The sequence below is a fragment of the Dermacentor variabilis genome, chromosome 2 (assembly GCF_050947875.1).
Source record: "Dermacentor variabilis isolate Ectoservices chromosome 2, ASM5094787v1, whole genome shotgun sequence".
NCBI classification, from domain to species: domain Eukaryota; kingdom Metazoa; phylum Arthropoda; class Arachnida; order Ixodida; family Ixodidae; genus Dermacentor; species Dermacentor variabilis.
In genome coordinates, this window is record NC_134569.1 from 174074597 (window position 1) to 174218775 (window position 144179).

At 46.5% G+C, this 144179-nt stretch overlaps 2 protein-coding genes and 1 non-coding gene across 3 annotated transcripts; 1 reads left to right on the forward strand and 2 right to left on the reverse strand.

Moving 5' to 3' along the window:
• Positions 1-39820: 39820 nt before the first annotated feature.
• On the forward strand, positions 39821-77504 carry LOC142570559 (uncharacterized). The gene is made up of 5 exons (XM_075678932.1): positions 39821-39857; positions 40728-40744; positions 48416-48573; positions 69924-69976; positions 77377-77504. The coding sequence occupies exons 1-5, from the start codon at positions 39821-39823 to the stop codon at positions 77502-77504; spliced, it is 393 nt and encodes a 130-aa protein (XP_075535047.1).
• A 15907-nt stretch (positions 77505-93411) lies between these two features.
• Positions 93412-93486, reverse strand: TRNAS-GGA (transfer RNA serine (anticodon GGA)). The gene has a single exon. It is a non-coding gene; the product is annotated as a tRNA-Ser (tRNA).
• A 37726-nt stretch (positions 93487-131212) lies between these two features.
• Positions 131213-135032, reverse strand: LOC142570560 (uncharacterized). The gene is made up of 3 exons (XM_075678933.1): positions 134928-135032; positions 134051-134164; positions 131213-131303 (listed from the first exon to the last, which is right to left on the reverse strand). The coding sequence occupies exons 1-3, from the start codon at positions 135029-135031 to the stop codon at positions 131213-131215; spliced, it is 309 nt and encodes a 102-aa protein (XP_075535048.1). The 5' UTR covers position 135032.
• Positions 135033-144179: the final 9147 nt, after the last annotated feature.

Consider the following 144179-nt stretch of genomic DNA (forward strand, 5'->3'; position numbering starts at 1 on the left):
TAAGCACTCCCTACAGGTGTGCCAATCCCGAAGATAGCGCAATACCGAGCTGATCCACGGCGGAGATGCACTTCACCATTAAGGGGCCCACATACACAACGTTGCCGATCATCCTTCTTTGCAGAGTGGAACGGCACTAATTTTTTCCTGCCTTTCGTGATCTTTCCCACTGTTTTTCTTTTCCATTTCGCGCTCTTGTAGCTGTCGGAGCTGTATTTCCTTTATTTCTTTTATTCGATGAAGTCCCCTTCTTTACTGAGTTGCTCAACAACGGCCCCCGAATCAATGACTGCCTTTATGATAATGGGATTTCGTGCCAATCTCTCTGTATCATTCCCTAATTCCTCACACAAAAGCAGCAAGTCCGGCTACTGCAGCCTCTGCAAGTCCGTGGTACATTCAAGTACCCGCTACTTCCAAAACAGGAATCCGGAAGAACTTAAGCTCTAGGCTTTCAGCAAAGTTATCTACCAGTCCTATAATGTAACCCTCTTTTCGAAGCTGTTTGACATCAAACAAAAAAACCAAACACTCATCCACACGTGATCGATGTCTCGAGGCAGCTGCTTTTTCGCTGTTTAACCATTGTTGCGGCTTGTAGTTTCAAATGTCAACGCTAATCGCCAGCTGTTGCGGCGCTAGGTTATGTTTCGAACCCGGCTCCATATGATAGAGTGGCTTCGGGTTGAAGAAATCAGAAGCTCGAAAGCTGGGAAAACCATAACGAACAGGCTTACCGGCATTAGAACGAAAGTTAGTTACTTTGTTTAATAGGAAAAGCAGAAAAGGTTCAAGAGTTTACTAAAGAGCGTCTGGATGAGCCTCGTTTCCATGGCTCAGAGAACGTTGTTTTCTCTCCGCACAATCACGTGAAAACTATGTTACAATACTCCCTCCTAGCGGTAGCCAGTCACACACAGGTCACCACCTACCAGGGTGACAGTCATTTATTTTTTCAAAATTTTCGATGTTTTTTTTCACCTACTTACATGTCTAATCACATCAGCCCCGCGAGCGCTGCAGATAGGCAGAAAATTCACTTTCCAAGAATTGAAGGCCACTGGGCACTCACTGCACGTGCCTTTTGAACGTCACTATTGGAAATGACAAATAAAACTTCTGCGTACTAGAAGTGACAGCTTGATTGAGATTGTTAACGAACAGTAGGAAGAATTCAGAAGCAATATCTTTTGTAACTTCTTCGAGAGTAACTAGCGTATGTAATACGGTCATGTACAAAGGGGGGGGGGGGGACTTGTTCTGCTTTCTCAACTTGCCCGGATATTCTTTCTTAATTCCCGGATATCAGCTTTGGCTTTTTGCTCACGGAAACTTCAAGGTCGCAGATAAGGGAAGCTAAAAGCATTTATAGGCATATATTGAAGTACATGATGATATGTGTCACGTCAAGCTGACTTTCAAGCTTCGAAAATACGGCGCAACATTCAAACAATGAAATTTTATCTTTATTTTCAATTACTAGTAGCCAATTTGCGATGCCAAATTTACGTAATTAATGCTCTGAAGAATACATTATCAGCCTGGACTGAATGAATGTTGTGCAAACCTAAGAATGCTATGCCAAATAGTCAGTTGCTACAAAACAAGCGAATATCTTCGAACAATCTGGCTTTTTGTGCAACCATTCCGAGCAGTGAACATCGCTCGTAAAACAAAAATATCTACTGGGAAAATTGACTCGCCATCCTGGCCCTGCGAAAGTGGATGTTAAGCGAAGGTGTAGAATACCACCACCACAACTGCTCAAGGGGGGGGGGGGGGGGGTGTATGCAATGCTTTATTGCTTTTGAATAATGGTAGTTGGATAATTTGTAGTAATGGAAGTGATGGAAATTTTGACAGCACGCCGCCGCTGGTTATACGGGTGTTTCTTCTTCCCTTTGCGCCTCCATCTATTCACGCTGCCGTCGTCGTGACAGTTGGCGCAACAGTAATCTATAACAGGAAACGTGTGTGGGGAGCGCTACGTTATTCTCGTTGTTCTCAGGAGCGCCTTATCATCAATTATGTGGTTGTAGTGCTTGTTTTGGACTCCTTCTTTATTGCAACGAATGTTGTTCCGTATGTTTTACGTGCGATTCCAAACAGTGCGTGCATATTTTCCTTCACTTTTCTGAGTGCTTGAAGACTGCTTCACCTCCAGCGTGGGTCGGCCCAGTATTGCATGCCTTCGGGTTCGGCCCACATTTTTTTCCCACCGGCGCAGGCAAGAAAACTGCCGACCAACGAGAGCCTAAGGGGTTCGCTGTAAAATAATTATTGCAGAAATGCAGAAAAGAGGATGCAGTAATAGTGTTGCGCTTCTTCCGATTAGCAAGGCACATTTGACCTCAAATTAATCACGTTTTATAGTACTCTGCTAGCGCACGCACCTAGAAGAGCCAGTGAGTGTGCACATGGTGGTCTTCATCGTTATTTTAACGGCAACTTGCAGTCCAGAGAAGACAGCATTTGTGTCGCCGGGTGGGAGTGTTCCACACAGTCAAATCTATCCTTCGGATTCAGTTAGGTGGATCAGCATCTGGCATTCCTTCGATGCTAACACGCCACAATGGGTCCGTCATTCAACACATTACATGAGTACATTCGAAATCGCCCAGTTTAGCGATCATTCTATCCTGATTTGTGCGAGCTTAAGAAATTGTACCAAGGGCTCGTATCATGTATAGTAGGGCCACCCGCCAAGCAAACCCGTTCGTGAAAATTTTATTCGACGCGCATGTTTACACGTATGGTATACAGTTAGCTGGGGATCCGAACAGGAACAGTTAAATACGGCTACATAGTGAGTTATTATCATACTTCCTCTTTTGAATTTGGTAAGGTAACATGGTAGAGATGCGTCAGACATTAGCGTCATCAGTATTTTCAAAACAGGAAGCGGCAAAGGATTTGAATTTGATCTCTTGTACAATGATTAATGTTGCCTAGGTGTATTTCAAAACAGCACGTTTGCTTAAAGGCGGGTAGGCCAAAGCCGACCTATGTGACAGAAGTTTGAACTTTGCACCTGTTACTGTTGAAGTTTCCACCTGTTACTTTCACATAGAACTTAGCCCACCTGCATGTAATTGCTTCAGGCCCTCAAGGAGACAATAAACGAAATTAAGAAACCGCAACACCAGGCTGCTCTTTCTGTTGGAACTTCAGCGGAGACGATGTTGCGCTGGCCACCCTTGCATTAATGCTCCATGATAGCTCTGTGCTCCTTCACATAGAATTAGCTTTGATAGGTCCGTGTGACCGATGTATAAGTTCGTCAGTCGAAAAACGGATTGTGTACTTCAAAAGGACAAAGAGCAAGCATTATTTGCGCTAACACTTAGCTTTTGTATTCTCGACTAAAACACGCCTTGCCTAAGATGTCCTGCGCTGTGTTTTCACTACGACTGCCATGAGGGGTGTACCTTACATCGTATATCCTGATTCCTTAGACTGCATTGCTGCATTACCATTCTGCAGTACTTCTGTGCTACGACTAAATGAGTGTACATTGTTGCACGAGCCTTGTAGTGCTTCGAGCCTAATATCTCCATGGCTTTGTTTCGTAAAATATAAAATACCGTGAAAGTGTGAGGTCATTTGTTCGCCTGCGGTGAACGCGGTTAGAAGCACGTATCATAAGGCAGCGATAGAAAGTTCGGCAGCATGTTAGACGCCTGTAACACAGTAAGGCAAAGCCTTCTGCGTACTTGCGCGCATTAAGTTATACGATTAAAGGGTTGAGAGTTCTTGCAAGGCATAACGAGCTACAATGTGATGTACACGTGTGGCAAGCCGTTGTCTGCGAGTTTAGGCCTGCTTCCCTACGCTGCCGTCTCGCATGGTAGCGTTGCTGCTTTCGCAGTTCGGCATCTCGAGCTCATTTTCGACGCTTGGCGGCGGCTTTACGCACTCAGATAGCGCGGTCACATTCGCGCCAGCGACGTTTCTCTTAGAATTTACGTTGCCTCCTCTCAGCAGGAGAAAGCAGCGCTCGCGGTCGAACGCCTTGCTCTCGCCACTTCGCACGATGCATGTCTTCTCGTTTGGCAAGCATCCTCGACTGTTGTGTCATTCAGGGCATGGAGGGGGAGGGTATGCAACGCTTTACTGATTGGTAGAATGCTTGTTTTGAGCGTGTTCTTTAATGAAACATCTGCTTTGATGCATGTTTTATGGTTGGTTTCAGAGAATGTCAGAACCATTGCATTTTTGCTTGCTAGCGGGGGTATGAGCCATTGCTTGATGATGATGAATTCTAGACCAGTCGTCTACACCTCGCCTTGAAGTGGTGTAAGCAATCGCAGCGAGCCACTAATGTCACACAAGAGAACACAGGGAGGTTGTTTTTATTATTTCGCGAAATAACTCATCCTTAATATTGCGGCCCCTTAGCTGAAGCATTCCTTGTGCGTTTGGAGATGCAAGTGACATTTCACGTTGAATATTTGCCTTTAGATTTGCATATTTAATCACGCGATTTGAGTTTGTCTGCTTGCTGACGAAGTCGACAAGCACTATATATATATAGGCAAGCATAATTCTTTTCTTTCACTATTTTCCTATAATTTCGAATTCCTTGACGTGTGAGCTGGTGAATGTCACTACGCACATCGCTGGTTCCTGTCAATAAAAAGGGTTCTACATTTGAGAGTCGAGTGGCAAGGTGACCCTATTACAGTTCATTACTAAACGCGACGAAGCGTCGCTGCGACAACGTTGGCAAAAGAAAATTTTGAAAAATAAATTCTGAGGTGTTCGAAGCCCGAACGCCATATAGTTATGAGGCATTATATATATTACGAGCCTCCTCAAAAATTTTAACACTCGGGAGTTTTAATGATAACACCAACAATAACAGCAATATTAAAAACTCAATAAAGCAACTTCGAGAGTTCGATAGCGCTGGTAGAGCGGCCTATGCCGCGCTACATTAAGTCGTGAGCTGCGATGCAGTGATTGCCTAATGCCGTCCAGTGCGACCTCATAGACAGGTGTGTCATTGCACCGGAGGACCTTGTATGGTCCGAAATACCATCCCAAAAGTTTTTCGTCATGTGCTCGTCGGCGTATTGGCGTACAATCCAAACACGATCGGCAAGATGGTATCCCATGTAGCGTCGTCGATGCTTGTAAGGCCGGCTCCCCGTCATGTGCTCGTTCTTGATCGGCAAGCAGGCAAGTTCTCAATCTTCTTTGGCATGCTACAGATCGGCAGGGACGTCGAGGTTCTCTGCGTCGGTGACATGAGGCAGCATAGCGGAAAGATTCTTTACCGGGTAGCTTCTGGAAACCCGCGTGAGGGGCGTAATCTGCGCTGCTTCTTACGCTGCCGTGTAGCTAGCTAACGTTAGATACTTCTACCACTCATGTGTGGTACTTCTCTTGTATACTCGCAAGCATTTCGAAGAAATCGAGGTTACCCGCATTTGGATCGTGATGCAGGGCATGCAAAGCCTCTGGCACTGGTGCTGAGGGCACTGGGGCGAAACTGCTTTACCATTCCAGAATGCTAAACATTCCAAACCAGAATGCTTTAATATTGTCAGGGCACATGACGCTCTTTCATGCGGCTGTCTATGTTTATATCTATGGTTGTAGCTATGCATGCCCTCCTCTTTGTTAACACAAATGAAACTGTCCCGCAATAGGCTTCGAACACAGGACGTCCAGCACAGGATCACGATAGTGAGACCATTGCGCCCGATGAACCATTTCGGATTGATAGGCAAGCTAGAACACCCTCCTGAATTTCTCGCGGGCAAGCGAGCTTGCAGGCAACTTTGACAGGCTGCAGCTCCACAATTAGAATATGTTGTGCGGGCTCATATGGTACTCGGCATTAATAAAAGTATAGAAAGTTCTAAAGTTTAGGCAATGACAGTCGATGAGACGTAATAAACAAAGCCATAGAAAGAGTCTTGTTTTCAAAAGTAGAGTATAAGCTTCATCAGTACTTGATGGGAAAGGATGCTTCGCACTTTATGATCAATCGTTAGTAGAGAGTGTCCGCGCCAAAGTTTGTTCTATGGCCTTCATCCAAGTGAACCTTATGTCCGGAAGCCCGAATATCCACTCGAGAAAGCTCGGCAATCATTCTTGAACATTTATTTAGGGGCAATAAGCGGAACACCTTGCAATGTCTCTTCTTCGAGATGTGTTGGCGGTCTGTATTCGTCCCCCGCGATACACGCTGTGCGAGTTTTGTGGCTCACAATAATCAACAGGCTTTGCAGAAGGAGCAATTTCTACAAAACAAGGAAATTTGCTCGCGGCATCGGTTGTGCATGCAAACATTTCGGACCAAACCGCATGCATGCACGTCACCATCAGTAGGGCGTGTTGCACAATATCTTTTGCCAAGAAATAATTGCTTAAAGCTGTGTTCTCGATTTTATAGCGACGCTGTTAGCCTCTAATATGGCGGGATTTTTTGTGCGTGATCAGCCAAAAGCATACGGTGGTCTAAAGACCCTCTGTTTCAGTTTTCGTGTAACCGATTTATGTTTTATCGTGTATTAAAATTACAATTAGATGCTATCATGCCTGCAGGTTGTGAGTATGTCGCATTTAACAAACGCTCTAAGCCACTTTAGCTTCAGAAATCCAATAAGGGTGCTGACTGTACCGCCACCTAGCAGCCAGACACTTAGCAGACTGTGCTATATATTAAACTGCAGCTGGAAAATGGCTTTGTGTTTCAGTTTCCACATAACAGATTTATGTTTTCTCGTGTATTCGAATACTTCTCGTATATTCGAATACAGTTTACTATTAGCCATTTAGTTAGTTAAATAATGCACTTGAGCTTGGCGTAGGGCCTGGCAGTATGAACATGTATGGTCCACTTCCGCACGCGTACGTGAGGGTGTGTGACACGTCGCATATGGTGACCGCTTCCTTAACGTGGTCACGAGCTTCGCAGCGCATCCACTTTCCCAAGGTGGAATGGAGCGGAATTTTGTTTTGTATTATTCTGCTTCCACACACATCTTGCTTCACTTCATGTGCTGGAAATAAATAAACCTGCGCTATCCTATTAGCCGCTGTCTGCGTGATGATCCTGTTTTTGAGCCACGAGAACATGATGAAGCGAGATTCAGTGCGACAAATGAAGCACAAGAAAAGTTTAAGCAAAATTTTGACAGTAGGAGCAGCTGCACATTCAGTTCAGACTTCACATTACACAAGGAAGTAATCAGTTCCTGTCAGAAAAAGCGGCCGATCCGTATTTCCGTTTGCCTGTGACTGCCGATTAAGCCGTCTTCGAAATTACACTCGTGACAATGGCGTTCCGCGGAACTTCACTTATGGCATCTATGTAATAATGGCGGGCGGCTGAACAGCAGATTTCTGCCTTTTGGGAAAAGGGGACTTCTTCGGGTGGTCGGCCTTGCCGTTCTACTGGAGAGGCCTCCTCCCTCTTCTATTATTTTATTGCACTCACCCCAATCCTGTGCCGTGCTGTTGAGGTGTCCTGATAGCGACAGACAGTTACGGCGCTGCACGTTTCTCTTCCTCCCTTTAAAAGTAGCATACACCTTTAGGAAAAAAATGTCGGCAAAAGGAGTGCACATCATGTCCCACAAACTCGTAAAAAACGTGTCCTATCAACCGAACACATAAATCTCTTCCTTGAGCAGTTTTACTGATAGCGTGATGACACATGCTATGCATGTGCTCTCATAGCTTGACGTAGATTTTGTTAAGTGCTATCCACGAGAAGAGACTGATCAGCCGGTCAATGACCAGCATTTTTCAGGACAATGGCAAAATTTGTTAGCATAAAGTTCGAATTACCAGTGTTTTTTTTGGTCGAAGAATAAAACAAATGCAGTGATAATTCTTGTACATTTAAAAGACCCACAGAAAAAAGATTAGTGAACGTTGATGGTATACTAAGAAACTGCTCGTTACAACAGCTTCTGAGTACTAAATAAATAGAAATTGTATCTTATTCGTCTTATTAGCTCTGGTTTGGGCTAGGTTCACTATCCCCTTTGTGAACTTCGAGGTTTAACTCTCGCCATAGATTACCAATTAGCCTGTTTCCAAGGCTTTCTAGATATCTTATTGGTTCTTTGATTTTATCAATAAATTTGATACTACTGAAACGTAAGAATGTATTAAATCATTACAGTCTTCTTTCGAGATGTTTTCGCGAGTGTAGGGGTCATGAAAAATGAAGGTGCGTTCCATATTAGAGCAGAAACGTGTAATATTTAGGTGGTCGCAAGATTTGACGTAAACATTGAACTCGAAAGTGAGGTTGTTGAATCAAAAATACGAAATATACAGCCAGATGACAATGCTGACTCCGCCCAACTGAAGACGAACTGACCACACAATCCCTAAAATAGATTAATTTTACCATAAGTGGCATTAGTGCTTTTCCACAACGTGACACATCTATTCGTACATCAATGAGAATAGCAATGTGAACACATGTGGCACATTTTACCATGCTGTTTTTCTATGGTATCATTACCGACGCTACTACGTTGAAGATGTACGCAATCTTGATATGTGTCGTGTGACAGAGAGCGATTTGTCAGGATATTTAAAGTGACGACAGGCGATATTAAGCACTTTTTTAATCGCCTAACATGTTGCTAACCCCGCAGTTCACAGGTAACGCTGTGCCACTAGCCTTTTATCATACCTACTCGCACGCGAATAGTATTCTTTAGCGTCTTTGCCTGTTCATGGGGTGCATAGCGGCCGGACATTTTCTGTCGATGCAAAGGCGTCGTGGAAGAGGGTCCGTACATTCTTCTGCGAAACCGGGTTGCGTGGTGCGAATGTCTCCAAGCGCAAGTATCCCTTCGGTACACACTGCCACGTAATACCTGTGCAGCGCCTGGAGGTTTAAATGTTGTTGCCGGTTGGGGTGTTTTATCGCGCTTCGCCGCCGCTTGGCCTGAAGGCTGCGGGTCACGTTCGTCGTCAAAGTCCGTTGCGTGTCCGCTCTGTAGAAGCGCGGTTAGGTCTCTTGGCATCACCATGGGTTCGGTTAGGGTGACTCTACCTAACCTGGGCCCTGCTTTCGTTAATTTAAAAGGTTGAAGGAGTATCTGACCGCCGTAGTCTGAACTAGCTGAAACAAAAGCTGAGGTACGCAGCCGTCGTCATACGGTCGCTGTCATCACGCTGTCGCAATTGTGTTGTCATGCATGCTCATTCTTGTTTACATGGTTCTCGGGCCATATTGGCACTCATGGTCACATTTCATCGTCGACAATGACAAGAATTATAAGAAACATCGGGCCAATATGGATGTACAGTTGCGTGGATCATGAACTCGCAATCTGCCCAAATTGTTGAATTCGTAATGATTAGCTGAAACAGTTTTTCCTCGTTATGAGTAAACTAATAAACAGCAGCATCGGCCGAGCGACTGTGAAAGGTGACGAAGGTGGATGGAATTTAGCTGCAACACGAGGGCAGCTTTTCATTTCATAAGCACCTGCGAATATATCTATGTACATTTAAAGAGCTAAGAAATGCACCGACACCTACGAGCTCATAAACACCATGACTTTCGTCTGTACGACAGAGCCTCTTAGATTAAGGTGCAAGAACCGCATGGAAAATTATGAATTTTACAAAACTCGGCACCAATGTGCTTTATTAAAGATCCTGCAAGACCTTTACAAAGTTTATCAAATTCATTCGCACTCATACGTCTGAGTCTTCCAGCTTTCCAAATTGCTAATGTGCCGCCACCCCAGTAGCAAGTGCTCTAAGGTGGCGGCGCACGTGAAAATCTGTTTGTGGTATTTTACGACAAGAACGACTCTTGTGTGTGTTGTTACACGTGCGCCATGTCAAGTTATAGTTCGTGAGAATGAAACTGAGTAATGAAAGAAGTGCAGGAGGAGGAAACATTTCCTGGTGCAAAAGTGTCAAATGGCCTATTGAGCGAAAATCCGGTGCGTATCGTGTGGAGTAGGGAAACACTATTTAAAACCGCAATGCGATTGGCTGGGACGCCACGTCTCGAGCGTGCCTCGACAGAACACGTGCTGCGGCTCTGGGGCGCCACGTGTTCTATGAGTGGATAGCGCATAGCCGCAACGCCACGTGGCCCTCGCTCTCAGAGGTCTGGGATATCCGTGTTTTCCTTGTCCGCACTACATCTCGCCTGCGTCTTAAGTGTGCCTCGGTAAGGGTAAATCAATAGGTGCGGAGCGTCGCAACGCTCTTGCTTGCCTGCGAGGGGTTCGTAGATGGAAGAACAGAACGTCATCATCATCATCATCATCATCATTATTATTATTATTATTATTATTATTATCCTATTTTATTTCCACTGCAGGACGAAGGCCTCCCCTTGCGATCTGTAATTACCCCAGTCCTGCGCCAACCGATTCCATCTAGCACTCGAGAATTGACTGATTTCATCGCCCCACCTAGTCTTCTGCCGTCCTCTACTGCGTTTCCCTTCTCTTGGTACCTATTCCGTAACACTACTGGTCCAGCGGTTATCTAACCTGCGCATTACATTACCTGCCTAGCCCCATTTTTTTCTCGTAATTTCAATTAGAATATCGACTATACCCGTTTGCTCTTTGATCCAAACCGATATATTTTTGTCTCTTAACGTTATGCGTAGCATTATTCCTTCCAAAGAAGCTTGTCCTCAAGCTTCCTTTTGAGTCGCCAAGTCTCTGCTCCATATATCAGCTACGGTAAAATGCACTGATTGTGATCCTTCCTCTTCAATGATAACGGAAAACTTCCAGGTCAAGAGCTGATAATGTCTGCCGTATGCGATCCAACCAATTTTTCTTCTTCTATGGATTTCCTTCTCATGATCAGAGTTCTCTGTGAATAATTGACCTAGGTAAATGCACTTTTTCACAGACTCTAGAGACTGACTGGCGATCCTGAACTCTGTTCTCCTGCCTGGTTATTCTTCATTATCTTCGTTCGTGCATATTAGTGTTCAACCGCGTTCCTACACTCTCTCTGTCAAGGTTATCAACCATTGCTGTAACTCGTCTGCATTGTTCCTGAATAGAACAATGTCATCAGCAACCCGAATTTTGCTGATGAATTCACCGTCCATCCTCAATCCTAAGCTTTCCCATTTTAATAGTTTGAATACTTCTTCCAAGCACGCAGTGAATACTATTGGAGAGATTGTGCCTCCTCGTCTAATCCCTTTCTGTGTACGTATCTTCCTACTTTTCTTATGTAGATTGACGGTAGCTGTGGAATCTCTGTAGATATTTTCCAAGATATTTACGCAAGTGGTCTGTATTGCTCGATTACACAATGCCTCTATGACTGCTGGTATCTGTACTGAATGAAATGCATTTTCGTAATCAACGAAAGCCATATAGACAGGCTGATTGTACTCTGAGGATTTCTCGATTACGGGATTGATGGCATGAATGAGATCCATTGTAGAGTGTCTCTACCTGAAGTCTGTTCCCTTGGTTGCCTAAAGTCTAATGTTACCCTTATTGTATCGGAGGTTATCTTGGTGAATATTTTATATAATACTGGGAGCAAGCTAATTGGTCTATAATTTTTCAAATCTTTAACGTCTCCATTTTTGTGGTTTAGTATAATGTTTGCATTCTTCCAGTTTTCTGGGACCCTTGTAGCCGATGGGCAGTTCATAGAGAGAGGCACCAGTTTTCCAAGCATTATGTCGCCTCTATCTTTGAATAAATCGACTGTTATTCCATCTTCTCCTGCCGCTGTTCCCCGTTTCATGTCTTGGAAGGCCCTTCTGAGCACGTCGTTATATATGAGGAGTTTCTGCGTCCTGTTTATTACTGTTTCGAATGAAGTTATCATGGGCTCTCTGGGTATTGGACAGGTCAGTACCGAACTCTTCCGTTGCGGTTACTATACCTTCGAGACTGCTGATGATATTACCCTCCTTATCTTTTGCGCATACATCTTGATTTGTCCTATGCCATCCTTCCACGGGTGACGAATTTCGATGGGGGCGAAATGCGAAAAACGTCGTGCATTTGTATTTTAGTGCACGTTAAGGAACCCCAGTTGGTCAAAATTTCCGGAGTCCTCCAGTAAGGCATACCACATAATCAGAAAGTGGTTTTGGGGCGTGAAACCATATAATTGAATTGCTTTTGTCCTATGCCAAGTTTCTTTCTGATTTCAGGCTGCGTCCATATTTTAGGACATCTTTAGTCTTTCTCACGCTATTATTTAAAATATCACTTCTTTTCGCCTTGTCGATCAGTTTTGAGAGTTGCGCGAGTTTTATCTTATCTCCTGAGTTGGGCACTTTCACTCTTTGTCGTTTCTTTATTAGCTCTTTTGTTACTTGGGAGAGATTGCCTATTGGTTGCCTTGGTGCCTTGCCTTCCACTTCAATTGCTGCCACTGAAGCCAGCCTAGTTACGGTTCCATTCATTACCTATGTCATCTTCATCTTTCTGTTCTAAGGCTGCATATTTGTTTACAAGTACGGGCATGAATTTGTCTGTTTTTCCCTACTGCCGCTAGGTTGACCTGTTTCGTCTTGACCTATTTTACTATTTCGCTATTCAAATTGAGGTAAATACTATCCTTCACTAACCAATGATCACTGCACTTCATCCTACATATCACTTCCACATCCTGCTCTATGCTGGGTTCGGCAGAAAGTGTGAAACCAATTTTATTTCCTGTTTCACCATTAGGGTTTTTCCAGGTCAACTTTCTGCTGCTACGCTTCCTAAAAAAGGTGTTCATTAATCTCATCTTATTACTTTCCGCTAATTCTACCAGCATCTCTCATCTAGCGTTCCTAGAATCCACGCCGTAGTTTCCTATTGCTTGTTCACCAGCCTGCTTTTTCCCCACTTTTGCTTTGAAGTTGCCCTTTACTAGAGTATACCGTGTTTCCACTTTTCGCATCGCTAATTCAACATCTTCATAATATGTGATCTACTTCATCATCATCATCATTGGATGTTGGAGCGTAGGCTTGTACCACCTTTAACCTGTACCTCTTATTAAGTTTGATTACGACTACAGCTACCCTCTCATTAACGTTGAAGAATTCGTCAATGTTGCTCTCTATGTCCTTATGGATTAGGAATCCTACTCCGTATTGCTTCCTGTCTGGAAGCCTTGTATAGCGGAGGACATGGCCGCTAGTCAGTACTGTACAAGCCTCACCCGTTCTTCTAACCTCGGTAAGGCCAATGATATCCCAAACAATATCTGATAGTTCCTCCGAGAGTCCTGCTGATCTAGCCTCACTCGACAGAGTTCGGCTGTTAAAGGTTGCCAGGGTCAGTTTCCAGTGGCTGCCTGCGCCACAGATTCTTAGCACCCTCTGCTGCGTTAAAGGTCGGACGGCTACCTTGGTCAGGTGCTCCGCAGCTGCTGGGGACTGAGGGTCATGTGTTAATTGCAGGAATAATTGTGCGAAGCGTTTCAACGCTTTCGCTTGCCCGCAGGAATTACGTAATTATAAGTACAGCTCAGCGGCGTGCTTTCGCACGCACACTAGTGCTTAGCTGCACAAAAGTGCTTAGCTGCCCGGATTTTTTAATAAAAGAAGGTTAACTATGCGTATGTCCCATGTCATGCACTGCAAGTTACACAGGCGCTCCCACGTAGCAGCCACGCGGCATTATTGAAGTGGAGCCATTTCTCGCACTATTTGCCATCTTAAAGGGGGATGCAGGACCAAAATTGTCATTTTCGCCGTAAAAACACACCTTAAAATTTAGTTTCGTTTCGATTTCTAGGCCAATAAAGAAGCTAACTGCCAAGTTTCATTGAAATCTGCGCCGTGGGAAAGAAGAAAACGAATTTTCATGACGGCTTGGCGCGATCGCCGTTGAGAGCCCCTATGAACGATGTATTCGATGAGCGGTCGCAGCGCTGGCTAAAAGCTAAACAACCGCTGAACGCTTGCCCTAAAAATTTCACTTTTCTCGCGCTTTTTAGTTATGGCAGAACTTACATCGAGATTAGAGTAGGCAGCGAAGCAAAGCCTAAGGAACACAAGCCTAATTCTGGCTGTGGTGCCTTTCTCTGCGAGAGCGCACAAAGGCGCTCGACTGCTCTGAAGCAGAAAAAAAAAAACGGAAAGCGACTTGGAGCAGTTGCCGCAAAGCATTTTCAAATTGAAGAGGAGGGTCCGACCGACCGAGCAGTGCACCTTGAATCATTCATAATGCGTAAGCCCTAGATAGATCATGGGTCGAGAAATTGTATGTACGGCGTTATGGCACCAAAGTTTATAGTGAGTCGAACCTTGGACCTTTAGTATTCACTTAAGAGAAGTTATTTAACGTCTACGATCTTTGGTAGGAGATAAACCATCGACCTTTGGTGCGAGTCGAGCTCTCGAGCTGTGGTTTTTATTAGGGCACAGTAGGCTATGCATTACTTTTAGAAAGCTTTATATAGGCCGCCCGTTTCTCCAAGTTAAAACACAATGGACATCGTGAAGGTCGACAGTCCAATCCAGAATCTTCGGTGTACATTAGGACAAAGTCAATAGAATAGACTGTTCAATGTAAAACGTCCGCTGCGTTGCAGCGCTTATGGAAGCGCGTATCATTGCGCTTCTTCTGATAAACTTAACGCTTGCTTTTCTGGAGCGAATATACACGTCAGCCTGTTAATACGCTTCTTTCGTTTTATTTTTGTTGTGTTGCGTTTGTACCTTCCTGTCTGCGTTTTGAGTCAGCTTCTTTATGTTGCTTTGGTTTTCACTACAAATACCCCCCCCCCCCCTGAAGTAATGCCTTGCATGCGCTGCAGGTACATCTACAAATAAACAAACAAAAGGTAAATAAGGCACTCGAACCCACGACGAAAGATGGGGATATGATCAACCCGGCGTCTTCTTGTTGAATTTCAATTCACATCTTGAAGGTCGAGAGGCGAACCCACTACCTTTAATATGAATTAAGACGAATTAAGGCACATCTGATTAAGACAGGTTTAATTCACACACTAGAACTCTCGACCTTTCGTGTTAATTAGGGTAGTTATTTAGCGCGTCTTTAATTATGGTAAACGTAATGAAGGCCCTCCAAATCGCCACTGTTCGTGGAAGAAAAGGTTAGGAAGTGAGAACGCATTCGAATGAAAATGTGAAGTATTGCACTGAAAGTCTCGTGAGCACGCAGGCTTTCACCTTCACCGTCTTTAGCGTATGTTAAAGCGACTGAGAACTTTTTTTGATGCGAAAGCATCAAAGAGATCAGTGAGCGAAAAAGATGGCGTCCGGCGTATGTAGCCGCCTAAATTCCCATTGGCTGCGACGCCACGTCAGTAGCGCTCCTCGACGCTGTTGGCTAGAGCGCGAAACGACGAAGCATATTGGGTGAAACGGTGCACCAGCACGTCAGGTGTCGCGTGGGGGGAGAGGGCATCGCCGCGACAGTACGTAACTCTCGCTCTCATACACCTGCGTTATCGGTGCGTTCCTTCACCGCGCAAGCTCTCGTCTGCATTCTGAATGCACCTCGGTAAGGCCAAATGAAAACTCTCTAAGGGTATCTCTCTAAGGGTATCTCTCTAAGGGCATCTCTCTAATGCGGTCGCTTGCCCGCGAGTTGATAATTCGGAGGACCGCTCAACAACATTCAATCGGGCATTAATGCTTTCGCATTCACAACCTATAAGAAGTGCTTAGGCGTCCTCGGATTTTCTGCTCTTAAAATACAATAGGGCTTCTGACATCTTTAAGCTCATTTCTGCGAGTTCGCAGTTTCCGGCCAAAGAAAATTTTAGGAAATCTATAATTTCCAAGCTCCTTCGCCAAAACCTGGCTTCAGATCAGTATCTGTGGCGAAATTTTGTAAGGAACAAGATCAGGTTCTTTTTACAAATGTATAATTTCGTTAACACAGAACATTATTACACATCTGATGTATAATGGCAACGACAACAAAGGAGGTAAGCCTCAAAGTGATACCACTGTTACAGAAATGCAATGAAAAATCACGCTAATGGCCCTATCCTGTACTTTAACTTCTCTGGAAGGTATCTAACAAAAACAATCAGTGTGTCCACTATTTATGAAATGACAGTTCTATATAGTTTGTGTGTATACTTGCACATATCAGGGCAACAGTTCAAATGTTACTTATCCACTCTGCGCACATTTAAGGCGACAATCAAACAATCGTGATTTCGCAAAAGTTCTTTAAAGCTTTATAGACCATTATCACGTTCTCTACGGCATCTTATATGGGCGCTCACTACCATATTATTACGCTGGCGTCAGAGGTGTGATAATAACAGCGCCATGAAGAAAATTAGATATTGTGCAGTGAGGTTGCTAAAATCTTTATAATTGAAACACACGTTGAAATCACGTGTCGAGTAGTGAAAAACTCGGAACAAATCGGAATAAGTATGATCACTTCAAATCCATCAAAAGCTTTGAATACAACACCACTCCAATCATGGCCATAATTTTAATGAAAGGATGAGAGATGAGTGTAATATAAATGGAAGTAGCTAAGATCAAGGTGAAGAGTCGCAGTTCTACTGCACATAGCTCTCACTAGAAGATCTGTCGGTATAGTGCCGTAGACTATGAAAAGGTAAGCAGTAAAGTTTGCCGGAAAAGCAGACAAGGAGAAGTGAGAAAGAATACTGTCACGTGGAGTGACCTATGAAGAACACAGTAGCAATACCGCGAAAGACTAAATTACCGTTTATTTGGCGAACCTGTGCCCGCAAAAACAGGCTACACTTAAAGAATGGCGACAACGGCGGACACAGTCGGCGATCATCAAAATCTAATCAGCGGGTCGAGCGCGTCGGCTTTTATACAGCAGTCGTCAAATGTTCCAGAGTAATAGCTAGGACCTGCGTGTCTTCCAGAAAGTTCTACATTATTCGCGTGCCACACACACGCAATCAGATTACACAAGGTTCCGTCACAGACAGCGGATGGAAGCATTGATAACATTCCAGAAACTTCCGATACATGCAGGCGTGTCCTGCGCTGTGCGTTAACATTGGTTGGGCGGTGAATCGGGTAGCCCGATAAAGACAAACAAGTACGCGTGTCAATACCTCCGTCTTAAAAAGCATGGACCCGATGCCGCAAACAAACGAAAGCAATAAAGAAAAACGCCTGTAACAAAGAAATCAACAAAATAAAGAACTTCGTCAGCGTCCGCAAAAGGGTTTAATACTCCTGTCATACGGACGCGGCTAAAGTCCTTTTAACTCCTTTTAACCAAGGACGTCTTTATCTCGAGGGAGATGCGCGCCGTGTCACACGGCAGTCCTTTAGCAAAGAAAGTTTAAGGAAGTTCCTAGCGAAAGGAGATGGAAGATCTCCCTTGCAGACTGAAGGAAGTACTCTCGTTCCCAGCGTGCTTGAATTCCGAGTCAAGAAATCACCCTCATTTTCATTAATTTCGCTTTTACCAGCAATTATAACTGTTTTTATTGCATATAATATAGTATTTGAGCACTGACAAAGATATTTGAGTTGAGCAGCTACATTCGACTCTCGAACCGGGCGTTCTTGGAATGGCTGCTGCGTTTGCCCTGATTGCGCCATTTTTTGTTTTGTTTTTTGTCAACAAGATCGCACGTCTCGCGCATGCGGAATGAGAGACTCACGTCTTTCCCAAGACTTCTTAGCAATATATAACGTGTTTCTTTCATGGCAGCGTACGAGGTGAGCAGCGCCTAATGGGCCCCCAGCGGCAGCTTTCAAAAGCTCGCTTATAGGCCGTGTGACACGGAGCTAACTCCTTTGAGGTGAAACTCCCTTGCGGTCCTTTAAGGGAAGGAAGTTTCAAGGAGATCCGAGTTGCCCGTGTGACACGGGTATAAGACGCACCATAAGGACCATTTCAGATCGTGCGCGGCGCCGTTGCGAATGCGAAATGCCGTCTGGCACAATATCATAGTCCCGTGCGCCAATATATCGAATGAGCCTGTAGAGTCCGAAATAGCGCCGTAATAGTTTCTCATTCATTCCTCGTCGGCGTATTGTGGTCCAAACACAAACACGGTCGCCGGCTGCTACTCAACGAAGCGTCATCGGAGGTTGTAGTTTGGGCTGTCGGTCCTATGTTCCTTCTTGATCTGTAGGCGGGCGAGCTGTCGGGCTTCTTCGGCGCACTCGAGATTGGTGGTGACATCACAATTCTCTTCGTCGCAGACGTGCGGCAGCATGGCGTCTAGAGTAGTCGTGGGATTCCTGCCGTAAACCAGCTTGAACGGCGTGATGTGTGTTGTTCCTTGCACCGCCGTGTTGTAAGCAGAGGTTGCGTACGGCAGGACCGCATCCCAAGTCTTGTACTCGACGTCGACGTATATTGCTAGCATGTCAGCGAGGGTTTTTTCAAGCGCTCCGTGAGACCATTCGTCTGCGGGTGGTAGGCACTTGTCCTCCTTTGGCTTGTCTGGCTGTATTTCAGAATGGGTTGGGTGAACTCTGCTGTAAAGGCCGTTACTCTGTCGGTGATGAGGACATCTGGGGCACCATGTCTCAGCAAGATGTTCTCGACGAAAAATTTCGCCACATTGGCTACGCTTGCTTTCGGTAGAGCTTTAGTTTCAACGAAGCGTTTGAAATAGTGCGCCGCCACGATGATCCTCTTATTTCCGTATATTGACGTCGGAAACGGTCACAACAAATCCATCCCGATCTGCTAAAATGATCGGCAAGGAGGTTCGATCGGCTGTAGCAATCCTGATGGCCTTGTCGGTGGTGTCTTGCGTGGCTGACAGTCTCGGAATGTCTTGACGTAATGGCGACGTCGGCAATCTGGCGCGGCCAGTAATACCTGTCCTGTATCCTCGACAGCGTCCGGGAGAATGCGAGGTGCCCAGCGGTTGGATCGTCATGTAGGGCATGCAGTTCTGGACTAAGCGCTAACGGAACAACAAGAAGGTAGTTGGCGTGGACTGGTGACAAGTTCTTCACGAGCAGGTTGATTTGTAGCGTGAACGAAGACAATCCGCGCTTACATGCCCTAGAGACAACGTCGGTGTTCCCTTCCAAATACTCGACGAGGCCCTTTAGCTCTAGGTCTGCTCGTTGCTGTTTAGTGAAAAATTCCACGCTTATTGTTCCAAGGAAGGCGCCGTCGTCCTCGTCGTCTTGCCTTTAAGTTAGCCAACAGAACGCGTGATGTTCGCTGACCACTTTGAATGGCTTGCCATTAGAGGTAAGGACGGAATTTTGCTGTAGCACAAACGATGGCGAGGCATTCCTTTTTAGTCGTAGAATAATTGACTTCTGCTTTTTACAACGACCGGCTAGCATAAGGTATCACCCGTTCAATCCATCTTTCCTCTGGACTAGGACGGCACCGAGGCCCAGGCTAGTGACGTCAATGTGGAATTCGGTATCGGCGTCCTCCTCGAAGTGTGCAAGTACCGACGGCAACTGGGTGCGTCGTTTGAATTCTTCAAATGCGTCGGCTGGGTGGCGTTACCGACTTCACATTTGGTTAGACGTGTTAGCGGCTCCGCGATGCGTGAAAAGTCGTTGACAAAGCGCCTATAGTAAGCACACATGCCAAGGAATCTACGCACTGCCGGCTTGTCGATGGGCTGCGGGAACTTTGCGAACTCCAGATTTGCTGATGACGTGGCCTAGAAATAGAAGCTCATCGTTAGCAAAGCGGCACTTTTCCTGCTTCAGACTAAGCCCGGATGACTTGATGGCCTTTAGTACTGTCGCAAGCTCCCTAAGGTGATTGTCGAAAATTCCGAAGAAGACGACGACGTCATCCAAGTAAACAAGACAGGTCTGCCACTTCAGTCCTGCTAACACAGTGTCCATCACTCGCAGGAACATTGCGGGCGCCGAGCAGATTCCAAATGCAATAACCTTGAACTCGTAGAAGCCATCTGGCGTGATGAAGGCGGTCTTTTCACGATCCCTGCCTTCGACTTCTATTTGCCAGTAGCTAGACTTGAGATCCATCAACGAGAAATATTTAGCGCTGCAGAGAGGATCCAATGCGTCGTCTATCCCTGGTAGGGGGGGGGGGGGGGGTATACGTCCTTCTTCGTGATCTTGTTCAGTCGACGATAATCGACGCAGAAACGTAGGGTTCCGTTCTTTTTCTTCACTAAGAAAACAGGAGACGCCTACGGGCTTTTCGACGGCTGGATGATGTTGAGCGGCACTTCGTTGAATTGTTGTTTTATAGCTTCGCGTTTTCGCGTCGAACCTCGGTAAGGGCTCTGGCGGAGTGGTCGAGCGCACTCTTCAGTTATTGCGCGATGCTTTGTGACTAATGCTTTTCGAATTCTTGGTGACGTCGAAAACCAGTTTTTGTATCGTCGATGCAGACTTCTGAGCTGTTGCTGCTCAATCATGGGGAGACTTGGATTTATGTCGAAGTCTGGCTTGGGAACGACGGTCGTCGGGGTAGATGCGGCAGAATCCGAGAGGACAAACACATTGCTGGTTTCCAGAATTTCCTCCATGTGTGCGATCGATGTGTCCTTGTTGATGTGCATGAACTCCTGGCTGAAGTTTGTCAGCAACACTTTCGTGTTTCCTCCGCGCAGTCGAGCGAGCCCTCTTGCGACGAAAATTTCATGGTCGAGCAGTAGACGTTCGTCGCCTTCGATGACGCCTTCTGCGTCAGCGGGTGTTTCGGTGCCGACTGAAATAACAATGCTGGAGCGAGGCGGGATGCTCACTGGCCGTGGAGATTCCAGTCGGCATTATGAGGTGCCTTCCAGCGGTCCGAATTGGCAGGCCTTCCTATGGAGTCTTCACTTTCTTCAACTGGGTGGCGCTGGGTCCACTCATGACGGAGTAATCGGCTCCTGTGTCTACTATGACGGTGACTGCGTGGCCGTCGAGAAGCACGTTGAGGTCGATGGTTCTTTGTCTTGCGTTACAGTTAGGCCTAGGTGTCGGATCTCTGCTGCCTCGCGTTGACCTGTCGCTGGTACGTGGCGTCGTCAGGTGCTCTTTCGTCTGCGTGTTCTTTGCTTCCACACTTCGTCGGGACGGCGGCGTGTCCTTATGTCGTCGAGGTAGTCTCTTCGTAGTCTTCGTAGGCGGCGGAGAATCTTCATCAATTCGACGAACAGCAACCGCACCTCCACCAGTTGCCGCTTTTAGTTTTCCGATATGGGCTCATGGACCGGCGCCGGGCTGTGCCAGTGTATGGACGTCACTGCGGCGACAGGTAGCGGCCTGGTGACGGCGAACGGGACGGTCGTCGAGGGCTCCACTGAGTAGAGGCGAGGTAGTCAGCGGTGTCACGAGGGCGTTCACCTTCCCTCGGGCGCGCTGCGTTGACGGCTAATTAGCCTCGCAATCCCAGGTCTAGGTATGGGCATCGGCAGTACACATGGCCGGCTTCGCCGCAGTGGTAGCAGAGCGGGCGGTGGTCGGGGGCGCGCCAAATGTCCGTCTTCCTCGCGCAGGTGCGCTGGGCGACGGGTGGGCACGCTGGCGGACGACGGAATTGGGGCGTTATAGGGCGCTGGCGCGGTCGCGGAAGGGGACCTTGACGGCGTGCGATGGCGGCGTAGGTCATCGCTTTTGGCTGAAGTTGCACCTCAGAAACTCCGTGCGATCACTTAGCCTCATTTTTTACGACTTCAAGGATGGCGGCCACTTGAGGCTGCAACGAAGAGAACACCTTGCGCAGTTCTTCGCGCACAATGGCCCTGATGATCCCTTGGAGATCACCGGAGCTTGAATGGCGCACTGAGGCATGTGCACTTGGCAGTTATATTGCCTAGTGCGCATTTCTACCGTTTTTTCAATCGTCGTTGCCTCTGTCAAGAACTCGGCTGGGGTATTCGGTGGGTTTCGGATCAGTCCGGCAAAAAGTTCTTGCTTTAGCCTCGCATCAGGAGACGCACTTTTTCTCTTCGGACATTTCCAGGACAGCGTGCCGGAAAAGACTGGTCATCTATTCCATTAATATGGCGATGGTCTCATTGGGTAGTTGGCCTCCGGTTTCCAGCAGAACTTCGGCCGTTTCTTTATGGACAACGCTCGTGAACGTCCTCAGGAAGTATCTGCGGAACAGTTCCCAAGTCGTAAGGGTGGACTCCCGGTTCTCGAACGAAGTCATCGCGGCATCTTCGAAGGAGAAGTACACATGTCGTAGCTTACCTTCAGAGGTCCAGTTGTTGAAGGTCGAGATCCTTTCGAAGGTGTTGAGCCAGGTTTCCGTATCCTCCGGCGTAGCTGCACGGAAGGCAGGGGGCTCTCTGGGCTGTTGAAATACGATGATTGAAGTTGGGGCTGTCATTGTGGTTGTCTTGGCCACAATCTCCTTGGTCTTCTCAGGTCCATGCTCCGGGGGCAGCTGTTCAAGACGGCGGCTTGCTCGATGGTCTGGCACTAGGTTGGTGTTCTCTTTGCAGTGCGGGCTTCGATCACGGTTTGTCGGGGGCGTCTGGTACATGAATGAAAAGCACCTCCACCAGATATCACCTGGAGTGACGTATGAAGAACCGAGTAGCAATACTGCGAAAGACGAAACTAAATTTATAGGTCGAACCTGTGCCCACGAAAACAGACTACACTTAAAGATCGGTGACAACGGCGGACACAGTCGGCGATCCACAAGATCTGATCAGCGGGTCGAGCGCGTCCGCTTTTATACATCAGTCGTCGAATGTTTCAGAGTAATCGCTGGGACCCGCGTGCCTTACACAAAGTTCTACATTATTCGTGCCGCGCACACATGCAATCAGATTACACAATGTTCGGTCCCAGATAGCGGATGGAAGCATCGATAACATTTCAGATACTTCCGATACATGCAGGCGTGTCCTGCGCGGTGTGACAACATTTACTAGGCGGTGAAACGTGTCACCCGATAAAGACAAACAAGTACACGTGTCAATACTACATCTGAACACATGACACGGCTATTTTCACGCAAGAAAAATGTATTTTAGGACCTTTGACGAAGGCCTTTCTTGCCGTGCATTCAAGTTATCTGATAGTGATAATGATGCTAATAATCACTTCTGAAATAGGAAATACTCGCTACTACCGGACATAGCGATGGTTCATAAATTTGCCTCATGGACGGCTCCTAGGAAGCCTACCAACTGTTAGTCTTTTTTTATCATTATCCACAAAAGTAGAGGCCATTGGCGATATAACAAAAATAAATTTCAATCAATTTTTGTTCCACTTCTAGCACTAACCTTCCACGATCGCTCAACATTGTTCGTGCCACCCCCAGTTCTCTTGCCTGTCAGGCGACGTCACGAAAACAGCGAATACATCTCTTTCCATATGACGTGCACGTGCTGATTATACATGATTCATCATCATTAGCAGCAGCAGCATCAGCAGCAGCAGCCTGGTTACGCCCACTGAAGGGCAAAGACCTCTCCCATACTTCTCCAACTACCCCGGTCATGTACTAATTGTAGCCATCTTGTCCCTGCAAACTTCTTCATCTCATCCAACCACCTAACTTTCTGCCGCCTTCTGCTACGCTTCCCTTCCCTTGGAATCCAGTCCGCAACCGTTCATGACCATCGGTTATCTTCCCTACTTATTACATGTCCTGCTGATGCCCATTTATTTTGCTTGATTTCAACTAAGATGTCATTAACTCGCGTGTGTTCCCTCACCCAATCTGCTCTTTTCTTATTCCTTAGCGTTACACCTATCATTCTCCTTCCCATAGCTCGTTGCGTCGCCCTCAATTTAAGTAGAACACTTTTCGTAAGCCTCCATGTTTCTGCCCCGTACGTGAGTACTGGTAAGACACAGCTGTTATATATTTTTCTCTTGAGGGATAATGGCAACCGGCTGTTCATGATCTGAGAATGCCTGCCAAACGCACCCCAACCCATTCTTATTCTTCTGATTATTTCTCTCTCATGATCCGGATCCGCAGTCACTACCTGTCCTAAGTAGATATATTCCCTTACCACTTCCAGTGCCTCACTACCTGTCGTAAACTGCTGTTCTCTTTCGAGACTGTTAAACATTACGTTAGTTTTCTGCAGATTAATTTTAGACCTCCACTTCGGCTTTGCCTACACATCATTACATCGCGCGAAAGAAAAAAAACTCTGACTAAGATGCACTTTTTCAGCTAGGTGCCCTACGCTATTGGTCATATTTTTCGGGTTGCGCGCACATCGCCTGTCACGCGACGCCAAATACCGCAAAAATCACACGCCAAAGTGGCATGCGCACTAAAAATGTATTTGACGTAATAGTTCTGCGAATACCCGCAAGGTGGGAGCGGCTTTTTAGCAATTGCTACGAACGGGAGGATGTCTGATTTTCGCTTTAATAAGAAATGTATTAATATGAGGTACAAAACTGAACCTATTTATAGACAACCAGAGACTGCCCCGTTCCCAGAGGAACAAATGATTGCTGCAGACCGGCGGCTTTGGCTCTATTTACTCAAAGCGAGTGGGGAAAATGGATTTCACTGCTTATCTTAATTTTTTTTAGATGGTACTATAACCTTGTCGAGCCATTTGGGAACGTAAAGAACATCGCTCTACGACCTCTTTTTTTCCTCAGGTTGCGTTGTAGTGGTATTTTTGTCCTTCCAGTGTGATGCCGCCGCGATTTTCGACCAGCCGCCGCGAGTTAACCGAGGCCAAGCGGACCCATCCCAGACTCAGGCACCGCCCGGGTATAATCTCGACCGAGTGAGGTGGGTCTTCACCACAGGAATCAGGAAACGACGACGAAGCCGGGCATCGTGAGGATGAAAAAAAGTAGAAAAGATTGTATTCACTTCATTGGTGCATGGATGTGACTCTCATCTGAGTCCCGCGTTCTTTTATTAACACGTGGGCAAACATGGCCTTAAATAACCGCTGGCGGTCCTGTCATCATCGCCGTCTTCCTCCGGAGCCTTTCTTTCCCATTTGCCCATCCTTGATGTCAGCTCAGGGAAAACCGGCACGTCGTCTGGACGTTTGGTCCTTGTTTCTATCATTCGATGTCAGCTCGGGGAAAAGCGGCGCGTCGTCTGGACGTTTGGTTCTTGCATTTACCCCTTTGTGTCAGCACGGGCAAAATTGGCACGTGGTCTTGACGTTTGGATCCTGCTTCCATCCTTTTGTGTCAGCTCAGGGAAATGCGGCACGTCTTCTCGACGTTTAGTTCTTGCTTCTATCCCTTTATGTCAGCGCGGGCAACAGTGGCACGTCGTCTGGACGTTTGGTCCCTGCTAATATCAGTTTGTGTAAGCTCTGGTAAAAGCGGCACGTAGTCTGGACGTTTGGTTCCTGCTTCTATCCTTTTCTGTCAGATCGTGTAAAAGCGGCCCTTCGTCTTGACGTTTGGTTCTTGCTTCTGCACTTTTGTGTTAGCTTCTGAAGAACCAAATGGCGTCGATTCGCAGAAGAGGGCAATTATGTTGATGTGGCGAAGCCCGTTTGAATGCGTCTCACACCTGACTGGTCGATCATGACAGCCCTGTTCTTCCGTTTATCTACTTTCCCTTCGCTAGCTTGGACATACCGAAACCTTCTCCACTTGTGCGCGTTTCTCACCTCTTGTCAACGAATTAGATAAGAAACTTCTTTCGAGTTTGGCAATAATATTCGCTTCCAAATAAAACAAAAGTGACATTCCTTAACCAAGATAAGCGGTTGACTGGGCTGTTCAAGAAGTTATGGTGGCCACAGCCCGATATCTGCGTCAGCGCTTACGTAAACTTGACGTAACGAGTGGAAAGAATTCAGAATAGCATAGTCTTACGTTACGCGGCTTCAGGATAGAACCCACTACTGAATGCATGCCAGGAACCTAGTGAATATTAGACATTGATTTCCAGAGACTAGGCATCTTGATGTTAGGGTCGGAGGCACCACACACAAGAAAAAAACGCATTGTTAATCAGCAGCCAGGATTTAAATAACTTTTCTGAATAAGCACGCTTTATTCAACTTGCCCAAGTACCTAAATTGCAAGAAATTATTCATTTTGTTTTTGGCAGGTAGCTCTTGCCATGAAACATCCTCAAATGACTAGTAATGCCTGCAGGATAACTATTGGATTGCAGAATTTTGTAAAAGCTTAGCATTTACGTTTATTGTCTATGCAATGAACTAGCATAAATGTAATGTGATAAATATTAGGCCAGTACTGTCCCAAAACCAGCGCAAAGTTAAAGAAAAATGCCCGCTTAGACCTAATTTGTTTCCAAAATGAGCTGTAAATTTAGAAATATTGCATAAATTGTTTTGTCCCAGTTTGTCGCACACATCTGTATGTGACAAAGGAGTGTGGGAAATTTCATTTATATTTATTGAGAAATATGTTATGGATGTTAGCTTAACGTGAGGTACAGCAACATCTTAATTTTACCGATACACAAACAAATGTTTCATGCCATGTGAAGGATGTCAAAAACAACACATAGAGGCCTAACATAAGTGACGTAGTAACGGGGGGGGGGGGATGAGGGCCCGCGGGCCCCGGGTGCCAGTTCAGGGGGGGTGTAGGGGGGAGGGGGGATCGTGTATGTCTGAGAACCCTCTTTTTCCACCGGTTTGACTGGACGCTCTACGCGACGACCTTATGCCCTCGCTGAAGGGCCCTTAGGACACTAGGAGTTACAGTGCCCCAAACACTATTTTTCCAATTGGAATTTATCGAAAATTAAGTGCTTTCGGTTACTTCTAAAAGCCCCTGGTTAATTTATTGTCAATTGGCTTTAAACCTCCTATTGCATACCAGTAGGAACGGGTTTACACACATTTATTTAATTTATTCTCTGACACCTGGCGACCAGAGAGAAAACTGGAGCGTAAATGGTGAAGAATGCTCCGGTAACCAGTCGCCCGAGCTCAGGTACCAGATGTGCAGTGCCGCATAGTTGCCGGCTGCAGCTTTATCAGCATCCTACGTAATAATTGCACAAATCTGCGGGCTAAAGAATTTAGTTTGCTAAATGATTTCTGTATAGTCAGTATGAATACAGTGTTCCATTTATCAGTTGTGTGCCGTTTGTAAAACTTTTTTATCAGTTTCACGGCGTTGAATAAAAACACTTTCCCCTAGTCCTAGCTTACCGTCTTTTTATCATGTTGGTCTCGTGTGAGCTAATTTCAAAAATGCAGTCTGTTATTTCAGCTGCACACAGCTTTATAAAAAGGTGAATTTTCTGAGTTTATTTTTTGATATTCTATGAGGTTATGTATCGTTGTGACCACTCGGAACTCGGTATAGTGCGAAATATGGCAGATAATAATAATAATATTTTAATTACCTGCTTAATTAGCCATTATATAGGAAACATCGCAATTCGGGAATTGAGGACACAAATTCATGTTGTTAGGAAAGAAAATTGGAGGCTTATCAAAGTTAAGCCCAGTGGATGCGAAGCATCCACTGGGCCTAACCTTAGCGTATCCTTAGCGTTTGGAGGCATCTTGGCCGCATACACGCCCGGCGCAAAGACGCTGGCGCGGTTGCGGGCACAGAGCCTGACACGACGGCGGGCGCGCGCCGCTTCATCCCTGGCGTGACGTCACATATCACGTGATGCAGCGATGGTGGCGCCGCCACCGCGTCGCGCGCGACGGCGCGAGCCGCAGCGTGGAGGCCTCCGCCGGGCGACGTCCGACGGCGCGATATGAGGCCCCATCTGCAGCCGGTGTGACGCCATCACGTGACGTCACATAAAGTGACCTCACTTCAGGGTCAATGGTGGCCACCGCCGGGAGGCGACCGACGGCGCGATATGAGGCCCCATCTGCAGCCGGTAAGACGTCATCACGTGACGTCATGTCACGTGACCTACTTGAAGGTCACTTGAAGGTCAATGGTGGCCACCGCCGGGAGGCGACCGACGGCGCGATATGAGGCCCCATCTGCAGCCTGTGTGACGTCATCACGTGACGTCATGTCACGTGACCCCACTTCAGGGTCAATGGTGGCCACCGCCGGGCGTCGCGCGAAGGCCCGAAACCTACGTTAATATGCTTCGCATAAAAAAAATATTCTCTAAACAACATTGTCGTGGATGCTAGAACCTGCACTACTTTGCCAATGCGGGCGGCTCAGTACGGAAGTACCAAAATGAATATGCAATAGTGCACCAGAGATGTCGATATCTCCCTACTCTCTATTGAAGCGCATACTAGAGTGATGCAAGCTTCGGAAGCTGGAACGGGCTCCATCGCGGCCTTCTCTTTTGCATGCGGACGTGAGGAATCGCGCAAAGCGTGCTCCATTTTGCTGCCAACTTTTTGGCGGTACCGCTTCTCGGATGATGACGTTTGCTAATAGAAGCAAGTAAAGAAACGCTTTATGGATGAGAATGAAGAGAACTTCTAATTGTCATATCATTAGCGTCCGCGCAGCGTGGAAGCAGGTGTTGTTTTCTGATAGGGTGGGAAGACCGGCGTCACTGACACGCTATTTAATTTTCGTTTGGGTTCAGGGCTGGCCACAGCCAAAATACTGCAGGTCGTAATAACACCTACGACAGTTGTGGAATTGTTGTTGGGCAACATACGACTGTTGGAATTCAATTTCGCAAACGCAATATTGCCTCTTAAATCGCTAATTCAAACTTTATCAAAATAATTTTGTGACTTCTGAACCATATTTTCCACGATGCTGCATCTGTATTGCCTGCCAAGTCTTACGGTGCGGCAGCAGATGCGCAAACGCGCTTATCATTAGTTAACAGCGCAGCATCCTGTGTTATTTAGTACAGAAAATAAGACAGCGTGTATACTTGCTACATTCGTGATCTCTGGGAAGGACAGCGCAAGGGGGGCTCCGGGGGTCATGCGCGGTATCTGAGGCGGCTGTGCTGTTGCTGAAGCATCACCCTCCCTCCCCGTAAATTTTCGATCCAGAGAAATTAATACGGCAATGCGGGAATACGGCGTGCCTCGGGAACCTATACATGTAAACTTCAAGATTTAAGATCTTTTGCGTTTTTGTACACGCGGTGTTTTATTGTTTCCTTACGCGGAACATAGATACGTTAAATGGTGCTGTTCTTAGCCATTCAATGGTACCATAATCCGGTTTGTCGAAGCTTGAATTTGTGCGGGATGTAGGGCGTTTATATGTTTGCGCTAATATACATCAGGGGAAGTACGGACATCAGGAGCATCGGACATCCCAAACTATGGATGGGTAGACAGACATAGGTTTGCTCTATAACGGCAGTATACTTGGCTACCTTATAATTCTTGCAATGATTTCGCGAACCGTGAACCGAAAACTACGACCGAACTTGCCAGAGCTACTGTGCTCATTTCAGATATGAAAGTGTCGTGTGGGCGCAAATTATTTTCACAATGCTATGACAGCCATCGTACCAGAAACTGAGAAGAACTTCTAGTGCGTGAGATGAAGCTTACGTTCATAATGCATTTCGTGAAAACGCTGTTTGAATTCATTTGACTCTGAAATACTGATTGTTAGATAAGTCCCAACTGCCGTAGTATAAAGTTGGCGCCCAATTGTCAGTGCCTGCACTACAATGAGACGTTACGGTGATCAAAGCGTTTTATTGTTTTTGCCTATTCGTGCCCTGTAGGTTCAATCAAGGTCAATATTTTGTTGTGTAGCATGCAAGTTATTTCGTTTTCTTCGGTTAGTGATTCATCCGATACGACTAAACCTTATCAAATCCAAGACGCCGCGGCCAGGTGGTGTGGAAAACTCAAGGCGCCATTGCCGGCTCTCTTTCCTCTGGCAAAATTTCTTACTTTCCAGACCTTCTTTAAAACTAATAGTGGATGTTTTTACAATACAGAAGCCTAATTTTGCATTCTTTTTGCGCTTCCTTTTGAACTTCTACGAACTTTGAGCACCCAAGCCCCACCCCGATGATTTTTGCCTCTTTCACGTGTAGTCCCATCCCCAATATCTTACGGTAGAGTTCAATTCCAAATGACAAGGCTTAATCTGTGATGCTTATATTAAATGTAAATTTATTGTCTGCATAGTTACACAATAGGAGTCTGTTGGTCAAATCCTCAGAACGTGGTCCTTGCCTGTCCGGCAGGCAGCACAACCGCAGCTTAGGCCGTATCAATCTATACATTACGTTGTGCAGCAATACGCGACTATTATTCGACAGCAGCATGAATGATAATAATAATAAACAGGCATTCAAATGTGTTTTATAGTAAACATCACTTACAGCGTGTACATAGGCAGGGACCAAAAGAAGGACGAAGAGAAGGACTGACTTGGAAATGATCTTTGTTTTGAGTAACGCGCGCATATACCGAGACACCAAAACAAAAGGACTCCCCCCCCCCCCCCCCCCCAAAGCACAAAACCGACATGAGTATGCATTTAAAATTCAAAGGAACCATGATCGCCGCCTTAAGATGAACGAAAGACCATGTGCGACCTCAAAAAAAAAAGAAAACTTTTTATCTCGTTATTGCAATTGTCAGCTTCCTAATCGAGTAACTTACAGCGATCGCTGCTGCTTCAATGATAAGTCTAGCGTATTCATTAGGATGCCTAACTAAGATACTGGTTTTTAAAAAAAGCAAAATACAGCCGCATTGTGCGCAATGGACCCCAATAGACGTTTCTCGCCCTTTAAGCGCTTTATTGCTATGTTCTTCCAATGCAACATTGGAAGAACCTGTGTGCCCTATATAAGCCCTACATGTGTGCCCTATATAAGACCGACCGCATTTAAGGGTTATCTGGTACACAACACCTTTCGAACAATCTATATACTTTTTCTATGATTGATACTGCAAGACCTACGTTCTTTAGCAACAGGATAAGTTCTGACACAAAGCTGGGCAATCTTTTTGGAGCAGAGAAAACAACATTGATACCTGCTTTTTGTGCTATTTTTTAAAGTTTGTGGGAGATCCCATGAACCTACGGGGATAACAGCTGTTTTGTTTCTTCGATCATGTACCTGAGGCTCAATGCTGTGAGGATCAGTGCCGAACTTACAGTGGAAGTTCGCTGAGACTGAGACAAGAAGGTTGCTAGGGTACCCTCCCACCCTTAACCGAGTGGTCCGCGAACTGAAACTAGGTTCTATCAAATGATAAAATGATTGTATTAGTGCAATATGCACGCAAGCATGAACGATATCTCTCTTAACCAGCTTCGAATGGGCGGATGCATAGGCTAATAGAGGCTTATTGGCTTGCGGCTCGTACATCCAGTATACATGTTGCCGGGCAAAAGATAAATTTAAATCTAAAAACCTAAGGGATCCTTTCTCCTGAGGCTCATGTGTGAGTGTGAGCGGAGCTAAGCAGTGTTCAAACAGATCCAACGTCTGACGAACAGAGGCCGCCACACAGCTGTACTCTCTATTAAAAAAAATTTAAAAGAAAATTTAAAAAATGCAATAACGCCTGTGTCCCGTGTATTGGGGGCAAGTTAAGCATTCCCAGGTGGTCAAAATTAATCCGGAGTGCCCCACTACGCTGTGCCTTATAATCAAGCTGTGGTTCTGTAACGTAAAACTTGACAATTCTGTGTTTCGACCATTTCTTTTCTTCTCTAGCGACAGAGCACTCGTGTTTCTTGATTTATGAGGAGGACATCGCAATATTGTCATGAAATGATGCCTGAGTATGTGAAGAGCTTCGCCAAGACAGGCAGCTGTACAAGATGGGGTAGATAGGTCTAAAGCTTTGTCCTCGCTCTCTAATTCCTCATGTTTAGCGCCCGCATCTTGCAGAGCGTGCGTCCTAGTCATTATACCTTTTTTAGAGCTGGCTCCTGGCACCTTGTAGCAATATTCAAAGAAATTGTTAGCCTTCATGACTGCGCTCTACTTCAGTTAGTGTCTGCCAATTGGTGTGTACAAAACAAACTGGTTGTAATCGGCCGAAACACGAAAGTGATGTCATGTACATGCAAGCAAGATGAGCTTTGTTTCCTTTACTACCTGGGCAAAGCCACTCTCTCTCAGGAGCACTTAGTTACTGATCGTGGAATCCTTTTTAATTCTAAGTTTTACTTCTCGCCCCACATAGAATCTATTGGAGCCCAATGCCACGTGCAACAATGGTCCCATCACAAAAGATTATGACAACACGACTAGCACGCTGACGGTCCACCGCGAGCAGTGTAATCGGCGAAATCAGGCTTCAGCCTATTTGAGCGGGCTCGGCTAAGAGTGTAATTTGTGGTCACCAGGCACAAGCGTCTGGCTGGTTTTTCTCCACCCACAAATTGGTGAACTTAGTCTTCGCGTCATCGCTCTCAGCTCTGGGCACTGCAGACGTTTCACTAGGCCTAGGCCGCAAGGAGTTCGAGCTCCGCTGTCTTCGCAGTCCGCTTTCTATCCAGTCAGTCATGGCCACGGATTCTCCCGCTAAAGGACTGCAGTCAGCGCCACTACCCCGCTATCTCGAAGTATCTGCTCTAAAGCTCCCGGAGTTCTGGTCCTCGGATTTGGAACTTTGGTTCATTACCATGGAATCCTTTTTCCGTCGTCAGCGCCTCCGTTTGCAGTTGTCCAAATTCGCGTCGTTGGAGCGCTTCCACCTACTAGTGGTGCATCTGTTCGCGATGTTCAACGCTCCCCGCCCGTCGACCGCCCCTATGACCAGCTTAAGGTGACGCTCATCCAGGGCATGACTGAAACGGCAGAGCATACGTTAAAGCACCTTTGTTCATTGAAGGAGCTCGGTGACAGCATACCTACCGACTTATTGCGTCGTATGCAAGCTTTGGCTGTAGACTTGGCTCCTTCAACTGACAGCGCACTTATCCGGGAACTTTTGCTGCGACACCTTCTACTGCAGCTTCGCTAGATCCTGATCGCATCTTAATTGTCCACGTTGGAACCTCTGACCCAGTTGACCGACAAGAGTATAGGCGTCAGTTTTGCCTCCGTGGCTACAGTTCATAGCATTCCTGACCCTCCGTCCGACGGCACAGCCTCTGGCGACAGGTATGCGCTCTCCTCGGAGCTAACGAGGGGCTCACATGGCAAGCAGCCTGACTGAGAGCTGAGGTCGCTGCCATCCGAACTCAAGGACCGCGTTCTTTGTCACGACCTCGCCGCCCAAGCCCCGATAATGTGAACGCCATTCTTCGTCGCTATGACTCACGCGCAAACCTGTGCCGCCAGCCCTGCTCCTACGCAAGAAACGGTTGGGCCGAGCAGTGACGGCGAGCCCAAATCCAGTCTCCTTTTCCACGTCGCAGACAGGGTCACCAAAGTTGGCTATCTCGTCGACACTGGCACCGAGATTTGCGTTCTTGCTCCTGTGTTGGCTGAGCGCCGCCGTCCTCCCGAAAAGTCGCTAACGACACGACCAGCACGCTGACGGTGCGCGAGCAGTGGAATCAGGCCTCTCGCCTGATTGAGCGGTATCGACTAAAAATATAATTTGTGGTCAGCAGACACCAGCGTCAGCTTGATTTTTCTTCAGCCGCAGTATCACTGGGCGCGGCCTGGTCATGTGGGCAGAGCAAGTCGAATCTCGAGAGAGCTCAGAAATGCAGGTGTACTTATTAAGCTGTAGATTACGCTGCCATTGTCTGCTGGAATATGCCACTGTCGTTGCGAACAGTACTCGTTGGCTTAATAAAGATCGAGTAGACACAGTTGAAAGGAAATTTATCTGTATTAATTGATATCCGTGCTCACGTATGTTGGCCTTGAACAGGAGCCCCGATCTCAGCTCTCGCTCGGTCTACAAAACCCGCACTCCAGAGGCGCGAAAGCTGACTCAGCTATCTTATTCATGCTATGAAACGGTTTCGTTGATTGTGCAGAAATGTTGGATAACGTTAGTAATGAATTCCGAGAAAAATAGCCATTGTATCTTACATTTTACTTTATATTTTGCTGTGTAATGCTGTGTTGTGCAATGTTATGTTGTGTTGTCCTGTGCTGTGTTATATTACGTGTGTTACATATTCTAAATCGCATTTGTATGGTATCTGCGCTTTTTGTTCCTGTTTGTCGATTTAGGTATATGTATGTATGTTATAGCATTTTTCACGTGCGCCAGTGCCAAGACAAGGTTGTTCCGCGGCACGTTAATAAAATTTATTTATTTAATTTGGAATAAATATTGACTTATTTATTATTGAATATTATTGCTAAGAGATGGTGCGGGCAAGCAAAACAAAAGTAAAAGGAAACGTGGCTCCGATATATTGACAAAATCATTACCTAGCCTGTACACGAAACCATTCTGCCGTAACATTATTACTAACTTACTCTGAAGTGTCTCCTACTTTCGCAAGTATTAATTTTTACACACACCCCTTTTTACCAGAAAGAGCATCCCATTGGAAATTATCGCCTCATATTGTATTCAATGTATTTGCTATACTTCACTGAGCAATAAACAATATTTGATAATTCTGTCCTTCTGTATTGCGGCTTGCTGCCCCTTGAATTTCGCCTTAGAAACCTTTCCCTGGTATTCTGTGACGCAAGTAGGCAGACTCAAAGCAGTGAACAACGTTTCATTTTTACCCTGTTTTACTGTTTCAGTGTTTGCATACATACTTCAATACCATGTAGAATAATCGTGTACTGTATGTTTTCCCCCTTACTGTTTGTAAACAATGTATATCGCTTCTATTCTGGCAAAACTTGGCTTGTAGAAATATAAACAAATAATTTCTTTGATTACACGTTAATACGAAGGACTCGTGTAAACAAATAAAAATATGTTTGTTTGAAGCCGCTGTGGAGCTCGTAAGGCAGCTGCATCATGAATTGCGCGAATCCCATGCGGTGTTTCTCTCATTTGTCAGAGTTGCCAATTCAGTGGGCCGGACATTCACATATTCTTGTTTTCCGGGCGACTGCAGTAATTCTGCTACAGCGAAAGATTGCCTATTCCGGCGGTTTTCTGTTCGCTTTGTTCCAAGAATGCTTTCAGCATTGCGAACATGACATTCTCATGAATAACTAGACGGACAGTTTGACAAGTAGCGATGTCGGGATGGCAACGGCAACGGGCCACAGAGCGCAAATTGGCCTGCCACCTGCACCTTCCCGCAATTTCAAACGCGATTGAATCGTAAAAGATGCCAATGTAATTGTAAAATGTTTACGGCACCAACCAACAGAATAGGATCAACTTTAAAAAGGAATCTGGCGTGCATTTTTTCATTACTTTACACCAGATCAAGTTTCGGGGTACTCACAATCCCGCCCAATGCTATGTACATCCATACTGTCAAATGTGGCGGCAAGCTTACTTACTAAATTGCTTTCAGAGCAGTGTCATTAGCCCCAGTGAAGTAATTGTATGCTTAGAACAGTTGCCTTGCTTTTTATGCAGACAGTTGTCTGATAGCTTTTGTCGCCGTTGAAACCTCATTTGGTCAATCAGTTTCTTATTTTTTTTTCGGCGTCGAGCAGCTCAGGGACAGTCCGCGGTGCCCCATTGTTGCAATCAGCATGACGTCCTTTTGAAATTAATTTACTTCGTGTCACTGACACCATATGTACGTACTTGGCCAAAGACCCCAGCAACTAAGCAAAACAAATTAATTCCAACCGCGGACGTGAACTTCGTCAACTGGTGCGAACACCCACTGCGCAAGCAATTTGCGGTCTCGCTCCCCAGAGCTACGAGTGCGGCGCACTCGGCTAAAGCATATATACGCCTTCTTTGAAAAATTTTGTGCCTGGTGTGAACCGAAGTATTCGTCGCAGCACAATCTTGTTGGTTCAACCATGTTTTTTCACTCAACCCTCCTCGCCTTGCTTCTCAGCGTCTTGTCGTTTGGAGCCTGTCTGCAACTTCTGGACCTAAACCCTGACCTGGGGCCTTTCCAAGACGAATCAACGGTAATTGGGCCTACCTCAGAGAAACCTCTTGCAAATCTCGCGGCTATAAAATCAGTGCAATGCTAGAGCACGTGACAAAGTTCAAGCAAGCCTAAATGAAAGAGTGGCTCTGCCTTGTAAAGCTAGCAATAACACGGTTTCAATTTCCAGAAAAATTGCAGCGTACAATTTATCGGGGCCTATTTCATACGTACAATAACTATTGCCGCCTTGTCTTAGGTACCACACGAGAGACCAACACCACACACCTATTAACACTGCAGAGGAAAGCTATAAGCGTTATTGCTGGCGCTGCTTAAATAGCACAACGGCAAATTTTTTTCGTTCAATACAATGCCTTGCGCATAAATGTCACTTTAGAATGCCGTCTACTTTGTAACCTAAGATTTTCTTTGAAATGGGTTTGTAACTTTATGAAACCAATCGCCATGCTAACACCTAAGCAGAAGCGTGTCGCAACCCGCAGTACAGAGTGGACAAGGACCAACTGCGGGAAGGAAAGTTTTTATATTTTTTTCTTCCTAACAGAATAAATATTCAGAATGAGAGCAATAGAAGCGTTCTTAGATTGTCCCGAACGCACTTTAAGCTACACTTTCTTCAGAGTGTAGCCTAGCTGGTGGTATGTACTGGGACTTTGTATATCGTCATTATTTCCTTGGAGCTAGCAAGTGCGATCTCGTAGTGTAGTTACTTGTAAAAAGTTACTTCACGTTTTGGAATGGTGTAGTTAAGTACCACTTTGCCTGCATAAACTGTCTTTACATAGTTTGGGCTCTTCCTGTATAATATGGCGACCATGATTTTATTGATGCGATGGGTGGAGAGCTGTTTCTTTTTCTTTTCTTTTTCTTCAAAGAGTGCTAGTACACAAGCGCGGTGCTGCTGTTCGCCTTGCCTGTTGTTGTCTCTTCGAGCCCTTCCAAGTCATGTTCGTGGCTTCTAGTTGCGTTTGATTTACATGTATTATCATGTCTTATAACACCAATTCGTTGAACCTGAACACCATAACTTTACACTCTAAAATTGTTCACGCTTTAGCAAGTGTCGACGATGTTTTGCACGCTTGTTCTATTCGTGGTGGGCGTTCACGATGAAAAATCACGCTTCTTAAGCATCACTCGCGGGATGCGTAACGCTTGCAAAGCGTGTTTTCTTTTTACGCTTGTCTTTGGCGCGGTGCGCATTTACGCTGAGATCTTACGCTTGCCAACCATGACTGACGGCCTTCGTAACGCTTCGTGAAGGTGAAAGATATCTTATTTTTTATTTACTTGAGGCGGCATTCCCCTACTCTGTAATGTGCCCTTATGACTCACTGCCGAGCTCGAGCTGTGCGTAAGCACGCTCAAGATCAGGTAGGCCATCAGGTACAACATGGAGAGTAGCCAGTGAATTAGTGAAAGCCTGTCTGATATTTTATGCTTACTACCTGTACTAGAAGCCGCATTCCATATTTATAGGACAGCTAGTAAGCTCATGTTAAGCTGTCACAATGCAGTGTTCTTATTTGCACATTTTCAAGGGGAAAATTGAAGGTAGATTTTTGTAATTAGCTTTTTAGTGACGGTCATCAGCATACCCCCCAAGCAGCCGCCACGCCCATAATGGCGGCACAGCAATTATCTTCTTTCAGCTTTCTTTTTAAATTATGTATGACGATCAGAAAGGCACCTTACACAGTAGGAGAATGCCCCATGAAGTAAGTAAAAATCCTATCTTTCACCTTCATTAGGCGTTAGGAGGTCGCCAATCACGAATCGACAAGCCTCACATTCCGATTGTGACGTTAAAGCTTCGTTTTACAGGGCTCAAAACTGAGTACTGTTATCGGAATGAAGGTGTTTTAAATTGCCTCTGAAACTTCGGTTGTGACAAACCCAAGTGCTATTGAAGGTAGTGCAAGACAAACTTTCATAAAGCACCTCGCACAAGTGCACCTAGTGAATGCTACAATTAAGACTCTGATGTGCATTCTTTCGGCGCCATCACCCATACGTTCGTCAAAAAATAATAATAATAATAATAAGTCAGGAATTCTGTGAGGATTGCTGTGAGTCTTTACGTTTTGAATCAAAGCTGATGACCGAAACAGAAATACCAATTTAAGCGAATTTAAAATTTTAATGAAACATTTTATTAACAATAACTCTCAAGATTGCGTCCTTATAAAGAAGAACAATCCAAGAAAGAAAGACACTATAAAATAGGCTCCAGATCAACCCTTGACGTCGCTTTGAAGCAGCACGTGAATTTTGTCATGTACTTCACTCAAACGAAGTGTAGCTTCATCAAGAGATCGCGTAGCCTTTTTTGCGCCCATGGAATTTCGTCGATGCCGGCACATCTCACAACTGCTCGAAACCAGCCGGATACGTAACGTCCTCTACGTAATACACACAAAAACGAAGCACCATGGCTTTTTCCAGGAATGTGTCCGGTTGCAGCTTTACGATTTCTCTGCGCTGTTTCCCACATGCCAGCTGCGTCACGTCACCCCACAGAATGCACGGGCCAACGACGTCCACGCGAGAAACCGCGCAAAGATAACATTAACAAAATAAAGTGGTACCGGACGGAATGAACCGCTGACAAAGTTCACTTCGTGGAGAACTACAAATTCATAGAAGCCTCACATTACGAGTGCGGCGTTAAATCTTCATTACACACTGCTCAAAACTGAGTAGTGCTAGCAGAATGAAGCCGTTTTGCATGGCCTCTGAAACTTCGGTTGTGACAAAAGATTTTACTCACCGCTGAAATTAGGGCGCTATTTGCGAGCCTTTGCTGTACGTACGTGTCGGCGCCTGTGTATGATGGCTCCGCTATTGATGGCAGTGTCGCCGCTACTGGTAAGATTTTCCTAGGGCGTTTTACATTACCTTCGACAGTGTTTGAAAATCTCAACTCAGTTTCAGAGGCAAGCTGAAAGAGAAAACATGCAAGTAACTTCACGAACACGTATTACAGCGCATAATCAGCAATGCTTCGTGGGTATTTGATGGCTTAATTAAAGCGGCATTGTGGGCCAGAAAGAGCAGTACGAAACGAGCTTTTCGTAACGTACGCGTCGACTGTGGGAATTCGCGGTATACAATATTTTTCGTCATTTTCGAGGCGCACTGCGGAAGACGCAGGGAGCAAGCGGTTTTTACCCTCACGAGCGAGGAGCCGGGTAGTTCCTTCACCGGCAGTGCTGAATCGCCTGCACAGAAAATGGTCACCGAAGCGAACCGCGACGTGGCCGCGAAATTTTGCGCCTATGAGCGAAAGCTGACGAGCGCATGGCACCGAGACCGAGGCCGGCGGAAACCGAACAGCGAACGAAAGAAGCGACTCACAGCCACGGCAACGAGAGCAACACTCCTCCCTTCTTTCTTTTGACTTTCTCGGTCGATCGCATGACCCGAGTTGAACAGAAGCTAGATAGAGGACTTGGCGTGACACTGATGCGAAGTTCACAGCTCAATAAGAACATCTACACATCGTAGTAAAAATGTCGCTGTTCGGAAAATAGTTCTGAAACCAGTAATGAGCAACGACATTAGGAAATAATTTGCTTGCCCAGATATTTCAAGAAACCGTGAATGGCAATTGAGTGCCTGCAGTAAGAAGCCCATCCGACCGGAATGTCAGAGTTCGTAGTGAGCAGCGCCGTGTCCCGCGACAACTGCGCGAAGTCATACGGGGTGTTCATGCACCTATACCGCGCGGCGCACCACGCAGGTCAATCGATCTCAAATTACTCATCACGTTGTTTCTTCTTCGCCACTTTTTGCCATCAGAAAGCGAGCACTGCGCACAGTACACACTTGAAAGGCAGGCAGACACGAAGAAAAATATGGAGGACGCTTAAGCTTCGCCTTTCAGATTGGAAGCCCCCAATGGCAGTCAAAGATCCCTGACAGCTTTTTACACTTCCCGGCTACTGGAGCGTGTGTAACTGCAATGTTTACATGGAAACGCTTGCCGCGACCGCTGTGCACGAAGGCGAGCTTTGTGGTCTAACGACGGCCTCTTGCGTGGGCCGCGATGCAGCGGAGGCGAGCGGCAGCTTGAGTTAATGCAAGGAACCGGGCCTGCCACTCTGTGGGCCCCGAGAAACCCATCCCTCCGGCACGCGCAATATGGCGCACGCCGCGGCCGTCTGTGAAGCCGTGGCCGGTTTGTGTGTGTGAAGGCGTTTCTTTCAGATTTCGCGTAAAAGAATTATGTTTTCTCTTATAGTCAAATTACATTCCAGGAGCTACCATATCTCTAGGTTGTGTGGATGTCCTAGTTTACGATTTTTCTACATATTTTAGCTTGACAAACTCAATTAGTACAGTCAATTTCTTGCATCATATGGAAGGCCTTGGTATACGTGCTGCGAAAATATTTGTGGTGAACTGATGTCCGACGCGGGGCGCCGCATTTTCTGCAACTCGTACTCCCTAACGTTATCGCGTTAAAAGTGCCTGCTTCCAAGCCAGGGGCTCTAACAGCTCTTAGCCCGCCTTCCCGCCAAAGTTACCGAATCCAGCGCCACCTTTCATTGCCTTCAAAAGAAGAAAGAAAAGAAAACGAAAGGCAACGCAAATAACATCAGCAAGTCAAAAACAATTAACGGCCACGTCACGCAGGTCTCTTAAGGATATGCATCAGGATTTATATACGCGTGATGTGGAGAAGCGTGACGGGTGGCGCGAGCTCTTCCTTAGCGTGAATTTGCCGGTTCTCGCACATGACATCTTGCGTCACGCATAAACAAAAGCGAATGTTGGTTTTCTCGAGCCACGTCATGCTTGGGTTGAGAAAAACAATGCGTGTTTTCAGTCACGTGGTGCTCAAAACGATGTTTACGTTGCCAATGAGCGGGTTTCACGCTTACTACGCGTGAAAATATTTAGAGTGTAAGTTTGCCATTCCCTTGCCAAGCTATCGATAAGGTATCCGCCATCCAAATCTAGCAAAAGCTGTTAGTTGCCAACATGTCTGGTTGCACCCGTGATGCAACATCTCAATTTCCTTAGTGCTGTCTTTATTTCGGAACAGGGAAATCTGTGACGCAGGTATGTATCAGATAAATTGTCGCAAATACGTACAAGGAGTGTTTATTTGCAAGAGATCTCTGATGTCATAGTCACCATTAGCTTCGATGGAGTGCTACTTCTAACGCAGCGCGATAATCTCTATAGAAAGTGTTCAAACATGACAAACAGACATACTTTTCTGCCTTGTGACCATATTACAAAGACGGTTACAACATATTATAGGGCAAAAACTAGCATATTTCAGTACCAATACAGATGTGTTTTAAGCGTCCTTCTGCTTTTCCTTCATGCCGCTTGGGATGCGCGTTTTCGACGTGGTGCATGCAATAATGACAAGGTGATGTTACAAATTTATATTCCAGAAATAACATATCGACAACACTTACCAAATGAGTAGAGTAAAAAGACGGGAAGAGCGTTCCTTCAAAGAAACCTACATTGAAACCAACGTACTCAAGCATTCACAGTGTACACAACATAATAATGGCAGCGAAATTGCACCGCAAGTGTAGTGCAGGTCCAGTTCGTCCTTGTGATGGTGCGCTATACCTTTGTGAAATGGTACACAAAAATGCATTGGTGATTTTAAGCTAAATGGGAAAAAATGCGCCAGCATTCTGTCTCTCCTCTTTGCGGTCCGGCACATAATTTCAACCGCGTTCCCCACAAAGGAACATTTTGTTGGGGAGCTCTCTTAACAAAACATCCTGCCTATTCGAGGAGACATAACACACACACACACACACACACACACACACACACACACACACACACACACACACACACACACACACACACACACACACACACACACACACACACACACACACACACACACACACACACACACACACACACACACACACACACACACACACACACACACACCACATGCTTCTAACATGTATTCATGACACTTATACTGGGTTGGGAATTCCTGCATTTTGCTTCAGCCGTCATTTCTTGTAGAGAGGAAGTTGTCCATATCACGGATATAGCGTTTGCACCTGTTACGGACTCTTCGCCTTCATTCGTGATCTTGGCCATCGCTGCAGACTAAGTCCCGCGTCCTGGTCACGAAGACATTGTAGCCGCATCATCCAGTCAAATCGCCGACGGAGACGCACTAGTCCCCCCTTTTTCCCGCTGTACTTCTCGCGGAATTCTCGCTGCCGCTTGTCTGTTCCGGTTTTTCACGTGGCCGCGCCCTTCTGTCTGCTCGCAACACAACCCCAGATCCTGTGATGCTGCCCAAAGGGATGACTGTGGCAACCATCGCCTACGCCCAACCTATCTCTATAGTCACGCTTTGCCCTTCATCGCCAACCACCCTCAAGTCTGCATGATTCTTTCCCTCCTCCAGCCGTTCTTGGGTCTGACCTAACAGCCCCGCAGTCCAAAGCCTTACTGGTGGTCTTGGCGAAGCACAATACCTGTTTCAATAGCTGTTTCCCTGTGTTAAGCCAAACTTCTACGTCTACACACCGAATCAAAGCCGATTGTACCGCTATAATACGGCGACGGCCCTATCGTGTATCGCAGTCCGAACGCAAGGTCAATGAGCAACAGGTTGCTTACATGCTTGTGCGGAAGATAATAGGACCATCATCTAGCCCCTGGGCTTTTCCCGTGGTTCTGGTAAAGCAAAAAGATGGCTGCGTTCGCTTTTGCGTTGATTATCCAGTAATCCCGTAATGCTCATCCTCCTGTATGTATATATATATATATATATATATATATATATATATATATATATATATATATATATATATATATATATATATATATATATATATATATATATATATATATATATTGTTACGTGAGGAAGAGAGAGAGGAAGAAGAGCATCGCGAGATGCTGGCTGCTGCGTGTTGTTCTTGTCAGCCATTTTTAACCCCATTGACTCTGTTTGTATATACCTTGTAAATAGAGTCTTCTATCCCCAACATCCCCATAACATATTGGGGGAGGTGCGGGGCATACTACTGTATTCTGGCCGGGTCTCTACCACTCTGTGCATCGTTATGCCGCGACTTGCGAATTGTGTTAACGCCGGAAGAAACCTCCCCTGCAACATGTCGGCCGATTCCATCCAATTGAAGTTCCTTCTGAACCATTGTTTCGCGTAGGCCTTGACCTGCTTGGCCCTTTTCCGACGACGACTAGAGGGAATAAGTGGATCGCTGTCGCTCCTAATTACCCGACACGCATAGCGTGTCGGGTAATTAGTAGCTAATGGACATCTTATACGGTGTGATCGGTATCCAAGCTGAAGTGAGCAGTTTGGAGCAGCAGCTGAAGTGAGAAGCCGTAATGTTTGGTGTGATATGAACGTTAACAGTATCTTTACAATATGAGAGGATGCCTAACTTGATGGAACGTGAATTTAGTTTACACTGACTCGCTCCGATATTTCTAATTTGAAGCTAGTGAAATGTTTCTCTTGCGCAAAATTTTGCCCTAGTTACCAGTACTTGAAAGCGGAGAGGCTTCTGTTCTTCTTGATTAGATACAAACCAACTACCTGATATACTATTCAACTGCCCTGGTGTGCTTATTCGAGAGAACAAGCATACTAGCACGACGTTACAGAGGGTAAGGGGACGCGGCGACACCCTTTGATCATGGTAATTAAATCAGACTACACGCTAATGCTGCCGTGAACACGAAATAACGAATACGACTGAAATCCATGCAGCGGGGAATGTGTAGCGCCTCTGTAAAAAGATAGGTCATGCTTTCCTGCGGCTCGGTTCAACTCCCGCCATCTCAACTGACTAATGACTTTATGGCGCCTTCACACGGCTATTGGCTGAATGCGAAACATCACAAGAAATAATAACTTTATTACCGGCCACAAAAGAGCTTGCAAAACTAACGACGTCCGTGATAGTGGAATTACGTCAAATGTCACACACTGCGTTCATAGTGCTTATAAAAAAATTCAATTCTCTCGTTCGGATACTTTCGGTATTTAGGAAGGGTCGATCTTTCTTGTGATATCCACTTATTAGAATTCACAACCGAGTTATATTCCAGTGTGAACCGGTATGAATGCCAAAAACAAAATGGAAGGCATACTTTAAGACTTCGCCAAGGCGCTTGACCGTCTAGCTCACTGGGGCGTCAGATCAAGTTTATCTGCCCTTCGACTCGAACCTTTAACGTGGTCGTGGTTGAGAATTTTTTTGTGCCTTTGCCGCCAGTTTTCACTGATAAGTAGCTTAAGCTCCCCCTTTCAGAGTTAAATTCTGGTACCCCATTGGGTAGCGTACTACGCATACTCCGGTTGCTAATCCACATTAAAGATCTGCTCACTACCATTCTGTACTGCGTGCGACTATTTGCTCATGATTGCGTAATTTATCCAGCCATTGATACTTCCAGAGATCACTAGGCCCTGCAACATGACCTTAATCTCCAACAGTGGTGTGATAGATGGCAAATGACAACACTTCCAAATGCAAAGCTATTAGCACTAACCGCAAGAAAGCAACCTGACTTCTCTTACGCCATTTATACGGCTCTAGTGCCTCGCACGTCCTCAAATTATTGTCTTTGTGCTCATCTTACTTCTAGCCTATAATGGTCCACCCATAAAAAACAGGTAACTGCGAAAGCTATGAAAATTGTAAGATTTCTGCGCTGCTACTTGCGCAGCTGCCCATCCGACGTTGTAAACCGTGCTTACTTGTCATTTGTGCGCCCGCAGATCGATTATGTCTCGCCTATTTGTTTACCACATCAGGAATATTTAATCTTCGCTTTTGAAGCACTGCAAAACCACGCAATTTGGTTCGTATAGCGTACCTACGATTGACACTTCAGAACAGGAAATTAAATTACGCTCATTGCCCTTTAACCTTTAGAAATGTGCCGTTCTCCTGCCATTCTGTACCTGTTTTACAACGAAGCTAATTACCTCCATCCTCTGCATGCGTTCCCCGGGGAGTGCGCTGGTCGGCTTACATCCGTGTGCGACAAAACACTGTGCGCGACGATCCGGGAAACAGTGCAATACGGGGCGGACCCTCGGGGGAGGTGAGATTTTCCTCAACATACACACACTAAGCAAAATAGACCCGGCCCAATACGATGACTGCTATCCTTGGCGCGGTAACAGAGCGGCCCTCAAGCACATCGCTTGGCGTTGCAAACAAAGACCAGCAGAGGTTAACTCACCGCTAATCACACGAATTTGAAAGGTCGTGGGAGGCGCGACTAGGGGCCCGACACGAGCTGGGAAGCCGGCAGGAAACCTTGAGCCAGTCCGAACGAGCCGCTAAAGCCAGTGAGGCCCTGGAATAGGGGTGCAACCCGCAAGAACTTCAGACCGCTATTTAAATTAAATATTTCGTCTTCCTTCTCCGCGCTATAGGCGCTCTGCCAGCTACCAAAAATAAATATAACATCTTGGGTTCAAATAGAACCACGTGAATTCGGCGTTGTTGGCTAAATTTTCGCTTCTCACTCTCTGTGTATGTATGTATATATATATATATATATATATATATATATATATATATATATATATATATATATATATATATATTAGAAAAGACAGCTAGTGCTGGAAATTGGCCTTCGTGTGCTTTAATTGTTTTACACACTGTTTCATGAATAATGAGAGGAGGAAAGAGTGTGGCAACGACACCTAGTGCGCGTTGACTGGAGTTCGCGCCGGAGGTGCCAGGCTGGCTGCAGTAGCAGTGGCAGCATATGCATGGGCGGTGTGGTGAACGCGGATGCGCTTGTGTCGGCGTACTGTGGTGCGGTCGTAAATATAATATATATATATATATATATATATATATATATATATATATATATATATATATATATATATATATATATATATATATATATATATATATATATGTATATATATGTATATGATTTGATAACGTATGCGGCCCATGTATGCAGACTAAAGAGCTTCGGGCCCCACGGATTTTTCGTGATGCATCTATAGGTCAGGGACGTTTAGTCTCCCGTCACAAACAGGATCCCGCATGTCTAGTGGCTTCACAGTCACTTACGCTATGGTCGCCTACCGGCTCACACGCTGGATTTCAATTTATCTGCGTTTCCTCGTGCCATGCGCCCTTGGAATGGCCCACCGTGTGGCATAGTTTCCCTACCCAACCCCGTGGCCTTTCGGGAAATGCTCCAGCAGCATTTGTTCCTTAAAGATGTCTAGAGAGTGCGGTTGACTCAAGGAAAGATGCTAGTGATTAGTTCTTCTTGCAAAATTTGCGCAATTGTTTTTGGACGCAAATGTAATCATAAAACACAAGACATGCTGTTGTCTATTCATAACGTCGACAGTCATCACTGCAGTGCCCAAAAAAATATTTGTAGTGTATGGGGAAAGCTTCTTGTTTCCCGTCTGTAGCTTGGAGCAGCGCAGATCAGACGCACCAACAACGCAGCACGTGTACATACATATGAAGGGTCGCCGCAGAGCAGACTGGACAACAACCACCACAGCAGGCACATGTGATTATTACTTACAAGGCCACAATCCGCCGCCATGCGTGCGCCAAAAGCGATATTGATAGTGAACCGAGTGCGCGATGTGTGCACGAGGCGGCGCCCTACGTAACGGTATAGCGAGGGAAGCTCGCGGTAAAATTCGTTATGAAGAACGACTGAGGAATATGGAAGAAAGCAAGTGGTTGGGAGAGCGTTCAAGTATTTGTGCGGGAAGAGCATTGACATTCACAGTGGTGTAAAAAAACTAGGAAGCTTACCGGCAACCATGCGGCCGCTATTGTCAGCTACATGGCAACATAGAACGTGTAGCGGAAAGTCAGAGAGGCTAAGATAATCTCATGGGGTGGCAGCAATGAAAAAAAAGGAACCTGCTATGAGTAACAATTTAAGAGAAAAGACGAAATCAGTAAAGAAACAAATCATGATAATTCAAATGGAAGCTTATTACTTTTCAAAGCGAGATCAGGACTCCTTAGAACACGCACTTAGAAAGTGAGATACAACAACGAAAAAGAATCATGTGCTTGATGCGGTATAGCTAGGGAAACGATGAAGCATGTTCTATTAGAATATGAAAATTGCTTCCCAGCAGTCGATTTAGGCAAGCCTGGCCTCCTTGAAGGCCTTGGTTTGCACATGGTCAGATAGGTGATGCATTTGACAAAGTAAGACAGAGTTTCGTGGAGCAAGCCACCACCCTGTTTGAAAGGGGAAGCTCATAACATACACCTATCCATCCATTCAAATCTCAAATAAAACTGCTGCTACCACATCTGTCCCTTTATGCATTATTTTACAACTATATGAACTAAGAAAGTACCCGTCGCATAATATTCAATATAATGGCAAGTGGCACACCACCTCTCAACATTTGACTGTTTTATTGTGTGTAACATTCGAGGCAGCAAGTAAAAACAGCAGTTTTCTTTATGGTGTCAGTGAGCAATTGTCACAATTTCCGTAAATGCTTTATATTTCTTTCAGCGTCAGGCGAACTTACCTTGTTACCACCGCTTCTGTAACGAGTCCGTACTTGCTGTAATTTGTTGACTTCTCTGTGGCATTTCGTACACCTAGGCCATGCAGACAATTTTGCTCAGCTGCTGGAAACATTTATTGCTACGTGACAATGGCACATACACGCAGCGCCTTCTGGAATCTTATGTTACTTCGGTAACACGTTATATCTGGGCCGTCCTACTAGACTACATTACCACCGATTTATCGCCAGTAAAAGCATCGGGCGAAGCGCATGATTATTTGTTTACTTATTTTATTTATTTACAGATACTGCTGTCTCAATACATGAGACATAGCAGGAGTGGATACACCAGACACTAGATCAAAACAACCTACATTGAATTTGAAACGTAATTACAAAATGTGGTTAGATAATTCTTTCAAAAACTCTTCATTAGGTTTTTCCCGCAAGGAACCAGCTAGGTTGTTCCAAATTTCAACAGTGCTTGGAAAAAATGAATACTTAAAACAGTTAAAACAACAGGCAGAGGAGATGCCTTCGCAGAGTTATGCGCTCACGCTAAATTTCAGTGATCGCTGAGATTTCGCTTTACTCTCATACTGCGATATACAGCCACATTAGCCACAGTGAAAGGTAAGGCGTGTACCAACTTGGTTCCTAATCAAGAATACATGTAATTTTGTTCAGTGATTAGCACATTGAGTGGTTTCGCCAATACATGTCCCGCCATAGATGAAAAGAATTTCATATGCCGCCCTACAGGACGCAACACATGCATGTTTTCGCATTAGTCTTCTGTAACTCGAATGTGACTCTTTGTGCCGTAGGGTGCAGTCGCATTTATCGCCACCTTTTTCACGTTGGAGACGACCTTGTACTTGCAACGCCCAACTTGTTTTTTGTTTCCTGTTCTTGAGGAGGAGGAGGACGAGGAGGAGGAGGAGAAGTAGGCGGAAAGACAGGGAGGTTAGCCAGTTCTCAGATCGGCTGGCATATATGGAAATTTACGTTTGAAGGGAGGAACAATTTAGAGACATCAAGTAAGAGAAGGAAAATGTATCGAACATGCCCGTACTTTTTGTTAGCTATATTGGAAGCAAAAACGATTGCTGACAATCATTATGATGAGTCACTTCTGCTGCTGTCTGTAGCAATTACAGGTTAAAGCCAATCCGCGTTCTTGAGTGTTGTGTTCACATACATTTCAGTGCTTCCCACTCGAGCAATCGTGGCACCAGATGTACAGAGACTTCGAGGAAGACCCTTACTTGGGAGGCAAGAGCAAGTGTGTCAAAGGCACACAGACTGGTGATTTCGTCGGCGATTCGGCGGTAGTAGTATTTGAATACCCACCTGACGGAATCAAGTAAGTCGAAGTTCCTCTATCTTTTTGAATGACACCATCCAAAGTTATTCCAAGCTTATTTAGAATCTAGCTGTATACCTATAGCTGTGAAAGATTAGTAACATAAGAAGAAAATTGTCTAGGTGCCGCAAAATAAGCAATCCATGCTCTATCAATAGACCATGTGTGCAACAAAAGGCACGAAACTTGATATGCCACCTGTTTACAGGACATAGTTCAATAAATCCCCGTTGTTAGTGGAAAATACTATCCATAGCAGACAGTTCGTTGCCTAAACAACAGGATCAAAGAACAACGACGTTAAGAATTGCGGAGAAAGTTTGGCTAGCTCCGCACTGCAGGACTTTCTCGTCCACTTTCTTGCAGTTGCGCCTTTCTGACAAAAAAAGTAAAGTGCCTCTAATTAGACTGATATTTGAATCAGCGAAAATTGAAAGCCTCGATTCTCAAAGCGCGAGCATCCCTTTCTATCTGTGTCAAGAAAGCAGTTATCGTTGTCAAATGTTGATTCGCCAGTGCGGGGCTTGCTCAAATATACACACACGAGGGGCACTTAAGTGGCTTCTGAGCTACTTGAGTGTCCCTTGTGCGTGTATATTTAAGTACGCCCTGTTTCAAACTAATCATTTGTGGAAGTTTGCGCATTTGGTGTAACATCCTTCTGTCCTTATTTTTGCGTTTCACTCGCCGTGTGTCATACGGACAATACCTGACTTCTACACTTATATTTAAATGCTTGCGAGTGCCGGTCCAGGTAAGTCCAATAAGTCGACCAAGAAATAATAAATAAATTAATATAGTAAGCAATCCAAACACGCAATTGCAAAGCCACATCTATCGGAGCTAAAAGGGTGTATTGCATATTGAGACATAATGAATACTAGCACCATTTGTTGCCCCTCTTCATAGAATTTGCTGCCACTAGCTGTGATGCCATCGTATCCAGTAAGCCTCTTAGAGCGTGACAGCTCTCATACTGCGATATACAGCCACATTAGCCACCGGGAAAGGTGAGGTGTGTCCCAACTTGGTTCCTAATGAAGAATTCATGTAATTTTGTTCAGTGTTCAGCATTGAGTGGTTTCGCCAATATATGTCCCGCCATAGATTAAAAGAATTTGATATGCCACCCTAGAGGACGCAACACTTACATGTTTTTGCATTAGTCTTCTCGAACGCGAATGTGACTCTTTCTGCCATAGGGTGCAGTCGCGTTTATCGCCACCATTTTCATGTTGGAGACGACCTTGTACTTGCAACGCCGAACTTGTTTTTTGTTTCCTGTTTTTGAGGAGGGGGAGAAGGAGGAGGAGGAGGAGAAATAGGCGGAAAGACAGGGAAGTTAGCCAGCTCTCAGACCGGCTGGCTACCATGTGCTGGGGAAAAGGGATAACGGGAATAAAAGATAATCGAAAACAGATGATACAAAAGAAGAGAAAAAGGAAGTAAGAAAGGGAGAGCAAAATAAAAGAGAACAAGGAAAGCAGAATACGGCACTGCTTAAGGTCTGTCTAAAAGATTAGCCTTACGCAAGAAGCGAACAACGGTTTCAAAGCCTTCTGTGCTGAGGACGGTCTTGGCCACAGTCCCAGGTCCTTTTCCTCCGACAACGGGCGTTTCGCAAGACTATTTAGCACTCTTGAAAGTTATTTCCTGGGCGAAATGAAGCGGGGACAATGACAGGGAAGGTGGGCGATTGTTTCACCGCAGCTGGAGTTACCGGGTGTAGGGGAGTTACGCCTACTGGACCAACCTTTCAGAATTCCAAGCGAATAATCCAAATTACTGGATAAAATAGAACGAGGACACCATGCCGCTCCTAGTCTGAAAATCACAGAACAGAAACAAGATGTACTCCTGTGACATCAGCAACGCAGTATGAAGGTTAAGCGTACAAGTTGCCCTTTTCAATAATTTACTGTTTCTGAGGTCAAAAGAAAGCAGTCTTACAACTGTAGAAGCGATATATTTATCACACATGTGTCCACCATTGTAGGTTTAACTAAACTCTAACAAGTGTTACTTTTTATTTAATACCTTACGACTAACGCTGCGTATTTGTACGCAATAATAAGCCTGTTGCATAGGATGGCCCACGTGCGTCATCGATATAGAAATGGTATTATGCTTGCTTACTAGAATGTTGAGTGTCACCTCGGATAGAAAGGGCAGCTACTAAAGTTAAATAATCGCGATCGAATACATTCTGTGATTACACACGCTTTATACTGGAATCGCTCGTGAGAATGAATAAATTATTTGTCCAAAATTATTTTCAGTATGGTTCAGGACAGAATCAGTTTCGTCGGCTCAACTGGTAACAGAGTAACACCTCTCTTGTTATGTTGCCTGAAAACTTAAGCGAGCATAATTTAGACAAAGACACAAGGAACAGGCGAGGATAAACCTACCTCGACATTGTGAGCCTACAAAATCTAGCAATGAAAACTTGGCCTAAAAATTACCGTACTTTACCGCGAAATATATCACCTTATTTTGAGATAGAACAAATCCTTGAATCATGAGGCGTTGCTTATGAAGCTTAGAAATCGTTCCGAAAGTTGGTCATATATTGATAGGCCATCGTCGAGACGACGCTTTATTCCAAGAAGGAAAAATAGTGCCGGTGCAAAAACGAACACGAGCCGATGATTGATGAGGACTTTGTACAGATGAAATTGAAATTCGCAGAAATGCTTACAATATCGTTATATGATAAATTTTTGTATTTATTTATTGATTTATTTGCTGAGTACATACTGCACTTCTTAAACCAAGCAGGAGGGACGAAAAAGGAACATACAGAGGAAACTGCACAGCTTATACGACTATAGAACGGAAAGATTTGCGTACTAATAAAAGTGTAGACAAACCAACCTGAATGAAAATAGTTAGAACGAAAAATTCCACAACTTTTTCAAATCAACCCAATGGGCTGAAAAAATTCGGATCCTCAAAGCATACATTTAAGATTTCTAAATTCATGTAAGAATTTCATTGATAACAGCTGTTATTGCATGTAAGGCGATAAGTATTGTCTACGTAGATATGTAGCAAAGTGGCTACAGCAATGCTTTTTGATGACAGAAAGTTTTTGACTCATGTTTGAGGAAGCTGTTATATCCAAACACTGACAAGCCTTATCGAAACATAAGTGATCGCTTGCACTTTACGGAAGTACTGTTGGAGACATCAACGGGCCCCATATCAAGGCTACAACTGTCATGTCAATTCAATCGCAATCTTTCTTTTTTTTTCTTTACCATTTCACGTACGTTCAGTCTGCATGCATACATATCATCCCAGTCGATTGCACAAATATGACAAAACATCTTTTTGGGTTGTGAGAATAGCGCACTGGTTCACTGAATTTGTAATGGATTACCAATTAGCCCAGTCGCACACCATGCTTCAGTATTTTTATTCAGGCCAGAAGAATCGATCTCTCAAAAATTATCGCGAAACAACGCAATATTATTTCTCAAAATGCTTCCCAAAGTTGTCGCAAGGGATGTTGTTTTGGTTGCTATCGCGAAAATCGCCGAAATCTTATTATGTTTTCAGTCTTATTATGTTTGCAGGTCCAGCTCATCACAAACAAGAATACTCTTAGTTACGCAAGACAGGATTTCACAAAATTGGAGAGGAATCCTTCTCTTAGCAATAATGTGCCTTTGCATAACTTGAAAGAACTTATCTCGAACAACCCTCTATATTTTGCTTAATCGAAAAAAATGGATGGAGCTTAGACAATCTTAAGAGATACCACTTGTTGTAGCCAGCATAAAGGTACAAGGCCTTCCTCTTTCGTGGACACAAAAGTGGCTATGCGGAATGAATAACACGATAATTCTATTTTCTATGAAAACCTGCTCACGAGAATGCATTTCTTTCCTGGAAGCAAAAAGTATGGAATACCTCGCATAGCCGTGGCGTGTTTTTTACGTTACAGAAATACAACGTTCAAGCTGATGTCTTCGCCTGGTTACACAGCCAAAAACGTTCTCAAAGTGCAGCCCGTTGACAGTAAGAAAACTTTCGTTCTACCATATTGTGAATACTTAGCCGAAACACGAGTTGGCGTTAAGCCATTCTTTTGAAATAGATATATACGAAGACACGCGAGAAGGATTCCGGAAATTTTTGCAACTCCTCCGTAACTGTGAACTCAGTTTGTGTGATAGCAGCCTGGAAAACGCATTCTTGCTGACCGACATTATCGCCTTTTCGGGCCTTCTCAATGAGTGAAAAAAAATACTACGACTCCCAGAGCCTCTGTTAGGCGCAAAATCTTGGACCCACTACCAAATAAGCGTGAACGTGGCGCATAATCTGAGTAAAAAGACGCTTCCCGTTCCCTATTCGAAATATCACTTCGATTCCGAGTAGGGGCGTGGGAAGGGTGAGCGCGGGGTGAAGTTTCATTCTGTTGCTTGAATACTGTGCGTCAAGCTTAAAATAAGGGACTACTACCATGACCAGGCTGGCTTAGCTGCCATGCCTGCACCTTCCATTCGCGCAGCTCGGCTTACATATCCAGCCGTGGTGGTGTCGTGCATATCGCGTTGAGCTACAAAGCCCGAGGGAGCGGTATCGAATTGCAGCTGCAGCAGTCTGATTTCGATGTAGATGAAATGCAAGATTACCCGGGTACCGTGCATTGGGTGCAGGCTAAAGTAGCTCAGGTGGGCAAAATTAATCTGGAGTCCTTTACTACGGCGCCTCTCATAATCATACCATGGTTCTGGCATGTAAAATCTCAGAATTTAGGCTGGAGTTCCACGGGACGTAATACATAGGTTCGTAACACTAAATCTTCGTTCAAAGCATTCGACTTCCGTCAAAAAATAAACCTGCTTGAAAAATAAACAGGTGGGTAAATTATAATAAAGGACACTTTAGTACGCACGGACACATGCAAGAGCGATAAGACAACACAGATCAAGAAAAACGGAGGCGAGTCACTGCAAAAAAGCGTGTCCCGCATTTCCGGCACATGTCCATACATGTAAAAAAAGAAATATTTGAATGCTTTGAAAGTCGCCTCGTCAAGGCCGCTAACTGGCTGCGGTCTTAGTATCGACCCTAATGGCAATGCACGATGTCCATCTGTCCTCAGCTAGCAGTGCTGCTGTTGAATTTGCTGGGCCCACATTGGACAGTACAGCGACACACAGGCCATATATCAACGCCGTAGCCCAACTACCAAGTTCACAGGAGCATGAGATCGAACTATAGTGGAAGCGATGGCGGTGTGTAGCGTTTCTGCTTTTTTTTTTCGTTCGACGCGGCTGAAGCTGAGAGTAAGCAGGTGACCTGACGGAAACCACGAAACCTTGATGTCGACCATCGTCGGGGCACTAGAAAGGATACATTCACACAGAAAACAGACCTTGGAGCTCTGAACTGCTTTCGCAGTAAAACAGCGATTGATTAACGTAAGAATGAAGCATATTATCAAGCATAGCCGACACACGTGAAATTGCGTGTACAGTGGCACATGGTGGTGATCTTAAGGCGGTGTATAGACGACGAGGTAGTTTAGAAAGTTATCTACTCGCCATCGCCATATCTTCACAACCAGTAAAACCCAAGGCTGCCCTTTTGTCATAAGTCTGCATGACAAATTGGTGCAGGTTCTGGGTATAACGACGTACTCCATGCACCAGAAATGGACGAGCTTCGGCAGCCGGTACACCAGCCCTGCGCTTGTGGACACTCCATTATATAGGGCAAGCTGAAGGCAACGATGCCTGCCTCCAGAATTGGAACTCACTGCCGAGAGAGCAACAACGACAAACTCGAAACTCCATGAAATGCCCTACACAGACCTACGGTACCATTCAGAACCAGCGGATGCGGAACACATTTCACGGAGAAGAATTTTCAGATTTGGAAAATTGACTGGCTAACTTTCAATGTGTCGCTGATTTATATCACTTGGATGTCGCCGCAACCCTCTGCAACCTCTACTTTAGCTTATACGGCGGCGCACGCCGCCGGTTTCAAAATAGAGAAGGCTCTTAACTTCGGGCATCAATTCGGGCGTCGGTGCACCAAGTGCTTCGCAAGCGTTAATCACCTAGAAAGGGCTGAATGTGCGCTCCAATCCCGTGTTAAGCTGCGAAATGAGGCCTTTAAGATACAAGTCAAATACATAAAGCGTCTCTTCAACCGAGTGAATCCTACGGTGCTGGATCACAAAAAGCTGTGCCACCCCGCTCGAGCCCTAACCATGGAGATAATACATCATCGGCGGTTTGGCTTATTTTACAGTGAAACGAACGCAGTATCAAGTCCCGGCATGTCCGCAGCCTCCTCAAGCAGCAGCTCCAACTGGGCTCGCCAGTTTGTTCGCTCTGTCATACGCGAGGAACTTCGAAACTTCTATGAAGAGAGCCAGCCTGCGGTTCGTTCCATACCCAGTGTAATCTGCGATGAGGTCCAGCAAGCCCGTAGGATTTCTTTGCCTAGCGATGTGATGATGGCGCCTGCGCTCACAGCAATTCAGCGCCTGAAATATGAGTAAGCCGCCTTGCGACACTCCGTGCCAACATTTTGCTGCGAAGCCGCTGTGCATTCCGAACGTCCAATCTCGATCCAACCAGCCCACGCTGGTTTAGGCTTCGACGGCCGCCTTGCGTCCACGTGGAATCTGATATCTGGAACGCTTCGAACACTGGACCACTTTGCTACACTGTGGTGAGGCCGGTCACAACCGCGAGTGCCTATACTGATAACTCGGACTGCACCATTTTTCTGTAAACTCGCCGTCGTCCGTAGTTGGCTGCACGCCAAGAAAAATCGAAGATTATCTCGAGCAGCAACGTATGTAAGTTTGACGACGTGACTAGTCTGTCACCTGATCACCAACCATTTGGCCACGTTTCGGAGGGGTGGCACTGGAGCGCTCGCCAAGCACTTGTCTGGAAAACTGAGGCGGCATTCGGGAGTTAGGTACAGACATTTGACCTGCGGAATACCTTCTATTGAAGCTTGCATGAAATAACGAAGGTTCAGTGAACATAACAGGGTTTAGACGTAATGAAGACAACGAATGCCGGCTTCGCTGCCGGGACAAGAAATCGCCGGCGTCCTCATCAGAACTTGATGACATGGTCAAGCTTGAAATACGTGTGCTGCTGGACGGCATTTAGGTCAGCACTTTAGCGGATACGCGCGCGGTATATTAATGTACTACAAGTGGGAAGCTGGCGGGGGTTCTGTAGAAGTTATCATGTCATGGAATTGGTCGCGCAATCGCACAGCTATCGACCACATCGCTATCCCGTTGGGCTGTCGTATGGTCCGTCGACATTTGAACTCACGTGCCGAATCCCGCGGAAATGGTCTACAGTTCATATCCGCATGGACTTTATTCACATTTACAATGTAAATATATATAACTTTGAGCGTATCATGACCTTCTGAATAGAATCTGTTTATATGAAATATGGGATCTGTGTCGCCCTCTCCTCTAAGAATTGCGAAACGCCGCTCCCAAAACAAGGAATTATTACCGGTGATTAGGGTTTCACTATTCCACGATAGCCCTTTCGCGTTTCCGCTAAAAAACCCGAGGCCAATCACACCCAAGTAACGAAAGTGTTGCACTGTGGCACCATGTAACCATCCAACATTCCGTGGTCCTCGCCCGACGGTCTTGCTAAAGATCAAGTCGCAACACAGCGCTTCTGCTTCGATTACAGGAAGCTAGACAGTGCTGCTAAAATAGACGTTATCTGCCACCACGTGTCGACAACCGCTTACGCAGGCCTCGCCAGTATTTAGGCCGTAATAAATTAGGTTTTTCGGTAATGGCCGTAAATAATTTTATTCAGTATTCTCATCAGTTGATGAGAGTGGCTATTGACACATTGTGGTCGATGAGCGAAACGGAGTAAAGACTGCGTTTGTAAGTCCGGATGACCTCTACACCTCCCATAGTTCTTCCTTTTAGCCTCTATTCTACTCCAGCCACTTTCCAGTGAATTATGAATACTGTTCTCGCTGTCTTGAAGTAGCAAATTGGTCTAGTGTAACCCGTTCATGTAGTTATCGTCCAGAGTTTCAATGAACATCTGAAGCACCTTAGAACGGTTCTTAAAGTCATCCGCTCAGCCGAAATCGCTGTGAGACTTCAAATGTGTCTTAGGATATTGAGGACCAGAAAATTTTGCAAGAAGTTGTGAGCGACGATGGAGTTCAACACGATCTCGGCAGGGCCACTGCCATCGCCGCCTTTCTTGTTCCTTCAGACAAAAGAGCAGTACAAAGTTCCCTCGGCTTGTGCGCTCATTATCGTGGATTCGTTGGAAACGTTTCCAAGATAGCCGAGCCTCTCAATCGGCTCAGCAGAGCAGACCTACACTTCGCGAAAACCACAGAGCAAATAAGTGCCTTTAGAGGTCTACGACCACGCTTGCAGGCAGCAGCTGTACCTGCCCATTTCGGGGAGGCGGCGACTATAGAGGTACACACAGACGCAAGCAATGTCGGGTTTGGCGCTGTTTTTGTACAGCAACTGGGCGGCCTTTAACAGGTCATAGCCTATGCCAATCTCACTCTCTTACAAGCTAAGCCTAACCATTTTACTTCAGAAGAAGCGTGCTTGGAGAGCGTGGGGGCCATGATAAAATTCCAGCCTCACCGATATGGAGGCCCCATCAAAGCGCTGACAGATCACCACTCACTGGGCTGGCTGGCCATCCCTGAGTTCCGTTTTGTCGTCTATCTCGTTAGACTCTGCGCTTTGCACAAACTTTATGCCATGATTGTGTACAAGTCTGGGTGCAAGCACGAAGAAGGCGATGCACTTTCGTGCACCCCCGTCGAACATCCCGCGAGATGTTCAGTGGTTTTCTCGGTGTCGTTACTGATTCTAATTTGATGTCGTGGATTCGACGGGCCTAAGAGTTACAGCCACGATCAACTAGAGGGCCGGAAATGTAAGTTGCTTGCCACATTCATCTCACACTGTCCATGTCCTGTTTCTGGAGAGGCATGCTTTACAAGAAAAACACCCGTGGCAGAGATGAAGACTGTCTCTCATCGTGTCCACTGGCCTCCGGGACGACAAACCTACGTCGGGGCACTTAGGCTTCTCGAGTACTATCGCCTAAGTGTGCCGGCTGTAACACTGACTACGACTATTAATTAGAGTTCACCGCTTGTGATATGATGTCTTGAATGTCCGCGCCGCAAGTGACCACCTATGAAGACTGTTGGGTCATTTAAACAAATTCGGCTTCTCAAGCGACTTTTTGACCACGTGGGCATGGGCGTCTTGCGCTGGAGTTTAGGTATAGTAGCGGCGCCTGGTGGCGGTGCGCGAAACGTTATCTGGGTAGTACCGGCTTGGGTAGTATTGAGCCCTGGCTGCGGCGAAGCACGTTTCTAGCCCGAGTTTAGCGTCGATGCACACCTTTTTCTGCCTTGCTGCGAGTGCGAAAAGGCTCGCCACTACTCGCAGACCACGCTGACCACGCTGCGAGCTAGCCGCAGCCTATAGTTTAACGAAAACGGACTCTCCGTGAGACGTAATGCTGGAAGCAGAAGGAATCGGCGACGCTGATCCGGAGAGACCTAGCTCAGCCTCGAAAAAGCGTAACCGTCAGTACTTCTGCGTCGTGGGCAGCCATGAACAAGAAAGCCTGAATCCCAACATCAGATCCTACCGTTTTCCTTCAAGGCCTCGCGAAGCGGAGCGTCGGGAGCGCTGGATATACCTGCAGTTCGTCGCGCTGGATGAGCGAAACTTCGCCCCATGCTGACGACTTCGCCTGTCTTGAAGCTTGCTTGATTATCTGCGTTCCAAAATTTGATCTTTTGCACCTACAGTCCCGACGGCAGCCCTACATAGCAGCAGGCATGGCTGGTGATTCACTATTGGAGACCCGGCCACAGCGACAATGAACAATTCGACTGGTACGAACTGGTGAAGTGACCAGGTGTGTGCAAATGACCACAAATGGTCGGGCTGATTTGGTGACAATTAACTACCCCACTACGAGCAGCAAAGGTTAGAGAGCTAAATGTGCTCATCCTTGACCAGCACGTTGAGGCAGCGCAGCATAGGTAGTATTAATTACAGCACATTGATGTTCGAGCGCTGTCATTAAAAGGTACATGAAGCATACAGCGCACGAGCTCGCGCTTTAGCGCGATTCGCACGTACTTTACTGCGACCTCATATGCATTGCATCAGTTATTTATCAGTTGCTGAAGGGACAGGACTTCGGTACAACGATTTTACATGCAACACCTCAATGCGGAAAACAACGGGGCACCATACTACCTGGTCTACGGCCACAAGGTGCAAACCATACTCGGATCTATGCTACCATGAGACAAATACAGCAACCTTACTCGAGATGTCGTTCGATATCTTCAGCGCTAAAAAAGCATGTCAGCTTGCGCGAGAGCTCATCCGGTAGCAATAAGATCAAATACATCACGTTACAGCTCCGTCAACGTGATGCCGCTTATCAGCTCACCGACGGAGTCCAGGTTTTGACCCCTATCCTACACCCAAGCTTGTGCCCGAAGCCCCTAAACCGTATAAGTATTTAAGATGCCTCACTGACGTCACGCATGAAGTCATTGCCGACGCCGCCTTGTCTCCGCGTCGGCAGCTTCGAACCGAAACTCCACAAGTTGTACTCCACATAGTAGCGTGCGTGCATTCGCGTTATTACATGTGCGTGCGACAGTGGGGAAGCTTTCCTGCTATGGTTTTGCGTATGTGGATTCATGTAGCTGTATATTTATGTACTGTTCGTTCTTTCGTATTTTTTCTCTTTCTCTTTCTTTCTGGAGCCATCCACTATCCCTCGTTCACTTTTTTAAGGAGGTTTGTATCTATGGGTTTATTTATGGCAAGCCCGGAGTCGATGGCTCAAAAAGAAGGGGTCGGGTGTCTTCTGCCACTTGGTGCTTGTTTTAAAGCGGTGTACAGAAGACGAAATAGCAGAGGAACAAGTCAACACGCTATTTTCAGACTTAAGAAAACAGTAAAACCCAAAAACTGACTTTTTCTCATTACTTTGCGTCCCGATATGTAACTAGAGGGACGCTGTTGCTTTGCCAGTAAGCCACGAATTTCGGAGAGGTTTTGTCGGATTCAGCAGAACAGTTTTTGAGCAGCAAACCCAAAATTTACCCTAACTGCCTCGCTCTTTCATTCCCTTTCAGAACCTGAATCCAGCATAAATCTCACAATAGCCTATCGGGACTGCCACTCGTGCAAAGTGATACGGCACAGCTATATTAACGAAGGTGAGTGTGCTTCTTTATTTTTCGCATAAGTGTACACAACGCCTCCGCAAAGTGCATGCTGCAGCAACGCAACAAGAAATAAATAATACTGACTGATTAAGTCCTTGAAGGGTTGTAACGCCTTAAAGCAATTTTGTAGCTATGAGAGATACCTTAAAGGGAAAATGACGGCTGCAGCGATCTTGCAATGCCTTCTGAAGGGCCGGCGCCACGCAGCTCCTAAAGAGTTCTAGCTTTTCGATAAACATGTTACGCCTTGCGGAATACCGGGTTGCCGGAAATGTGCAAGGCCGTCAAAAGGCTTTTAATGACATGTCGTAACGCGAAATTTAGTCATATGGCACAGAAAAATGGAATTGCGGTATCCTAATGTATTACATGCCAGTGCTGTTGACCGCAACGTGATCATTAACATACGATTGTGTTACCATACTGTCCTTTTATAATTGTCCTTTAACGAAAACATTCATTCATTCAACACAACAATCTTTAATATGCATTGTAGTTACGCTAAGGGTCACGAGATGTCGCTAATATGCTCGTGCGATCGAAAGTGTAAATAGACAACTATGACCAATCAAAAAGAAAGTGAGAGAGGCAGAAGCAGTGAAATGAATGCGAAGCATGGAAGCAAGAGAGATCGTGGAAGTTTACAAGAATGAGAAGGAAAAAACTGGAAGGAAAAATCTGTACAATAACACACAGGGCAGTGCATTGTTGTTTGAGGCTCGAACTGGTCGTCGAAGGAAAAGAACAAGCCGTAACAAATATTCGCAACTAGATGATGCAGGTATATGCTGCAGGGAAGTTCCGGAGATTACTTCGGGGCGTCCCCGTGGATTTCACCCGATTGGACTCGTAGGTAACGTACTACATCCAGAAGCGCTTGGATATAAAGCGGAACGAAGCATAAGCCAGTCCGCATTCTTGATAAGCAAGGGACGTTTAGAGCATTGATGAGAAAAGAGCAGGGAAGAGATCGAAACTCCGGCAGCATGTTACACTCCTGCAACACGTGGAGGCGAAAGCCTGCTGCACACTTGATAATATACTACGTTTATATATGAACGGAGAGAGCCGATTTCTTGCAAGACATAACGAGCCGCAGCGTGACGTACACGTGTGGCAAGTCGCTGTGTGCGACCTTCCGCCTCCTCTCTACGTTGCCGTCTCGCGTCGCCATCTGGCGGCTTTCGCAGTTCAGCTTCTACGGCTCGTTTTCGACGCTTAGCTGCTGCTTGTAGCGCTCGTTTAATCCGGTCAAACTCGTGCCAACGATGTTTTCCCTCGACTTCACATTGCATCCTCTCAGCAGCGGAAATCGGCACTTGCGGCCCAACGCACTGCGCCCGCCGTTCTCTGCACGTCACATCTTGTTTCTCGTTTGGCGAACATCCTCGGCCGTAGCGTACTTCCGAAGGCTGGAGGCAATGCTTTATTGGTGGTTCGAATGCTTGTTTTGAGCGTGTTCTTTATCGAAACGTATGCTGTTCTGTGTGTTTATGTTTACGGGGTATGAGCGATTCCAGCTTTGCTTGCTTACGCTGATATGTGCCATTGCTGATGATGACGTTTTTTTTTTCGACTAGACAAGCCACCGCGTTTTTTTTTTTTTTAGGTACAAGTCACTGCAGTATGCTACTTAAGGTTTTCCCCATAATACGGCCGCATCCGTTCCAGGCATATTTAGTGGCACAAGGTAGACAGAGAACTCCGCAATCTGTAAACAGGAATATGTTTAAGGGAAAATAAAAATCTATTGTTCGCGTCCATCTCTACCCCTCTTTGGCACCTTCATAAATGACCACGAACTGTGAACATCGCCGCGTATTCAGTAAAATATGGGGAGCAGGGGTGCTTTCTAGGCGTTCGAGCAACCTTGCGTGACGTTCTTGGCATCCGTCTTGCAATGTGTAATCATGTGAGGGAGGCCGTTTTCACTTTTTTGTAGTCCTAATGTCTTGTTGGACGAGGTCGTTCACGGCGCAGGAAAGAGTGAATTAATTCCGAGAAATATCCAAACTGGTAAAGCAAAATCTGCGTTTGTTCTGTCCACTCTTAGGCTTCTCATCACTCTGTCCACTCGTCAGTCACTGTCGCTGGCTGGCCAATGAACACCCACATTTCACATTTATTCCATTTTGACTTTTCAGCGTTGCTGACGCTCTTCACAGCTTCCTCGTCGGCTTCTTTGTGGTGGTGAAAGAATGTCCCCTATATAGCGATAATGTTCTGCATGTGAGCGGCTGCGCCCATGCTGCTGCTCCCTCGCTAGTATTTGTCCCCACTGCCTTTACGCTAGCGTTGGTATCTGGCGTACCTCTATGTACGTCTGGTCAAAAAGTATGGACAATAAATTTGATGTCTTCGGAACAACTGCGCGCAATGCATCCACAATAATGTCGCAACAAATAATGCAGGTAGGGTCCTATCCTTGATATGCTCGAAGTCGCTTTCTTAAATAAAACATTCGGAATCTTTACGTAATGCTTTAATTAGGCGACCCAGTTTTCTGCACACAGTTTCTATCGCATTGCTACAGTAATACCAGAAAATATCTTGCAATTGCCAACTTTTTTGAGGCTCTACAGTACGGACACTTTTGCAGATGCGCTGTCAGTTAAAATATTTTAGAAGTATTTCAGGTAATGTGAAAAAATGCCTACTGCATCATCAATTGGCAATGAAATTTCCAGGGCTAGCGTAAGGAATGAATAACTGCAAAATAAAAATACACGTTCTTGAGGTTACAGCAGGTAACCAGCAAATACGGAGGCGATTACGGCTTGTTGTGTTGGGCTATCCGTGTTTTGTTTTCGAATTACGAAGACCAATATGGCTAGGAGATTTTTGTTACCGGCAGTAAGTAATCTAGCCTTACACATCAATGAGCAAATAGTTTTTCCGTGAGTCGGTGACCGTGTATGATGACACTGTGATAAACACAAGAGGTTACAGAAATTACATTGCATCTCGATATCACCGAAAGCCTTCATGTTTACAGGCCTATCGTAGCTGTATCTTGTTCACAGAATCAGCAGCGACAGTTTTGGTGAGGCGAAAAGAGACTATGCTGGATCTCGGCGATTCTCGGAAGCCTTTCTGAAAAAAGAGGCGTTGTGCAGCAATTGCGAACACGCCAATTACATTTTTGTATCGCTCAGGTCTACCGGTAGTTTTCAAAGCATTTTAATGTTTGAAAAGATACGTCTACTTACTTGTTGATGCTACCATATATTCGGTAGCCCTGTTTGCCATGCGACTAAGATATAGAGGAGTCACTTTCTCTGTGGAGAGGTCTTCTAGCAATGAACAATCACTTCATTTGAATATGAAACATGAATCGTTTATTATTTTGTAGGGTACACTGCGCTTCTGACAACAAGCGCGCTGACTTCAACAGTTTTGGAGTAGCGAATGTCCGTCGTAACCGATAAATATTGAACACCGTAGGGCTCGTTGTCAACGCGCAAGAAAATATTCTTTGTCGAACTTGAAATCTTTCGATCTTGATGTTGTTTCCACAATCAAGTTATCTCTTATTAGTTCTTCGGGAAGCTGCCGGCAGTGAGGTGATTCATACTATCAATACCTCCAAAGCTAGGGCTGCCGCGATGTAGTATGTCGTGAGATTGCAAGGGAGCGATCGTGTACCCAGTTCGGAAGGTTAGTGTTTGTAAGTAATGCTCGTAAGGAGCAGCGAATCATGCCGCTTGCAAAACAAATGGAACTAGAGCCTCAGCGACTTGAGCTTTTCACAAATGCTGTCCAATGCAAGAGTTTCTCAGCTTTCGGAATTCTTTGTAGGATAACATTGCAATCTCAAGAACACTCTTATACAAGGCTAAATACGATTTCTTTTCTTGTGTAGATGTTTGTCGCAGGATAAAGTTACACAATCTCCTTTTAAGAAGACCGGCTTCGTTTCCTCCAATAAGTTCTACTCTCCCTCGCTGAATATTAGTTGGTCAGAGCCAACGCTTTTGTTTAAATACGAATGGTATTCTTTTGCTACTTCAGACGACTTGAGCCTGCCTATCTATCTACTAGTCTACCTGCCTATTCACAGATCTATCTATCTATCTATCTATCTATCTATCTATCTATCTATCTATCTATCTATCTATCTATCTATCTATCTATCTATCTATCTATCTATCTATCTATCTATCTATCTATCTATCTATCTATCTATCTATCTATCTATCTATCTATCTATCTATCGTACGTCTTACGCCTACCCAGTGGCAGAAGTTGTCAGCCTGGCTGGGCAGCTGGGTGTCTCTTCCTGGCCGAGGTGTCATCGTCGTCCTTCCATGTCTTCATTTCAGCCTCGCAATCATACTCTCGTCATGCCGTCGACGTCGCGCCATCTAACCAGACCAAGTCTCCTGAGTTGTCTAATAGCATGGGCCAATAGGTATGGACTTGTGGTTGTGATGCCATTGCTGTGCCATCACCCCATCGTCGTTATACCGTCGCCCTCGTTCTTCCAACGTCCATTTTTATTCATCAGTGTATTCTAATCACACTGGCATCATTCAATCGCAATCATGATGGCCTGGTTAGGCCGCCATTGTCAGTCGATAACACGCCGTCATCGTCATGCAGGTTTCGTAGTACAGTCATTGTCTGGTATTGTCAGAATGGTAATAGTCAGAATGGGACTTTCATCGCTTCCAGTACGGTCATCATTTGCAAGTATAAACTGTTAGCTCTAATATAAGCAGTTTCGATCGCTCAACCGTGGACTTATCAAATGGCATTATCAAATGGCTTATCAAATTCTAGCAGGCCGAAAGCCGACGCGTCCTGCATCCATTCATCAGACTTCCCAATACTGCCGCAACGTCGACGTGTGAAGATCAGCCCACACGGCAGCAGCCTTCGCCATCACAGGACGTAGTCCGACTCGTTAGACGTGAACTGGACGCGATGGCGCCCGCAGCTTTGTGTTCTCGTGGCCCTGATAGTACCTTTTTTCAGTACCCTCTTGCAAGGTATCGTTCGACAGGAACTTGAAAGCTTTGGCCTACATTCGGTCTCTGCTGTCACCAATGCCAGAGCCAACGAACGCTCTTCTACTATTTCCATTCCACCCTGACGCTTCTCTCCGCGTTATCGCAACCGGACTGAGTGGAGAACCCCGGACGACCAGCCGGCACGTTTCACCTGTCGCCGCATTGGTCATATCGCCCAGTACTGTCGCAACTCGTGGCCCTCAACACCTCCCACGGCGACAAATCTGAGCCGGTTGCGCCCACCGCCGAGTCTAACGGAACCGCCAACTCTGCTGGCAACACGTGCTCCAGTCGCTCATTATCTCCGCGCGGACACCAGTCTCGTTCACCGCAAACACATCGCCCATCTTCCTGTTCGCCGCAGCCAGGTCTAGGAAAACTAGGAAATGCAGCCCTCGGAGGTGGCGCTGCATTGCTGGCTACTGCAGAAAATTCTCAGCCTGTGCCCACATGGAGAAGTGCAATTGACGTCAAAATGGACGGCGTACCTGTGCAAGCACTCATCGACACTGGAGCCCACGTGTCTGTGATGAGTGCTAGCCTACGTAGACGTTTAAAGAAGGACCTCACCCCAGCAGCAGCCCGAGAGCTTCGTGTGGCCGATGGCGGCGTGCGGGTTGTCCTTGGAATGTATACTGCGCAATTAATTATAGCCGGGCACCCTACTTCTGTTCTCTTTGCCGCGATCGACCACTGCCCTCATCACATTATCCTTTGATTGGACTTCTTATGCGATCATTCCACTCTCATCGACTCCGCCACCGGCGTTATTCACTTCGAACTGCCTCAAGTCACAGATACTCCCAGCACCGCTCCACCGCACTTGTGTTCGCTTCAAGATGTGCGTCTGTCATCTGAGGCAGTCACTTACGTCGCTTTGACCGCACAGCCACAGATTCGCGGCGGTGAATATCTACACAACGGTGAATACATGCTTTTTGAACAGCAACATTGCTCTTCCGCATACGCTGGTGACGATTAATGATAACAGCGCCATTATTTCGCTTCTGAATTTCAGCCTGTGCCCTCAAGTGCTTGGCGAGCGTTTCTAGTGGTTCCGAATGTGGCATTAAGAGTCTGAATGCCGAGAGTGGCTTATTGGCGCCATTTGCAGCTCACAGCTCTGGTTCCTTAACAGATGACTCCGCGAAAGTGATTGCACCTGACCTCACCTCTGCACAGGCCACGGACATACGTATCCTGCTTGAATCGTACAGCGACATCTTTGGTTTCGGCGACAGGCCTTTAGGCCAAACATATGTTGTTCACCACCGTATAAACACTGCACACACGAATCCCATTCGTCGACGTCCCTATCGGGCATCGCATGCTGAACGTCAAGCCATCCAATCAGAAGTGGCCCAAATGCCCGGGAAAGAGGTCATCGAGCCATCAGCCAGCCTTTGGGCTTCGCCTGTCGTCCTCGTTAAGAACAATGATGGTACCTGGCATTTTTTACGTCTGTAATTGCCACTTAAACAAGATCACGCGAAAAGACGCCTGCCACTACTACGCCTCCATGACGCCTTGGACTGATTCATCATCATCATCAGCCTGGTTACGCCCCCTCCAGGGCAAAGGTCTCTCCCATACTTCTTCAACTATCCCGGTCATGTACTAATTGTGGCTATGTTGTCCCTGCAAACTTCTTAATCTCATCCGCCCACCAAACTTACTGCCACCCCTGCTACGCTTCCCTTCCCAGGAATCCAGTCCGTAGCCCTTAATGACCATCGGTTATTTGCCCGCCTCATTACATGTCCTGCCCATGCCCATTTATCTGCCTTGATTTCAACTGAGATGTCATTGACTCGCGTTTGTTCCCTCACCCAATCTGCTGTTTTCTTTTCCCTTAACGTTGCACTCATTATTCTTCATTCCTTAGCTCGTTTCGGCGTCCTCAAGTTATGCAGAACCCTTTTCGTAAGCCTCCAGGTTTCTTCCCCGTACGTGAGCACTGGTAAGACACAGCTATCATACACTTTTCTCTTCAGGGATAATGGCAACCTATATTTCGGTCTCATGATCCGGATCCGCAGTCACTACCTCCCCTAAGCCGATGTATTCATTTACCACTCTCAGTACCTCGCTACCCATTGTAAATTGCTGTTCTCTTCCGAGACTGTTAAACATTAGTTTTCTGGAGGTTAATTGTTAGACCCACCCTTCTGCTTTGTCTCTTCAGGTCAATGAGCATGCATTGCAATTGGTCCCATGAGTTACTAAGCGAGGCCATATCATCAGCGAATATCAAGTTACTAAGGTATTCTGCCTCAACTCTTATCCACAATTCTTCCCAATCCAGGTCTCTGAATACTTCCTGTAAACACGCTGTGAATTGCTTTTGAGAGATCGTATCTCCCTGTGTGACGCCTTTCTTTATTGGGATTGGGTTGCTTGGGTTTCTTATTGGATTGGGTTTCCTTATTGGGATTGGGATTGGGATATATATATATATATATATATATATATATATATATATATATATCAGTATTTTTACATATGGCTCGCCTACACCATGATTCCGTAATGCCTGCATGACTGCTGAGGTGTCGACTAAATGAAACGCTCTCTCGTAATCACTCAAAGCTACATATAAGGGTTGGTTATATTCCGCACATTTCTCTATCCCCTGATTAATAGTGCGACTATGGTCTATTGTTGAGTAGCCTTTACGCAATCCTGCATGGTCTTTTGCTTGACCGAAGTCTAAGATCTTCCTTATTATATTTGCGATTACGGTAGTAAATACCTTGTAGGCAACGGACAGTAAGCTGACCGGTCTATAATTTTTCAAGTCTTTGGGGCGTCCCCTTTCTTGAATTCAAATTAGTCTAGACTATTCTCTCTTTCATTATCGTCGTGGGTGCCACCACACTGCTTGCACAGAGCTAAATACTTCTCGTCCGTCGATCTTCGATCCGACTACTGGCAGATTTCAGTTGATGAAATGGACCGCGAGAAGACGGCAATCATCACTCCAGGTGGCTTATATCAGTTCAAAGTCATGCCATTTGGCCTATGCAATGCTCCTGCGACATTTGTACCTATGATGGAGTCTCTTCTTCGAGGCTACAAATGGGCGACCTGTCTTTGTTACGTTGACGATGTTAATGTTTTCATCCCATGTTTCGCAGCCACCTCACACGACTCGCTGCCATTCTTGGGGTCTTTCGAAAAGCAAGCCTCCAACTGAACTCCGCAAAATGCCAATTCGGGCGCTGTCAGATTACCGTGTTGGGACACCTCGTCGACGTATTCAGTGTACAACCAGATCCGGAAAAGTTTCCGCCGTTCGCATTTTCGCTGTGCCACGTTCTGCTTCTGACGTGCGCTGCTTCGACAGCCTGCGTTCGTACCTTCGCCGTTTCGTCAAAACTTCGCTGACGTTCCTCGGCCTTTGACAGGTCTTCTGAAGAAGTACGCGTCCTTCATAGGGGGCCCAGAGCAGGCTCACCCGTTAGCCGCTCTCATGGGGTTTCAGATCACTCCTCCCGTACTTGCTCACTTTCATCCAGCTACACCGACCAAATCCACACTGACGCAAGCGGCCATGGCATCGGCGCTGTTCTCACTCATCAGAATGATACCGAGTGCGTGATAGCTTACGCTAGCCGCCTGCTGTCAACTGCCAAAAGAAATTACCCCATCACCGAGCGGGAGTGCTCGGCTTTAGTTTGGGCTGTCGCCAAGTTCCGGCCATATTTGTACGGCCGCATGTTTTCAAGCGTTAAAGACATCCACGCACTCTGCTGGCTGTGTTCCCTCCCGTACCCGAGAGGAAGCATTGGTAGCTGGGCTTGGCAGCTCCAGGAATTTTAATTTATTGTCTATTCCAAGTCTGGACGCCTTCACAAGGACGCTGACTGCTTCTATCGTCACCACATGGATGCTCCTGATCCTGCTGCACATGATACTGCTACTGTGCTGTGCCCTGTATTATGGGTTTTACTGACATGAACGACATGCGCGCTGATGAACAACGCGACGAATCCTTACTGTCCATCATCTCTGGAGTGCAACCTGGCAGTACGGACGACACGGGCAGTCCAAGGCGTCATCGACGCGTGGTAGTGCGTAGACGTCTTTTCGCGCGATCTTATTTAAGTGGCGATAATCGACGCAAAAGTGCCAGGCACCATCTTTTTTTTACAAGAAAGACAGACGAAGACCAGAGGCTGTCCGATGGTTCGGACCATGTTGCTGAGAATTTTGTCCACTTCTGATTGGATGACTCGACGTTCAGCATGCGGTACACAATTGGGATGCCGACGAATAGGATTCGTGTCTCTAGTGGCTATGCGATGGGGAACAAAAGATGTTTGGCCTAAAGGCCTGTCTCCAAAATCAAAGATTTCACAGTACGTTCGAGCTAAAACGTATGTCCGTGGCCCGTGCAGAGGTGACGTCAGGTGCAATCGTTTTTGCGAAATCATCCGTTAGCGAACCAGAGCTGTGAGCGGCAATTGGTGCTAATTAACCACTTTTGGCATTGAGACTCTGCATTTTAAATTCGAAACTACCAGAAACGCTGCTCAAGATTATGGCGGCCGAAAGCACTTGAGGGCACAGGCTGAAATTGAGAAGCGGTAGAAAGACGTCGTTATTAGTAAGCGTACGCGGAGTACGCGGAACAGCGACGTTCCGATTCAAAAGCACGTTGACGTTGGGACGAAGCACATATTCACTGTCAGGAACATGTGGCTTGGCGGTCAAATTGACGCAAGTAACTTTGTCGGGTGACAGACGCACATCGTGAAGCGAGCACAAGTGCGGTGAGGCGGTGCTCGCAGCATCGGCGAGTTGAGGGAGTTCCAACTGAAGAAGGCCGGTTGCGCAGTCGATGAGTGCAGAATGATTGGATAAAAAGTGCAATCCAAGGATAACGTTGTGAGGGCAGTTGTCGATCACAGCAAAGAGAACAGAAGTAGGGTGGCCGGCTAAACTTAAACGCGCACTACACATTCCGAGAACAACCAGCATGCCGCCGTCGGCCACACGAAGTACTCGCGCAGCTGCTGGGGTGAGGACCTTCTTTAAATGTCTACGTAGGCTAGCAGTCACCACAGATGCGTGGGCTCCAGTGTCTACGAGTGCTTGGACAGGTAAGCAGTCTATTTTAACGTCAATTACACTTCTCCTTGTGGGTACAGACAGACGATTTGCTGCAGTAGTAGGCAATAGAGCAGCACCTCCGAGGGCTCCATTTCTTAGTTTTTCGAAAGGGTGCAGCCACAAAAACCACGAGGGACGAAAGGCGACGTGGCTGCGGCGCACGGGAAAATGGCCGACGTGTTTGCCGTGAACGAGACTGGTGTCTGCGCGGCGACTGTGTGACGGTACCATGTGCTCATAGGAGAGTTGTCGGCGCTGTTAGACTCGGCGGTGGGCAAAACATTGCGGGAGTTTTCATCAAAACATCTCAGGTTGCTTGGCGTGCGAGGTATTGAGGGCCACGAGTTGCGACAGTATCGGGTAACATGACCAATGCGGCGACAGGTGAAATATACTGTCTGGTAATCCACAGTGGTCCACTCAGTCCGGTTGCGATAATGCTGAGAGATGCATCGGGGTGGATCGAATATATAGGAGGGCGTTGGTTGGCTCTGGAGTTGGCGACAGTACAGACGAGGCGAGGCGTTGTCAGCAGTGCCCTTCAGCACGTGCCCGATTTTCTCAGCTGTTGTCATGTCGTGATCGGCTTTACGACAAAGCGTCAGCATGTCGTAAGCCAGCTGATGCCAACAGATGTAGGGGACATAAGACTCCGTGGGGTATTGGGCCTGGGAGCCCAGTTCCTGCTTCACGGCAATTTTACGGCCGGCTTGTTTGCCAAAGAACTGTGTCAACTTCTCTTTGGCTTGGTCCCAGCTGGTTAACCCCCGTTCATGGTTTCGTACCACACCTTTGCCGTGACTCTTAGGTAGAACAACAGGTAAGCTAGCATAAACGTAGGGTCCCATCTGTTGATTCCACTCACGCGTTCGTACATCGCCACCAACTCCTCAACGTCGGCGCCATCAGTCCCGCAGAAAGTTCCAGTATCCTTGTGTTGCATAAGTACAACCGAAGGAGGGAGCAACGTAGCTGGCGACGGTGATGCTGGAGGCGGGAACGACGTTGATCTCGCGTGTTCACCGTCATTCATAGTGGGGATGGTGATGCGACGTCCACTGCGGACTTCGGTTTGCAGGCGTGGTACCCAGCACCTCCCACCATTATGTTACGGGAAAGTTGGCAGTATAAATAGACTATATTTAGAATATATATAAACGAGCAGAGTCAGTGTAGTTAAGGATGGCTGAACAGCAAGAACTCGCAGCAGTCAGCGTCTCACGATCTTCTTCCTTCGTCTTCTTTTATCCTCCCGTAACAATACTATTACGATATCATATTACACTTTACGACACATATTGTAATTTACAAATTGTAGCCCATGAGACTAGAACGCAAGTCCACATGAAAAAAAAAAGAATATGTGGATGACAGCGGTCAAGAAATACCTGCCATGAGACTTTCAGTAAAACTGCGCTGCTGTTCCACTTACTTATGGCGTATATTTGGCGAATTTGATATTTAGGTCGGGTTTGTTTCGCTGTAAAACTCTGTAGTAAACAAAGCCTGCAATCTGCACGCCTGTAGGGATAGTTCAACTGGCTGCACGAGTTCAACTGACTCGATATATGTATGCTACCCGGTGTTGACGTAGTAACCGTGAAAAGGAAGTCTACGGTCTGCTTCGAGGAAAAAGTTGCAGTTTCGCGAGAAAGGCAAAGCATTGATTGTGATAGAGAATTAATAATTAGCCTTAATAAGTACGGATAGTAGTGTTAATGGCCACATAAAATTTTAAACGCTCGCATACTAACTAAATTAACAAGCATGGTGTCAGCGCGTACATACAAACATGTGCACGTCGCACTCGATCACCGTAGATACTCGCTGTCAAAACGCTGGCATGAGGAAGCGTGGTAGCGGGTCTATCGCTTGAACGCAAACAGAGCGGCGAACAGAACACGCAAAGCTACGAGCCGCCGGCCCACCAAGACTAAGGCCCCAAAGCAGATCGCTCTCGAGATAAAGACCTCTCGACCGTGCGAAGCCGGGCCATACCCAGTTGCTGCCGTAGTACCACGCTTCCCTCCCCCTACCTACCCTCCCTCCGTTTGCATGACGGCTTGTCACCCGTTCGCCGTCGGCGCGAAGTCTTCGACGGGGTATACAAGCCGGTTGGTCGTTCTGTACTCAAGCGAACACAGCGAATAAGTCAGAGTCCGAAGAAAGAGATAAAATATTTATAGACTGACGACGATAGCCAACTTAAAGGAAACACAAAGAAAAAAAGAACAATAACACATTCACATAATCTATTTCAATGATGAAGACAAAAGAAATACAACGAACACTTAACAGTAAATATAGAACACAAGTCACTACACAAAACACACTTAACGGTGATCAACTAAACAGAGTTCAAAGAAAACAAATAATGACATGCGCATGGCCGAGCAGCAGCAACAAGCCCATAAAGCGTGGAGTCGACGGCAGAGCTTGCCCGAAGAACGCTGGCAAACCGATCTCCTCGCGATGGATTCGATTACTGGAGTGGGTTTCCCCGGAGTCTAGGTCTGACGTCTTCCCTCGAGCAGGTTGAGCTAACTTGAGGGGAACTACCGTGAGCTTCGTTGCAGACGCTGGTTTGTCGTCTCTTACGTCAATTAATCGCTCGCAGTTCAGGCGTGGTTAGGCGGCCAAGGCGATACTGGAGGGCATTAGCTCCTTGACGCTTCCCAGCAGATTGTAGGCTTACCTTCTAGACTGCTTAGCTAAGTCTGATACCTGCGTTTCAATAACTTCTCATTTCCCTAGTTCCCTGTGTTGGGGAACGGCAAATATTCGTGACGATTCAATCAAGTTAATCCAATTGTATCCCGGCTCCTCCCAAGCTCTTGGCCACGCCCCTTTTAAGCAGGGACGAGGGAGCGGGTTACTTCCCCCTCCTGATAGAAGGCGGGCACTTGTATTTCACCAGACACGCACACCTTTGAGTCCGCGGCGGGCCTCTATTGTTCGTTCACAAACACAGGCGAAACGACGGCAGCCCGCCATACGGCGCTGTCGGCACACATACACTGTCAGCAATTTGTGGACCCAGGATCACACAGAGACACTACATATTTCGGAGTATTCGCACCCCGGCTTTCTTGGTAAGCTTCTCAATGCACCCGCGGGACATAGAATACACAGGGGTTCATACAAAAAGCTGTCGGGGCGTCACGGTCGCGCCAACGACAGAAAAAAACGATCTCTAAACCTGCCTTCGGCTATATTCGGCTGGTTGCCCGAGTGGCTGGCAATAGCCGTCTGGCTTGCCGGTCCTTATTTCGACGACCTTTTAGCGCCCGTTGATCGGTGCTTCGCCGAATCGAATAATGGCGCACCGTGACAGGTTTTTTGCGCGCGACGAAAAACGGCACGCTTCCGCTCCGCTTTCCTCCCTTTCGCGCGTGAGACTGAGCCGTGATCGTCGGCTCACGCTCGCGCGCTTTGACTCGCGCACAAAGCATACAACACGCGATGACTGAGTTATCGCCTTTGGACTTTCTACGGAACATCATGGTAGCGACAACTGCAAGAATGCACCTGGAGTGTCCATATAATTGCTATCACAATAAAAAATAACGTTGTAGAAGCAACCACACTAGAGAAACGTGAGCGGTTCCAGGTAATATTGCAGCCGTGTTTGGATTGCCTTAAGTTTGCAAGATATGCAAGGAAGAAATAATGACACTGCTAAAGTAAAGAGCGTGGTTTTGTTTCAGTCACTGCGTGTGGATTTCTAAAGATGAAATGTTTGCTGACAGGTCACTTCGACTTGCACGAGTACCTACTAAGTTTTAAAGCTATCAACGCCCATGAGGACATCGAGTTAAGGAGAATAAATTTGTTTCGTGGCACCTAAACAATCCCCTGCGCAATAATCCTGTATAATATATCGGAAAGACAAACATAATCTTGCCATTGAGCAGTAACGCAGTAACGCAGTTTGCCATGAAGAGCGGTCATTTACTGTGGAACATGTCCACAATAAATAGGTGATAGTTGCTATGTACAAGACTGCACAAATATTCTGACCAAGTGTGCAGCAACAAAACAGTTGGAAATACTCCATAGCAGTAGGAGTGATCTTTCCCAGAGTAATGTCAAAAGCGGCAGATGATACAGAAAGCGCTCAATCCTGATTATGGTGTCGGCAATACCACTTGAGAAGCGTTAGCGCGCTTCCTAAGAATGGTGTCTGCTCACAATAGTTGGCGATAATCGTAGACACACTACTTAAGGCTAATTCAAAATGGGCTAATACGACACTGATTTCGGCCTGCTGACTGTCGGCGACAGCCTTTTTTTTCCCTTCAAGTCGGCGCCTCTGTCCGTCTGCACCCAAGCCGAACTCTCCGCCGGCTGTCGGCAGATTGTTGGCGTCGGTACAATGTGAGAGAGGCGCCGACGCGAAGAAAAAAATGATGTCGTTGGCAGTTGGAAATCGGTGTCGGGTTGGCCCAGTGTGAGTGGGATGAATGGTTACCTTCAGGGATTCCGCAATCGATGGTTTGCTGACGCATCTGGCAAAATGATCACCTGCAAGGTCACAGCGGTAAGTTCTTGATTTCAGATGTGATGTTCAACCTTTTCTTTCTGACGTTCTTATAAAGACTGCCGAGAAAAGGTCAAGTTTAAATATGGGAAACAGTTTGCGAACACTAGGTAGATAAGACCATAGCGGAAAGTATAAACAGGCAGAATCTGCTGCCCCTTGCAAGTAAACGAAGCAAAAATGGCCCAAGCACTGCATATACATAGGCGGTCAAAAGTTTCCAGGCCTCAGCTTGCGCGAACACGATTACTTCGTGCCCAAGTGGCGTGTCAGGTATCTGACTATAAGAGCCCCAATGCTTTTGTGAAGAGGGTAACGTATACTGTTTCTCACCACCCAGAGCTTCCGAGTGCCAAAATTACTCAAGCAGCCCTGCAACTTGCGTGAGAGGGAACGTTGTCGAACACGCTGTGGCCTCTGAACTTTTGACCACCCCTGTACATTTAGTACACTACGCAGGGTCATAAAGTGCAGTTTCCCAGTGTACTTATAACTACAGGACTATATTAATGAGAAGTGTACCGTTCAGGGTATGATTTACACGGCTTTATGATTAGTTTGCTAAATCACCTCTTCTTCTGAACAACCCAACATTGCTTCAGGGCTGGTTTTTGTGCGACACACTAACGATGGAGTTTATTCACGATATTGCAGAGTAAATAAAGGCTGATGGTCAGATTGATCGTTCTGATTCAGATTTTAGGAAGGTGTTTGATTGCGGTTGTAACATTTTGCATTGCCAAAGTTCTCGCTTCTTCATTAGGCTACTGTACTGCTAACGTGAATAAAGACCTATTTGCATTAACAATGAGTTATCCTTGATAATGAACTTTGTCATAATGTTGCGTAGTTTCGGGTGACCCTCGATGATCATTGATGAGACCGCTGAACTTTCTGATATTTATAAATGACATTGGTGATCATGTCTCGTTCTCCTTATTGTACACGTAGTACTGCTCGATTCATTGAAATATCACACGCCAAGGGGATGCTCTTCAACTGCAAATTGGCATAAATTCTAAAATGCCCCAGTGCCTCCATATGAAGATTTATACGAATACTAGTATGGCCTTTAGAAAAAAAGTAAATCTTTCAGATTCAAGATTTTTTGAATGGTTACCTGAATACAAGACTTTAGCCGTCATATGCATGAAGAACGTTTTCATGAATACGCAAGTAGATAAGCTAGTATTTAGGCCAAACAGCTGCTTAACATTCTACAACGTAATTTCAATCCAGCCCGAGTTCACCTTAGAAAAGGGTTTCGTATATAGGTCTAACCTTAACCTTATCTTAAATAAGAGTACAGTGCTTGCGATGCCTTGAGAAAGTTGAGTATTGAGAAGCTGCAGCAGATCCAGCCTAGAGCTGCTCTATACACCACAAATAATTATATTTTGTGTAAGAACAGTGCCGAAATGCGATGGTAAGTACCTTTGTTTATCGTTGCTATCATACGAAAGTTTTTAAGTCTTTTCATAGTTGAGAAGGTGCATCAGCTATTAAGCCGAGAAAAAAAATATTTCACAAAGTGGAAATTAAGCCGAAAAGTTTGTTAGAGAAGAGAACTACGCGTTTCCCCGCACAGGTCGCCCCTTAAACTGCCCGAAGATGTCTCCAGAGTCTAGGTTTCCAAGCCTGTTTTTTGTTTCAGCGCACCCTGCATGAGTATAAGAGCTGCAGCGTCATGTACTTCTTAATTTTTTTACTTTTGTCTCGTACCGCGGATATTCCTTTCATAGCGTAAGATTTTTGATGCCGGACATTGCTGAGCGTGCTTACAGGGTGCTGTTCGTTGCTGCTGCTGTCGATCGGAAAAGCTTATACTTGAAAAACTCAATTACGTGCCCAGTGGTCAGCGCGAACCTCAGCGCCCCAGCACAGGTGTCTAAGTAAAGCTCTAAGTAAGCGCTAGGCCACAATAACACGTCTATTTCAACCTTGCCAACGCGTACTAGCTCTTTTGCCGTGATCGCTGCTTCTGTCAGATTCGTAGAACACGTACACGAGAACACCATGTGCGCACTTTGGTTTCCTTTACGCCAATGACGCAGTACTAAAATGGGTAAATATACAGCATTTTAATAACTGCTTCACGAATGTCACGCTTCACATAGATTCCAAGATTTTCATTGGATCTGCAAAATTTGTATTAAGATACATAATTTTTTAGGTGTCTCAAGTGCATAGTTGATTGCTATTTTCTGACTTTTTAGAAAGGTTATTATTTGCTTGATTTTTTCGAGTTGTTGCTAAGCTGAACAGAGAAAGAGTATCTGTCTTTGTCTCAATTCGTTTGTGTCCACCGAATGTGCTACATTGTTGTTCCTACTTCCCTCCTACAGTATTAATGCATGCGCGCCTCAGGTACCTTAAATATATAGATACATTAGTACCTTCAAAAATTATTTTTTACGTCTACTTCCAAGTGGGAGTTCTCGCTGGCCAGCAACTTGTATTAATAAAGGAATTCGAAAGGAAGGGCGTCAGCCATCCTCCAAATTGCTGTAAATATTTGGGTAGTACTGGTGATCGTAAATAAGGGGTTTAATCGAGTAAGCGCAAGTAGACAGTAACAACAGAGAGAATATAAGATCTATTCGAAGAAATGTGGCGTCAAGTACCAAAAAAAGGTACGCAGCAGCGGCTGAAAGTGCAAGGATTTCTTAAGACGCTTAAAGCGTTCAATCAGGGTGTATCGTTACGCCATTATCGATGAGACAGTTGTGCCATACTGAGTGAGTACTTTTTCTTTATTACAATGTCTTCTCGTTCCAGCGTTAGTGTAGGCATTGCTCATAACATTACTTTTTCGTCATCTTAATAACTTATTGCTGCATTTTTATGCAGGTAAAGGTTGCAGCTTGTGGGTGACTGGTGCGGAACTCGGCCAGCAGCATTCATGTTGCGAGTATATCTTCGAACTGCTCTGTGGATTCCACCCTACCTACCAGATCTACGATGAGAGCTGCCAATAAAAAATGCCCACGTTGATGCAAAACATTGTTGTGTAATATCGGACATTCGAATACAGCAAAGCAGTACTTTTGGACCTAAAGGCAAAATCGCTCTCAAAGATTCTGAAGCCTTTTATAGCAGCCGAATGCAAAAGCAGCCTGCGAAATTCTTCTCTTTTGAGAGCAGATGGCAAATAATTGCAGTTCCTTGGAGAAATCTATCTTCCTGTAAAGATTGTGCTTACAAAATATGCTTAGTGCAAAATTTTTGAATTAAATATTTCCTATTGAACTATTACGATGCATTAGGTAACGTGATTGAGAAAATAGAAAATCAGTGTCAAAATAGCAAGTCATATATTGAATGGTTATTCGGTCCCTTTCACAATAAAATAAAATAAATTCTGGAATGCCTATTTTACATTACTGTATCAATGGCAGGAAAAATCTTTTTAGCGAAATACTTCAATGTATCACTCAAATGAACCAATCAAACAAGGTCTACTTCGCTTTCTTGAGCGCATACTATACTTTCAAACGAGGCATCACAAAAGCAGGCTTTCAGCTGCTCTTACACGATCGTTCAAGTACGCTGCAGAGCAAAACTTTTCACTACGAGATGAGATGCTAAAGCCTGGCGCATATTCGTCGTACTTACACTGCATTAGCTACCTGTTACACACCAATAGAGCTAGCAAGTCTATGGAAGCTGCCTAAAGATTCTAAACCAGCGCAGTCTCTAAATAGTAGCAAATTACCCTACAACCTCTTCAAGGCATACCATGACGAGGACGGTGAGGCGACGACAGTATGTCGACAATTGGAGAATGACAGTTTAATTACACTGACGCAATCACGACAATGGCAGGACGAGGAAATGATGGCAATGACGTGACGACGGTGGCGTGGCGATGACAGAACAGCCACGAAAGCACCACATTTGTGTGACGACAACACAAAGCCGGTGATGACCTGAGGACGACAGCGTCATCACAACATCATGATGACAATGAAATTTGACGACACTGTGACAACAACAACGGCATCGAATTTCGACATTGAAATGGCGATAGTATTACGTCGAAGGCGCGAGGACGACGGCGTGACAATATTGAGACAACAGCGAAGTAATATTGACGAGGACCGCATGACAGCTGTGAATTATGAGAATGATTGAAAGTTCACGATTTTGCAAGGGAAGCATCGTGACCATGGCGTAATGACGGCGATGGAACCACGAACGATGGCATCATACAACCATGAGGACGATGGCATCATACAAGGGCATGCGGAAGCTGGAATGACATCGATGACAGGATAAACAGCAGTGGAGCCAGGAAGGTTGCTTTAAGCCAACATTTTGACAAGGGTAGTTGCATTACTCGTGCAAGCTACAAGTGCTTCACTTAGCAGCGCTTATATGCACGCGTAGAATACTGCAGTATCGAAAATTTGCCGACATTAAGAAGCCCACTAATGCGACATTTCAGCGCAGCTCTATACGTGCTTTCATTTCGCGATATATTGGCTGGAACGGACGCTCAACGTCTCGAGTGGTACTTTGCAAATGGCGCGAAGTGTCGGGCGACTGCCTCGCTAATCGGGAGATCACGAGGGGTCGCGCATGTGACGCGTGGGCGCATTTTCAGCAGCCACTGCAAACAGACCTCCGCTAATGCAGCATTTGTTTTCATTGTATCGCACGCGCTCGCCGTATGCCATCGGTGAACACAGGACGTGCGCTACTCTGGCACCACCTGGTAGCCATCGTCGCCGCAGAGCGGAAGTACGCTTTTCTTGCCACGCTGTCGCCATACCCTCCTCCTCGACTTTCCGCCTCATCCTTTCACTGCAGCCTCATCCTGTGCTTTCCCCCTTGCGCTCTCTTTCCTTTTCATCTCCCCCCCCCCCGCTGCCCTCCGTGTTTCCCTTTCATTTTTCACTCTGCTCGCTCGCTCGGTTACACCAATGACGCCGACGCTCAACGCAGGATCGGGCGCTTACGAGCAGCACCCTAAAGAAATACGACGACACCTCAGAACATCTTAGGAGTCTTGAATGCGGAAAAATTAGTGTCCAATTGAATGCCGCTAAGCGGTCCTTCTTGTTACGAACTCCTCGCAGGTAAGCGAGCGCGTTGAGATGCTTGGGAAACGCCTCCTAAATATAGAGCCGATGCACTTCGATCCGCACGTCATGCTGCCTGGTACGACAGCGATAGAATCTAATCAGGAAGCTCTGTAGAAAGCTGCGGTGATTTGACATCACCACTTTTGTCGCGCCCAGCTTGGCAATGAAAATTTTGTTTCAAGTAGCATGATGGCATAAAGCAGAGTGCACAGACGTGCTATCTAGGAGTCATTGGCTTAGCCTATAGGGCAAGACACTCACCTTGGGAGCCTGGGGTTCTAGGTATGAAACAAACCACAGCCAACATTTTTATTTCGAATTTATTCTGATTTTTGTAGAAGAATTTCTTTGTAGTGATTACCTGGACGAAGTTAGAATATAGGTGACAGTTTTCACGTACAGAAACCTTCACGCAAACCTGGTGCGCCAGTGCGCCTGCAGGCATCTATTGCGCCCGCTATGCTTCGTCGAGGCGCGCAAGGGACGTGGCGCCGCTACCAATGGAAATTCAGGCGCCGTTTCTCTGCTACAGACGCCGGCTTCTTCGCTCAATCGGCCATTTGATGCTTTTGAATCAATCTCGATCTCAAAGATGGCGGCGAACACAGTAGGCGGTCGTTGAAAATCTGCTCTGGCGGTCAGCGCGTCAGCTTTTATGCAGGAGTTACCGAATGTTCCCGAGTAATCGCTGGCACCCGCGTGTCTTCGAGAAAGTTATACGCAAATGGCGTCCCTCATGCAATGAGATTACACAAGCTTCGGTGGCGACAGACAGCAGACAGACCCATAGATAACATTCGAGAAACTTCTGATGCATGTGTGCGTGCCCTGCGCTGAGCGTTAACATTTGCGAGACGGTGAAAAGCAGTCACCTGAAAAAGACACACAAGTACACGTGTCAATAATGTTTTTGGGGTTGGTTTTACAAATCTGAAAAGAGAAGCACCAATTAGTCTCGGAACAGCTGGTGTCAATCCAACATCTTTCACAATCAGAGTGAATGAAGGCGCTAAAGCATTTTCCAAGGAAGTGTGGTGTCTCTTTCTATCTGCATGGATGAATGCGAGTGGTAGAAATTAGATCCATAGTAGCAGTAATAGGTATTTCGCCTGCACGAGATCAGCACATGCGTTTGTTTAAGATGTGAAATTGAGGGTGAATTCTTCATACCATTACAATTAATACATGGGGGGGGGGGGGCGCAAAGCGCAAATTTCTGAAGGGGTGCAATTGCTTATGGAAGCTAGGTTGGTGTTTTTTAATAAAATGCTTTTAAAACATTCTTTGCTATTAGGCATTAACAAAAATCTAGCAATCAAATTCACAAAACAAAACATACAGCAGAACAGTGATGACGGCAGTTTACAATGTGACAGCGACATTTCGCAGTACAAACACCAAATAGTGACAATAGCTCACCCGGAGATGAATGAAAAGTGATAATAAGGAAGAATAATGTTCCAAAGCGCAAAAAAATTGGCCAGCAGACAGCGTTTCAACAAGAGGGCTTCTTGAAACGTCAACTATTCACGCAGGTTTCTTGTTCGGCCGTTATTGTTGAAAAAGAGAAAATATACTTTACGCTGAAATACATGTCTCATAACATTCCTGCAGGCTGTGTTACACTATGCAACACCAAGCATGCCAAGATAAACAGGTCATGATCGGGCGCTCTGATGATGCCGTAATGCAACTATCGTATGGGCAAGGCTTTCAAAAAAGCCATTTACTTTGCAAAACTGGTGCGCCGTACTGCAGGTGTCACTGTCTAGAACATATGTCAATAAATAAACAAAGGTCCCTTCACCAAATGGACTCTGCTTCTAGACGTAATTTCTTATCGAACCATTTCACTTTACTCTCCTTTGACACTTGTCCGCAGTGTGGTGTAGTAGCTATGGCATTGTTCTGCTAGAGGACGCGGCATAATATCACAGGTGCGGCGGCCGCATTTCAACAAGGATGAAATAGAAAACTCCCGTATACTGTGGATTGGCTGTACGTTAAAGAGCTCCAGGAGCCCTATAGCATGAAACTATTTTAATGTATTTTTATTCCATTGTCATGACCTCAAATTCGCTTAACCGCCCACGCAAGCATCGGTCGGTGACTCGCAGCGATGTTTGAACAGGCCACTAAAACGTTCTGCTCGTTTATAAGACCTCGCTTTTCTTTTCTTTCAAAGCGAACGTCATTGCCTTTATTGACAAACATTTCTTATCAAACTGGATTTCCAGAGGCGAGCAGCACGTAGACGTGGAGAGGGTTCCTGTGGGGCCATGCTAGAGCAGTGAAATAGGACATCCTGATGCGGGGGATGGTGCCAGCGTCGTAGCGGAATGCAAGAAATTCAACAAGTGCGGAAACTCCCATAGAGCCCAGCGGCCCAGTCGACTATGGTGCACGGAGCCGTTAGCATTATTACCTGAACGACGCTTTCAGTTTCCGTTTTGGGCGCATGCATTCCCATTGCTAGCTGGAACGCGTTACGCCGGATGCGCTAGTCGGCGCGGTACTTGTTTTATGGCTAGGTTCTTAAAATTGCGTGCGTCTATCCAGCCGCGTAGATGAATAATGTTTTCTCATACGTGGACCTCACGAGGTGTTTGCGTAAGGAGGTTTTTGGTGTGCTGCGACACCACGCGCCCGAGCACACTACAGTTGGACCCTGCCGCGTCTAATCGTGCGCGGCTTAATCGTGTCCAGGGAAACGGGGATCCTGGGGGGTGAACCGATGCTGAGTGCTTGGACCCTTAAGGCCAATTGGCGGAGGCAGCACGTCCCTTTGACCATGGGTTCACGTAGACGGCACCTCCGGAGTGGCCCACCCGCAGGAAAAAGATAGTATCCTTTTCCTGTATCTCTCTTTCTCCAACCTTTGTATTTCTCCCTTTTCATATCTGCTGTCTGCCTTTCGTTTTATTTCCAATCTTTCAGGCAGCAAGAGTTAACTTTCTGTGGGATAGCCAACCTTGGTAATAACAGATTTGGTTGTAGCAGCAGTGTACGGCTAGCGTACAGCCAAATTTTTCCCCATGGAACTTAGAATCAGCCAACTGGGAATTGTTTCGGGAGCTCACATATTTATGAGAAGATGCCATTTCTGCTTTTATTCTAGACGATGCGGTGGTATACCTACATGTTTTATTATTGACGCTGCTGCGATATCCATTAAAAAAGCTAACGGGCTGGCTAATAAACGTCACATCCCTATGTGGAATGACCAATGTCAGAAAGCGGCAAAAATTTAAACAAAGCTTCGAGATGGCTTCGTAATTGTCCAACCACAGAAAACCTTATAATTTCAAATAGGTCCAATCAAAACGCAGGAGAACACGTCGACGTTCAAAGAGAGAGAGAGAGCCGAGAGCGGTACCTATCTGGTATGAATTGTTGCATGGGCGAGACGAAAGCATGGAATAGGTTGAAAAAATTAAAACGTTAGGAGACGCACCACCTGCACTTAGTAAGTACCCACGCAGATGGCCTCGCAGATCAGGCAGATTATCTGGTGAACATTTCGTATATATCTCCAGTGCATCTCATTACACACAATCATTCCCGAGGTTGAAAGAACGCACATAGCGACAACCCCTTAATCGGAAATGCGTCTGAAATGAAGATCACAACCTTCCGTTTTGTTAACGGAGCTAAAAACTTTTCTTGCTTCTTGCAACAGCTCAGCGCGAGGTGCTGACCGTATGATACATGAAATTATCAAGTACCTAAACCCTGAAACAGAGCGAACACTAATCTCTCTTTGTCCTTTGGCCGAGTTTTACACCCAGCTGCCTGGCCAGAACGGCCCCGCCATCTGCTCGTGCCGCCAAGCCGCCTGCCTTCCCTCTCCAAGCAAGTCCTGCCACGTTCTGGTCACCCGGTCAAGGGTCCAACACCCCGACATTTGGTGAGACCGACACCACTTCTCTCGTGATCTTGTCTCTACTTCTCCGCGTCGAGACCACTATGCGCCCTCACAGTCGTGGTCAGCCCGGACTCGCGTTCTGTTTATACTATTCTAGCCCTAAGTGCGTCTCTTGCCGCGATGTCTCTTTGAGTGTTCACTTTCTGGTTTTTTATCCCCGTACTAGTTTTATTTGTGATGCAGGTTCTTTTGCTTAAAGGTTCAAGCAGTTCTCTGAGGCGGAGCCTCCGAGAAATCAATTGAGGACAAAGCCGTCTGTTTCAAAAACACACACAGAGACTTTTAATAAAACTAGAAGGAGGATAAAAAACCATAAAATAAACACTCAAAGAGACAACACGGCAAGAGACGCACTTAGGGATAGGATGGTATTAACAGTACGCGAGTCCGGGCTGACCACGACTGTGAGGCCACATAGTAGTCTCGACGTGAAGTGGAACCAGGATGACGAGAGAAGTGTCGGTCTCACCAAAGGTCGTGGTGTTGGACCGTTGACTGGGCGACCAGAGCGCGGCAGCTCTGGCTTGGAGAGGGAAAACAGGTGGCTTGGCGGCATGAGCAGATCACGGCGGCATTCTGGGCAGGCAGCTGGGTGTAGAACTCGGGCCCGTAGCCCGACTGCTCTCGTTCTGCCACTGGCGCAGAAGCTCGCCGGCCTCGGGCAGCTGTTCATGATCGGGTAGAGTGTCGACGCATAGAAACGGATTGGCAGGAGGCTCCGGTCGGGTGAAGTCCTGGTGGCTCGGGTCTGGAACCCGACTGCCTGTCTTCAACTCCCGGTGCGGTGGCCCAAGTTCTCCTGGCGTCGCTTCCTGGAACACCCCCACCCCCCTTTCTGCCAGCACGCCTCGCTTTTCTCCCGCTCTGGCCAATTCGTCATTGCTCCTTGGCTGCTTGAAGCTCCGTGGTTTCTTCTGATTGGATTGGCTTTTTTTTAGTTTCTTTTTTTGCGCCGCGTGTTCACGTGCGGGACGTCCTGCGACGTTGTAGTTTTCCATCCAGCAAGGAATTCGCCTCGGCGCGGGCACTACTTGTAGTTTGCTTCTTGTCATCTCCAACACCCGATCGTGTCGCGCACTACACACATAACACTGTGCAAGCTTTTCGAGAAGATGATAAGCCGACAGCTAGCCTATCTCCTAGAGAGCAACGGAATACTAGATCATTACCAGTGTGGCCACAGAGAAGATCAGTCGACTGCAGGCCACCTCGTCCGCATCGAGACAAGGGACGCTTTCATGGACAAAGAGTTTTTCTCGCTCAGTATTTCTTGATTTAAAGAAAGCGCATGACCCCACGTGGCGCCTTTGTATTGTTCGAGACCTTCCCGCAACAGGAGTCCGCAGCAATATTTTCTGTACTGTCGAAGGTTACTTTTCTAATCACACCTTTCGTGTAAGGATGCACCATGCTTTATCGAGGTCATTGACCCAGGAAACAGGTGTTCCGCAAGGTGGTGCGCTATGCTGCAGACTGTTCATTCTGAAGATTATTTATTTGCGCGTGGCTATCCCCGAACAATGTTCTACTCTGTATATGTAAAAGATAGGCAGGTTAGATTGCAATCGTGTAATCTTGCTGTCTGCGAACGACATATCTTGGGTGCCTTAAACAATACGGCGAAATGGGGTGATGAAAACGATTTTAGCTTCAGCCCACCGCAAATACATGCGTGCTTTTCATGAATGAGAGAAGAATGGTATGAGGGCCTGCTATTGAGCTCTCCGATAGCAAATTACCTGCAAGTGCCGAGCACACATTCTCGGTATCATAGTCGACTCGACGCTCACATTCATCAGCCAAGTACTCACAGGCTAAGTGGCTCGAAACAAGGAACTTATTGAAGCTTCTATCAAATACAACATGTGGCAGTGACAGGAAATGTTTTTGGAACTTGTACAGGTGTCCTGACAGCTCACGTCTTGCCTACAGCGCCATAGTATGTCAGTCCGCATCGCCAAGTGCTTTAAATATGCTGGATCCTCTCCATATTTTCTGAACCCACATTGCGACTGGAGCCTTCAGGACAAGGCACGTACAACGCCTTTATAGAGAAGCAAATATGGGGATATTATCGGCCTTAGTGAGATCAGAAGAGATTGTGGGGCTTATACATTGCTAAATAGCGGCCATGTACTCTGCTATGGAGGTCTCCCTGAGAAGAAGCAATACGCTATGTCCTTATAGATTCGTAATCTATAAGGACATAGCGCGCAACAATGACGAATTCTACAGAATTAATGAGAGGATAGCAGTAGTCATAGTCAAACATAATAAGAGATAAACATTAAAGGTAGTACAAGCCTAGGCTCCAACATCGAGTCACGGCGATAAGGAAGTAGATCTGTTTTATGACGATGATGAATTAGCGATGAGAAACGTGCAAACTCGGTAAACAGTAGTAATGGGTGACTTGAATGCCAAAATGGCGAAAAATCAGGCGGGTGAACAGGCGATTGGCAACTTCGACGTCCATTCTAGAAACGATAGAGGAGAGATGCTGGTATTAAACGCAAAAAAGAAATAAGCTCATAATAATGAACACCTTTTTCAGGAAACTTAGCAACAGAAAGTGGGCCTGCAAAAGCCCTAATGGCGACCAAAGTAATGAAATTGGTTTCGTACATTCTGCCGATCGAAGCATAGTGCAGGATGTAGGAGTGATAGGCAGGATAAAGTGCTGTTATCGTAGCTTAGTGAGGGTAAGGATTTACCTAAATTTGAACAGAGAAAAGTAAAATTGGCCAAGAAGAAACAGGTCGATTAGGGTCAGTAAGGGTAAAAAGCAGACAATTTTAGGCTCGTACTTGCAAACAAATATGCAGCCTTCGAACAGAGAGATGATGATGATGACATAGAGGTACTGAATGAAGCCGTAATGAGGCTGACTTCAGAAGCATCAACTAAATTGGGAGGCCTGTCATCGAGGCAACCAGTAGGCAAGCTCTTCCAAGGCAGCACAGGAGCTAATAAATAAACGACAAAGAATAAAAGTGTCCAACTGAAGAGATAACGTAGAATTCACCGAACTATCAAAACTGAACAACAAAGCCAAAATAAGTCATTTTCGAAATCGTAACGTGAGAAAGACTGAAGCAGCCATAAAAATTGGGCGCAGTCTGAAATCAGTGAGACGGAAACTTGGCATAGGACAAACCAAGATGCATGCACTGAAAGATAAGCACGGTAATACCATCAGCAATCTCGAAGCTATAATATAAGCAGCGGAAGAATTCTATAATGACCTGTACAGTACCCAGAGGACTCAGGAGTATTCTATTCCAAACAATAGTGAACAGGATGCAAAAACTCCTCCTATAACTAAAGATCAGGTCAGAAGGACCTTGCAAGGCATGAAACGGGGAAAGCGGCAGGAGAAGATGGAATAACAGTCGATTTAATCAAAGATGGAGGAGACATAATGCTAGAAAAACAAGCGGTTCTCAAAAGGGAGTGTCTATCGACTGCAAGGGTCACAGAAAACTGGAATAATGCAAGCATTATACTAATCCACACAAAAGTAGACGTTAAAGAAATGAAAAAAAATATTTACTCATTACCTTACTCCGAGTGTTATATAAGATATTGTTACGGAAGGATGAAAGAAGACAGAGGAAGAAGAAGATTGGCGCATGCTGGTTGTTGCGTGTTGTTGGTGGTCAGCCGTCCTAATTACTCTGACTCATTTTGTATATATATACAGAAAATACTCTTTCTATACTGCCAACATCCCCGTAACATATTGGTGAGAGGTGCGCCGTACCACGGCTGGAAACGGAGCTCCGCAGTGGACATCGCATCACCGTCCGCACCATGACTGACGTTGAGAAATCGGGATCAAAGACGTTGCCGTCACCGTCGCCGTCCCCGTTGCCAGCTACGTCGCTGTCCCCTTCGGCTCTCATTGTGCGACCCAAGGATCCTGGAACTTTCAGCGGTACCGATGGCGACGACGTTGAAGAGTGGGTGCCCATGTACGAACGCGTGAGTGGAATCAACTGATTGCACCCTATGCTTCTGCTAGCTAACCTGTGGTTCTAGCTAAGAGTCACGGCACAAGTGTGGTATGAAACCATGAAGAGAAGCTAACCATCTGCGACCAATGCAGAAAGAATTTGACCGAGTCGTTTGGCAAGCCGGCCGGCCGTAAAATTGCCGCAAACCAGGAACTGGCCTCCCGTGCCCAATCGCCCACGGAGTCCTGTCTCGTGCATCCAGGACGTGCTATCACTTTGTCGTAAAGCTGATCACGACATGACACAATCTGAGAACGTCGGGCACGTGCTTAAGGGCATTGCTGAGAACGCCTTTAATCTGCTCATGTGCAAAAGCTGATCTACAGTTGATGCTATTATCAAAGAGTGCTGACAATTCGAGCAGGCCAAAAGCCGGCGCGTCTTGGAACCATTCGCCAGAATTGCTAATACTGCCGCAACGTCGACGTGTGAAGAGCAACCCGCACAGCAGCATGCGTCGCGATCAAAAGACGTGGTGCGAATCGTTCGACGTGAACTGGAATGCGATGACGCCGCAGCTTTCTGTTCGCTTAGCCCTGATGCTACCGCTTTTTCAGTTCCCTTCGTACAAGTCATCGTTCTCCAGGAAGTTGAAAACATTGGTTTACATTCTGCCTGTGCTGTCGCCAATCCCAAAGCTAATGAACGGCCTTCTACTATTGTCGCTCCACCCCGACGCTCCTCTCCGCGTTATCGCAACCCGACTGAGTGGAGAACTGCGGAAAACCAGCCAATATGTTTCACCTGTCACCGCATTGGTCATGTCGCCCAATACTGTCGCAACTAGTGGCCCTAAAGAACTCGCACATTGCCAACCTGAGTCATTTTAATGGAAATACCCGCAATGTCTCACCCACCGCCGACTCTATCAGCGCCGACAACTCTGCTAGGAACACGTGGTACAGTCGCCCACAATGGCCTCGCCGACACCAGTCTCATTCACCACAAACACGTCGCCCATCTTCATGTTCGCCGCAGCCACGTCGCCTTCCGTCCCCTGTGGCTTTTCGCCGCATCCTTTCGGAAAACTAAGAAATGCAGCCCTCGGAAGTGGTGGTCCATTGCCTACTACTGCAGTAAACGCTCTGTCTGTGGCCACAAAGAGAAGTGTAATTAACGTTAAAATAGACAGCGTACCTATCCAAGCAATCGTCGACACTGGAGCCCGCGCTTCTGTGATGATTGCTAGCCTAGTTAGACCTTTAAAGAAGGTCCCCACCCCAGCAGCTGCCCGAGTGCTTCATGTGGCCGACGGCTGCGTGCTTGTTCTTGGAATTTGTATTGTGCGTTTAAGTAAAGGTGGCCGCACTACTTCTGATTGCTGTGATCGACAACTGCCCCCCCGACGTTATCCTCGGATCGGACTTTTTATCCCATCATTCTGCTCTCATCGAGTGTGCAACCGGTGTTCTTCAGTTGCAAATGCCTGAAGTCGCCGATGCTCCTAGATCCGCTTCACCGCACTTGTGTGCGCTTCACGATGTGCGCCTGTCACCTGAGAAAGTCACTTACGTCGCTTTCACCGCAGAGCCACAGATTCCTGACGGTGAATATGTCCTTTGCCACATCATTGACGTGCTTTGGAACCTGAACGTTGCTCTTCCGCATACGCTGGTTGTGATTACTAATAGCGGCGTCGTTCTTCCGCTTCTGAATTTCAGCCTGTGCCCTCAAGTATTTGCAGGCAGAATGTTCTTGGCCAACGTTTATAATACTTCCCAATTTAACATTGAAAGTCTGCATGCCGAGAGTGGCTTCTTAGCTCCAATTGCAGCTCAAAGCACTGGTTCCCTAACGGATGACTTCGCGAAAATTATTGCACTTGACCTCACCTCTACACAAGCCATGGCCGTACGTCTCCGGCTGGAATCGTAACAGTGACATATTTGATTTCGGCGGCAGGCCTTTAGGTCAAACATCTGTTATTCTCCGCCGTACAGACACTGGAGACACGAATCGTATTTGTCTGCGTCCCAATCGTGCATCGCATGCTGAACGTCGAGTCATCCAAGCAGAAGTGGACAGAATGCTCCGCAAAGAGATTGTAGAACCACCAGACAGCCCTTGGGTTTCGCCTGTCGTTCTTGTGAAAGAAAAGATGGTATCTGGCGTTTTTGCGTCGATTATCACCACTTGAACAAGATCACGCGAAGAGACGTCTACCCACTACAACACGTCGATGACGCCTTCAACTGCTTGCGCGGAGATAAATACTTCTCATCCATCGATCTGCGGTCCCTCTACTGGCAAATTTCAGATGATGAAATGGACTGCGATATGATGACCATCAAATCATGCCAGATTGTTTACATCCTTACAATAAAATGCCATTTGGCCTATGCAAAGCACATGGGACATTTGAACGCATGATGGACTCTCTTCTGCGAGGCTACAAATGGGTGACCTGTCTTTGTTACCTTGATGACGTTATTGTTTTTTTTTCTCCCACGCTCCACAGCCACCTCACCCGACTCGCTGCCACACTTGGGGTCTTCCGAAAAGTCGGCCTCGAACTGAACTTCCGGAAGTGTCAATTCGGGCGCTGACAGATTACCGTGTTCGGGCACCTTGTTGACGCAACCGATGTCCAACCAGATCAGGAAAAATTTCCCGCCGTACGCAGTTTCCCTGTGGCACGTTCTGCGTCCGACGTGCGCTGCTTCGTCGGCCTGTGTTCTTGCCTTCGCCGTTTCGTCCATAACTTCGCCGACGTTGCTCGGCCTTTAACAGATCTGCTGAAGAAGAAAACGCCGTTATTATGGGGCCCTGGCCAAACTCACGCTTTCGCCACACTCATCGGTTTTCTGACCACCCCTCCCATACTTGCTCACTTTGATCCATCTGCACCGACCGAAGTCTACACTAACGCAAGCGGCTATGGCATCGCCGCTGTTCTTGCCCAACAGCAGAATGGAACCGATTGTGTAATAGTTTACGCCAGCCCTCCGATGTCACCTGCCGAGAGAAATTATTCCGTCACCGAGCGAGAGCGTTTGGCTTTGGTTTGGGCTGTAGCGAAGTTCCGGCCATATTTGTACGGTCGCACGTTTTCGGTCGTTACAGACCGTCACGCAGTCTACTGGCTGTCACCCATCCGGGACGCGACAGCAGAGCTTGGTCGCTGGGTTTTGCTGATCAAAGAATTTACGTTTGTTGTCAATCACAAGATTGGACAATCCCATAAGGACGCTGATTGCGTCTCTCGTCACTCCATGAATCACCCTGACCCTGCTGCGCAGGTTCCGGTCACCTGCGTGATCGCTTTTGCTCACGTGACCGACAAGCGCGCTGAACAACAACGCCACGAATCTATACAGTCCATCATCGCCGGAGTGCAATTTGGCAACACTGACGACACGTGCCGCATGTTCGTGCTGCACAACCACATCATCTAACGCCGCAATATCAAACCTGACGGCCCTGAGTTGCTCCTTGTCCTTGGTCGTCAACTGCGATCCATCGCTTTCGAACAACTTCACGATGCACTGGCGGCGGGACATCTTGGACAGTCACAGAGATGCTATCGATGTACGTCTCCAATGATCCCCGCCACTGGAAGGCCACGCTGGCCTACGTGATGTTGGCGGACAATTAGTCCCGACATACACCGCAGGTTATTCACCCTTTTATCTTTTGTATGGTCGCGACCCTACATTAATGTTTGGTACCATCCTCCTTTCTGTGTCACGTGTTGCAACTGAGTAAGCTCGTGAAGTCATCGATCGCGCTCGCATGACACGTCAAGTTGACCAATCTCGTTTGTTAGCCTCACAGCATATACAAAAAGAGCGTTATGAGCGGTGCCATCGCGATGTTAAGTTCGCGTCTGGTGCTTGGGTGCTCATTTGGTCAGCATCTCGTCGGGTTGGCCTCTCCCAGGAGTTTCTCTCTCCCTACACAGGGCCTTATGAAAACCTACATCAAGTTAACGACGTAAATTACGAGATTTCGCCGCTACAGTTTGATGCACCCTCAGGTCAAACGCCTGGTGACGCCGTGCACGTTTCGCGGCGGAACCCATACTTCGAAGTTTTTCGCCTACCTTGCGCCGAGACGGCCCTTCACCACCCGCGGGTCCTGTTGCGGAACGTTGATAGAAGAGAGAGGAAGAGGATCGCGGCACGCTAGCTGCTGCTTTTTGTTGGTGGTTAGCCATCTTAACTACTCTGATTCGTTTTGTATACATATTGTAAATACACTCTTTCGGTACTCCCAACATCCCCGTTGCAATATTTGTCAAACTAATCCCCAATAGATTAAGGGCAACACTGGATTTTAGTTAACCAAGGGAACAGGCTGGCTTCAGGAAGGAATACGCTGCAATGAATCACATCCATGCAATTAATCAGGTTATCGAGATATCTGCAGCATAGAATAAGCATCCCTATATGGTTTTCATAGATTTTGAAAAAAGCATTTGATTCAGCAGAGATACCAGCCGTCATAAAGGCATTCCGTAATCAAGGGGTACAGAACGCTTACGTAAATACCTTGGAAAATATCTACAAAAGATCCCCAGCCACTTTAATTCTACACAAGTAGGAAGATACCGATAAAGAAAGGGATCAGACAATGGGACACATTGCCTCCAATGCTATTCACTGCGTGTTTAGAAGAAGTATTCAAGCCATTAAACTGGGAAGGTTTGGAAGTAAGGTCCGACGGTGGAATACCTCAGCAATCTTCGGTTTGCCGATGACAATGTTCTATTCAGCAACAATGCAGACGAGTTACAACAAAAGGTTGAGGACCTTAACAGGGAGAGTGTAAGACTGGGGTTGAAGATTAATATGCCGAAGACAAAGATAATGATGAATAACCTGGCAAGGGTACAAGAGTTCAGGATCGGAAGTCAGCCTCTAGAGTCTGTGAAGGAGTTCGTTCACCTAGGTAAACTAATCACAGAGAACCCTGACCACGAGAAGAAAATTCACAGAAGAATAATAATGGGTTGGATCGCATACGGCAGACTTCGTGAGCTTCTGACTGGAAGCTGACAATTATCATTGAAAAGTAGGGTATGCAAGTGCATTTTACCTGCCTGACATATGGGGCAAAGACTTGGAGAACGACAAAGATGGTTGAGAACAACTTAAGGACCGCGTAAGGAGCAATGGAACGAAGAATGCTACAATGTAACAAAAATTTGCCCTCATTTACAGAAAATCTGCTGGTAATGTGTGGCCGAACATTTTTAAGTAAATAAAGAAAGTCATTTCCGCAGAACGCACTGCCGCAAAATAGAGAATGTAATACAATATAAGAGTGCATTCGTATCTAGAAAACGGAAGACTCTGCATGCTGAATGTGCTCTATTACCGTTGAATTACAGGTGCTTCTCGTATTTAGAAAACGGAACACGCTGTATTCTGAATCTGTACTATAACCGTTAAAACACAGGTGCTTCCCGTGTTCAGAAAATGAAAGACTCTGCTGGATCTTACTATATCTTTTAAAGTACAAGTGCTTCCCGTGAATAAAGGGAAAATGAGATAATCCACCCGTTCGTAGCAATTGCTACAAAGGAAACCCATACGGGTTCCTCGAAAGAAAAGCCTCATAGTTGAAGAAAAATTCGTCCTGATCTTGGACTCGAACCCGGGACCACCGCCTTTCCGGGGCAGCCGCTCTACCATCTAAGCTAACCAGGCGGCTAGCAGATGGCAGGGCGAAGTCGAATTTGTCGACAACACGAAGCAAAGGCAAGAGTTTGACATAGTAGTTCTGCGGAAACCCGCAAGGTGGAGAGAAGCAATGAATAAAGGGAAAATGAGACATCCACCCGTTCGTAGCAATTGCTACAAAAGAAACCCATACGGGTTCCTCGAAAGAAAAGCCTCATAGTTGAAGAAAAATTCGTCCTGGTCCGGGACTCGAACCCGGGACCACCGCCTTTCCGGGGCAGCCGCTCTACCATCTGAGCTAACCAGGCGGCTAGCAGATGGCAGGGCGAAGTCGAATTTGTCGACAACACGAAGGTCTCATTTTCCCTTTATTCATTGCTTCTCTCCACCTTGCGGGTTTCCGCAGAACTGCTATGTCAAACTCTTGCCTTTGCTTCGTGTTGTCGACAAATTCGACTTCGCCCTGCCATCTGCTAGCCGCCTGGTTAGCTCAGATGGTAGAGCGGCTGCCCCGGAAAGGCGGTGGTCCCGGGTTCGAGCCCCGGACCAGCACGAATTTTTCTTCAACTATGAGGCTTTTCTTTCGAGGAACCCGTATGGGTTTCCTTTGTAGCAATTGCTACGAACGGGCGGATGTCTCATTTTCCCTTTATTCATTGCTTCTCTTCACCTTGCGGGTTTCCGCAGAACTACTATGTCAAACTCTTGCCTTTGCTTCGTGTTGTCGACAAATTCGACTTCGCCCTGCCATCTGCTAGCCGCCTGGTTAGCTCAGATGGTAGAGTGGCTGCCCCGGAAAGGCGGTGGTCCCGGGTTCGAGTTCCGGACCAGGACGAATTTTTCTTCAACTATGAGGCTTTTCTTTCGAGGAACCCGTATGGGTTTCCTTTGTAGCAATTGCTACGAACGGGTGATGTCTCATTTTCGCTTTATTCATTGCTTCTCTCCATCTTGCGGGTTTCTGCAGAACTACCATGTCAAACTCTTGCCTTTGCTTCGTGTTGTCGACAAATTCGACTTCGCCCTGCCATCTGCTAGCCGCCTGGTTAGCTCAGATGGTAGAGCGGCTGCCCCGGAAAGGCGGTGGTCCCGGGTTCGAGTCCCGGACCAGGACGAATTTTTCTTCAACTATGAGGCTTTTCTTTCGAGGAACCCGTATGGGTTTCCTTTGTAACAATTGCTACGAATGGGTGGATTTCTCATTTTCCCTTTATTCATTGCTTCTCTCCACCTTGCGGATTTCCGCAGAACTACTATGTCAAACTCTTGCCTTTGCTTCGTGTTGTCGACAAATTCGACTTCACCCTGCCATCTGCTAGCCGCCTGGTTAGCTCAGATGGTAGAGCGGCTGCCCCGGAAAGGCGGTGGTCCCGGGTTCGAGTCCCGGACCAGGACGAATTTTTCTTCAACTATGAGACTTTTCTTTCGAGGAACCCGTATGGGTTTCCTTTGTAGCAACTGCTACGAACGGGTGGATGTCTCATTTTCCCTTTATTCATTGCTTCTCTCCACCTTGCGGGTTTCCGCAGAACTACTATGTCAAACTCTTGCCTTTGCTCCGTGTTGTCGACAAATTCGACTTCGCCCTGCCATCTGCTAGCCGCCTGGTTAGCTCAGATGGTAGAGCGGCTGCCCCGGAAAGGCGGTGGTCCCGGGTTTGAGTCCCGGACCAGGACGAATTTTTCTTCAACTATGAGGCTTTTCTTTCGAGGCACCCGTATGGGTTTCCTTTGTAGCAATTGCTACGAACGGGTGGATGTCTCATTTTCCCCTTTATTCATTGCTTCTCTCCACCTTGCGGGTTTCCGCAGAACTACTATGTCAAGTGCTTCCCGTATTTCGTCCTATACCCCTGTCACACGAGAAGATTTAGTGTCATTCGTATCGAGTGGCATTCGCATATAAGCCCACTAATTGCGATTTACACTGGAAAATTTAATGTCATTCGAATGGAATGACATTTGGCTTCGAATGAATTAGCGGAACTCATTCGCATTCGATTTCGAAACTAATGTATACTGCTGACCCGATAGACAACAGCGACACGCAACGCGAAGAAATAATGCGTGCATCAGCAAAGTCAGAAGCTTTTTTTGCGATTATAAAAAGGAATGAATATTTTTGAGGCGATGATATTTTCATGACAGGCTGTGCTGAAGCGCTATTACTCTTTGCATCAGGAATCTGTTGCGGCGGTCGGCCATATTGGATGTGTTGATCGAAGTGTTTTAGTTGTGATAATTGGCGTCAAAGTGTTTACGTCCCTTTTAAAAGTACTCGCAAAAGCTCTTAAACGCGTTTAATAGGCACACAATTTCTTTGAATTTCACAAATTTTGTTCCAGATCATCATTGCTATCATTTGCGGATGCCATTATATTTTTCTGTATAGCACCGCTAGAGCACGAATGGCATTCGATGCCATTCGATTCGAATGCCAATAAATCTTCCTGTGTGACACGGGTATTGCAGATCACATTCATTGTTTGGTAAATTTACCAATGGGGATAAAATTGCCGAGGACGCGTGAGCGTCGACCGAATTTTATTGCTGGGATCAGCCGCGCTAACATCTGCGTTAAGAATGTGCCTACGTGACGAACTGTTTCCAGCGGTCTTGAATGCTTAGAGGCGAGTTGGTCGACGCTTGCACTTCAAGGGCACTTTTGTCCATGATAGTACATCTCTTTAATGCAAATGTCATTAAGGCAGCTCATATCGGAAGCAGCAGGTCACCATTGAGAAAATTGTCTTGCCAAGGTATTGACATAGGTGAAAAGATAAAACACTTTGCACTTTGTGTTATGAATGTATTGCATAGTATATATACAAATAGAAGGTGCAAAATTTAAGTGCTCAAGTTATTTAGATCACAGAAGCGACTTTATTTCCTTCAGTCGCTCGTCTTGCACTTTTTGCTGGTGAAAGTTGTTCTTGACCCAAAACGCCTTACAAAGATAAACTTCATGCAGTTAGGAGAAACAAATAGTATTCGTGATTTTCCTCCTAAAAGAAATTGGCAAGAATAGATAATCATAGAACACAACAAAGCCGTAACTTCTGTGCTAGTAAAACACGTACGTAGACCAACATTGTGGGAATAAGGGATGTTGCTGTAGTAGAAATTTCAACAAAGGTGCTTGTCATCAGGGTAGCAAATGTTTTCTTTGGCTGCGTGTTTTTCTGCATAGATCACTGGCCCCTATCTTAGGTTAAGAGAAAAGGTCCAGTAGGTCAAGAGAATTCAATGTGTTACAGTAAAGGCAGACAGGGTGTTCTCCGCAGTGGTGATCGTGATGGAGCAGGTAGGGGCACTGCTGTCAGGTCTTTCATAGAGTAGGGGTGACCGGAACAGAAAGGGATGTACACATGTAAGCAATAATTATGCCCGTAGACTCAGTCTTCCCATAAATCAAAATAGCAAATAGGATAAACTGTTTGCCCATTTGGAAAAAAAGTAACAAAGGATTAAAGGAAATAAATTTTGTATCATGATGCGTCTGGATAAGATCATTGCAAATCGTAAATGAAAGCACATTATTAATACACATTTTGTTGAAAGCTGAAGGAGAAAGTATTGGTCAAATATTAAAATATAAAGACATCAAAATTAAACTGGGTATAACCATAAAACAGTAAAGAACAGCCTCTGAAAAAAAATATGGCATGGGGAATATCAAAACTAAGTGCAAGATTGCGATATATATATTTATGCCGCTGTTGATGGCTTCAAGGTTCTGTGTTCCTTTGTAACCTTTGTCTTACTTGAACAAGGAAACGGGTTATTTTTTAAACAAGTCTAATTTGGAATATTGTTCAAACCTTCAGCTTTATTAAGATGGAAGGAAATGCTGTGGTCAGTTCTCCGGGGTGGGAAATTATTCAGCAGTAGTAGCCACCGGTTCAATTTCAAATTTTAATGGTCTAAATGGATCTTAGTTCCTAGCAACCCATTAGCGGGTCTTTTTTTTTCAACACAAAAGCCTACACCTTATATATGTTGGCCGGAGCACTATCAGACTAAATTACACTTGTTGCCACAACCAAAGTGAAGTTTGTTAAAATAAGAGAAAGAAACAACAGCATTCGACAATACTGATTCAAGTAATCAGGAAAAGTTGCTAGAATTCTTTTACTCCCCACCCCAACATAAACACAAATGTGCACCACACTGACTCGGATGGTGTTCTTAATGCTATTATAACAATAGGAATCAAGTCAGGAGAATTAAGGAATCAGAGAGCACAATTCATTTTGTTAGAACATCAAAGGTGCTTTGCATTATAGCTGCATTCCAACTAACAAAGGAGCAGCCGGTTTCTGATATGGGGACCGATGCATACGAGAGATCATGAAATTCTGTGCAGCAGAACGCTGCCAATGAGGTGTTATGTGCACAAGTGAACCCTCATGCAAAATGACATCCTGCAGTCAAACCTTGTGCAGACGTGCCAACCTTAGACTTCGAAAACAACACAGTGCAAGGCAAAGAGTACTAAATTTGTAGAAAGTTACTAAAAATTATTCGATCATTCATGTTTACTGTACGTTAAACATTTACAGACTGTTCTCTATGGGTGCTGTAAAGAGGCACTCTGCTTTTACTGTCGTAGTGACAATGATGTTTTGCGCCGACAAGGAAAAATGTTATGCAAGTTTATGCAAGAATAGACCCTACACAAACACCTCCCTTCACATTTCAATTTCCTAGTGGAGGAGGAGGAAAAAAAACGTTAATTCCTGGTGGAGGACGCCTACTCCAGTGCGGAAAGAACTAGTGTACCCTAACTATTGCTGTTGCCGATGCCTGTGCAATAGCAGTGACATATAATATGTCACGTACAAATGTATTTCCGCAATCTGTAATTACTTGAAGCTGCTGCCAGTTTGCTGGTACACAGCTGTAATACATTTAGGGCAAGTTAAAACTCTCTAATGAACTTTGCTCATATGGTACAATTGGAGTGCAATATTTTGCAAATAAGTGAAGGCCTATGTGCCGACCCATACTATGAACCGATTTTGAATTACCTGAATCGCCACCTGCGCGTTCTGTGTAGACTAGGGGCGCTCGTATAGCCTAAAGTTGTGGAGAGTGCATTTAAAATCAGTTGTGAAGGTTTTTAATTTAAACTGCACACAGTAAAAATCTCCATGCAGTTTTGCAACATGCAAAACCCCTATTATGTTGTTTAAGTGTAACGACATAGGGGCTATAACATGTACACTATTCCAAATAATCAAAGCAAATAGCGCCACCCTAATGCCATCCGTCTCACATTTGCTGTCAAATATTGTTAATGTAGCACGCTGCGGTCGGCAGAGAAACTGATTTTTGGAATAATATAAAGTAACAATTGCTGTGATCTCAGTTCTTTCTCTGCTTTTAAGCATCATCGGGTCTTATAGTAAAAAAATGAGGAATAAATACAACATGTATATTTCAAGTCGCGACCCTCATGAAGTATTTAGTAGTCTGAAATATAAGGGATACCAGATTTAGATCAGAAGAGAGAGATTATTCCATTGAAAGAATGGCATCATGCCAATGATTCTTGCATTCGATGCTGTATTTATGTTTATTTCAGTTCGAACGTGTATGCACTGTTAGAGATATTGCTTCACATCTTTTAGATTGACTCTTTTCTCAATTTAGGCAGATTCACATTCGCAGATAACCTTCCATATGACACTTTCTAACATTTACAAGACACGAGGCTCGTGAATGCATACCTAAGCCTGGGTGCATGTCGCCCTCTAATCTCATTAGTATGTTTCTGGAAAGCATCTACAAGGTTTCTTATGATGAATGTAAATTTGCTTGTACGGGAGAAACAGGGAATTTAAACAGGTGAATTATGGAGAATAACACTGATGTCAGCAAGAAGCCAGCATCAAGAAGCACTGTCGCTGGATGCACATAGACTATCAAACAAGAATTATTTGGGATGATTTAAAATTTTGGCAGTGGAATGAAATATGTCTTTTAATCTATATATCAACAATTTTATTATTCACTCTACTGCCACTACCTTCACCAGAAGCGTTCATAATCACTCTCATATATATGCGAAATCATCCTGGCCAATATTCAAGCCTTCATAGGCTGCTTTCTTTACTGCTGATTCTCTGCGAGAAAGAGGTGTCCGTATGAAGACCATACTCTATACTTATTTCCCATTTTTTTTAGAAATGATAAGGAAAAAATTTAACACTTAAAATGCATTGAGCTTGGGCAAGTTCTATCTTTGAAGCTGTTGATTCTTTTTCCCTTTGCCATCTTTGACCCACCTGGTTAGGTAAATAGACAGAAAAGTTTCAGGAGAAAGGTGGTGGTGCGAAATTAGTCTTGTGTACCAGGGGACCTTTTAACGGTCACTGGCCTGTGGTCGTGGCTTCCGCAGTCAACTGCTGTGGCCTCGGCATCTTTCTTGAGGGCCATGGCCATGTCTAAGAAACCTTGTCTCCAAAGGCTGCATAAAGAAGGATAATATTCTGATCTAAATATTTTTCTTAAAAGAGCCCATTTAAGTTGTATTCGTTGCTTTGCAACACAAAATAGCCACGTGACTGGCCACTCAAGGCGTTTTACGTGTATTCGCAGGCTTCTTTCTTGGAAAAACACTTTTGTGCAGCACAATATGAGTAACAGGAAAGTGTATCGGGAGGCTTTCATGCTGCTCTACAAGTTTTTTACTAACAGTTTTCATATATTTATTTGAGAAGTTTAATAACTGATTAAGAATTATTATGCAATTAAGCAGAATGCAAGAAACAATCTGAGTACCTCCAAGTGACGGCAAACAACATTACCTCCGTTCTGTCTAGTTACATCGCGTTTACATATTTCTAAATCTTTGTGCATGATAGTTAGGAGACCCTGTAGACCAAAAAACAATACAACAATGTTCATAATCATCTTTTGCATGTTTTTAACGGCTATGGCTGCTTCAAATGATTCTTTCAGTAAGGTACCAGCTTTGAAGTAAAATTGTTTTGCAGCAAGGGTTTGTAATGTAGAAAATAAAGCAAAAGGTCAGGCTGTGTTCACTATTTAGATGTTTAACTATGAAGCTGTAAGAAAACAAAACAGGATACAACACCTAATAATGCAAAATTTGGAAATCTCAACTAAACATGAAACTAGTTTTTGAAGATGCAGATAAAAGCCACCAGCTTACGTCGAGCTCAACCTTTGCTATGTACTCCAAGTGAAGTTGTTACCGTAATGCTTGGGCACCATATGAACGTAACAATCAACATCTTTCAGCACAATATTAACGCCATTAAATGAACTGGGCTTTGAAGATTCTCGATCTGAAATCCTCAACGACTTGTTCTGCCACTTAATCGGTTGAGCTCATTCTGTATTCTGAAAAGCTGGATCTCGGCCATAATTTCTCTAAACGCACCACTAGCTTAAGCCTCAAAATATGGTTCACCTGTAGATAAAGCGGATAATGCATGGCAAACATCATGAACACTCTTACATGTTAACGAATGGGTTCACTCATGCAGCAATGAAATTATGTGATGCACACAAGATATATTGAAGCTGGTTCCGTCAAATGTTTCAAGCTTCCAAGGCTCCTTCTGCAATTGTAAAAGCTGTCTCCACTAGCTAAATAAAAGATGAGAATAAAAAAATGAACTTCAACATGCTAACAATACGGTGGCCATTTGCTAGTAACCAGTAGTCTTCTCGGCTCCTTGGTTGCCTGGTGCAAATCTACTATTCCACAGTACTTGCTTTACCCAGTACCAGCCACTTTAAAATGCAGTGTGTTCAGAGCCCTTTCCCTCTGTTTTGTTGCTTTGGAAACAGTTTACCATGTATTCAGTTGGCATCGAGAAAGAGGACGGAAAATGTGTGTACCACTGATTTCTAATGTGTTTTGCTGGATGCAGCACACGCACCGAATGCAGGTGAAGACAATGGAAATGCGTTGTCCTAGAGTGGCTTGTCATAGAAGCAGGGCGTATATATTTATTTATTTATTTATTTATTTATTTATTTGTGATACCCTCAAGGTACGTAACTGTAGATTGCAGAGGGGAGGGGCGAGAATACATTCGAAGAGTCAGAAAAATCCAGGATTAGTTCTAGGAATTCGCAGTGCAGATAACAAACGCGATATCAAAAACTACTAAAAACTAGTTATGCATTCATTCATAACAACCAAAACAGAGACCAATATAATGTAAACATACAGAAGAAGTACAATTTAGGAAGCAGACAATGTTCACGAATAAGTATGTAAATATGCCGTTTGCCACCATAAATTATTTTATGTTGATTAGTGCATTCTTAAAAAGAGTGGGGTCACTGATGCTTACTAATGATGCAGGTAGATTATTCCAGTTGACTGAAATCCTAGGAAGGAATGATTGTGAGCACGGGAAAGTGTTATGACGCGGTACGTTAACTTTATGTACGTGATCACGACGAGCCGAATAATAAGGCGCAGGTTGGTTCCAAAGAGGTCTAAGAGATGCGTTGTTGTAGTACATTTTATGAGAAAAGGAAATGCGTGATTCCTTCCTGCGAAGAGATAATAATGTAATATGAAGGGTACTCTTCATTAGCAGTGCGATGGTAGTTAGCACTAGCAGTGCGATGGTAGTTAGCTACGATGAAACGAACAGAGCAATTTTGCACTGATTCAATTTCGTTAATTAATGTGATCTGATCCGGATCCCAAACGGATGACGCATATTCTAATTGGAGGCGGACGTATGTTGTGTACAACAGCCGTTTTAATAAAGCAGGGGCAAGCGAAAAATTCCTCTTCAAGTATCCTAAGTAGCGGTTAGCTTCAGATATTACATATTGTACACGCTGCTTCCAAGAAAGATCGCTAGTTATATGAATGCCAAGATAACGGTAGCACGTAACGGATTGAACGGGGCAGTCATTGAGTGCGTAGGTAGGGCAAGTTGTGGTAGAACGACAAATCCGCGTAGATTTGCATTTATTAATGTTAAGTTCCATGCACCAACTGACGCGCCAATTAGATATGTTATTTAAATCAGATTGCAGGGTAGCTATATCAGAGGCATTAGGTATTTTTCGATATATAACACAGTCGTCAGTGAATAAACAAATTTGCGAGGAAATGTTAACAGATAAAACGTTACTATGTATTAAAAATAGCAGAGGACCAAGAACAGAGCCTTGTGGAACACCGGATTCAACTGGAGCCGCGTTAGATATGTAGTGATTGGTTACAAAAAATTGGGAACGAGACGAAAGGAACGATCGCATCCAGCTAATTACTCCCGGGTCAATGTTAAGTGTGCTTAGTTTGTGTAGTAGCAATACATGCTTGACCTTGTCAAAAGCTTTCGAAAAATTCAAAAATATGCAATCAGTCAAAAAACCGATTTCAAGGTATACATGTAAGTAATTAGTAAAAAGTTACCAGCTGAGTCTGACAAGAGAAGAATTTTGCGAAAGGCATGTTGACTGTTAGAGAAAAAATTATTTTCTTCAAGAAAGTTGACAAGGTTAGAAAATATAATGTGCTCCATTATTTTGCACGGTACCGAGGTAATCGATATGGGCCTGTGGTTAAAAGGATCTTGAGTTTCGCCGGATTTGTGGATCGGAATAATCTTTTCTGTTTTCCAATCATGAGGCAAGGATGAAGACAGGTACGACTTTGGAATAATGCTCCCTAAGGCGATAGAGGAATACTCACTAGTATTTTTTTAGAAATTCCGTCGTAATTTCGTCTGTTCTACAAGACGTAAGCTTAATATTGTCTATTATTTATTTGTTCCAGTAGAGTTAAATGTTACGGGATGCATAGGTAAAAAATTGGAGCATGAAAGCCTTGGATGGTCGTTATCATGTGCTGAAGGAGTGGACGCTTTTAATAACACATTATTTAAAATTGTAGCACAGTGCTGCGGAGATATAGGGCGAACAGAAGACGTGCTAAGTGATATGATTTTCGATTTACTAGATCTTACTACATTCCAGAAGCGTTTCGTGTTATATACAAGCATTTTCAGAAGGGTATTATTGAAGAAAGAAAATTTGGTATTCTTTATCACAGATAAGTAGGCCGAGGCAGCTTCTTTGTAAGCACACCATTTAACCTGTCTTTGCATCCGCTTAGCTGTGCGAAAAAGACGTTTTTTTTTTCTGTTAGATAGGCGCTTCAAAGATTCAGTGTACCACGAGGCATTGTTATTCGAAAAAACGCGCCTCTTCGGAATAAACTTGTTCACAAGATCGGGAATTTTTTCTTTGAATATATTACACTTAGTATCCAGCGAGCGCTCAGAAACATTAGGAACGAAATTATCAAGAAAAAGAGTAAGTTCATAGTTGATAGCGGTGAAGTTGCCGTTTTTATAATCACGAATGGTTTTAATAATGTGTTGGGACGGTATATTTGCCAGACTAATAAAAAATACAAGACGTCGTGATCGCTCAAGCCGGGTGAGTGTGTCACCTTAGAGATGATATCTGTTGATGACGTTAAAACAAGATATAAGAGATGATGTGGTGCTCGTTACGCGTGTAGGGGAAGTAACAAGCTGAACCAAGTTGTAATCAGCACATATTTCTACAAAATGTTTCGATTCTGCAGAAGTTGTATTTAATAAAGGTCACGTGCCTGACCAGGAAAATTTTTGGGAAGTAGAAATCTCCCATAATTAATATTGGCGCTCTGGGGAAGCGTACGTTTGTCAGGCATAAACAATCGTACATGCTGTCGCAAAAATTCGGGGCTGATGGTGGTGTTCGGTAACAAAAACCAATCCCAACCTTTTTTGAAATTTACAGAAACGCAGCACCATACACATTCAACGTTACATGATATGGCTACAGGGAAGCAGTCAAAGCATTCATTAAACGCAGTTAAAGCACCACCGCCTAGTGTGTTAGCGCGATCAGTACGGTAAACATTGTACTTTTTATTACTGTGGAGTAACTCAGAGTTTTCTACTTTACTCGTCAACCACGTTCCGGTTAATGCAATTATGTCTACATCACAATAATTTATTAGGCTACACAGATCATCTTTTTAAGGTAAGAAGCTACGAATATTAATAAAAAGAAGCGGTAGTCTCGATGTTATGGGATCGAGGACCCTACGCCTCGCGTTATCCTATGGGCGCACCATTGGAACATTGCGGCCTGATCTTAAGGATAGAATAGATGCTGCGGCATCATCTGGGGTACTACTCACCGGCTTCATTTCATGGACCTTTTGTTCAGTGGCGTCGTATCCATAGCATTTTCTTCCAATTATTAGCCTCTTAAGGTGTAATTTAAATAGTATATTCTAACTTTTTCCGTATTCGGTAACAGTTTTTCTGGCGTGACGTGTAGCGGGATTGAAATCTTCACTAACAGAGGCACTCATTTCTTTTAGCATGGGACGGTTCGATAATATTTCTTGTTTCTTTTTGTAGGCAGCAAAATTTACTATCAATGGACGTGACTTCCCTGGAGTGAGTCTACCTATGCGATGGGCGCGCGATATGCTGTCGCTAGTTATCCTGAGACTTAGAGTGTTAGTTAGAATGTCCAGTATTTTTTGCTCCGATTGAACATCGGACTCAGTGGCGATATCCGTTTAACCATAAAAAAGTAGATGTATAGGCATAGTGCACGGTAACGACAAGCGCGAGACAGTTAGTCTTCGTTCATGAGATAGAAGATGCGGTATCGGCGGCGTCGGTAGGGCTGCAGTCCAAACTTTTACTAATTGTTTTAAAAAGAATTGAACGCACCATTTATTTGACGTATTGAGGTGCACTAATTTAAAAGTTCCCTTTATTATTAAATATGCGTGATGTGTTTCATTCACATACGAAAACAAGCTAGTATAATTCTTTCAATATGGCCGCCGTTCTACGCACTACCCCCCCCCCCTCCCCCAAATAGAGACGTTCCTGGGTACGGCTCTGACAACGACTTGTCACTAGGTTCGCACGACGACGCTAGACTGAAGACGGCGGCTAGATGACGATAGAATAACGATGGCTTGATAACTTGACGTGGATTTTAAAAACACATAGTAACAACGCAAGGGCCAGGACAAACATAAAAAAATGAATGAAGCGCTGACCATGAGCCAAGTTCTATTGCTCACAAAGATTTATACAAAGATGCTAGAAAGGGCAAAGAAGAAACGGAGCAGACAACAGTGTGACCTACAAGAGAATAAGTAAGCCATAACATCAAAATTGCAATGATCACAACATTACTAAATTCCAAAACAAAACGCGGTTTTCTTAAAAGGAGCCATACTGACTTTGCCCTAACAAAGGCATCACTTTTCGAGTCGATGCATAAAACCTCTCGTATGTGGTATGCCATGTGTTTACAATAACGCTTTAATATTTTGCAAGGAATAGACAAAGGTTGGCGACCATATAGGGAAGAAGGCGCTTCTTTAAATTTGCACGTTTTCTGAGGTGACCCTTGACAAATCGGGCAGTTTCGCCTATTTAGCAACACCCGCATGAAAGGCAGATTTTGTAAAAACACTCTAGCAGCACTTGACACTTTTTGTTTGCATATCACAATAGCGTAGACCATTGTCCTGTCTATTTACTTAATGGCACATGGCTGAATGTATTTTTCTACATATAAATAAAAAAAATTTCGAAGTCTTTTTTTTATTTATTTTTGTTGAAACGGAAACTCTAATGCCAGTCGTCTCTGTTACCTTTTTATGTGGTGGTACACTTGGTGCAAATAACGAATCACAGCGGTGCGCGAGAGCCAAGGAATTTTGTTGTTTTTTATCAATTATGGCTGTATTATGTTAGCTAAAATATATTCGGAAATTTGAGACATCAAGTTCTACGGAAAAACAGTCATTCACAGTGTGAGCCTCTGTAAGTCAAAGCTGCTGCGCATAGCGTGATGGCAAGGTCGCAAAAAGGCAGCTGCTAAATATGTTTTGCAATCTGCGTCAGCTATAAGGTAGGAGGCTTTTCATAGACCGCGGGGCATATTCTCACCGCTCATGGTCACGAGTTAAAAACAATTCTAGTTGAAGGAACCCACATTTGTTGTTCGTAGTAAACTCGGTTGTTAGTTGTCGGTGCTTCGTGCAAGAAAAAAAAAATCAATGATCTGTTTAAGACGAAGCTGAGCGTAAAAATTGTTAGACTTATAGATATCTAGGCAACCTTCTACGGATCTCAACAAGTTCAGAGCAGCCATTTTGTTCAAGCTGCCAATGATGTATCCGTCATAACTTACTTGAAGTACTTAAGTATGAGTAAGGGCAACACATGAGCCAATACACACAACTTCTTATTGAACAAAATGGTGGCGATTGTGCTTGATGTCTTAGCCAGGGTACTTCAGTACTCTTTATCTGGTCATGAAACTTACGCTAACGCTATGGTAGACCTTCATATAGGGCGCGTAGTGCATGCACCGCGGCGCCGGCGCAAGTAGAACGTGGACTGGACCAGGCACCGAACGGACGCCACAGTTGTAATGTGCATACGCTCGGTATTGCACAAGGGTTGACTGCCCGTATTGGCGTGTGAATGTTGTCGACCCGACGTGGAAATCACCGCCCAGTTCCTGCGCCACGTTCAGAATCTTAAACGCAAACAATCTAGAAAGAAATGCAACGCCTTGTTTCATTTACACGTTCAAATGCGTTCGTAACTGCAGCTTAATTCACAATTGAAACTACATAAGGACTACTCCATCTTTATAAACCGACTACAGAGCCTGTTTACGCCGCAATTTTATGTAATTGCGCGTGAAAAAAAAAACTGAGTTTCAAGGTAACAAAGCTAACAAGCTGATTAAATAACCAAGGAAAAAGGTAATTACTAAACGGAGAGATCTAACCAAGTGAGTGCTAACCTAATTACAAAACTAATAACTTAATAACATAACTTAATAATTTATTAACTACATTAGCTAATTAAACCTAATATCAAGTAACGTAACAAACTACAGTAATAAGGCAATAAACAAATAAATTATTTACACAATAATGAGTAATACACCTAACTGATAAGTAAGGTTGTTACCAAAATTATTTAACAATTGAAACTCCGAAATCTAAGCAACTGATTATTTAGTTATCTAACTGAAATAAAACATTTGTTCACAAATAACCTATGTAATGATATAATTGGACACGTATAATTATCTTCCTAATGAATCAACTATTAGCTAGCATACTGAACGAGCTAAACAAATATAACTGACCTATGCGACTGACTAACTAGAGAAAGTGCGAATACAGACAGCCGAACGAAACAGTTTCTGTAAGAAAGGATAGAAGGGGGAAGGGGGTGACATCAATCATTATACATTGCCGTGTATAATATAAACAAAAAAGCATCGCACAATAAGTTATTTTCCCAAAGTTCTCGTTGCATTTTCACTCTATAAGCATACAGAAATAAATATGAGAGAAGCGCCTTTCATCGTGAACGACCTGCACGATCGCGCAGCCCGGCCATCTGGCGGGGCAGATTGTTCAACTTCTATTTGCGTCAGCGCCTCTGATATCACCTTCTGTCCCTTCATGAAGGCTTAGAAGTTTATGACCAGTTTCATGACCAGTACTGAAGGACCCTGGCTTTGCTCTTACACCCACAGCTGTGTTGAACATTAAGGCTGAGGCTGTCAGTAGTTAAACATGGACCGAGGGCAAATTTCTAGTAACGAACGTCAAGCCTAGAAATGTAAAGGAGGCTGCTGCCAGAAGGTTCAGAAAGATTATTTATATTGAAAACGCAGAGCGGTCAGCCCCATATAGTATATGCACTGGCGTTTCTGCTAAACTTTGTTAAAAGGCAGGCTGGAGAAGCTGTCCTCTTCAATGAGCTCGGCGGAGGGTATTAACCTCTCCGTGTTATTTACAGCGAAGACGCCCTAAGATTTGGATCTGCTCCTATCCTATGTGTTGCAATAAGACACATGGTACTGAATCGTGGCAAGGTTCCTGAAGCGATCCCTTTCCGTCCTTTGTATAAAAAATATATGCCTCATAAGCCCAAAACAGTGAATGAGTATCCGCAAAACATCAGTCCGCAACGACTGAGGCCTTTTTTGGTCCATGTAATAATTTAGGCCTCATTCACAGAGCAGTCACACCATCTAGTCACGGTCATGCAAATTGCGTACGTCTTCACACAATGTTTTCTCGCTGTTTTCTTCTCGGAAATTCATCCCAGCGACGTTAACAGCAGCGGCCAAAATTTTGCTTCATTTGCCGACTTCTTCACTTGACTCTTTGCCCGCTTGTCTATTCTAGCATCTACACAGTCACGGTCTGCCCAGGGTCTGCCCAGGTTATCACGGTCTGCACAGTCATATCTGCCCAGGTTTTCATTATACCCCGTGTCCTGTGTTGTTTACTTGGGGACATACCCCGGGAAGAAATTTTTTAGTATGGCCATATATCGAGTGGTACATATTCGCTGCCCTATTCACAATAGGCCTGGTGCGTACAAATGGCAAGAGAGCAGCCAACAGCCAGCAACCGCAACTGGTGGAAGAGAAAAAGATGGTTCACTTTTATATACACGCAATTAATGAAAGCATTACCCGAAAGGCTAATTGCAGAGATACCGATTTCTTCGGCACACATGATATTTAACGGCAACATCAAACATTACAACATAATCACAAGTAATTTAAACATGGTCGGGTAACAACTATTACACCACATTTACTTGTCGCTAAAACGGGATATAGACCATCACAATCGAATCGTTGTCCAGTGTCACTGATTTATGCCAGTACTTACTTATGCGGCTTAAACCAGAGCGAATAAGAAACAAGAAGAAGAAGTTTGCCACTGTGCAACAAGTTATGATGAAAGACTATCTTAAACTACAGGAACAGGAATTCGACGGCACGATCTGGAGAGCAAATAGGTGTATAAAATATTCTAGGATATAATAACAAGAACAATTCAAGGGGCACACACTACGTAAATGAATACAAATGCATTTCGATCACTGCGCGATACTTAGTCAATTTGCCACAACGCGAGCCCATGGGTTCGAATGCTATAATTAAGGGCTTCTTAATTCGTTGTGTCTTCACTTCACCTGAATTAAGACCAATGATCGTGGATTCCACTCCCACCAGAGGCAGTGGGTTCAAGCTCTCACCAAAGGTCGAGGGTTCCAGTGCCCTAATTACGTATATTGACACGTGTGCTTGCCTATCTATATCGGGTGACCACATTTCGCTGCCTAAATAATGTTGTCGCACAGCGCGGTACGCGCCTGCATGTATCGGAAGTTTCTGGACGCTTCTATTTCCCTGTATGTTGCCGCCGAGCCTTGCGTAATCTGATTGCATGTATGCGCGACACGAATGGTGTAGAACTTTGTGGAAGGCACGCGGGTCCCAGCGATTACTCTGGAACATTCGGCGACTGATGTATAAAAGCAGCTGCGCTTGACCCGCTGATCAGATTTTCGACGATGGCCGACCGTCTTCGCCGATATCTTTGTGCTATAAGTGTAGCCTGTTGTGTGGGCACAGGTTCGCCCAATAAAAGTTAGTTTTGTTTTTCACAGTATTGCTGCTGTGTTCTTCAACGTCACCACCACGTGACAACTGGTGGACGTGCTTTCCGTTCATGTATCGGACGCCCGCACAAAGCCATGAGCGAAGCGCACACGCGGAAGACAACGCCAACCTCACCAAGAACCAACGAGGCAGCCGCAGGCTGCAAGGTCTGGGCCCGTAGCACGGACTTTTGCCTGAGACGACCAGGAAGATCGTCACCCAGTAAACCCAAATGGCAGCCCCAGCGTCTCCCATCGTGCTGCAGCAGCCCAGGGAGCCTCCGACGTTCCGCAGTTCAACATTCGAGGACCCAAAAACCTGGCTTGAGACGTACGAGAGGTTCGCTGGTTTTACCAGCTTGAGCAGCGACGACAAACTACGACGTGTCTTTTTCGCATTGGAGGACGCCTCCAGGACGTGATTAGAGAATGGAGAAGCCATCTTGACGACGTGGGGGCTGTTTAGAAGCGACTTCCTGCAAACATTTACAAGCGTCGTGCGAAAAGAGCGAGCCCAGGCTCTACTGGAGACCAGAGCACAGCTGCCGAATGAGACGACCGCGGTCTTCACGTAGGAAATAAGCCATCTCTTCCACCACGCCGAACCGGAAATGTCCGAGTAGAATAAAGTCCGGCTATTTATGCGTGGTGTAAAGGAGGAACTTTTCGCCCTAATGGTAAGAAGCCCACCGAAGACCATTGCTGAATTTCTTCGCGAGGCGGCGAGTATCGAGAAGACACTGGAAATTCGGAACTGGCAAGTCGACCACCTCACCAAGTCAACAAACTATGTCGTAGTTCAATCATTGGCCACCGACGATCTGCGCCACACTATCAGGGCAGTGGTACGAGAGGAGCCTCAGAAGATCTCCCCTTCAACGCAGCATCAAGTGGCCAAAATCGCCTCAATCGTTAAAGAAGAATTCCAGCTATGGCTTGGACTTCCCTAGGTGCAACCACAATCATCGCAGCCCCAGCTAAGAGCGGTGACCTACGTCGCCGCCGCCCGCCGTCCAGGTTCCCCTGCACGATCGAGCCAGGGCCCTGCTGCGCCACAATTCCGTCGACCACCGCCGCCGACGCCAGTACGCCCACCCGACGCCCAGCGCAGCTACCCAAGGAAGACATACGTTTGGCGCACTCCTGACCAACGCCCACTCTGCTGCCGCTGCGGAGAAGCGGGTCACATCAATCGCCGATGCCCATGCCGGGAGGTGGGACTCCGATTCTCCGTTAACGCGCCGCGATCACAGATTGCCGAACGACCTCACGATATAGCCCACTACCTCGCGCCACATCAGTGGAGCCCTCGACGACCGTTCGGTTCGCCGTCACCAGGCAGCTACCTGTTACCGCAGCGCCGCCCATACGCTGGCCCAGCCCGGGGTGGTTCCTCAGCCCATATCCGGAAAACTAAAAGCAGTAACCGATGGAGGTCCGGTTGCTGTTCGTCGAACTGACTTTGATCCCCCGCTGCCCACGAAGACGCCGAAAAGATTATCTCGACGACATAACTACGACGACACACCGCCGTCCCGACGAAGTCTGGCAGCAATGAACACTCTAGTGAAAGACGACCTGATGACGCGACCTTCCAGTCACAGGTCAACGCGACGCAGCCGTGATACCACGCCAAGACGTAACTGTAAAGCAAGACAAAGAACCACCGACCTCGACGTGCTTCTGTACGGCCACGCAGTCACTGCCTTATTCGACCCAGGGGCCGATAACTCCGTCACGAGTGCACATATCGCCACCCAGTTGGGGAAGGTTAAGACTGCATGGGAGGGCCCCCAAATTCAAACCGCTGGACGACAGCTCATTACGCCGATGGAATCTGCACGGCAAGAATTACCGTTCATGAGAGGACTTACCCTGCCACCTTCGTTATCCTCCAACACTGTTCACGAGACCTCATTCTTGACATGGACTTCCTGAACCAACACGGCGTAATCATCGACCTGCAGCCGAAATCGATAAGGCTGTCGCAAGATCAAGCGATACCAACGGAGAGCTCTCGTGCATGGTCACTGCACCTTGAGTGTGCTCGAAGATCAAGTGAGCCTCCCGCCACGCTACAGCATTGTTATTTCCGTCGGCACCGGAATACCCGCTGACGTAGAGGGCGTCATCGAGGGCGACGAGCATCTACTACGCGACCATGAAATTTGTGTTGCAAGGGGGACCGCTTGTCTCCACGGAGGGAAAGCGGATGCGATACTAACCAACTTCAGCCAAGAGTTCAAGCACATCAGCAAGTGCACGGCAATCGCGTACATCGAGGACATCGTGGAAACGAGCTATGTCTTTGTCCTGTGCCATTCTGCGCATCTACCCCACCGACCATAGTCCCCGAACCAGACTTCGACTAAATCCATGTCTCCCAATGAGCAAGCACCTACGGCTCAAAAGTCTTCTCAGACGATCCAAAGACTGCTTTTCGACGTCATCGACGTTTCGATAAACACCGGTTGCAAAGCATCGCATAATAACCGAAGAGTGCACTCAAATACTCCGCCAGTGCCCTTACCTATATGGCAGGCCATTGAAAGTCGTCAGCGACCATCACGCGTTGTGCTAGAAAGCTAACTTAAAGGACCCTTCAGGACGGCTGGCGCGGTGGAGCCTTAGACTGCAAGAATGTGACCTCACGGTAATCTACAATCCGGACGAAAGCACCCTAACGCCGACTGCCTTTCACGCGATGCCATCGATCCCCGTCGCAAGACGACGAGGACGACGACGCCTTCCTCGGAATAATAAGCGCGGAAGACTTCACTAAACAGCAACGAGCAGACCCGGAGCTAAAAGGCCTCGTCGAGTACTTGGAAAGGAACTCCGGCGTAGTCTCTAGGGCATTTAGGCATGCATTGCCTTCGTTCACGTTACAAAACAACCTGCTCCTAAAGAAGAACTTCTCAACAGTCCGCGCCAGCTACCTTCTTGCTGTACCGTCAGCGCTGCGTCCAAAAGCACTGTACGCCCTACATGACGATCCAACCGCTGGGCACCTCAGATTCTCCCGAATGATGTCGAGGATACAGGACAGGTATTACTGGCCGCGTCTGACCGCCGACGTCGTCCGTTACGTCACGACATGCCGAGACTGTCAGCGACGCAAGACACCACCGACAAGGCCAGTAAGATTACTACAGCCGATCAGATCACCTTCCCGACCATTTCAGCACATCGGGATGGATTTGTTGGTACCATTTCGGGCGTCAACATCCGGAAATAAGTGGATCGTCGTGGCGACTGACTATCTCAACCGCTTTGCTGAAGCTAAAGCTCTACCGAAAGGTAGCGCAGCCCAAGTGGCGAAATTTTTCGTCGAGAACATCCTGCTACAACATGGTCCCCAGAAGTCCTCACCAGCGACAGAGCAACAACCTTTCCAGCAGAGATCACCCAAGCCATTCATCAATACAGCCATAGAAGCCACAGGAGGACAACTGCCTACCATCCGCAGACGAATGGTCTCACGGAGCGCCTGAACAAGGCCCTCGCCGACATGCTAGCACGTCGACGTCGAACACAAGGTGTGGGACGCGGTCCTGCCGTATGTAACCTTCGCTTACAACACGGCGGTGCAAGAAACAACACAGATCATGCCGTTCAAGTTGGTTTACGGCAGGAACCCGACGACCACGCTCGATGCCATGCTGCCGCACGCCACTGACGAAGAGAATGTTGACGTTGCTAGCTATCTCCAGCGCGTCGAAGAAGCCGGACAGCTCGCCCGCCTACGGATCAAGAACCAGCAGCGTACCCACTGCCGACACTACAACATCCGATGACGCTTCGTCGAGTACCAGGCCGGCGACCGTGTTTGGGTTGGGACCCCGATAGGCCGACGAGGACTAAGTGAGAAACTATTACGGAACTATTTCGGACCCTACAAGGTCATTCAACCCACTGGCGGAATGAACTATGAGGTCGTGCCAGACGGCCGTTCGCATTCACGGCGGCGCCGCGCACGGTCTGAAGTAGTCCACGTGGGGCGTCTTAAACCATTTTACGGACGCTAACGAGATTCCTTATTTTGTTGTTCTCTTTGCTACGGATTTTTTTCTTTATTACTTTCTTTGCAGCATTGGGTTGATGCTTCTTAAGAGGGGCGCACTGACATGTGTACTTGCCTATCTTTATCGGGCGACCACATTTCGCAGCCTAACAAATGTTGTCGCAGAGCGCGGGACGCACCTGCATGTATCAGAAGTTTGTGGAATATTATCGGCACTTCTATCGGCTGTATGTGGTCGCCGAACCTTGCGCAATCTGATTACATGTATGCGTGACGCGAATGGTGTAGAACTTTGTGAAAGCCACGCAGGTCCCAGCGATCACTCTGGAACATTCGACAACTGATGTATAAAAGCCGACGAGCTTGACTCATTGATCAGATTTTCGACGATCGCCGACCATGTTCGCCGCTATCGTTGTGCTATAAGTGTAGCCGGTTTTGTGGGTGCAGGCTCGCCCAATAAAACATAGTTTTGTCTTTCACAGCATTCCTACTGTGTTTTTAAACGGCACCACAACGTGAGAATATATAGATTAGCTGTGCCTTACTTCATCATCATCACCATCATCCTGTGCCATGTGCACTGCAGGACGAAGGCCTCGGCCTGCAGGACGAACCCCTGTCCTGCGCCAGTTGGTTCGAGCTAGCGCCTGCGAATTTCCTAATTTCATCGATCAACCTAGTCTTCTGTCGTGCTCGATTGCCTTTGCCTTCACTTGGTACCCATTTTGTAACCCTAATGGTTAAACAGTTATCCAACCAGCGCATTACATGACCTGCCCAGCTCCATTTTTTCCCCTCTTCATGTCAATTAGAATATCGTCTCTACCCGTTTGCTCTCTGATCCCCTTACCGCTCTCTTACTGTCTCTTAAAGTTATGCCTAGTAATCTTCCTTCCATCGTTCTTTGCGCGGTCCTTAACTTGTTAGGTCATACCCACGACTTATGATGTTAATTAAGAGGAACTTAACTAAGGTCAACGCTCGGCCTTAAGTTCTTAGTTAACATCAAAAGTCGTGGGTATGACTCCCACCAGAGATCGAGCCTTCGTAGCCTTACATATTTTATCGACATGAAAGACAGAGACAGAGGTCGAACTCAGCTAGTGTGCTCTAGTCTACTACTCTGCACTGGGGAAGAGGGAAAGGGAGTGAAAGCACTGGGATGGGTGATGATGGTAAGAGAAGCGGTCATTGCTTGACACTGTTAGAGATGCCTGGCTAGCTTGGTGTCTGGCAACTTGAACACCGCTTTATTTGCCCGCATTGAAGTTGCAGCGACTGGCCACGGACCGAGAATAGCGTCTTCGGATAGTGGTTGCCTGTAAACGCTGTCTAGGGCTGTCTAGGGAAATTCCCATCATCCTTCGCAATTAAATCACTTAAGAGTCCCTGAATCACACAATCTACGCGGAAGATATTACTATCTGGGCATCTGGACATCTGGTTACTTGGAGGCGAGGTCGAACAGAAACTTGTACGAGTCCCGGGCATCTAAGAACGTTGTATCCCGATATATACGAGAGCGATATGTCCAAGCTATGCAAGGCTGTTAGAGCCATCCTTCAACACATGTTGTGAGGATGTGAAATATATCAAGATCAAATGGCAGTGTCACCAGAAAATCTACGGGCGCGGTGATCGGCCGCGCTGCTCAGCTCGGAAATGCAAGACCAGCTTTGGGCCGTGCAGCGAGCCATAGAGACCGCATGGGAGCAGCAGTTCCCAGTGGCCAACTAGGCGGCTCCAATCCCCGGCCTCCCAATCGCCGGATTCCATTCAAAGTTATCACATCATATTCATCAAGTTCCCGTTGCATGTCCACTCTATAAACGTGCAGAAATGCGGGAGAGCCGCCTCTCATCGTGAACGACCTGCACGATCGCGCAGCCCGGCCATCTGGCGGGGCAGATTGTTCACCTTCTATTTACGCGAGCGCCTCTGATGTCACGTTCTGTCCCTTCATGAAGGTTTAGAAGTTTATGACGAGTTTCATGACCAGTACTGAAGGACCCTGGCTTTGCTCTTACACCCACAGCTGTGTTGAACATTAAGGCCGAGGCTGTCAGTAGTTAAACATGCACCGAGGGCAACTTTCTAGTAACAAACGTCAAGCCTAGAAATGTAAAGGAGGCTGCTGCCAAAAGGTTCAAAAAGATTATTTATATTGAAAACGCATAGCGGTCAGCCCCATATAGTATATGCACTGGCGTTTCTGCCAAACTTTGTTAAAAGACAGGCTGGAGAAGCTGTCCTCATCAATGAGCTCGGCAGAGGGTATTAACCTCTCCGTGTTCTTTACAGCGATGACGCCGTAAGATTTGGTTCTGTTCCTATCCTAAGTGTTGCAACAAGACACATGGTAGTGCCTCGTAGCAAGGTTCCTGAAGCGTACCCTTACCGTCTTTGGTGTGAAAAATGGACGACTCTTAAGTCCCAAATAGTGAATGAGTATCCGCAAAACACGAGTGCGCAAAGATTGAGGTCTTTGCGCACTCGTGCGCAACAATTTAGGCTTCATTCACAAAGCAGTAAAATACACCATCTAGTCACCGTCACGCAAATTGCGTACGTCATCACGCAATGTTTTCTCCGTGTTTTATTCTCGGAAATTCATCCCAACGACCCTAAGAGCAGCGGGGAAAATTTTGCTTCATTTTCCGACTTCTTCCCTTGACTCTTTGCCCGCTTGTCTATTCTAGCATCTACACAGTCACCGTTAACCATATTGGCAGATCTGCCCAGGTGGTCCATATACCCCGTGTACTGTGTTGTTTACTTGGGGACATACCCCGGGAATAAATTTTTTAGTATGGCCATATATCGAGTGGTACATATTCGCTGCCCTATTCACAATAGGCCTGGTGCGTACAAATGGCAAGAGAGCAGCCAACAGCCAGCAACCGCAACTGGTGGAAGAGAAAACGATGGTTCACTTTAATATACACGCAATTAATGAAAGCATTACCCGAAAGGCTAATTGCAGAGATATCGATTTTTTCGGCACACATGATATTTAACGGCAACATCAAACATTACAACATAATCACAAGTAATTTAAATGTGGTCGGGTAACAACTATTACACCACATTTACTTGTCGCTAAAACGGGATACAGACCATCACAATCGAATCGTTGTCCAGTGTCACTGATTTATGCCAGTACATACTTATGCGGCTTAAACCAGAGCGATAAGAAACAAGAAGAAGAAGTTTGCGACTGTGCAACAAGTTATGATGAAAGACTATCTTAAACTACAGGAACAGGAATTCGACGGCACGATCTGGAGAGCAAATAGGTGTATATAATATTCTAGGATATAATAACAAGAACAATTCAAGTGGCACTTACTACGTAAATGAATGCAAACACATTTTGATCACCGCGCGATACTGAAGCACTTCGCCATAATGCGAGGCCGTGGGTTCGAATACTATAATTAAGGGCTTCCTAATTCATTGTGTCTTAATTAACGTCACCTGAATTAAGACCAAGGATCGTGGATTCCACTCCCACCAGAGGCAGAGGGTTCAGCTCTCCCCAAAGCTAGAGGGTTCCAGTGCCCTAATTACGTATATTGACACGTGTACTTGCCTATCTTTATCGGATGACCACATTTTGCTGCCGAACACATGTTGTCGCACATCGCGGGACGCGCCTGCATGTATCGTAAGTTTCTGGAATGTTATCGACGCTTCTATCCGCTGTCTGTTGTCGCCGAGCCTTGCGTAAAATTCAAGGGGCGTATGGTAGCGCGATTCAAAGACGGGACAAGAGAATACACAAAGGGACACACACAGCGCTATTTCTTCTGGTTTTCGAAGCACATGGATAAAAGAGCCCGATGTACTAGAAATAAAGTTCACGAGGGTTGCAATGTGGGCTTGTTGGTAATGCATCTTCAAGGGGAGTACGGTAGCGCGATTCAAAGACGGGACAAGAGAAGACACAAAGGGACACACACAGCGCTGTGCGTCCAGCAGCCCAGGGAGCCTCCGACGTTCCGCGGTTCAACATTCGAGGACCCGGAAATCTGGCTTGAGACGTACGAGAGGGTCGCTGGTTTTAACAACTTGAACAGCGACGACAAACTACATGTCTTTTTCACATTGGAGGACGCCTCCAGGACGTGGTTCGAGAAAGGAGACGCCATCTTGACGACGTGGGACCTGTTTAGAAGCGACTTCCTGCAAACATCTACAAGCGTCGTGCGAAAAGAGCCAGCCCAGGCTCTACTGCAGACCAGAGCACAGCTACTGAATGAGACGATCGCGGTCTTGACGTAGGAAATGAGCCGTCTGTTCCGCCACGCCGAACTGCAAATGTCCGAGTAGACTAAAGTCCGCCTATTGATGCGTAGTGTCAAGAAGGCACTTTTCGCCCGAATTGTAAAAAGCCCACCGAAGACCGTTGCCGAGTTTTTCGCGAGGCGGCGAGCATGAACAACATACTGGAAATGCAGAACCGGAAACTCCACCACCGCACCAAGTCAACAAACTATGTCGGAGTTCAATCATTGGCCACCAACGGTCTCCGCGACACTATCAGGGCAGTGGTACGAGATGAGCCTCAGATCTTCCCTTCGACGCAAACTCAAGTGGCCTCATTCGCCTCAATCGTCAAAGAAGAAGTCGAACGACGGCTTGGACTTCCCGAAGTGCAACTACAGTCATCGCAACCCTAGCCAAGAGCGATGCCCTACGTCGCCGTGGCCCACCGTCAAGGTTCCCCTCCACGATTACGCCAGGGCCCTGTAACGCCACAATTCCGTCAACCACCGCGGCCAACGCCACCACGGCCACTCGTCGCCCAGCGCAGCTATCCGAGGAAGACATACGTTTGGCGCGCTCCTGACCAACGCCCGCTCTGCTACCGCTGCGGAGAAGCCTGTCACATCAACCGCCGATGCCCGTACCGGGAGATGGGACCCCGATTCGCCGTTAACTCGCCGCGGCCACAGATTGCCGAACGACCTCGCGATATAGCCGACTACCTCGCCGCCAATCAGTTGAGCCCTCGACGACCGTCCCGTTCGCCATCACGAGGCAGCTACTTGTCGCCGCAGCGCCGACCATGCACTGGCCCAGCCCGGGGCTGGTCCCTCAGCCCACACCCAGAAAAGTAAAAGCAGTAACCGATGGAGGTCTGGTTGCTGTTTGTTGAGCTGACGTTGATCCTCCGCCGCCGACGAAGACGCCGAAAAGAATATCTCGACGACATAACAACGACGACACACCGCCGTCCCGACGAAGTGTGGCAGCAAAGAACACGCTAGTGAAAGACGACCTGACGACGCGACATTCCAGCCACAGGTCAACGCGACGCAGCCGTGATCCCACGCCAAGACTCAACTGTAACGCAAGACAAAGAACCACCGACCTCGACGTGCTTCTGGACGGCCACGCAGTCACTGCGTTATTCGACCCAGAGGCCGATAACTCCGTTACGAGTGGACACATCGCCGCCCAGTTGAGGAAGGTTAAGACTGCATGGGAGGGCCCCCAAATTCAAACCTGGAGGACAGCTCATTACGCCGACTGGAATCTCCACGGCAAGAATTACCGTTCATGACACGACTTACCCTGCCACCTTCGTTATCCTCCAACACTGCTCACGAGACGGCATTCTCGGCATGGACTTCCTGAACCAACACCGCGCAATCATTGACCTGAAGTCGAAATCGATAACGCTGTCGCAAGATCAAGCGATACCAACGGAGAGCTCTCGTGGTCACTACACCTTGTTAGGATCGGTTTGCAGGGGTACTGCTCTGCAAATCTATTTCAGCCCGCTGCAGGTGCTTCGGTCGACCCGCGGTGGTGGCGCCCTTCCGAGAACCAGCGAGGACGACAGCGCTAACCGACCATGAACTTAATTCAGAGAACTGCGGACTACGACAGCGTTAATCCACCATGGGCCTCGTACGGAGAATGGGTGACGGCGGCAGGGCGGGCTACGTTTGGCGCCCAATGTATTGTTGGTTGATTTGCCGGGTCTTCATGGTCTCTCTCGGCAGCAAGAGCTTCCCTAACAAAAGGGTGCTTTGCGGTACGTGGGCCACAGCATTCGTCACAGTCTGCTGACACTCATGGCGATTGCAGGAGAAAGGCAGCTCTGCAATTTAGAGGCGCAAGTCAATAGGCAAACGGCGGCCGCGCTGCGGGGGTCAGCTCGGGGAATCGACGCGCCTTTCAAGACTCAAGATAATGGACAACCGGGGGGTCGACTGCGTTGATGTTTGACGCCGCGAATCGGTGGTGAACTGGCGTTTCCCTTACCTAGGGATCTAGGGGGCACGGAGTGTTTATACGCTGCTGTTTGTTGGCTGCTAGGTGTGCTCGTCGCCGTGCTCTGTGCTCGTTCAATATGTAATATTGCTATTGCAACGAGCAATTCAATATTCAATTGCAATTCAATATGTAAGGTATGAGCATTGTTTATGTTTTCATTTGAGAAGCTCCGAGATTTGAAAGATGCATTTTATGTAAAGCTGTAGTCTCGCGAAGTGTTAGTTAATGAGTAGATAGGCTTTCTTCTTTTTGTGTGTGAGTAACCTGAAGGTCAAGGTTATCGTTGAGAGGCCTATGGTAACACGCGTATGTATTAGTTAACCTTGTTTAAGTGTTTTTGAATTTTCTAAGGTTAAGCGCGTAGCTTTTAAGTTAGTGCACAATTTGCACGGAAAAGCCTTCTCAGTTCCATTAGCGCGTGTCCTGTGTGGACGGAAGGGAGCAGAAGGTTTATGACTGGGTTGGTCGTGTGTGTTGAGGGCGGCCGTATTGTGACTTCGCTAGTACGCGTGCGGTGAACTAGTAATTAGAAGAAGCATTTTTTATGGGTTCTGCGGAATGCGTAAGTTACGCAAGTTTAGTTGTCCGTTTAGGGTACGTGTCCTGCATGGAGTAAAGGAACAAATGTGAGTAAGCGTGATGAAATGCTTACGTACGACGTAAGTACACGTCCTGAATAGAGACCACAAAGCTAGCGCGATTGTAATTACGTATGTTTGGAGTTCACCAGACTGTTCAGTGGCACTGGTACGTGCGATAAGTACGCCACTGCGATAGGGTAAGAAGAGGCCGTTCGTGAAGTTAGGCTGCTTAAGTAATGCTTGGGTATTGGTGGTTGAGAGCCTTCGGTTTCGTTCTGCGTAAACATGTACTGTTATGCAGCGCGACTGTCAGGTTTGGTCGAACTCAAACGGAAACGTGAACGCTAACTTTGGCGGCACAAAATTTTGGGGCAAAATTTGGGGTTTCCAGTTGACTGGCTTGCATTGAAATTTTGATAGGAAATCTGGTGGGTAATAGCTAATTCCGGGCGTTTGTACGCTGAGTGGTATTGTGTTGCCGGGATCGACTCCTATGTGCCAGTTGTGAGATGGTTGAAGGCATTCCAAGTGCGCAGGGGTTGCAGAAAGCAAAGCAATCTTCTTGCTTGCCAGCCATTCTCTTCATGCCAAGTGGTTGTCACCACTGGCCAGGCGAGATTTTCCGAGCCATGGAGGAGCTGTTAGGATCGGCCTGCAGGGGTACTGCTCTGCAAAGCTATTTCAGCCCGCTGCACGTGCTTCGGTCGACCCGCGGTGGTGGCACCCTTCAGAGAACTAGCGAGCACGACAGCGCTAACCGACCATGAACTTAATTCAGAGAACTGCGGACTACGACAGCGTTAATCCACCATGGGCCTCGTACGGAGAATGGGTGACGGCAGCAGGGCGGGCTACGTTTGGCGCCCAATGTATTGTTGGTTGATTTGCCGGGTCTTCATGGTCTCTCTCGGCAGCAAGAAGAGCTTCCCTAACAAAAGGGTGCTTTGCGGTACGTGGGCCACAGCATTCGTCACAGTCTGCTGACACTCATGGCGATTGCAGGAGAAAGGCGGCTCTGGAATTTAGAGGCGCAAGTCAATGGGCAAACGGCGGCCGCGCTGCGGGGGTCAGCTCGGGGAATCGACGCGCCTTTCAAGACTCAAGATAATGGACAACCGGGGGGTCGACTGCGTTGATGTTTGACGCCGCAATTCGGTGGTGAACTGTCGTTTCCCTTACCTAGGGATCTAGGGGGCACGGAGTGTTTATATGCGGCTGTTTGTTGGCTGCTAGGTGTGCTCGTCGCCGTGCTCTGTGCTCGTGTTCGTACTTGTGAGCTACGTGCTCTTTTGCTGCATGTTTCGTCTTGCGTGCTCCCTTTGGGAGCCACGCTCGATTGTCGAATTTATCTCTTGTTAAAAATGTAAATACTGTATATAAACCCTGTACGCCTAGTTCCTCCCAAGTTTCTCGCTACGACCTTCAACCCTTACAGATGGCGGCAGCGGCGAGAACCTCCGACTACTCTAATAACCTTGAGTGTGCTCGAAGATCAAGTGAGCATCCGGCCGCGCTCCAGCATTGTTATTTCCGTTGGCACCGGAACATCCGCTGACGTATAGGTCGTCATCGAGGGCGACCAGCATCTACTACTCGACCATGAACTTTGCGTCGAAAGAGGGATCGCTCGTCTTCAAGGAGGGAAAGCGGAAGTGATGCTAACCAACTTCAGCCAAGAGTTCAAGCACATCAGCAGGGGCACGACAATCGCATACATCCGAGGACATTGTGGAAACGAGCTATGCCTTTGCCCTCTACCATTATGCGCATCTACCCCGCCGACCGTAGTCCCCGAACCAGACTTCGACGTAAATCCAAGTCTCCCAATGAGCAAGCACCTATTGCTCAAAAGTCTTCTCAGACGATAGAAATACTGCTTTTCGACGTCATCGAGGATTCGACAAACACCGGTTGCTAAGCACCGCACAATAGCCGAAGAGTGCGCTCAACCACTCCGCCAGCACTATTACCTATATGGCTGGCCATTGAAAGTCGTCAGCGACCATCACGCGCTGTGTTGGCAAGCTAACCTAAAGGACCCTGCAGGACGGTTGGCGCCGTGGAGCCTTAGACTGCAAGAATATGACTTCACGGTAATCTACAATCCGGACGAAAACACTTTGACGCCGACTGCCTATCACGCGCTCCCATCGATCACCCGCCGGAAGACGACGAGGACGACGACGCCTTCCTCGGAACAATAAGCGCGGAAGATTTCACTAAACAGCAACGAGCAGACCCCGCGCTAAAAGGCCTCGTCGAATATTTGGAAGGGAACGCCGACGTAGTCCGTAGGGCATTTAAGCGCGGATTGTCTTCGTTCACGTTACAAAACAACCAATTCCTAAAGAACTTCTCACCAGTCGGCGCCAGCTACCTTATTGCTGTTCCGTCAGCGCTGCGTCCACAAGCAATGCACGCCCTACATGACGATCCAACCGCTGAACTCCTCAGAATCTCGACAATGCTGTCAAGGATACAGGAAAGGTATTACTGACCGCTGGCGTCGTCCGTTACTCCAAGACATGCCGAGACTGTCAGCGACGCAAGACACCACCGACAAGGCCAGCAGGATTACTACAGCCGATCAAACCACCTTTGCGACCATTTCAGCAGATCGGGATCGATTTGCTGGGACCGTTTCCGGCGTCAACATCCGGAAATAAGTGGACTGTCGTGGCGACGGATTACACCCGCTTCGCTGAAACTAAAGCGCAAGATATAGTCCGGCGTAACGCGCGCGCGCGGCCACGCGCGGCGGGTTTAATGGTGCATCCAGACGAAGGACCCAATCCGGATGTACAGGGCCGGACAGCGCGTCACGTGACCTCACATCAGCGATGTGCTTCGTCCGCGCCTCTTCCGTGAGCCGCGCGGACGGATAACGCCAACCCGTTTTTCACATCCAGATTCTGGCGGGGTAAAGCTGCAGCTTTAACTGGCCGGGAGAAAAGTGTCCGGCAACCAGTACACTTCTCTCCTGCTCGAGGACAGCCGCATTGCAGTAAGCATCAGTCCGTTTGCTGGCGCCTGGTTTCAGTGGTTCGTAGCTCCTGGTGTCGTTCACGTCTATTGAACAAAAAACTTGTGCGATGACGCCGCCTTTTATTTCACATATTTCCATTCCTCCTCCGTGCGGGGTGTTCTTATAATGTTGCTTCCCAGCTCCTCGTAAATGGCAGTACATGTTTCATGTATAATGTCATTCACACTTGAGTGACCGAGCCTAAACTGTCGGCTCAGGGAATAGTGACTCTCCCCTGTAATAAAAGAGAAGAAATCTCAGTGAACTGCTCGCGAGCAGACTACAAAAAAGTAGGAAGTGTACAACAAATACATCTGATATCTGGCTGTTTCAGAGCAGTAAATGAATACAGTATCAGCGAAAAGCAATCGCGCTCACTGGCGTAGTTAAGTGCAAACAGATCAATATTATCTCATGCATGTTTATGCAAAAAGTCGGTGCGGACAGCACGGCCATACAAAACTTGTGTTTACTCGTGATACCCCTTCCACGCGAAACCTCTGGATCTGCATTGGATATTTCGGATGCGATTGAGCTCGTACGCTACCACACGAGCGCGCTTCAACGCACTTGTGTAGCGGCCTTCGATCAGCACCAAGCTCAGTTTTCAACCAATATATATTTACCACGGCGCTCTCCGTAATAACTTGGAAACGTGTGACACTTACCTGAAGCAAGGTACCGCAGTGTCACCTGCAGCCGTATTGCCGCAGATATAGAATGGCGCATAACGGTATCCTCCCTTCTTATGCGGGGCCCCACGCGTAAAAGCAGTTGCAGAAACTGCTCTCTGCTTACACGAAGTAGCCTCCGATATTCGTCGAGGTCAGTCTTCAGGAGCTCTTCGTAGAGCATTCCAATTCTTTCCTTCCCATCCAGTCTTTCCGCCAACAACGCCGTTTTCGTGGAAGCAAATCAAAGTCCTCGTCAATCTCTGACAGAACAACAGCCATCGCGGCCAAACGTCGCTTTCTGCCGGCCTCCATTTTGTCGAACACTCACAATTCGCGGAAGAAACTCTCAGACCAGACTGTTGCTAGCCTGCGCAGAGGCTGCGGTCGAGAGTAATCCGGCTCTGTGGCGCTGTCGTCTGCTAGGGTCTCGTCCGCTGTGTGGATGCGCTTGCATCCGGACGGTCCGTGGCATAGTCGTCCGCGTCCGCTAAAAATCCGGATTCGGTCCTTCGTCTGGATGCACCATAAGCGACGTCGGTGAAAAGCGCGCAGTCTACAGTCCGGCGTCACGGCGTAGCAGGCGTGCCCAGGCGCGCTTGGCGAGCACAACGCCATAGAGAAAGGTATAGAACAAGTGCGGACACTCCCATAGAGCCCAGCGGCCGAATTGACTGCAGCGCACAAAGCCGTGGATGTTAAAACCTGAAGCACACTTCCGGGTTCGGTTTTGTGCGCGCGCGTTTTGAATACTAGCTGGTGCGCCCCACGCCGGCTCCGTTCCTTGTTTTTTTTTTTTTGCTTTTGCAGCAAATATTTATATATTTATTTTTTATTTAATAAATATTTGCAAATCATATTAAGTAAAATTAATTGCGAACGATCTTCACAAGGCTCCATTGAATATGTGCCACGTGCAATTTCATAAAGACGCAAGACATCTCGTGAAATGAGGCAAAATTAACGTTTATTTTATTCTTTGTAAATGCTCGTCGCAGGCTTTTTGTGCATTCATCCAGCGTTGTGGCACCAGGTAAGCAGCAGTAGTTTCCGCAGGAAGCTCCACCAGACGACGTGAGCTGAAAAAATTGCAAGCGTTATTTTGGTATTAACATGTAAGAACAATGCCTGTAGAGGTGAAGCGTGCGAAAGTGGTGAGTGGGCGGCATTACAAACAAAAGCAGTTCGTATTTACAAACACGGCGTAGAAAATACCCGACTCATCCCAAGCAATACCGTACATACCACAAACACATTCTCATTCCAAGCATTCCCCTCTTCTTAATACTTATTTTCTGCACTTTAATAGCACGAATGCGCGGGCAACTGCGCGTTTCGCGAACTTGGCTATAACCGACGCGATAGTATGCTACTAATACACAAGGTGGCCACAACACAGGCTCTGAACCAGAGCATGCTGGACGCTCGCGGAATTTTTTCTACTCGCACTCAAGACAAAATGCGTGGGTGCCGTTCAGAAAACAGAATTTTCATGTTACTCGGTCCTGGCGTTTGAGCTCCTTAGTTTATCTCTTGTGCGTTCTGCAGGCGCAACCAACGCACTCCCGTGTTATCACTCTTGACGATGGCTCGTCGCGTTTTCGACAAGCGTGGGTACCGAAAGAAGGCTTAAATTGTTGCGGGGACATAAAAATTGCCACAAACTTGTCGCACTAAGATTCAGTACGCGCCAAACTGTCACCACGGCCGAGCTGCTTTTCGCTGCGTCACAACAGGCGCGGCGAGCGGGCCTCATAACATAAAAGTATCGAAAATAATTTTCAACAGTGTTGGGCGTCAGAGAAAGCGCCATGAAATTGTCAGTGCATTAAAGCGCGAAACCACGCACCACGGCCGATCTGATTTTCGCTAACCGAGTCACAGCGCCAGGCCCACTGCGCTCCAAAGGTAGCCCGAAAAGTAATGAAATTAGTTTCAATAATGTTGGCAGTAAGAGAAAGCGCCAAAAATTTTCTTAGTAAAATTCAGTACACGCGAAACTGCGTCACCGCACCCTGTGCGACTAGCGTGCCCGAAAACTACCGAAATTAGTTAAAATAATATTGGGGCTTATAGGAAGCGTCGCAAACATCTCCCAGTACGATTCTTTAATTCAAATTGACTGCTTCACGACGGCCACGCTGTTTCTCGTTAACTGCGTCACAAGTCTAGCCTATATGCCGGGCAGTAAGCCTAATTGCTTGAAGTGCGTCGCAGACTGTCGAACGAAGTTTCTCACCTTGCCGTAGTCCAATAGTGCAGTGCTGCCATATCGAAGTTCCGAATGAACGCAATAATTCGCCGGGAGGCCACCAAACCAGGCTAAATCCTAAAATAGAAAAACAGACAGACGGGTGCCCGAACAGTCCAGCGCTCGGATGCGCGGCCGGTCACTCTCGCTTCGGCGGTGTGTCCAAGGTAGATGTACTGGTAGCGAAGGCTCCATAGACGCCCATTGGTCCAAAAAAATGGCGGCTCGTGGGCACTCCAGCGCCCCCTGGATTTTGGGGGGCAAACTATGCAAACGTGACGTAGAAGGACGTCACGCATACGTATGCTTTTGGCGCGAATTATAAAGCGGTCTTTCTGTAGAATCCGCGTTTTCGAGCCCGTACCTCTCGAAGGTTGCTGCCTTTCAGCGCGCCCCAACCTTTGCCAGTCAAATGTGCTCGAGTTCCTGCTAGTTATGGCCTTGTTAATGTGCAATTGGGAACGCAATGAAAGTGACTGGTAAAGGAGGGGCAGCATAGAAAGGCAGCAACACTTCCAGACACTGGCGAAGCATGCATGATTCGTAGTGCAAATACTGGTGCTAGTAGTTTTGAGAGCTTTTGAGTACAGCAAGGTATGATGCACAAAGCACTGGCTCAAGTGCACTGTTCGCAATAGAGTGTACGGCAAGTATGGTTTTCATAGTTTCATATTCATTGTTTATTGCAGCAACCAAACAAATACAGTCACAAAGCACACCCTTGACACACAAACAAAAAATACATGTCACAGGCAGCACAAGCAGTATTGTTTAAGTTGGCTAATCATCTCAATAGTCACAGTGCAGATAGGAAAAAGCCCTGAAGTGCCACGAACGTTGTCAGTTAGGAAATTGAAAAGTATAGAAAACAATGCTACGACAGCTTCAATTGAAGCAAACATGACATAAGTAGGCGCATCAACACAGACCATAGAGCACACTGGGATTATTCTTCACATTTAATTTCTTCAGCTGAAAGAATATAGCAGGTGCGTTTACATCTGCAAGGCAATGTTAAAGCCAGCTTTAGCACCCTCAAACGTGCTCAAGGTAGGAGAAAATACCATACATTGAGCCGGCGTACCATCTCCAGAGTACTTCTAGTCGTTAGCCGGATCAATTTGAAGTAATTTTACGTCAACAAAAGTACACATGAAGTACAGCGTACAGTGAAGTGCAAGGACATTCGCGGGGCAGTAAAGCATGTAATCAGTGTACTGTACGCTACAATATAGCCAGATAAAAGTCCAGCGCTGTTCTGTTCGTTGCGCTGACAAAGATCCTACTAAAAACTCTGAGATGCAACTAGCCTGCTAAAAGGTGGCCTGGTAGCCAGTGGTGCCGAGTGGTAGTTATGATAACAATGGTTGATTTCATTATACCTGCCAGCACGGAACTGCAGGGGGGGGGGGGGCGAGCAGGTGGAAAAATTAATGCCAGCGCCACGGAAACTAGGTTAATCCATTGCCTAGAAAGTCTCCTTTCAGAGGCATTCGCTTTATCGGTATGGCGTTTTATCTGACAATATTGCACAAGTACATAGGTGACACTTGAACAGGCTGTACATGGCATAAAAGTACGCTAAAAGAGTGACATAGTGGAATGAACGATGAAAGATGCTACATTGTTAAACCATTGCCCCTGAGAGCAACCACGTCACATCCTAGCAAATCAAAATACACAAGTAAAAAATAGAAGAATAAAACCAGGCTGTGAACCAGAAAAAAACCCTTTGCAACCGTTAAACCAGACTAAGCTGATTTGTTGCACATGCTGCATAATAGCCTGCAACTTCACAAAATATTCAGCCAACAGCTCGGCAATTGCATCCTTTTCATTTGCTTAGCCTCAGTGCTTGCTTCGTGGCTTTCCGTTTAGTAGTTTGACTGTGCAGTTCAAGATTTTGTCTGCGTGCAAGCCAATGCAGCCTCACCCTGACGAACAGGGCAAAGAAACCATCATAAACGTCATCACCACACACAGTCAGCGATTTTGCTACCTTGGCATGAAGCAACATGCACAGATCATGCCCTACTTGTTCTTTTCCCACAATATTGGAACTAGATGCGAGAAAAACCTGCTCGCAAGCATTGATGAAAGCTACAAACGAGGGTGTAGGAACTGACAGGCTCCCAAAGTCACCTTCTCCAGGATTTTTGACCCTTAAGTACAAGAGAACTTGGCTCTGATCGGCAAAGGCGGCATTTTCTAGCCTCACCTCGCACCTATGTGGCCCTGTAACACACCTGTGATCATTCATAAACTTGTAGGCAAGCCAGCCAGCAAAATAGACAATGTTGTTCTCTAGTATTGGAGACTGATAATCATATGGCAAAACTTCTACTGCAACTGGCAAAGATGTGGCAGCTGTACAGAGAGAAGGAGCAGACTTAGATAAACAAACTGGGAGAGTGGCTAGAAGGCTAGACATGTCTTCAGCACAGTTGCTGCTTTCCGACAGCTTGAAAAGGTTGCTAACTAAAAGATGCCTAAATGCTGCTTGAAACTGCCGGCAAGACGAGTTGCTGTTCGATCCAGATTTCGACCTAACAATAGCAAAGGTGTTTTCAAGTGCATCCTGGTTCAGGTGCCTGGTAAGGAGGCATGTCAAACCATAGCGAGAGGCCAGGTGGTTCCATAACAGCAGCACAGCCCTCATAGTTTGGCAGAAGCCACGGATGCAAAGAGGCTGCCGCGCACAGCCTAGAACTTCGATGTTTTCGAAAACTGCAATACACTCTTCCAAAAACTCTTCATGCACAGATCCTGCACAAATTGCAGATGCATACGGAGACTTTCCCCGCTTCTGTGAAGTATTTAGACTATCAAAGAGTCTATCGATCCTCTCAACAAATCTGGCTGTGTGGATAGCCTCTGATGGCAACTGTTGGAATGTTACCAATGTGCACAATGCAGCAGCGCAATGATTGCTGAATACCTGTGCAGCGAGTTTCACAGACATCTTCGAAGCAAAAGTTAAATTAAAGTGCCGGGCACTCAACTTTGCGATGGACCGAATTTGCATTTCTCGATCCTTCTCATAAGCCTGTCGTATGTACGAGCTTTTAATTGTGTCACTGCCTACCCTGAAGTCATACTTGAAGAGCATATTGCGCAAGCACTTGAGCAAATGCGGTGGATCAAAAATAAAGAAAAACGGTTCACCATTCACACTTAAGTACGGCTTTTCAGGGGTCACAAGTTTCGAAAACAGAGAAACATTTTGGTTCCCCTGATCACAAACCACAGCCACAGGCTGCAATCCAGCTCCAACCAACATTTTGTGTCATTTGAAGAGAAGGTCATGCAGAACAGTTGGAGGCGCTGCCTTATCTGCAAAGAAGTAGCCAAGAGGCTGCTTCCACGGCGTACATATTCCTTTGGCCATGAACACAAGCGCCTTGTTTGCAAGATTTGGACCTTGTGCTGCACTGTACTCTTCAAGGCCTTCAAATCTGTCCGACACTGGATTGTACGACAGCTCCTTTGAAACATGCATTTCATCAAAAATTATGGTACAAGCCCTGTCTTGCCGTGGAAAAGACGCTGCCCGTTTCTCGATCAAATCAAAAACTTCAGGATAAAATCCAACCCTCAATGGTACGCGTGCAAGCCACAGCTGCAGTGACCTAACAGATGGAAGTTTCAGGAGTTTCCTGCAATATCTAACCTTTTGGGCTGTGGAAGTATAAACCTAAAGCAAAGGTTTTGTTTTGGCTGCACCATCGACGGCCAAACCTGCTGACATTGTCCATCTTTAACTGAGCTTCAACAAAAGCAGCAACAGCTGGTGTTAAATGCTCACGCAGACTATCTACCAATTCGGCAGTGGTCTTCATGCGACGGCGCTGAAGCAGCAGTCCTTGCAGCCTCTTGTTGCGGTTACGCAGCTGCCTGAGCTTGGCTCGAAGTTTCTGCAGTGGCCGCCTTTCATTGATGGGGCTGGTGAAAGATCCTGCAACGTACAGGGTCGACGGAAGAGCAATAAGTTGCTACGTCGGGTTTAGTCATAGCTGCATGTAGTCGTGTAGCACCAAAAAATGCGCAATATTGCGAAAGCGTTGTAAAATTGCTAACCTTCATAAGAAAGAGGCGAACTGCTGAACGGAGCTCCTGGTGACTGATCAGCACTCGCTGACAGTGTTGCGGCCACCCCTGCCGTGCCAGGTTCCAGAGATGAAGCGCTTGCTTCAGTGCTTGGTCCTGCATATGTGTGGTCAGCTGCGCCCACAGAATATAAAGAACAAAATATAGTGACAGCACAGTTCTGACAGGGAAGCCAGCAACCCAACAATGCACAAATAATAACTAAGCACCACAGGCGGAATTAACACTTATACTGAACCATTATGAAGCCACTGGCGTGGGAACAAGCTTGGTTTAGCGTAGAACCAGTAGGGCTGGCACCATCTGCATCTGCACAGCGCACAGACAAGGAATTGTAGCATATTTCAGAGCCATACCTCCTCAGGCTGTTCGAGCAGATACGAAATAACAATCACCTTCTTGGAAGAGTAGCAGCGACTGGGACGGCCGACTCTGGACGTACCCCTTGGAAACAGGTTCACCGGAGACAGCAGCTATCATAGGAAGCAGTCCAATGAGCTTTCAGTCGTCACCATTTTCAAAAGATTTATGTCAGTTGTGCATAGAACCCTGCTCACCTGGTTCTCCAGCCCGGCGCACTGATGCCGAAGTTTCGCTCAGAGATTGTGAACAGTCCACGTCGCTGCTGCATTCGCTTGAGGTGTCTGAAATGGCAACATTATTGCGGAGAGAAAAGAGAATTCAGTACCTTTATAGTAAATAATTTCCAAAGAACTATAGCTTCCACAGCATGCGGTTCACATTGTCATCACTCTAGAAAGAAAAATGCTTATCCAATGAAATAAAATTCTGTTTACCACCCTTAATCGTTAGGCACATTAGTTTGATGTCATCAGCAGCTGTGGAGCACCAGTAAATCATTTGCAATTTCCATATGCTATGTTTTACTTTGAAGAGTGCGAAATTCGCCTATCACACAAACAACCATAGCTCGCAATAGCCCCATATTGTTTACAGATTTATGCAGGTCAGCGTATGGCCTACGCAATGAGATGCAACAAGAATGAATTCGTAAGCAATTATCGCAAAAAATAAAAACCTGTACAAACATTGGCTTTCGCTAGCATGAATATTGAGGTAAAAGGCAACAACACAAACAATTATTAGAGCATTTCTATAATCGTTCAGTGCGTGCTTTGATACATAACACATGAGCACACAATATCTCTAGAAGCTTTTCACCAAGCGTACCTTGCCCAAGTCGGCATAAGATTGCATCCTGATAAGACTGAAGGTGAAAAAAGAAGCTCTGCATACAAGAAAGCAAAGTTCTGGAGTACTAAAATTCATCAAACATTTAGGAAGGCTCACCCTTTTTAGAGCGCAGCTCTTTGGCGTCCGTTCCTGGGTTTCGCGTCGTCGTCGGCGTTGTCGTCGGCCTCGTAACCAGCTCCGCCCCCCTTTCATCCCCCCAGCGCTAGCAGCGACCGACTGATACCGCTGGATGCCGCTGACGCCGCTAGAGAGTCAAGATAACGTGACTGCATAGAACACCGTCGCCGCCATGCAGAAAGAGGAGGAAAGGGTCCCCCCCCCCTGTTCTTGTGTGGCGGATAGGGTGCTCTTCAGTTGCCGACGCGCCGGTTATTTCACGTAGGCCCCGGCACGTCGACGAATACGTGACTACCTTCCCACGGCTAGACCTGGTTCTTAGCGCTGCGGGAGCGAGGGTATCATATTGTTTGTGTCGGCATCGGCGGCGTTGTCCCTGAAACCAACTCCGCAGCTGGGGTTGACTCACTATCGGCGTCAGCGGCATCAGTCAGTCGCTGCTATCTCTTCCCTCCTCCCTTTATCGTGTTGTCCGCTTGCTGCGCGCGCTTCTGCCCCCATCGTTTGCCGCTGGGTGTACACGCCGCCCCCCTCCGCTTCCGCTTACTGCTGGTTGCTCTCGACGGCGGCGATGAGCCTCCGCTTCGGCGGCGCGAACTGCAGGGTCTTCTCGGCGGCGGCGATGAGCTTCTGCTTCAGCCTCGCTTACTGCTGGTTGCTCTCGACGGCGGCGATGAGCCTCCGCTTCGGCGGCGCGAACGGCAGGGTCTTCTCGGCGGCGGCGCTTAGCCTCTGCTTCCCCCACGGCTGTGACAACCTCGCGAGGCACTTGTATAGATCTCGTCTTTGAGAATCAAGCATTGGTGTACCAAGTCGAACATATATCAGTCTATTTCTCCGACCACAAAGCTTCCTTCATGACTGTCAAGAACTGTTAGTGGAGTCTTTGTTAAAGGAATACGTGTGAAAAATAAAAAAAAATTCTGTGATAGCGCATACATGTGTTGCTCGATTTCTTTGCCTCAATCTATCCAAAAAGTGAAACAGCTTATTTGCTGCGCTCAAATTTCGCATTAGGAAGTAACGTAATCGTCGGTAATTTTTTCCCCCTCACTTCTTTTGAGCTATCAAAGGAAGGACGAGAATGCCCTCTGGACACGACAGGGACCGTTCATGAGACAAGGTTTCACGGTGAATATGAAAGATTCAACTCCCACTTGCTGCAAAACATGTAGAGTCGCCTGGTTTCCGTTGCTGAAGTGGCTAGCGGCATCAAACAGCCTGAACCGGAAGACTGACAGACTCACGTTAAGATCCTTTGGAGCCCTTTGCCATACCAGACTACCAAATATCCCACTTCCATTATCCTTTTTTTTACCGGAAATATCAGGCAAGAGTAATCACACCGTCAGTGCACTTTTTCCGCACCCGTGCCTAGAAATTCGCTTGAGCACCCTTCGCCTACTAAGCTTGTGCCATTAGCTTACCAGAAGCACAAAACTAATTCTATGCTATGTTGGACATTTGTCACGAACCTCACATACAGTGTACAGTGCATACCGGGAGAAAAGAAGTTTCGATCCCAACAGCGGAAAAATACGCCTTGTACAATGTCGCACGGCATACATAAAGTACACAAATAAAAGGGCTGGAGCACCCCCTTGTGTGAGCGTCTAGTTGATTCAAATACTGACAACTGTTGAATCGCTAAACGTGCATGCAAGAGACGTAAAACGAATATTATATTATATTATATATATATATATATATATATATATATATATATATATATATATATGTACACACACACACACACACACACACACACACGACATGTATATAATTATATGTGCTCACGTGAAAGCGATACTTCCATTTTCGTTTTCGCTTAGCAGGGTGCAGGTAAAAATTTACTGTAATTTTTAAAGCCACAAGACAGATACATAATTCGTTTTGCAAAAGACGCTAGACTGTTTACGGTTACGACAAAAAGGAAAAATTTCATTTTTTCCCAAAACCTGACGTCTCAAGAGCGGCGAATGCCTTAAAAGTTTGATAACAAAAATTACCGGCAATGCTTGCTCGAGTAGGCAAAGCATCGTGTCGCAGCCTTCCTGACGGCAGATACACAGATGGTTCGAAGTGCCGCGAGCAAATCCTGAGTTCTCGTAGCTGCGACGGCGCCTTCTTCTCCAGGCTGACGTTGCGGCAGAACTGCGCCCACGCTCGGCACCTGGACGTGATGCAACATGCACGTTAGATACAACTGCGCCAAAAGGAATACGCATACTCGAAACGCCAATGCGTCATTATTCCTGTCACTGCTAACTGCAGTAAATTATACTTGCATTACATCTGAACTATGGTAGTAAATGCTCGCGCCAAGCTCTCTGCGCCCCAGAGTGCGGTAACGCTCATCCTCATGCCACGCGGCTAGCTGCTTTTCTAAGCTCAACGAGTGACGAGAGTGAAGTGCGTTTAAAATTACCCTGACAGTCATGTATATGTAGGACAGCGATACCAAGGCAGGCAATAACTCCTGCTGAGCGAATCCAGTTAAAGCCTCCTCAAAGCCGCGCACATACACGAGGCTGAGTTTCGATACTCCCAGTTGCGAGGGGATCCTCAAATTGGCTTCATGGTTTTGCAAAACTAAACAATGTCGTACTCAGAGCTGTCAGGTAGCAAACTTTGTTCTAAATGGGCCTCCCGGTCAGTAGCGTGCACGTGGTTGCTCCTGAGAGCCCGGTGTGAAGTTCACGTTGGTGATAGTCAGCTGCATGAAACTCACTATAAATTAGAAAAATGTGGGCCTCTTTCGCACACCTCAGCACTGAAAGTGTGTGCCCTGCAGTGTAGTACATAAATATTCCCGAAAACATGAAGCCAAGTACGCACGAACGGGTTACAGCTATGAAACACGAGCGAACAGCCCGGCGAAACCATATCGAAGCTATCGCGCATACCTAGAGCAGATGACACTGTCAAGAGCTCACCTGTGAAAGTCCAGCGGGAATCGGTGTAGCGTGACACCAATGGTACTATCCACGCTGTCGCAGTGTACCACGGAGCATCGTTTCTTCACATGCCGCAAGCTCATCTTGAAATGATCCGCTAAGCGCTTCAAAAGAAGAGTGCGAAGCGTGCAAAGACGGAAAAAGACTTCGCACTGGCCGCACGCCGAAGGAAACGACAAAACCGAGAAAACTGCCGCAGCGGTGCAGCGGGCTGCAAATCTTACCGAACGGTGACAAAGAAGCGACGTGCAAGGACGACGAAAACTTCGCAAAAGGAGCATTTTGAGACCGGCGAGCTAAATTGATACGCTATGGACGACCGCACGCCAAGTTTCATCCTAGACGCCAGCGCTCGTTTCTCCCCTGGCGGAACGATTTCATCTCCAACGGGTGTAGGTTTCCGCCGCCGCTTCCCTTGGCGGGAGCGCCCGCGTTCAGTTCGCGCTGCGCGCGCAACGTCTCTTCTTTGCGACGGCGCCTCTTCGGATGACCGGAAATTATTGTGTTGTTAACTGTCACAACCGCAATGTAAACACGAAAGGGTTGATGCCACCAGTGATATATTCTGCCAATTCACAAGAAAATGGCACGAAAAAAGCAGACGACAGACATGGATTACTGCGGTGCGCCGAGCGAAGTAAGCAACCGACAAACGAAGCGTTCGACGAGCGCTTGTCCTGTCTTGTTTCTCGTGCTTCGTTTGTGTGTGCGCTGCCCAAGAATGGAAACCACTTCTGTTGTATGCGCTAGCAGTGGCTGAAGTTCACGCGTGCCGAGAAATTGAATATGTGCACGATGCATTGAACATGACCGGAGTTCATTTCCGCTTCACCACTGCACCGATCGATTGAGTTATTGGACGATAGACGCCCGTGTCTTGGTCGCGCCGGCATTGCAGAAGCAGGAATGATTACTAATACTTTCAACTTCCATCTCTTGAGCACTGTTAAAAAATGGCCAAGCTGTCTACATTGCTGCCTCTATACCATATTGTAGGGGACGTACTAGGTAAAGTTGTGTGCGCATATCGTAAATGTGCTATGCAGCGATATATTTTGTTTATTTCCGCACAGTGTCGATGGAAGTCCGTTGTCTCCATCAGTGACAGCACGGATTTGTAGCAAACATTGTGAGAATCTGCAAAAATGACTTTAGCTCGTATGTGCCGTATGTATGTGCCGCATCGTATGTGCTGACGATTTGTCCGGCGGTACATACGATGTGGTTTCCAATTACCTGCTCAGCGTCACTTGCATGGTTAAGCAGGCGCAGCCCTTTCGCCGCATTGCAGCCATAAAAATAATCCTCAAGTGTACCGATCTTCTTAAAGGCAAATAGAAGCATATACAGTCTGTTTCACACTTAGGGGAAAACTCGGAACGTATTGCATCGCGATGCGGCAAGCAATGGAGTCGTGCGGCGGCAGCAGCTCAAGCAGGCGCCGACGCTCGAGGGGCGGTGTCGTGATCTGCGTCATCTGCTGCGGCGGCGCGCGCTGTCCGCATTGTCGGGAAGCGTGCTACTGTCAGGGGCAGTGCACCGATTTCATCGGTACTGCGGGAACTCAGCTGATATTCTTTACTAAACATTGTGCGTCGCCAAACTCTGAGCCTTCGTTGGCGATAATGGAGTTCCACAAACTTCTTTTGGCACCATGCTTCGTTTGTTCTTTCGAAAGGCCGGGGTACTGAGCGCGTGCACGTATATTTCTTCACTGTGTGTGCTACCGTAATAAACAGCGACAAGATGCACCAAGATGTGCGCGCAACGTGCTCAGCCTTTGTTTGACACGAAAAGAAAACAAATCACTCAACAATGATAACTATGGGGGTCGAACACGATGAAACAAACGGATACGATTAAAGGAATGTTTTAGGTTAAGACAATGAGCTGGAAGTGATTTTTCTCGACAATCATTCACTACACCAGACAGACCCTGCCCACCGGCGGGGAATTGGACAAGTCACGCTCGGGACTTCAGTTAGTATCTCTCCATGTCCCCAGCGGCAGCGATGACAGCGCTCATCCTGGAAGGCAGAGAAGTGTAGAATGACTTGATCAGGGATGTGTTCATTCGCAGCACGTCTCAGTCGCTGACGATGGTGGATCGAAGCCTATCCTCGGGCGACTGATAGAGGGGATGGTGCGGCAGCGATACTTTCAACGAGCCCCAGGCATTTTATATGATATTGGCGCCCAGAGATTGAGGCGGCCACTCTAAGAGAGTGACTGCGCGCTCTTCCAGCAGATCTTGCACAACACGAGCAGTGCGGATCGGTGACCTATCGCGTTAGAATATATGGTCGCCTTCCAGAAACTGTCCGTCAAGAATGTATGGAATCAGTATGTCGTCTATGACTGCCCTGCAGCGATGAACTTAACTTCGAGGCGTATCAGTGGGCGTTGCACAACGCTTAGTAAAGAATACCGGCTCATTTCACGCAGTAATGATGAGATCGGCGCTCTGTAACTGACACTAGAACATTTCCCGACAATGCGACCAGTGCGCGCCGCCGTAGCAGACGACGCCGTTCAAGATCCCGCCCCTCGAGCACCTGCGCGAGCTGTTGCAGCTGCTGCCGCCGCCTGACTCAAGCTCTCGCCGCATCGCGATGCAATGCGCTCTGAGTTTCCCCCTAAATGTGAAACAGATTGTACATCGCTCTTCGAATGAAATGTCCACGCACACACACGTAGGCACACACCGCGCGCGGCACGAAACGTGCCCAAACACGCGCAGTGCAGGAGGCAATCAAGGCGGTGCGAACGAGAGGTGGGAGAGGGGTACCACCCGCTAATAGAATTTTGCTTCGCATGAGGCGCTCTCAACGCCGGCGCAGCAGCGCCGCTCTCGGTGCCGTTCTTGTCCATACCAGGCGCGCCATCGCATACAGCTGGCGATAAGAAATCGCTTCGTAAGCTCCCGCCACTGTGGCCGGGTTAGCCGGGTATCGAAACAAGGCCTGCAAAGACGCGCTGTAATGCACCGCACACTCATGAATAGGGGGCAGGTCAAGACTGTTGCAAAAATACAAAATTTGCCAGGTTTTAATAAAATGACTTACCTCTTTCATAAAACAAGGTGCTAATATATTTTTTTTCTTTTCTATTGGCAGATTACATTCCAATTTTGTAGCTTTATCATTTCTTTATATGAGTGTCTTGCCCCCCATCCTCTGGTTGTGCTGCAGTCGCGCTAAACCACTTTTCGGCCCAGCCTTCGCCACCACTTTAAATCCGCCTTGGTGTGTCTGACGAATGACGCAAACATCTGGCTCGTCATTCGCCAATTCGCCTGTCGCTAGGCAACGGAAGTAAGCCGCAAAGTTTAATTTAATTTACGTGCAGATATTTTAAGTTTTTCCGGGAAAGAATAAAAAAAATAAAATAATTTCTGTTAATCTTATTTCACATTCTTGTTTTCGATGCTTGCGGCCCCAATTCGTCGATGTTAATACTATAGCGTGACGTGTTTCCTGTTTCCAATTTTCGCCGAGTGTCCGCTCTTGTTCAATCCCTTTCTCTATGACAACGCCGCCGGCGCGGACATAGAGCATGTTCTATTTCACGCGGCTGCCGCTAGACCAGAATGCACTGCGCGCTGCAGCGGCAGCGAGTAGAAGGCAGAATGGCGGCCTGCGGTGCGCGTACTGACAGTGCGTCTATGGTTTTTCAACATCCGTGTGGGATGAAAGCGCGAGTGAGGACGCCTGCTTGAAGCGATTTGCAACCTTCCATGTGTATACGATGTGAAACGCATGGACTACCGCGACACAGAGCGGAAGAACAACGCGTGGGAAGCTATCCGAAAGCAGTGTGGTCTCGCCACAGGTAAACTGCATTTCGCAGCTCCTGCACTAGCTGGTGGTAGTCGCCGAGTTGAGGGCGCTTGTCGAATAGCTTTCGCATGTACATACATGGTCCGCTTCCGTTTTTGACGTAGCCGAAGTACTAGCAAAATGAGTGCGATGTTCTAGCTGTCAGGCACGGCGGCCGCATTTCGATGGGGGCGAAATGCGAAAAACACCCGTGTGCTTAGATTTAGGTACACGTTAAAGAAACCGAGGTGGTCGAAATTTCCTGAGTCCTCCACTAGGGTGTGCCTCATAATCAGAAAGTGGTTTTCGCACGTAAAACCCTATGTTTTTTTTTTTCTGGCTGTCAGGACAAGTTAACGCCATCCCGCAAAAGTTTTCGTTTTAGGCGCACAAACAGCGCGCGGTACGAGAAGCGCGCGCGCTACCCGAACGGCGAGGGTATATGGAAGACGCGCATGCGCCATGTAAACAGCTGTTCGCCGCGGCGGTGAAGTTGCGCTCCCGGACGCACAGACGGCGCCAGCCTCGAGCTGCGCGCGCACGCCGAACTCTAGAGGAAGCAAATTTCTTGCACCCCTGGCGTCGCTAGCGCAGCATATCCGACTTCTCCTGCCGCGGCCTGGCGCGCCGAGAACGCCGCACTATATCATGGCCTTAAAGCTCTACCGAAAGGCAGCGCAACCGAAGTGGCGAAATTTCTCGTCGAGAACATCCTGCTGCGTAATGGTGCTACAGAAGTCCTCATCACCTACAGAGAAACAGCCTTTGTAGCAGAGCTCACCCAAGCCATTCTGCAATACAGCCATACAAGCCACAGGAGGACAACTGCCTACCACCCGCAGACGAATGGCCTCACGGTGCGCCTTTACAAGACCCTCGCCGACATGCTTGCACTGTACGTCGACGTCGAGCACAAGACGTAGGACGCGGTCCTGCCCTATGTAACCTTCGCTTACAACACGGCGGTGCAAGAAATAACACAGATCATGCCGTTCAAGTTGGTTTACGGCAGGAACCCGACGACCACGCTCGATGCCATGCTGCCGCACGCCACTGACGAAGAGAATGTTGACGTCGCTAGCGATCTCCAGCGCGCCGAAGAGGCCCGACAGCTCGCCCGCCTACGGATCAAGAACCAGTAGCGTACCGACAGCCGACACTACAACCTCCGATGACGCTTCATCGATTACCAGCCCGGTGACCCTGTTTTGGGTTTGGGCACGATAGGCCGACGAGGACTGAGTAAGAAACGATTGCGACGCTATTTCGGACCCTACAAAGTCATTGGACGTATTGGCGCAATGGACTATGAGGTCGTGCCAGACGGCATTTCACATTCACAGAGGAGCCGCGCACGGTCTGAAGTGGTCGACGTGGTGCGTCTTAAACCATTTTACGGACGCGGACGATCTTCCTTATTTTGTTGTTCTCTTTGCTACGGGTGTTTTTCTTTATTACTTTATGCTTTTTAGGAGTGGGGTATTGACACGTGTACTTGCCTATCTTTATCGGGCGACCATATTTCACCACCTAACAAATGTTGTCGCACTGCATCGGACGCACCTGCATCTATCGAAAGTTTGTGGAATGTTATCGACGCTTCTAGCTGTTGTCTGTTATCGCCGAACCTTGCGCAATCTGATTGCATGTATGCGCGACGCGAATCGTGTAGAACTTTGTGAAAGGCACGCGGGTCTCAGCGATTACTCTCGAACATTTGACGACTGATGTATAAAAGCCGACGCACTTGACCCGTTGATCGAATTTTCGACGATCGCCGACCGTGTTCGCCGCTATCGTTCTATAAGTGTAGCCTTCTTTGTGGGCACAGGTTCGCCCAATAAAAGTTAGTTTTTTCTTTCACAGCATTGCGGCTGTGTTCTTCAATGTCACCACCACGTGACAATATATCAATTAGCTGTGCCTTAGTTCAACATCATCATCATCCTGTGTCATGTCAACTGCAGGACGAAGGCCTCTGCCTGCATTCTCCAACTACCGTTGTCCTGCGCTAGCCGATTCCAACTAGCGCCTGTGAATTTCCTAACGTCATCGCTCAACCTAGTCTTTTGTCGTCCTCGATTTCGTTTGCCTTCACTTGGTACCCATTTTGTAACCCTAATGGTCCAACGGTTATATAACCGGCGCATTACATGACCTGCCCAGCTGCATTTTACCCCCCTTGCTGTCAATTAGAATATTGTCTCTACCGGTTCGCTCTCTAATCCTTGCCGCTCTCTTACTGTCTCTTAAAGTGATGCCTAGCAATCTTCCTTACATCGCTCTTTGCGCGGTCCTTAACTTGTTAGGTCATACCCACGACTTTTGATGCTAATTAAGAAGAACTTAACTAAGGGTCAATGCTCGGCCCTAAGTTCTTAATTAACATCAAAAGTCGTGGGTATGACTCCCACCCAGTGATCGAGCGGTCGTAGCCTTACATATTTTATTGACATGAAAGACAGAGAGGTCGAACTCAGCTAGTGCGCTCTAGTCTGCTACTCTGCACTGGGGAAGAGGGAAAGGTGTGAAAGTACTGGGATGGGTGATGATGATAAGAGCAGCGGTCATTGCTTGGCACTGTTAGAGCTGCCTGTCTAACTTAGACATGCACTGAGGGCAGCTTTCTAGTAAGGAACGTCAAGCCTAGAAATGTAAAGGAGGCTGCTGCCAAAAGGTTAAGAAAGCTTACTTATATTGCAAACGCAGAGCGGTCAGGCCCATATGGTATATGGTATATGCACTGGCTTTTTGCCAAACTTTGTCAAAAGACAGGCTGGAGAAGCTGTCCTCTTCGATGAGCTCGGCGGAGGGTATTAACCTCTCCGTGTTCTTTACAGCGAAGACGCCCTAAGATTTGGTTCTGCTCCTATCCTAAGTGTTTCAACAAGACACATGGTACTGACTTGTGGCAAGGTTCCTGACGCGATCCCTTTCCGTCCTTGGTATGAAAAATGGATGCCTCATAAGCCCCAAACAGTGAATGAGTTTCCGCAAAACAAGAGTCCGCTACGACTGAGGTCTTTTACGGTCCATGTTACAATTTAGGCTTCACTCACAAAGCAGTCAAATACACCATCTAGTCACCGTCACGCAAATTGCGTACGTCATCACACAATGTTTTCTCGCTGTTTTCTTCTTGGAAATTCATCCCAGCGACGTTAAGAGCAGCGGCCAAAGTTTTGCTTCAATTGCCGACTTCTTCACTTGACTGTTTGCCTGTTTGCCTATTCTAGCATCTACACAGTTCCGCTTAGGCAAACTGGTAGTTCTGCCCAGGTTGTTCATATACCCCGTGTCCTGTGTTGTCTACTTGGAGACATACCCCGGGAACACATTTTTTAGTATGGCCATATATCGAGTGGTACATATTCGCTGGCATATTCACAATAGGCCTGGTGCGTTCAAATGGCCAGACAGCAGTCAACAGCCACCAACCGCAAGTGGTCGAATAGAAAGCAATGCTTCACTTTAATACATACGCAATTAATCAAAGTTTTACATGAAAGGCTAATTACAGTGACACCCAGTAGTTTGGCACACATGATATTTAATGGCACGATCAAACATTATAACATAATCACAAGTAATTTAACATGGTCGGGTAGCAATTGTTACACCACATTTACTTGTCGCTAAAACTGGATATATACCATCGCAAATGAACCCTTGTTCAGTGTCAATGATTTATGCCAGTACTTATGCGGCTTAAAACTGAGCGATAAGAGAGAGAGAATCAACTTTCATTGATCCCTTAGTAAAGGCTTGTGCGCACTGGCACCACACAGGGTGGAATCTTCTTCTAGGGTACCATATGTGTTCAGCAGTTCCTGGCCCCTAGCCGCCAGCGCGAGCTGGGTTGGTAGGTCGTGGCTGGACAACAAGATCTCCCATCGCTAGGGGTGTGTGTGTGTGGGGGGGGGGGGCGGGTTATGACCTTAGTGCACACTGCAAGGATGTGTGCTAGAGTGCCTTTTGATCGACTGCAAAACGGGAATGAAGTGTCATGCTCTGTTGGGAACATCACGTGCAAGAACACGGGATGCGCTAGCGACCCCGCTTGCGTGCGTCGCACGATCGTTTGCTGCATTCGGCTGAGTTGCGGATGAGGCCGGGGAAGCCTACATCTGCCGCTTCTGCACATTTGGGTGATTTCTTTGAGCGATAAGAAACAAGAAGGAGAGGAAGCTAGCGACTGTGCAACAAGTTATGAAGAAAGACTATTTTAATCTCTAGGAACAGGAATTCGACGGCGCTATCTGGAGAGCAAACAGGTGTATATATTATACTAGGCTATAATAAGAACAATTCAAGGGGCACTTACTACGTAAATGAATGCAAAAGCATTTCGACCACCGCGCGATACTTGGGTATTGTGCCATAACGCGAGGCCGTAGGTTCGCATGCTATAATTAACGGATTCTTACTTAACTGTGTCCTAATTAAGTTCGCCTGAATTAACACCAAATGTCGTGGATTCCACTCACACCAAAGGCAGACAGTTCAGCCCTCACCAAAATTCGTGGGTCCAAGCGCCCTCATTAAGTATATATTAATTAGCGGTGCTTTAATTCATCATCATCGTTATCATCATCATCATCATCATCTTGTTTTATGTCCACTGCAGGACGAAGGCCTCTCCCTGCGTTCTCCAATTACCCCTGTCCTGCGCCAACCGATTCCAATTAGCGCCGGCGAATTTCCGAATTTCATTGCTCCACCTAGTTTTCTGTCGCCCTCGATTTCGTTTGTCTTCACTTGGTACACAATTGGTAACCCTAATGGTCCAATAGTTATCTAGCCCAGCTCCATTTTTTTTCTCTTGATGTCAATTAGAATATCGTCTATACCCGTTTGCTCTCTTATCCTTACCGCTCTCTTTCTGTCTCCTAATGTTATGCCTAGCAATCTTCCTTCCTTCGCTCATTGCGCGGTTCTTAACTTGTGAGGTCATACACAGGACTTTTGATTCTTATTTCTTAGATAACATCAAAAGTGAGTATGAATGCCACAAGAGATCGAGCGTTCGTAGCCTTACATATTTAATTGACAGGAAAGACAGAAAGTGGTCGACCTCCGCTAATGCTCTCTAGTCTGCTACTCTGCACTGGGGAAGAGGGAAAGGGAGTGAAAATACTGGAGTGGGTGATGATGATAAGAGAAGCGGTGATTGCTTGGCACTATTAGAGGTGCTTGTCTAGCTTGGTGTCCTGCAGAAACTTCAACACCACTTTATTTGCCCGCATTGAAGTTGTAGCGACAGGCCATGAACCGAGGATAGCGTCTACGGATAGTGGTTGCCTGCCAACGCTGTCTAGAGAACTTCCCAACATCCTTCGCTCCAGCATATATGTTGGCCAATCTTACAATATGTGTTCCAGCGTATCGGGCGTCGGGCATGGTCCAGAATCAG

What these genes read in the sequence shown, in the direction of transcription:
- LOC142570559 (XM_075678932.1), top strand. Translation starts at nt 39,821, where the DNA reads ATGGCGCACGCCGCGGCCGTCTGTGAAGCCGTGGCCG. An exon ending in TACCCACCTGACGGAATCAA is followed by an intron (nt 48,574 to 69,923) that starts GTAAGTCGAAGT and finishes ATGTCTACGTAG; the next exon opens with GCTAGCAGTCACCACAGATG. An exon ending in GTCTACGAGTGCTTGGACAG is followed by an intron (nt 69,977 to 77,376) that starts GTAAGCAGTCTA and finishes ATTTTTATGCAG; the next exon opens with GTAAAGGTTGCAGCTTGTGG.
- LOC142570560 (XM_075678933.1), bottom strand. Translation starts at nt 135,031, where the DNA reads ATGAGCTTGCGGCATGTGAAGAAACGATGCTCCGTGGTACACTGCGAC. An exon ending in TTCCCGCTGGACTTTCACAG is followed by an intron (nt 134,165 to 134,927) that starts GTGAGCTCTTGA and finishes CATCACGTCCAG; the next exon opens with GTGCCGAGCGTGGGCGCAGT. An exon ending in GAACCATCTGTGTATCTGCC is followed by an intron (nt 131,304 to 134,050) that starts GTCAGGAAGGCT and finishes TTGCCATTTCAG; the next exon opens with ACACCTCAAGCGAATGCAGC.